General features: G+C 54.2%; 7 protein-coding genes across 8 annotated transcripts; 5 read left to right on the forward strand and 2 right to left on the reverse strand.

The window, feature by feature from the left end:
• Window positions 1–9,593: 9,593 nt before the first annotated feature.
• On the forward strand, window positions 9,594–11,413 carry JUND (JunD proto-oncogene, AP-1 transcription factor subunit). Its single transcript, XM_079703498.1, has one exon. It carries the CDS (start codon window positions 9,703–9,705, stop codon window positions 10,738–10,740), a length of 1,038 nt encoding a protein of 345 aa, XP_079559624.1. The 5' UTR covers window positions 9,594–9,702; the 3' UTR covers window positions 10,741–11,413.
• Window positions 10,924–38,003, forward strand: IQCN (IQ motif containing N; the record flags this gene model as incomplete). Its single annotated transcript, XM_079701510.1, is given in 10 exon segments — window positions 10,924–11,068; window positions 11,527–11,622; window positions 15,724–15,823; window positions 27,083–27,144; window positions 28,296–28,350; window positions 28,352–29,246; window positions 29,349–30,317; window positions 31,370–31,528; window positions 37,111–37,971; window positions 37,974–38,003. Coding segments are annotated over 10 exon segments (3,372 nt in total).
• Window positions 38,004–38,961: 958 nt separating this feature from the next.
• On the forward strand, window positions 38,962–42,916 carry CIST1 (colon, intestine and stomach enriched 1; the record flags this gene model as incomplete). Its single annotated transcript, XM_079701511.1, is given in 5 exon segments — window positions 38,962–39,061; window positions 41,193–41,459; window positions 41,462–41,548; window positions 42,606–42,751; window positions 42,869–42,916. Coding segments are annotated over 5 exon segments (648 nt in total).
• A 9,941-nt stretch (window positions 42,917–52,857) lies between these two features.
• On the forward strand, window positions 52,858–69,231 carry PDE4C (phosphodiesterase 4C; the record flags this gene model as incomplete). 2 transcript variants are annotated; one of them, XM_079702858.1, is made up of 15 exons in its annotated part: window positions 52,858–53,099; window positions 61,577–61,768; window positions 62,471–62,507; window positions 62,594–62,667; window positions 62,900–62,952; window positions 63,247–63,359; window positions 63,440–63,533; window positions 64,071–64,234; window positions 64,434–64,532; window positions 64,960–65,124; window positions 65,211–65,310; window positions 65,944–66,098; window positions 67,754–67,876; window positions 68,133–68,315; window positions 68,842–69,231. In XM_079702858.1, the coding sequence occupies 15 exons, from the start codon at window positions 52,858–52,860 to the stop codon at window positions 69,229–69,231; spliced, it is 2,184 nt and encodes a 727-aa protein (XP_079558984.1). The 2 variants fall into 2 exon arrangements, with proteins under 2 accessions (XP_079558984.1, XP_079558985.1); XM_079702859.1 differs by lacking the exon at window positions 52,858–53,099 and adding an exon at window positions 58,433–58,578.
• A 7,051-nt stretch (window positions 69,232–76,282) lies between these two features.
• Window positions 76,283–79,945, forward strand: RAB3A (RAB3A, member RAS oncogene family; the record flags this gene model as incomplete). Its single annotated transcript, XM_079703785.1, has 4 exons — window positions 76,283–76,510; window positions 77,637–77,755; window positions 78,379–78,503; window positions 79,755–79,945. 4 exons carry the CDS (start codon window positions 76,283–76,285, stop codon window positions 79,943–79,945), a joined length of 663 nt encoding a protein of 220 aa, XP_079559911.1.
• Window positions 79,946–80,645: 700 nt separating this feature from the next.
• Window positions 80,646–83,513, reverse strand: MPV17L2 (MPV17 mitochondrial inner membrane protein like 2; the record flags this gene model as incomplete). The annotated part of the gene is made up of 5 exons (XM_079702824.1): window positions 80,646–81,168; window positions 81,487–81,615; window positions 81,786–81,862; window positions 82,521–82,691; window positions 83,327–83,513. 5 exons carry the CDS (start codon window positions 83,511–83,513, stop codon window positions 81,070–81,072), a joined length of 663 nt encoding a protein of 220 aa, XP_079558950.1. The 3' UTR covers window positions 80,646–81,069.
• Window positions 83,514–94,280: 10,767 nt separating this feature from the next.
• Window positions 94,281–97,628, reverse strand: IFI30 (IFI30 lysosomal thiol reductase; the record flags this gene model as incomplete). The annotated part of the gene is made up of 7 exons (XM_079702603.1): window positions 94,281–94,526; window positions 94,611–94,664; window positions 94,845–94,997; window positions 95,812–95,904; window positions 96,143–96,217; window positions 96,304–96,486; window positions 97,512–97,628. 7 exons carry the CDS (start codon window positions 97,626–97,628, stop codon window positions 94,464–94,466), a joined length of 738 nt encoding a protein of 245 aa, XP_079558729.1. The 3' UTR covers window positions 94,281–94,463.
• Window positions 97,629–101,191: the final 3,563 nt, after the last annotated feature.

Below are 101,191 nucleotides of genomic sequence, written 5' to 3' on the forward strand. Positions count from 1 at the left end.
GCTACCTGCCTCTGCCTCTGAGTCAGCATCACCATGGCAACACAGGCCCTGCCGGATGCTCCTCTGGGCACATCCCCCATCACTGCAGCCACCATCACTACCGCCTCCTCACAGGGGGCAGGGGCAGAGGGGACAGCTATTTTTACCCAGGCTCAAGGACCCTGATGCCCACCTTCTCCCATTTCCATCAGCCTCTCTGTCTCCTAAGCCACCCCCTCCCTGCAGAGCTTGCAGCCAAACTGGGGGTGAGTAGGCTGAGTGAGGGGCCCAGTGGCATTGGGGAGCCAGCCAAGGGAGAGTCTCTGGGCTCTGCTCGGTAGGGGAGCTGCAGGGTGTCTCCTGAGGTGGGCACTGGTGAAGGAACATCATGGGCAAGGGTTGGCTGGCTCGATGGCAGCAGTGGTCAGAGAGCTAAGGGGTGGCAGGGAGATGGGCAGGGAGCCACAGAGAGTGTGAGGAGGCCAGGGTGGCACTCACAGAGGGCAGAAGATGGATCTCTGTGACCCTTGGCAGTCCCTATGCCCCCTGTGCCTCCCCTGCATCCTCTGAAACATGGACACTGCTGGGGAAACAGAGGCAGGGAGGGTAGTCACGGGCTCTACCTGGGCTGGCAAGGACTCCAGCTATCCCCCACTCCAGCTGCTGACAACATGGATGCCCCTGCGATTCCCCCCCCACCCCTTACCTTCTCCCATCTCCGCTTTCCTCATCCCACTCCAGGCCTCTTCCTTGATTCTCTTCCAACACACCTTGCAGCCCTACCTCAGTGCCTTTGCACTCCCTGATCCAGCTTTCAGGCACATCCTTCCCAGGTGCCTCCTCATGGCGCCCCCTTTGTCTGCAGGTGTCAAGGACCCTCTGTATTCACCACTCGCCTCCTCCCAGTGAGATTTCTTCATAGCTCTTGTCACTGCCAGATATTATATTATCTATGTTTTCACTTATTTCCACCCCAAGAATGTGGGCCCCTCTCAGAACCTCAGTTTACCCAGCTTGACAATGGCAGTAGCCAGTGTGCGGAGGGAAGGGGAAGCCAGGCAGTGAAATACCAGTGTCTGGGTCCTCTCCACCTGACCCAGAGCTGCAGGGGCACGGTGGGGACTTGGAGTGACCTACAGCTCCCTGGGCATTTCAGGCCACAAAGCCCTGTCAGAGGTCAGTGAGCAGTGGGTGAGCCAGGCTGGGGCCGAAGCCAGCATCAGGGATCCTGCCCTGTGAGCCTCCAGGACAGTTGGGGCCTCCAGCTCCCGAGGTGGCCTGTGAGTCCCTTATCACCCCACATACTGATCACCCCTAGGAGACAGTCACTGTATTTTCCTTGTACAGATTTTTTTTTTTTTTTTTTTGCGGTACGCGGGCCTCTTACTGTTGTGGCTTCTCCCGTTGCGGAGCACAGGCTCCGGACGCGCAGGCCCAGCAGCCATGGGTCACGGGCCCAGCCACTCCGCGGCATGTGGTATCTTCCTGGACCGGGGCACGAACCCGTGTCCCCTGCATCAGCAGGCAGACTCTCAACCACTGCGCCACCAGGGAAGCCCTCCTTGTACAGATTTATAATGTCACCTTCTTTTCATGCCAACGAGACAGAAGACTGGGTCCAGTCCCCAGCCAAGGGCCCTGCATCCCAGTGAAAAATGTGGCTTGATTTAAAAACAATCATTTGTCTCTTCCTGTGTCTCCTGCCTTCTCAAGCTCGTCTCTCTTCCCACCTCCTTTCTCTCTGATCTGTCTCTGTGTTTCTCCACCAGACTTTGCTTCCCTCCCTCTCCCGCTCTCTCTCCCTCCATCTCTGCCTTTCTCCCTTTGTTTATTTCTCACTCACTATAATTCCCTTTTCCCTTCCACTATGTGCCCGCTCCAACCCCCCTATTAGGAGGCCCTGATAAATCCGGCCTTGCCCAGAACCTTGGGGCCGGCCCCTTAGCCTCTACCTACCCATTCATCAAATGGGCTTGTCCTAGGACCTGAAGTCCTGGGTGGAGGGGAGTTTGGCAGCGGACATGTCCCTCCCTCCCCGGCTGCAACAGCACTTCACGGCCCGGCAGGGAGGGGTTAACCGCGTGCCGTCCCCCTTCCCCCAGCCCTGCATTTAATTAGCGGCCCCGCGGGGCTGCCGAGCTGGGCGTGGGGCGAGGGGGGCCGGGCCGCCCGGGAAGGGAGGGAGGGAGGAGAGGAGGCGGCGGAGAAGAAACGGAGGGAGAGGGACGAAAGGGGGCTGGAGGTAAGGAGGGGGTGCCGGGAGCCAGCCGGGGATTCGAATCCTGCTTGGCTAGTGTCCCCAGCTCGTACCTCAGGGCTCTCGGTTCCCTTCCCCGCCCCTCGGGGTGGGAATCCCCTCCCACCCTCCTCCCGAAGGCCGAGCCCGGCGCCCGCAGTAAATGTCAGCTCTCTTCCCATTGTCCGGTGGAGGAAACTGAGGCCCACGCACATGTGGCGACTAACTAGGACACAGCTCGGGGCCGCCCAGCGTATATCTGCGTTTGTCTGCGTGCTGGAGAACAAAACCAAAACACCAGTTCGTCCCAGCCACGCGAACCCGGGGGCGGTCTCGGCTTGGGAGACGGTGACCCGGTGGGATAGGGGCGGGCTGGGGCAGAGGGGCAGGAACCTGGAGCCCAGAGGCCCAGGGTTTTCCCAGCTAGGCCACGCCCCTCGTGCCTCAGTTTCCCAGTCTATTTGCGCAACGTCGGGGAAACTGGAGGGCCGGGCCCTACCCACCACCACACCCACGGTCTCCCGCGCTACAGGGGCGCGGGCCGGGCAGCCAGACCGTCCGAGTCTACGCCGCTCCGCCTCGCCTTGACGTCGGTGCTGACGCCACCGCACCCCTCGCAGCCACAGAGTCCGGTCGCCGCGCGGGGTTAACTCTTGCGCTGCCACCCGCCGCGCCGAGACACCCCCCCCCCACCCACCCAGTAACCTTTCTCTCCCCCACCCCCGCCAGAGGAGGGGCCAGGCTGCCGGGACCGACGTGGCACAGGTCCTGGGCAGCCCAGCCGCAAGGCGAGGCGAGGGGCCCCGATCGGCATCCAGGTCTTTGCCTGCGCCTGGAATGTGCCTCCCTCCCCAACCCAAGTCCTTGTTTACTGCGACATCCCTCCCTCCGGCCCGGCCCTGACCCCTCCAGGGCTGGGCGTGTCCTTGTCCGGCTGCGTCTCCCCGCCCCGGGTGGGGGGGCTCCTCAGGCCCGGGGCGGGGACCTGTCACCCAGCGATTCGCTGTTTCAAGGTCGAGTTTCTTATCCCCATTTTTTAACATGAGAACCGTCGAAGCCTAGAGAACTTGTAAGTCACCCAGAGGTGGGCCGTGTAACCCTGGCCGAGCCCCAGCTCGTGCGGCTCCCCTGCCCCACCCCTGAGGGGGCGGGGGCTCGAGTCCCTCGACGGGGGAGGGAACCCTGCAGGCCCCGCCCTGCCCCAGGGGAAGTGAGAATGGGGGGCCCTCCCCCGCATCCTCACCACTTCCTCCGGGGGAGAGGCGGTGGCGGAGGGGCATGGGGGAAGGGTGGGAGGCGACGGGCGAGGGAGTTCAGAGGATCGGCCTCAGGTTCAGAGTGGGGGGTCTCCCTGGCCCCACGCCCAGGAAAGGCACGACTGGCGTTAATATATACCTCGCAGGCAGCCACCCCCCGCAATCTGCTCCTTCCTGGGGGGCCCCTTCCCAAGCGACCCGGACTCTGCCTGCTCCTCCCCACCCTGGGGGCCCCCGCTGCCTCCTCCCTGCTCCCTCGGCCGCTTGCTTCACCCCCATTCGATCTACTCCCCTACAGGAGCCTGATCCTGTAGGGCTGCCGACCAGCTGCCGGCCCACAAGATCCTCCCCCTCTCCCCGCCCCCCGCAGGCCCGAGGTCCAGCCCCATCTTCTCTCTGCATCAGCCCAACTCCCTGAGCCAGACAAGCTGCCTGTAGAGATTCACCTGGATTCCAGTCTTCCCTCCAAAGATTGGACCCATGCTTTGCTCAGAGCCTCAGTTTGTTCATGTGAAAAATGGGGACAGGTGTCACTCTTCGCGGTGCTGCTGTGGGGTTTTAAAGGAACAGTGTCGAGAGTGGGTTTCCCACTTTGGCAGCATGGAAGCATCTGCTCATTACTTCACTAACTCATCCACTTATTCATTTAATTATTTATTAATGTATCCATTGATTCACACACACACCCTCCCCAATCCCAGGCAGCTTGGGAGCGACCTCAGGGGCCCACAGGACTGTGGGTGGGGACAGCCCCAGGGTCTTGAGGCAGAAATGGGAGCTTCCACTTAACCAACCTGAAGCCTCCTCAGAGAGGCCCCTGGGGTCCCACCCCCAAGAGGCCTCTGCCTTTCACTGCAGCCTCCACCTGTCCCCCCAAACAGGTCGGTACCTCTCAGGGCCTTGGGAGGATTCCGGCTGATGCAGGCAAACGCCACGGCTGGGCACATTATTGAGCTCCTACTGCGTGCTGGGGTCCTCCCCTTGGGGACAGGAATGCTGGGTGGGTCCCTGTGGCTCCTCCTGTTCTGTGGACGCACATGCCCCACGCTTGTTGGTTTGGGGCTTCCCTGCTTTTAATGCTTTCTGGATACTGGAACATTCGGGGTCCAGGACTGGCCCAGAGTGTCCCTGAGGAGTGAATGCCTGAGTTTTGCTCTCATTTCATCGTTTTTCTGTTTCTTTCTATTTATGGCAAGAGAAACTGGTTTTCCATTCCTGGTGATGACTGGAAGCTTCCCTCTTGAAATTTATTTACTGAAGTAGAAACAGAAAAGGGGTTGACTTAAAGGAAAAAATTGTGACATTGACCTAAAGCGGGCTTCTATGTTATGGTGGTGGTTTTCCATCCCGAGTGAGAGTCTGGTCAGCTCAGAGGTGATGAGGGATGGCCCCAAACCCTCCCCCAGCACACAGGCCTGGGCATACAGCAGGTGTTCAATAGAGGGTGGTAGACTGGATGAACGATGGTGCTTGCACTTGACCGAAAGAAAAAACAAAAACAAATCAACTTCTGAAGCTGGTCTTGTGAAATCGATCTCACCACCTTCTGACCCCCAAATCTTCTGGTTCCCCAACATCGGCCTGTGAAAAGGCCTAACCTGGGTCTGGGTATACAGCAAGTGTACATAAAATGTGCACTGGATGAGTGCAGGAGTCCTGCCTGTCCTGGGGGGTGGAGGTCAGGGTAGCATAAGAAGCTATTTTCTTGTCCCATAGCCCTTCTGGACTCATTCAATCAATCAACAAGTATTGGACCTAGTGACTCTTCTGAGCCTGCGGGAGCCTCGGGACACCACAACCTCGGGAAAGAGTCAACAGGGCCACCGGTCATAAAGCAGGCTCTGCCCGGTGTCCATCTGGTGCTGAAGGGGGCTGCCGGCGCATCAGCTTCCTCGTCTGTAAAATGGTCTCGTGAGACTGGAAAGAGCCAGAGGGCAGGGGCTGAGTCCTCTCCCAGCGGCCTGACGAACACCTGCACTGGACGAGGGAGGAGGGCGGTTCCTGCTCCAGGCGAGGGCGGAGGCGGGACAGGAGGGGAGGGGCCGCCGCCTGCGCCAGTAACCCGATCCTCAGGAATGCGCCGGGGCCAGAAGCGCCCCCAGCCCGAGCCCGGCGCCCTTCCCCCGGCCCACCCGCGGGGTTCTGCCACCCGGGGACGGTCTCCGCAAGTTCCACCCCCACCAGCCCTTGGGTCCTAAGCGCCGGGGGACTGTCCGCAGAAGCCCCATCCAGTTCCGCGGTGCTCTGAGCACCCCGGGACCATCCTTGGCAAGAGCCTCTGCCCCAGGACCCCTCCGCTTCACTCCCTTCGGCTTCCTGCTTAACTCTTTTTCTTTGGGGCTTTCCGTTTTATTAAGTAGATTTTAGGTCTCTGGAGCTTCAAATAAAGACTAAACATTAAATCGAATTGCAGGTTGCTTTAAACAAGAAAGCAGATCTCTTCGCGCTGGGGAGAGGGCAGAGCTGCAGAGATTTGAACGCCGGCGAGGGGGCGTTATGTTGAGCCTCCGTTTGGAAGGCTGGGGTGGGAATGGGGCTGAGGCCTTGGCTGTGTGACCCGGGGCAGGTCGCGTGCCCTCTCTGGACGCTGTTCTGGGAAGTGGGATAATGTCCCAAGACTTAAGAAGCTGCAGGGAGAGTAAAGGCGAAAATGAAGAGTCCCAACCTAGCCCTGTTACCCTCTGGTCCCTCAATCCTATCCGCCACTTCTGCTGCCCTTGAGACAAATACCACCTAGGTTTCAGGGGAGGTACCTTCACTGCCCCCCCTTGCCTTCCTTCTCTCACTCTGGCTCCCCTTGGCTCAGTGAATCCAGCCCCACTTGCCTCTCTACCCTCCATCGGTGTGGCCAGCAGGTTCTACCCCTGGGCCTTTGCACTTGCTGTTCTCACTGGGACACTGCCCTCAAATGAATTATCTCGTGATTTGCTCCAGCTCCTCCTGTATTCAACATCACCTCCTGGGTGACCCTCCCAGAGTACCCAACTCTAAAACACTACCCGCTTCATCCTCCATGAAGGAGGTACCATTTATTTTCCTTGAAGCGGTGCTTGTCAGGTTCCTCCTTCACACTGTGTGTCTGAGAGGTTGCCGGTGTTTGTGTCACCCATGTGAGTCCCCGTCACTAGGCTCCCAGTAGGTGCTCAATCATTGTATGTGGAATGAATGAATGAATGGGAGTTTTCCCTGGTGCACTGCATGGGACTGTTGATGGATTTCAGGCCCCCCTTGACCTGCCTGAGAATCCCCCAGTTTGGGAGGACTAAAGCTGGACACAGCTGCCCCCCAGCTCTATGGGGTCAGCGCTGGTCCAAATGGAGGAGCAGGACTGGAGTGTCCCAGAGGGAGGAATGAGAGGATGGGGAAGGGCACTGGGTCACAGGGAACAGCAAGTGCACAGCAGAGGAGCCTGAGGGGGGTAGATATTGGAGAGTAGGGATGGCAGAGGCTGCCAAGGGCAGCTCCCCACACTTAGAGGCCAAGACAGGTCTTCCCCACCTAGCTCCAAGGACCCTCCTGGGGCAGAGAGAATCAGAAACACAGAGTAGACAGGGCTCAGTCAGATGGAAGGGTTTAGGGGAGTCCCTGGAGGCATGGTTAAGGAAGACTTCTTGGAGGAGGGAATACTGGAGGTGGGTTTTGAAGGATGAGTAGGAGTTTGCCAGGAGGCTAAGGAAGGGCACTCCAGGCTGAGGGTACTCCAAAGAACTGCAGTTAAGTTTGGCCAAATGATAATAAAGTAAAACAATTATAGAGAACATTTATTGAGCCCTTACTATTTGTTCAAATACTTCCAATAAAAGTCACAATACTCCACGAAGTAGGGGGATTACTTGCTCCATTTTCATAAGCAGTAAACAGACTCAGAGAGGTAACATGCCTTGGCCTTCTGTGCCTCCATTTCCCAAAGCCTGTCTGTTGGGTGACCACTCAGCTCAAGCTGGCCCTGTCCACAGCTTACCAGACCATCCCTACCTATCAAAGTCAAGGCCCAAGGTCAGGGTGGAGCCTCCCTAGGCCTCCCACTCACCCTCCTGCCTTGGGGAGAAGCATGATCCCATCTCCTTCAGTCTAGGCCCACTGCACAGGCCCAGAGAAGTGTCCTAGGGCAGGGCTGGTTACAGGCTGGGGGCTGCATCCACTCCATTTAGGGGTCCCTTTGCTCAGGCTGGTACCCAAGAGGACAGGTCTGGAGGGCACAGAGACCCACATTCCTGGAAACACAGACACATACATCTATACACACACACGGGTACATAGATCCATATGCACGGATGCACACGGGCACAGACACCCACTCCCATGTGTGAACACATTTGGGTACGCTGACCCACGCGTGAACACACACAGCCACATGTGGGCACAAACAGACATTTGTGTGTATGTAGACACAAACCCATACCCCCAACCCTCTGCCAGCCAGGCCAGGCTTCTTGCTCGTGATGACAACCTCCCTCATGGCCCTCTTGCTCCACAGCCCAGTTAGGGGCAAGGCCAGGTGAGGAAGGGAAACAGAAGGACGGGTGCTCATGTCCATAGGCCAGTCAGACAAACTGAGGCCAGAAACTGCCGCAGCAACCCCACCAGCCAGTGTTCTCCTTTAACACTGGCTATTGGATGCTAGGCCCCATGCAGGAAGCTGGGGACCCAGCAGGCTCAAGATAGACAAGGTCCCTGCCCTCCTGGGACTTATGGTCCATCCCATCGTTCTGGATGGTTCTGAGAATATAACGGAAACAAAGTGAGTGGGAGGGGCCTCTCTGAGGACAAGTGTAAGCATGGTGGGAGGAGGAAGGGAGCATCAAGCTGAGGGCATAGCACCTATCGATGAGGCAGCAATGAGTTGGAAAGACAAAGCTCAGAGAGGTTGAGGGTGAAAGGTTAGAGGGGGTCACCCAAAGGAGCAAAGGAGCGTATGGGGCCTCCACCAACTGCTTATGGATTGGGCGCCATCCTGAGTGTGGTGAGAGCCATGGAGGGGTTCTGTGCAGGGGCTGTAGGTCAGATCCAAATGTCCCGAGGATCTCTTAGGAGTGTGGGGAGGGGCCCCTCTCACCTCCCTCATATCCCATCGCCAGCCAGCCTTTATGGAGGTCCATTAAGCCTGACCTGACAGTCGTGATAACAGTAATAAACAGGTAATAATTACCAGCTTGGATTCCTGCCTTAACAACCCAGTCCGGGAGTCACCGGGGTACCCACAGGAGGCCCTGGCAGACGCAGAGATAAAACGTAGGCGGCTGCCCAGGGGCACGGACGCCCGGATTCTACCAGATGGATAAGAGCTCAGGCCTGGTCACAGCTCTGGCCCCGAGGGCAGGTCACTCCACCTCGCAGAGTCTTAATTTCCCGTCTGTAAAGTCAGGAAGTCGGACTCCCGCGCTTTAGACCCCACCCAGTGAAGAGTAGCAGGATCAAAGCATTTCCAGCAACTTCTGGCTGAAACCTCCTCTCCCCTCCCCCGTCTTCCTGGGGCAAACACACCACCGGGGACTGGGGTGGGGGTGGCGGTGACGTGGAGACAGACCTGGCCCACGCCCCCGGCGAGCCACCCGGCACAGCTCCCTCAGGCCCGCACAGAGCCTAGACAGAGGTGCGCTAAGGAAGGCACAGTCGGCACAGTGGAGCGGGAGGCGACAGGGAGTTATTTATCCATCCGGAACCCCATCCCCCTCCGGTCTCCGGAGGTCGGCACCGCCCCCGCCCGGCCGGGGCCCCACGCGCGGACGCGGGGCGGAGCCGGGCCTCGGGGCGGGCGGGCGCCGGGTGGCCGGGCCCATCACGCCACCCGGAACGTGCCTTGGCGGGAGGCGGCACTGGGGGCATTGGTCGTACACAGCACTCCTGGGGCGGAGTGACCGGGCTGGGCGCTCTGCTAGCCCCCATGACGTCAACCCATAAGGCAACGCGCTGTTGTGCCGTTTACCGCGCGTCACCCGGACAACGGCGCTCGGTGGGGGTTGAGGGGGGCGTCAGTGACTTAGCCCCGCCCCGCCATGCAAATGAGCAACGTCACTCGTGCCCAATGGCGAGCAGGGACAGTGAGCTCATCGCGCCCGGCCGAGGCTATAAGGGGGCGCGCGGGACGCGCGACTCAGGAGCCGCCGCCAGCGGAGGGCCGGGCGCAGCGGCCGCGGCGGGAGCAGGGCCGAGCGGACGGGGGGGCGCGGGCCCCCCGGGCGGCCGCGGCCACTCCTCCCCCCCGGGCCGGCGCGGCGGGGGAGGCGGAGGATGGAAACACCCTTCTACGGCGATGAGGCGCTGAGCGGCCTGGGCGGCGGCGGCAGTGGTAGTGACGGCAGCTTCGCGTCCCCGGGTCGTCTGTTTCCCGGGGCGCCCCCGACGGCGGCGGCCGGCAGCATGATGAAGAAGGACGCGCTGACGCTGAGCTTGAGCGAGCAGGTGGCGGCAGCGCTCAAGCCCGCGGCCGCGCCACCCCCGGCCCCCCTGCGCACCGACGGCGCCCCTGGCGCGGCGCCCCAAGACGGTCTGCTTGCCTCGCCCGACCTCGGGCTGCTCAAGCTCGCTTCGCCTGAGCTCGAGCGCCTTATCATCCAGTCCAACGGGCTGGTCACCACCACGCCGACAAGCACGCAGTTCCTCTACCCCAAGGTGGCGGCCAGCGAGGAGCAGGAGTTCGCCGAGGGCTTCGTCAAGGCCCTAGAGGACTTACACAAGCAAAACCAGCTGGGCGCGGGCGCGGCCTCCGCTGCCGCCGCCGCCGGGGGACCCTCTGGCATGGCTGCGGGCGCCGCGCCTCCCAGCGAGCTGGCCCCGGCAGCGGCCACGCCCGAGGCGCCCGTCTACGCGAACCTGAGCAGCTACGCGGGCGGTACCGGGGGTGCGGGGGGTGCTGCGACGGTCGCCTTCGCCGCGGAGCCCGTGCCCTTCCCGCCGCCGCCACCCCCAGGCGCGCTGGGGCCTCCGCGCCTGGCCGCGCTCAAAGATGAGCCGCAGACGGTGCCCGACGTGCCGAGCTTCGGCGAGAGCCCGCCGCTGTCGCCCATCGACATGGACACGCAGGAGCGCATTAAGGCGGAGCGCAAGCGGCTGCGCAACCGCATCGCTGCCTCCAAGTGCCGCAAGCGCAAGCTGGAGCGCATCTCGCGCCTCGAGGAGAAAGTGAAGACACTCAAGAGTCAGAACACGGAGCTGGCGTCCACGGCGAGCCTGCTGCGCGAGCAGGTGGCGCAGCTCAAGCAGAAGGTCCTCAGCCACGTCAACAGCGGCTGCCAGCTGCTGCCCCAGCACCAGGTGCCCGCGTACTGAGCTCGCTCGCGGGGCGCATGCGCGGCCTCCTCCCAGAGAGGCGGGCTCGCGTGGTTGGGGGGGCGTGGGCGCCCCGGACTCGCAGAGGGCGCGGCCCCGGGATCCCCCCTTGAGGGTGCCAGGAGTCGGAGAGGGCGCCTGAGACTCGACAAGCTGGACCCCCTGCTGCCGGGGGGCGAGCGCATGACCCCCACCTTCCCCGCCCTCGCGCTGCCTCTGTCCCGGGCGCGCGGCCACCCAGTGTTGCACAAACCCGCGCGTCCTGGCCGCCCCTTTGTACACACCGCCGCCGAAGGAGGCTCCGAGGGGGCGCAGCCTCAAGCCCTGCGTTTTGTCTTCTTTTACTTTTTTTTTTTTTTTTGACTTTGGAAGAGAGAAGAACAGAGTGTTCGATTCTGCCCTATTTATGTTTCTACTCGGGAACAAACGTTGGTTGTGTGTGTGTGTGTTTTCTTGTGTGGGTTTTTTAAAGAAATGGGAAGAAGAAAAAAAAAACTCCCTCCTTCCCTTTCCTCGCTCTCGCTTCCCTTCCCCTTCCATCCCTCCGACGCCCCCTCCTCCCGCCCTTTTTCTTCTGTTTGTTTTTTTGTTTCGTTTTGCTACGAGTCCACATTCCTGTTTGTAATCCTTGGTTCGCCCGGTGTTCTGTTTTCAGTAAAGTCTCCTTACGCCAGCTCGGCTCTTCGCCTCCTTCTTCTCCTGCCGGGGCCTGACGGGGTGGGCGGGGCCTGGCCCGATCCCCGTCCCCTCCTGCCTCCTTCGCCTCCTCCCTCCGCCCCTGCTCAGAGGAGGAGGGAGTCGGCGTCCGGGAAGAACCTGCACATCTGGCGCTCAGCGAGCGCCATCTAGGAGCGCCTGGGCGCGGGTCCGACTCCTGTCCGGGTTGGGCGGGGGACATTGGGGTTTCCAACCCGAGTTTGGAACTAGCCAGCCCGCCGGTGTCCCCTTTGTCTCCCCTTCGCGGAGGAGGGACTGCAGGAGGGAAGGGGGACAACTTCAGCCCGAGGCAGGGAGGAAAAGGCAGAAACTTTAACTTTCCGGGCTTCTGTTTGCCTGTCTGTAAAATAGAGCAATGGTAAACTTGTCCCACAAAGTTGTGAGGATTAAGACAGTTCGTTTACAGAGCAGTTCTTGGCTTACAGGTTGTGCTCAATGTAAGCTTGTATTATCGTTTGTCGGACGGGGAACGTGAGTCTCAGGAACAGAAGGAAGGTTGGCACAGGTAGGATCTGACCCAGTCAGTCTGCCTCCGGGACTGGAGGTGTGGTTAGCTTCTGTGGGACCACTGACTTGGAATCCAGGATTTTTCAAGTACTGCCTGAAACACCCCTCCCCCAACATCCTATTCTCCCATTTTGAAGAAACTAAGGTTCAGAGAGGTTGAGTGACAGGCTTCAGGTCACACAGCCTTTTTTTTTTTTTTTTTTTAATGGCACGCGGGCCTCTCACTGTTGTGGCCTCTCCCGTTGCGGAGCACAGGCTCCGGACGCACAGGCTCAGCGGCCAAGGCTCAGGGGCCCAGCCGCTCCGCGGCATGTGGGATCTTCCCGGACCGGGGCACAAACCCATGTCCCCTGCATCGGCAGGTGGACTCTCAACCACTGTGCCATCAGGGAAGCCCCACACAGCCTTTTTTAGGAGACCGAGCAGGGACATTTGCACCTTGGGTTTCTCACTTCCAGAGCCTTGACTGCCAGGTTACCCTCTTCCCCTGCCTGCTTTGGCTTTTGCTACTGTGGGGGCAAAAGACCCTGGACCTTGGGCTTCTGCCTCACTTGGGGCCCGAGGGACATGAGCATTGGTGGCCAAGGGCACAGGGCAAGAGGGCAAGTGAGCTTTGAACTCCAATTGTGTACCCAACCCTGATAGGGAAGGTGGGCAAATCATGCCTGATTTACAGATGAGGAAACTGAGATGCAGAGAGGTGCAGAGAAGAAACGCCTTGTGCCCACAGTCCCTCAGCCATCGAAAGAGTGGGGCTTCACCACATACAAGTTCCCTCTTCCTCCAGATCACCCTGTCTGCGCACCTTTCAAGGCTTCAAGAGCTGCTTTGGGGTTTGTTTTTTTTTAACTATGTGACCTCTCTGGTACCACCTTCAGGCAGATGTTTCAGGAGAGGGGTTTGAAGTGAAAAGAGGGCTGATGCTGAGGTTGGGGTGTCCACACAGAGACCAAGAACCATGCTTGGGGGTCAGAGCTTCACTCTTCAGGAGACTTGTGTCCCAACTTGGGTGCCAATTTGCCCAGTTTGCTGCTGTAACCTCAGCCAAGTTCCCTGCCCATGCTGGCCTTTACCTACTGTGCTGTGAAAAGGATGTGTTTCCCGTGTCCAGGTAATGTCTCAGGTCAGAAGTTGGAAGTGCTTGGGAGATGAACAGCAGTGAAATAGTATTCAGGTGAGGCGTACACTGTGCAGCCCCCAACCTATAGAGAAGGGGAGGCCCAGGGAGGTTACGAGATCTACCGGATACCCCCTCACAGCACTTCCGACACCAAATGAGTGGGGTTTTTTTCCCCCACACTAACCAGTTCTCCAACTGCAGACACCAACTAGGTATCCTACAATTCAATTCTGACGCTCTACCTGGAGTTAGCACAGACCACACAGGTGAAGAGTTCAAGACTGCCCCACTTGAGACGCTGATCACAGGTTGCCACCTGTGCTTTTTTTTTGTGGTACGCGGGCCCCTCACTGTTGTGGCCTCTCCTGTTGCGGAGCACAGGCTCCGGACGCACAGGCTCAGCGGCCATGGCTCACGGGCCCAGCTGCTCCGCGGCATGTGGGATCTTCCCGGACCGGGGCACGAACCCGTGTCCCCTGCATCGGCAGGCGGACTCTCAACCACTGCGCCACCAGGGAAGCCCCTGTGCTTCTTTTTATTAAAAAAAATAATTAATTTATTTTTGGCCCTGGGTGGCATGGGCATGCAGGGATTAGTTCCCCCACCAGGGATCGAACCCGTGACCCCTGCAGTGAAAGAGCTGAGTCTTAACCACTCCGCGGGAATTCCCGCCCCCCTGTACTTCTTAAAGACTGGCTATAAACCCGAGGGTTCCCACCAATAGGTTCAATAATTTGCTATAACAGCTCACAGAGCCCAGGAAAGCACTTGACTCACTCTTTCCAGTTTATTTTAAAGAATACAACTTAGGGATAACCAGATGGAAGAGGTGCATAGGGCAAGGTATGGGGGAAGGGCGAGGAACTTCCATGCCCTCTCTGGGCACCTCATCTTCCCAGCACCCCATGAGTTCACCAATGCTTGGGCAGGATTGATGAAATCACTGGCGTTTGGTGATTAACTCAATATCCAGCCTGTCTCCCCTCCCAGGAGGTCTGGGAGGTGCGGCAGAAAGTTACAACCCTCTAATCATGCCTTGGTCTTTTTGGAGACCAGCCCCCATCCTGAAGCTATCTAAGGGCCCTGGCCACCGTTTATTTCATTAGCATACAAAAGACACCACTTGGGAGTTTACAGAAGTTTTAGGAGCTGTGTGCTAGGAACCAGGGACAAAGATCCTGCTAAATGGCAGCACGGGGGCTCAAACCCAAGCCTTTTACCTGCCTAAAAGGAGCCTTGGGGCTAGGTGGAGGCCCTGTCTTTTCACTTGCATGTGACCTGAAGGGCTTTTTGGAAACCATAGATCTGGCCCTTACTTGCCTCTTTTCTGGAAAAAAGGCCTTGACTGCACCTGGCCCTGGGCAGGTCAGTTTCTCTTTCCAGGCAGCTCCCCACCCGAACTATTTCCCTTCCTTCTGGCCTCGGGACCTTTGCACAGCTGCAAGCCTGATACCCCTCTTCCCTCAGCCACCCAGCTGAGCTTCACCTCTCAAGCTCTGCTGCAGATGCCCTTGTTGGGCTCCATCAGTGCTCTGTGCTTCCACTATTATTGCCCTGATCACCCTGGATTTGTGTTTGGCTCACTCAGGTCATGGATGGGAACTGTCCTGGTCACTGCTGAAACAAAGGACATAAGTCTTGTCCCATATCCCTAGTTTTGCCCAAAGCCACACCCACAGTGTGGAGAAGACAGGGGATCTTTGCAGAGGATGGCTGGGCGTCCCTGTTGGCCTCTTGTTCTGATGCCCCCCAGTGGCTCCCCAGGGAGGCCAGGCAGAGGCCTCTGGGCCAGGCTGTGTGGCTTTGGCAGGACACTGCTGAGCTGAGGCCAAAGTGTGTGTCAGCCGTGGCCCAGCCAGCAGTGATTCACACCAGGCCTTGGCCCAGCCCCAGGAGGTGACCAGGGATGGTGGCCTCACTTCCCCTTCCAGGACTGTGGCTCAGGGTCAGTGCCCACTTTTGCCAGGCAGTGGGAAGATCCCAAGGGGCCCTGGGCCTGGCACTACCCTAAGGAGCTCCCATCCTCAAAACCAGACACTCTAGACCCTTTAGCATATAAGTCAGAGCACAAGAGCCATGGCTTACCCCTCACCTTCTCAACAAAACCCAAACTCCTATAGTCCTCTCCGAAGCCTTACGTATACAGTCACCCTCCCTGCCCTCTTGTCCCTCCCTCCAATGACTTTAGCCTCCTCCATATTCCCTAAACATGCCCAGCTGTTCCCACCGTAGGGCCTTTGCATATGCTCTGCTGTCCACCTGGGATGCCCTTCCCACAGCACACCCCCAGCCAACTCTTTTTCTCTCTCTATGGGGCTCAGCCTATCCCACCCCCACTTTGGTTCCCTCGTAACAGTTTCACACCCCTAGATTATTTGAGTTGTTTGTGTCCCCAGGTCCAGGTCAGGTCCCAGCACAAAGTAAGTGCTCAGCAAAGACCCAAGGGATGAGACTGAGGCCACCTCCAGACACATGGAGGGGGAGATTTTGGGGTCCCGTCTGTGCTCAGAGCCCTAAGTTTCTACTCAGGATGGGCAGACAAGATGTAGCAATCACCATGCCCTCAACCCTGACCATGACCTGGGTCCTGCCCCCTCCCCCACCCCACTGAGTCAGCCTTTAATACCCCTTCCCCACAGGAGATGGGATTGGCCGGAACCTGGCTGTGAGTCACAAAGCCACTGTGGCACCAGCGCCCCAAGGCGCTGGTAGGGCTGGTGGGTTCAGCTTCAAGGGCAGGTGAGTGAGGCTGGTGGCACGTTTGGTGGGGGGCAGTACGTAGAGACCTGGTCATTCTCCCCTGGCCCCCAGTGCCTTCAGAGTCCTCCTGGGCCCTCCAGACTGCTTTGAGGGGTGGAACAGCTCCACAGCCTCTCATAGCAGGGGTGCTAGGGGCCCCCAGAGGCCTGATGGTGGGTTTGTCTGCCTTGGGGGCCCAGCCTGGAGAGCCTATCATGTCTTCTTGGGAAGCTGGGAAAGTGGTCTTAGCTCATGTGACACATGTGGAAGGCTCAGAGGGGTTTACTCAAAATTGCCTAGCTGGCCACTGAGCTTATGTGTCCGTGGCTCCTATTCCTTCTTTTCATTTCCTGCCATCCTGTTTCTCTCCCTCTGTCCTTCCTTTGTCTCCTTATTCTGATTGAGCTTATCGAAAGGGCTGAGCCATGTGGTTGAGAAAACCTCAGAACCTGGGATGGACCAATTTGGATCCTGAAGCGGCTGTCACCAAGTTCTGAATCCTGGGCCACATTCATCCATCCATCCATCAATCCATCCATTTATTTATCCTTCCTTTCATCCTTCCATTTATCCATAAATATCTCTTGAGCACGTACTATGTGTACTGTTCTAGACACTGGGACAAGGGCAAACAAAGGGTCCTCTCTGGTGGGAAGCTCACAGTCTAATGGGGGAGGCAAATAGGAAACGATATAAAGAAGTAAGACACAGTATGTTGGTACTTCCCTGGTGGTCCAGTGTTTAAGACTCCGCGCTCCCAATGCAGGGGGCCTGGGTTCGATCCCTGGTTAGGGAGCTAGGTCCTGCATGCCGCAAGTTAAGAGCCCGCGTGCTCCAACTAAGACCCGGCACAGCCAAATAACTACATAGATTTTTTTAAAAAAGAAAAAAAGACACACTGTGTTGCCTCAGGTTCCTCCTCCGACATGGGGACAGTGACTGTGCCCACCTCCAGGGAGCCAGCTTCAGGCCAGTTTGCTGTTACGATTCAGTTCACATTGATGCCCATTGTGCCTGGGGCCTGGCCCATCTTGGGGCCAGATATTCTTGAAAACAAATCGACTGTGATCATCTCTGTCTTGAGATGTTTAGTCCATTATCATATCAATGATTAATATGATTGAATTTAAATCTACCATTTTTACTACTTTTCTTTCTGTGGTCTCTGAATTTTATTCCTCTGTTCCCCCTCTTCTGCCTTCTTTTGGATTATTTGAATCTTTTTCAGAATTCTATTTTAAATTAACTACTGCCTTTTTTTTTTTTTCTTTTTTAGGGGCTGCTCAAGGAACTGTAATCCTTAACATATATCCTTAAGTCACAATTGACTTAGACTTACTATTGTTCTACTTCACCTAAAATGTAAAAATCTTCCAACTGTATAGGTCCTTTTACCCTCACCATTGTCCTTTATTCTCTTTGTCATATGAATGACATCTACCTAGATTATAAATGCCACAAGACAATGTTTTAAGTTTTGCTTATACAGTTATATGTGTTCTTTAAAAGAGGAAAATAATAGTCTTTCCTATTTATGCAGGTATTTATCATCTCTTATGTGTTCTTCATTTCTCCCCAAAGATCTGTTTCCCTCAAGTGTAAATCTCCTTCAGCTTGAAGAACTTTCTTAGTAGCATTTATTGTAATGCGGATGTGCAGGTGACAAATTCTTTTAGTTTTCTTTTACCTGAAAATGTCTTTTCTTTTTTTTTTCAAAAAAATTTTTTATTGAAGTATAGTTGATGTACAATATTAAATAAATTATAGGTATCCAGTATAGTGATTCACAATTTTTAAAAGTTATGCTGCATGTATAGTTATTATAAAATATTGGCTATGTTCCCTGTGCTATATAATACATCCTTGTAGATTATTTTATACATAATACTTTGTACCTCTTAATCCCCTACCCCTAGATTCTTAGGAAGCTAAAGGGACACACCTGAGAAGGTATGGTGGCATCAGACCCTCTAACTGATTAATAACAAGACACATCAACAAGCACTTACTCAACAAGCAATCTGTGTTGGTTGATTATGTGCCAGGCTGGTAATAGAGCTGGGGACACAGCAGTACAGCCCTTGCTCTCCAGTTAGCATGGTAATCTTGGAGGTAATCACCCATGACTGCCGTCCGGGCACAAATCATCTCTCAGGGCATAGGAGCTACACAAGCCACAAGCCACATAAACCAGGTTCTTTGCACATTTTGGACCAAGCAGAGATGACCAGTCACGTGTCATCTTGCTTTTCGTTCTTTCTCCCTTTCTTTCTTTCTTTCCTTCTTTCTTTCTTTCTTTCTTTCTTTCTTTCTTTCTTTCTTTCTTTCTTTCTTTCTTTCTTTCTTTCTTTCTTTCTCTTTCTCTCTCTTTCTCTCTCCCTTTCTTTTTTATCAAAGTATAGTTGATTTATAATGTGTTAATTTCAGCAAAGTGATTCAGATATATATATATATATTTTTTTTTTTCAGTTTCTTTCCCATTAGAGTTTATTACAAGATATTGATCATCTTGCTTCTTTTACTTCCTCTCTGAGGCAGAATTGATTCTCATTCTTTGCATACTACTTACAGAACCACTTTTGTTTCTGAGGAGTTTAAAACCTTTTTATGCAGCTTGAAATCTCTGAGTATCTCTGTTGGCGGCTATTACTTCATAGAGTCTACAGAGAGAGGTGTGCATGAGATTTCTTTGAGTGCCTAGCCCACCAACCCCACATTGAGGGGGGGAATTCCACAAAGCCTATCCATTTTGAAAAATTTCAGTGATGCTTTATGTCATACAGTCATCTCTATTCTGACTTGCAGGACTTCCCAGGGGTAAATTGACCAAAAATGGGCAGCAATTCAAGATGCAATTCAAGGATTTCCCTGGTGGTGCAGTGGTTAAGAATCCGCTTGCCTCTGCAGGGGACACGGTTTCAATCCCTGGTCCGGGAAGATCCCACATGCCACGGAGCAACTAAGCCCGTGTGCCACAACTACTGAGCCTGAGCTCTAGAGCCCGCGAGCCACGACTGCTGAGCCCGCGTGCCACAGCTACTGAAGCCTGTGTGCCTAGAGCCTGTGCTCAGCAACAAGAGAAGCCACCGCAATGAGAAGCCCGTGCACCGCAATGAAGAGTAGCCCCTGCTCGCCGCAACTAGAGAAAGCCCACACGCAGCAATGAAGACCCAGTGCAGCCAAAAAGAAAAAAAAAAAAAAGATGCAACTCAAGGAGGACCAGCTTCTGTTTTCTGTAAAATGTCTTTAACTTTACTCTCAAAGGACATTTTCTCTAGATATAGAATTATCAGTTGGCAGGTTTTTTTGTTCTTTCATCACTTAAGGTGCATGTCAGTTCTCAATTTATTACATCTTGCCTCCAAATGTACCTTTCAATATGTCCATTACTCTGTAATATACCAAGGAGTTCCTTTCATTGTCTCCTTTCAAGTCAGTGTAAATCTTTATCAGTAGAGGGTACTGGTGAAACATTGCAGGAAGTGTCAGTGGTAGAGGCATGAAGATTCCTGGTGAACCTGCCCCACTCATGGATCTAGAACGTCATCCTTTTGCGACTTAGCAGACATGACCTGGTGAAAATCTTTCTGTAGCCTTCTTGACCCAAAACCCAAAGTCCCCACGGTAGCCCACACACTCTGCAGGCCTTCTGCCCCCACCAGCAACTGGACTCCTGATGTGTGCTCATATCACCAGTTACTGATCATCTGTTCCTCCACGTGCACTTCAGGGGGTGGCCTTTTGCTTGCCTGGCAACTCCAGCTCTGCTTCGGTCTGGCCAAACCAGCAAATATCTCTGCCATCTGGTGGGTCAAACCACATCTTCTCCAAGGGGGTTTAACCTCTTCCAAATTTGCCCTTCCTTGGGGATACTCCCTCAACCCTAGGAAACCACATTAGAGTTTCCTTTTGGCTGCGCTGGGTCTTCGTTGCTGTGCGCAGGCTTTCTCTAGTTGCGGTGAGCAGGGGCTACTCTTCGTTGCGGTTCACGGGCTTCTCATTGCGGTGGCCTCTTGCTACGGAGCATGGGCTCTAGGCGCGCGGGCTTCAGTAGTTGTGGCACACTGGCTCAGTAGTTGTGGCTCACAGGCTCTAGGGTGCAGGCTCAGTAGTCGTGGCGCACAGGCTTAGTTGCTCCGCGGCATGTGGGATCTTCCCGGACCAGGGCTCGAACCTGTGTCCCCTGCATTGGCAGGCGGATTCTTAACCACTGCGCCACCAGGGAAGCCCATAGTTACTGTTCTATCATCATAAACAATTCTTTGTATTAAACTTCCCTCATTTAATCTGTGGTGTGGTTTCGATCTCCTGACTGGGCCCAGACTGCTGCAGTGTCTTCTGGATGAGAAGCTGGCTGAATCATGGCTCCACTGTATGTTATGTATTATTTTTCTCTGACTGATTTCAAGATTTGATCTTGGCTTTTCAGGATGTTGACTGTGTTGAGCCAGGTGTGTGTTTCTTTGTGCTTATCTTGCGTAGGGTTTTCTGAGCTTTTTAAACCTATAAATTTTTTTCCAACAGACTTTTGGCCGTTATTTCTTTACATATTTTTTATACCCTCCTCTTTTTTCTGGGACCCCAATTACATCTACGTTAGACCTTTTGATATTGTCCCACAGGTCCCTAATGCTTGCTCTACGGCCCATTCTTTATCCCCTCCATGTTCTTCAGATTGGATAATTTCTATCTATATTCAGACTCACTGACTCTTCTGTCATCTGCACTCTGCTGTTTAGCCCATCCAGAGAATTTTTGAATTCCAGACATTGTATATTTTCAGTTTTAGAATTTCCACCTGGTTATTTTCTAATATCTTTATTTTTCTATTTCTCTACTGAGATGTCCCACCTCTTCACTCATTATGAGTATATTTTCCTATTTAGCATAATTATAATAGCTGCTCTAAAATCCTTGACTGATAATTCCAACATTTGGGGCATCCTGGGGTCATACTCCATTGATAAATTTTTCTCAGGAGAATGAGTTACATTTTTTTGAGTTTATTCATATTTCTAGTCATTTTGGATTATACCTGGACATTGTGAATGTTAAGATGCAGAGACTGGATGCTGTCATAATCTTCCAAAAAGTATGGGTATTTTTATTTTAGCAGGCAATTAACTTGGACTCTTTATCACATTCACTGCAAACATTTCCCCCAGTCTTTTGTACTTTGGCCTTATTTATGGCATCACTGGCCATACAATTTTTTTTGGTCTTTATGATGTCAAACATGTTTATCTTTTTCAAGGCTTCTGGTTTTCCTGTTTAGTTTTATAAGAGCTCAGTGATTTACAGGTTATACGCACATACTAATAAATGTTCTTATAATTTTTCAATCCATCTGGAATTTTTTAGAATACAGTATGAGATAGAGGTCCAAACTTATGTTCTTCCAAATAGATTGCCTTGTACCACTTGTTTAAACACAGAATTTTCCCCTCCTGAATTGAAATACAATGCATCCTTGGTACATTGGTGTTAATTTCTGGTTTCACTCTTCTGTCACACTGGTCTCTTTGTCTAGTCCTGGATGGGAACCATACTGTGATTATGATGGCTTTTGAGTATGTCTGTAATCTGACAAGTCAAAGCCCTCTTTACTACTCTTCTTTTTTTAATATATAAATTTATTTATTTATTGTTGGCTGCGTTGGGTCATCGTTGCTGCGCGCGGGCTTTCTCTAGTTGTGGCGAGCGGGGGCTACTCTTCGCGCAGGCTTCTCATTGCGGTGGCTTCTCTTGTTGTAGAGCACGGCCTCTAGTGTGAGGGCTTCAGTAGTTGTGGCTCGCGGGCTCTAGAGCGCAGGCTCAGTAGTTGTGGTGCACGGGCTTAGTTGCTCTGTGGTATGTGGGATCTTCCCAGACCAGGGCTCAAACCCATGTCCCCTGCATTGGCAGGCAGATTCTTAACCACTGTGCCACCAGGGAAGTCTCGACTACTCTTCTTTTTCATGATCTTCTTGGCTACTCTCATTTACTCTTCCATCTGAACATTGAAATCATTCCATGTTCAAAAAACTCCCCATTGGGATTCTAACTGGGCATGAATTACACTCTATGAATTGTGATATTGTGTAATAATTTATAGGAATTCTTTCTTCCTAAGCACATGGTACATCTTTCAGATGGATTTTGTCTCTTTTCCTAGCCTTCATATAACTCCTCTGGCTTTTGTGTAATATTTGTTCCTATGAATTGTGTGTGTGTATATATATATATATATATATATATATATATATATATTTTTTTTTTTTGGTCGTACCACCCAGCATTTGGGATCTTAGTTCCCTGACCAGGGATTGAACCTGGGCCCTCAGCAGTGAGAGCATGGAGTCCGAACTACTGGACCGCCAGGGAATTCCCTGGACATCACTATGAATGAATGGTATTTTTTTCTCATTTCCATTTCCAGCTGGTTTTACCTCAAATACAGAAGAGCTATGGGTTTTTGTATGCAGCCATGTGCCTTAGGAAATTAGAAAATTAGAATCTCTTGGGTCTTCTGGGTTGACCATTCCTGCTGAGCTCTTCTTTTCAAACATTTACACTGATTATTCAAGTCCTTGTCATCTTGTTTTTGCTGTAACCACCAAAAATAATGATACCCGCAGCAAGGCTGGGCAACATCTTTCTCCTTTCTTTAACAAAAATGACTTCAGTATTTCACCATTTAAAATGACATTTGCTGTGGTTTTGTAGTTAGGCTTACCATTTTTAGGTACTATCCTATCTATTTTTTAAAATGTTTATTAGAAATAGCTATTGGATTTGATAAAATGCTTTGGCCAAAATGCTTTGGCCCTTTTTGAAAAATCATATGGCTATCTTTTAGATTTCTAGATGTAATGAATTACCTTGGGAATATTTAGAAATTGAACTATTTTTACATCTTTGGAATAAATAGTTCTTGGGTATAGTATTATTCTTCTGATAAGTGGTCATGTTTTTAGCATCTTTGCATCTTACCTGTTGGTGAGAGCTAGATTGTGGTAACGTTTTCCTTTTTTCCTTCCTTTTTTTCTTTTTTAAAAAGGAAATTACAAGGGTTTTATTCTTACTTTTTCTATGAGTTTGTTTTTGAAGTCTCATTGTTTTCTTTTTTAAAAAACGTTTTTCCCCAGTTGTATTGAGATATAATTGACATACAGCACTGTATAAGTTTAAGGTGTATGTACAGCATGACTTGACTTAGGTATATCATAAAATGATGATTGCAATAAGTTTAGTGAACATTCATCATGTCGTATAGATACAAAATTTTAAAAAAAGAAAAAAATTGTTTCCTTGTGATGATAACTCAGATTTACTCTCTTAACAAACATATGGCATATATAACATACAGCAGGTTGAATTATTTTAATCATGTTGTACATTATATCCCTAGTACTTATTTATCTTATAACTGGAAGTGTGTACCTTTTGACTGCCTTCATGCAATTCCCCTGCCCCCATCCCTACCCCTTCTGGTGACCACAAATCTGATCTCTTTTTCTATGGGTTTGTTTGTCTGTTTTTGCAGTATAATTGACCTACATTAGTTGCTGGCATACAATGTAATGATCTGATATTTCTATACATTAGAAAAGGATCAGGGCTTCCCTGGTGGCGCAGTGGTTGAGAGTCTGCCTGCCAATGAAGAGGACACGGGTTCGTGCTCTGGTCCGGGAAGATCCCACATGCCGCGGAGCGGCTGGGCCCATGAGCCATGGCCACTGGGCCTGCGCGTCCGGAGCCTGTGCTTCGCATCGGGAGAGGCCAAAACAGTGAGAGGCCCGCGTACCGCAAAAAAAAAAAAAAAAAAAAAAAAATTCTATCTGTTATTTCTATGTTGGATTGAAGCAGGGGTCAGGTTCCCACATCACATCATTCTGCCACCTTGACTAAAAGGCCAAACTCCCTCATTTTTTCTATATCCTTTTTTGGGGCTGCATTGGGTCTTCGGTGCTGCACGCAGGCTTTCTCTAGTTGCCGTGAGCAGGGGCTACTCTTCATTGCGGTGCACGGGCTTCTCGTTGAGGCGGCTTCTCTTGTTGCAGAGCATTGTCTCTAGGCACACGGGCTTCAGTAGTTGTGGCAAATGGGCTTAGTTGCTCCGCGGTATGTGGGATCTTCCTGGACCAGGGATTGAACCCATGTCCCCTGCATTAGCAGGCGAATTCTTAACCACTGCGCCACCAGGGAAGTCCTGGGCTATTTTTTATTTTTTATGATTATTTTTTAAATTAATTAATTAATTTAGGCTGCGTTGGGTCTTCGTTGCCGTGCATGGGCTTTCTCTAGTTGTGGTGAGCGGGGGCTACTCTTTGTTGCAGTGTGCGGGCTTCTTGTTGTGGTGCCTTCTCTTGTTGTGGAGCACGGGCTCTAGGTGCGTGGGCTTCAGTAGTTGTGACACGTGGGCTCAGTAATTGTGGCTCACGGGCTTAGTTGCTCTGCAGCACGTGGGATCTTCCTGGACCAGTGTTCGAACCCGTGTCCTCTTCATTGGCAGGCAGACTCTCAACCAGTGCGCCACCAGGGAAGTCCCCTGGACTATTTTTTAAGAAGTCAAGTCCTATGGTGCCTGTGGTTTGCAACTTGCATTTTTCATTTAAGATTATGCTCTGATTATTTGCTTACCTCATTACATATTCCTCAATATCACTTAAGAGTATTTTGGCCTCTATATGAAGGTGATGCAGAGAGAAAAGACCCCAGGTTAGCTTTTCACAATCCGAAGAAACCCACGTGACTGGTCTCCCAAGCCCCCTCATGTCCCCTCCCAGTCACCCCACCACAAGGGCAATCTTACTGTCTAGACTTTTTTTTTTTTTGCGGTACACAGGCCTCTCACTGTTGTGGCCTCTCCCGTTGCGGAGCACAGGCTCCGGACGCGCAGGCTCAGCGGCCATGGCTCATGGGCCCAGCCGCTCCGTGGCATGTGGGATCTTCCCGGACCGGGGCACGAACCCGTGTCCCCTGCATCGGCAGGCGGACTCCCAACCACTGCGCCACCAGGGAAGCCCCTGGGGGCCACTCTTCATCGCGGTGCACAGGCCTCTCACTGTCGCGGCCTCTCTTGTTGTGGAGCACAGGCTCCAGATGCACAGGCTCAGTAGTTGTGGCTCATGGGCCTAGTTGCTCCGCGGCATGTGGGATCTTCCCAGACCAGAGCTCGAACCTGTGTTCCCTGCATTGGCAGGCAGATTCTCAACCACTGCACCACCAGGGAAGCCCCTGTCTAGACTTTTAATAGCAGACCTTAATCTCTTCTGTTCCCTTTTAAATGTCCTATAATTGGAATAACCAATCTGTCCTCTTTTATGTTCAGCTTCTTTCACTCAAAACAATGTATGTGAGATTTCTCTATAGTGTTGACCTCATTCTCATTGATGTGTTGAACGGGTATAAATAAGTCAGTATTTCTATTTCTATTCATTCATATCAATATATTGATGAATATACACTTGATATTCATTATTCTGTTGATGGGCATTTGGATGGTTTCTGGTTTGGGGTGAGTATAAACACTTGGACCTCTTGAGTATATTTGTCAGGGTGGAATTCTTGAGTTCCCTTCAAGATATGGATCGTTTCTGCAAGTGGTTGTGACATATTCACCTTTTAAATTTTAGCCATTCTTGTGGGTCTGGACACCATTTCTAATGGCTGGATAGCATACCACTGTATGAATATTCAATTGATTAATTTTTTTTTTTTTTTTTTTGCTGTACGTGGGCCTCTCACTGTTGTGGCCTCTCCCGTTGCAGAGCACAGGCTCTGGACGCGCAGGCTCAGCGGCCATGGCTCACGGGCCCAGCCGCTCCGCGGCATGTGGGATCTTCCCGGACCGGGGCACGAACCCATGTCCCCTGCATCGGCAGGCGGACTCTCAACCACTGCGCCACCAGGGAAGCCCTCAATTGATTAATTTAAACCACCATTTGGGTTGTTTTCAGTTTTGACTCTTCTAAAAAATATAGTGATGAACATCCTTGAGTACTTTTCTTTATGCACTTGTAACTGCCCCCTAGCAATCACCTTTTTGGTTATTTCCAGTTTTGTTTTTAGGTACAAAATAACACTGGATATATGTAAAATAGATAACCAACAAGGACCTACAGTATAGCACAGGGAACTATACTGAATACCTTGTAATAACCTATAATGGAAGAGAATGTAAAAAAAGAACATATATGTATATATATTTATGTATGTATAACTGAATCACTTCTCTATACATCTGAACTAAGAGCATTGTAAATCAACTATATTTCAATAAAAATTTAAAAAAACCCCACTGGAATAGACTTACTTGCACATTCATCTTTTTTTTTTTAATCCAAAAACACGTGTGTGGAGGAGATTCACTGACAATTGTAGCAGAAGTGCCAATTCTTAAAAAAATTAATTAAGTTATTTATTTTTGGCTGCATTGGGTCTTAGTTACTGCACAAGGGCTTTCTCTAGCTGTGGCGAGCGGGGTCTACTCTTTGTTGCGGTGTGCAGGCTTCTCACTGTGATGGCTTCTCTTGTTGTGGAGCATGGGTTCTAGGCACACCGGCTTCAGTAGCTGTGGCATGCAGGCTCAGTAGTTGTGGCTCGCGGGCTCTAGATCGCAGACTCAGTAGTTGTGGCATACGGGCTTAGTTGCTCCGTGGTATGTGGGATCTTCCCGGACCAGGACTTGAACCAATGTCTCCTGCGTTGGCAGGCAGATTCTTAACCACTGCGCCACCAGGGAAGCCCAGAAGTGCCAATTTTTTTTTTTTTTTTTTTTTTTTTTTTTTTGCGGTATGCGGGCCTCTCATTGTTGTGGCCTCTCCCGTTGCGGAGAATAGGCTCTGGACGCGCAGGCTCAGCGGCCATGGCTCACGGGCCCAGCCGCTCCGCGGCATGTGGGATCTTCCCAGACCGAGGCACGAACCCGCGTCCCCTGCATTGGCAGGTGGACTCTCAACCACTGCGCCACCAGGGAAGCCCAAGAAGTGCCAATTTTTGATGGTGGCTTTATCCTACCTTTTGGCCTAACTGGTATTTCTCTAGTTTTACCTCTGAATGCGCGAGATTTGCAAAGAGAAAAAAAAAAAAGTTGTGTTTTTTTTTAAAAGAGAATTTAGGTTTTTTTCTTTTAACATCTCTTTTCGTTTTGGTCTTGGGGACAGAGCCAACCCAGGGCAGTGTTGCTGCACAATGCATGGGATGAAGTGCTGAAGGCTTCTTCCTCTAGCAAGCTGGCTTCTGAGATTGCACCTTCTCTTCCTGCTTTTCCTCCAGCCCTATGACCCTCCAAGGTATGAAGTTTGGCTGGTCCAGCCAGAAAGGGGTACTTCTGCAAAGTAAGTGTCTTATGCTCCAGGTTATACATCAGGGCTGCTTGACAGTGTCTGAACTCTCTCTGCATCAAAGTACTTCTGAAAGCCAGTCATCCCCTCATTCTTCCCTCTACCACCCTTCCATCTGTAATTGATCTATCCATCATCTATGTTATCCCCCATTCATTCACTGATCCATCCAGCCATTCATCAATCCACCTCCTATTCATTGATCTCTTTACCAATTCCTTCAGCTTTCTTCATTCACACACATTTATCTACTCAAATGTCATCCATCCATCTGCCCACTCACCTATCCTCCCTCCCTCCATCTATCCATATATCCCGCCACCCACCCACCCATCCACGCATCTATCCATCCACCCACCTACTCATCTATCCATCCATCCATTCCTCCATCCACCCACACATCCATCCATTTATCTGTTTACTCACTCATCCATCCGTTCATCCATCCATCCATGTGTCCATTTCCTTATTTACTTATCTGTTCATCAATTCATTCATCAACTTCATCTACTCATCCATTTGCAACCTTACCCTTCATCCATTCCTCCAACCCATCCAGCATTCATTCGTCCACTGATCTATCCATTCAGTATCTAGCCATGCGACCATCTATCCATCCAACTTTCAGTCCACTCACGCACTCATTTATTGGTCAAGCTAGCCACCCAGCCAATACCTGTTCAAAACCTGGAGCCAAGCCCTGTGACTGAGATAGGGCCATAGAAGTGACTCAGACTTGGTTCCCGCCCTCTAGGAATTCATAGTCGATGGAGAAAAGCAAATAATAACACCAGGCGCATGCACACACAAACAGGATATTTCCAAAATACTGTGATCAGTGCTGTACTCACAGTATGTTCCAGACACAGAAGAAGGTCAAAAAGCAGATAGGTGGTCAGACATTCAGGTGAGAACGTGCCCTGTGTGCTGATGTTGAAGTAGCCACAGGGTGATAGGGAGACACGGGTACCAAAGGCCACCTGGGCATGTGGCTGGGAGAGAGAGGGCCTGCAAAGGAGAAGAGGAAGATTGCAAGGTGCCAGGAGCAAGAAGATGTAGGTTCTGGGGTGAGTGCCCGCCCCAGCCAGGAGGCCTCGTGTGTATATTACACTGCTCCCTGACCACTTCCTTATAACCCCCCACAGGCAGAGCTGAGCCGCCTAGGAACCAAGACAATGCAGCAAGCAACACAGCTACAGGTGTCACCCAGTGGGCAAAGCTCCTATCAGCCCGTCCCCAACCTCCAAGACAAAGCAGGGATACTGCGTCCACAGCCCCGGCATGAGCCACCTGCATCCAAGGAGACCCTTCTGCAACAGCCAGACAAGGACAAGATTGTGGCTCATCATATCCCATGCCTCCGGGCTGTGGTGGAGAGACAGGCCTTCGAGAATGTCCTGGTGGACGAAATGGACATGATGCTGTTCCATGCAGCCACCCTCATCCAAGCCAACTGGAGGGGCTACCAGCTCCGGCAGAGGCTAATCTCTCAGATGATGGCGACCAAGGCCATCCAGGAGGCCTGGCGACGCTTCAACACCAGGTGCCTCCTCCAGTCTGGCAAGACGGTGGAGAAAAAAGCGAAGGTGGAGGAGGGGGACATCCCTTACCACCCGCCCCAGCAGGTGCGGTTCCAGCATCCGGAAGAGGACAAGTCCCTTCTGGCCCAGCCCACCATGGTGAGCAAGGAGACCCAGTTTCCCTCCTCCAACAGCCTGGCCACTTATACCCACCAGCTGGCCCTGCTGCAGTCCCAAGGCATGTCACAGCCGGGTACGTGCTCTGTCGGAGGCCCCAGCGTCGCCTTCCTTCCACACCAGACCGTTGCCATCAGACTTCCGTGTCCTGTGAGTTCAGAGACGAAGTGCCGCCCATGTCTGCTGACAAGAACTGTCAGAAATGCCTGCCTTGTCCACGTAGAGAGGGACACGATGAAGACCAAGCAAGTAACTGCCAGAGCCAACAAGGCAGGAGCCCCAGGGCCACCACCATCCAGAAGGTGTGCCCAGGCAGTTCAAGGAAAACTCAAGGTCAAGACCCAGGCCCACATGGAAGCAGAGGTCCTCGAAGGGCCACCACAGACAGGCCCAGCACTTGTGATAACCAAGACCATACCCCAGCCGGTGCCCACAATGACAACCACCAAGACCGCACTCCAGATGTACCCAGCAGCCACAATGACCAAGACCCCACCCCAGGTGTACCCTACATCCCCAGTGACCAAGACCCCAGCCCAGACGTGCCCACAAGCCACAGTGACCAAGACCCCACTCCAGCCATGCCTGGAGGCCATGGTGAACAAGATCCAATCCCAGCCCTGCCCAGTGCCCGTGATAACAATAACCAAAACCCCACCCCAGCTCTGCCCAGCGACGCCAGTGACCAAGACCTCAGTTCAAATGAGACCATCAGCCTCGATGACCAACACTTCACCCCAGACACGACCAGCAGCCATGATGGCCAAGATCCCACCCCAGTTATGCCTGTTGCCCTCGATGATCAAGTCTCCAACACAGACACGCCCTGCAGCCACAATGACCAAGGCCCCGCCCCAGATGTGTGCAGTGCCCGTGATGGCCAAGACCCCACCCCAGGTGCGCCCGGCAGCCACGATGACCAAGACCCCATCTCATCAGACACTCCAAGGCGTCTCGGTGGCCAAAGGTCCTCCTGCCCAGACACGCCTGGCGGCCATGGTAACCAAGACCCCAGCTCAGTTAGGCTTGGTAGCCACCATCCTCAGGACCCTGTTCCTGCCCCCTCCAGCAGCTAGAAATCTCAAATGTTCATCTTCAGCAGCGGCGGCAGCTGGAATTCCCGACACCTCATCCCACACATGTCTAAGTGGACCACAGGCCAAGGCTGTGGTGAACGCGAGGCAGGCAGCAGGGGTGACCAAGGTCTCACCCCACTCATACTTGACTGAGAGAAAAGTGAAATGCTTTGCCCCATCACATCTGGGGGCTGGGGATCCCAAGGCTACAGCCAGGCCTCCTTCGGAAGGTGAGAAAATCAAGGCCTTCTCCCAGAAACAGGTGAAAACGGAAACAGCATCTAACATCAGTGTGGCCATGGAAGTGCCAGTGGTTTCGTCCCGGTCAAAAGTGGCTGAAGACAGGAACAAGCAGACACACCTGAGGACGGATGTCGTGAAGGCCCTATCCCAGGTATGTGAGCCTATAGAAACAGCTGTGGCACATCTGGGTACATGTCTGCCTCAGGCACAACCGGCCCCGTGTTCAACCACAGGCTCGCTCCAGGCACATCTGCTGGCCGAGCCGACCAAGCCCCTGTCCCAGGCACATGTTTCTACCAAGCTGACCAAGGGCCCATCCCAAGGACATCCACCCCCTGGGCTGACCACAGCCCTAGCCCAATCACATCTGGGCATGTGTCTGTCCAAGGTGCAGTCCTAGGCACATCTGCCCACCAAGCTGACCCAGGCACAGTCCCAGGCACATCTGGCCACAGAAACAGCCAAGAGCCTCCATGCAGCCCGCCAGGCCGCTGAGCTCAGCAGCAAGACCCAGTCCCAACCAGTCCTAGTCGAGTTCAAGGCCTCCACCCAGCCCTGCCAGCACGTCGGCGCTCTGCCCCGAGCCAAGCCAGAGGACAGACTGACCCAGCTCCTGTCCCACAGCTACGTGCAAGGCAAGGCCACCCAGGGCCCACGCCAGGGGGTCTCTGAGAGCCAGAACACTCTGGTGCCTCTGCTGGCCTCTGCTGGACACACCACGTGCAATGTCGAATCCTGGGGGGACAGGGCCCAGCCGTCAACAACCAGCCCAGCCCCGCCCCGCCCTGCCAGGAGGAGCTGGCAGCCTCCCAGCTCGCTTCCCTATGTGCTGAGCTGGCTGCCCTGCTGGGCTCCCAGGAGAACCTTCGCGCCCTGCTGGCAAAAGCCCTCTCCCAGGGGGAAGTGAGGGCGGCCCTGGACCAGGCCCTGTCCAAAGAGGTCTTGGGAGCCACGATGGCCAAGGCCCTGCCCCAGGGCATCCTGGGCATGGCGCTGGTGAAGGCGCTGTCCTGGGGCAAGCTGGCCACCAGCCTGTTCTGCGCCCTGTCCCGGGGCGAGCTGCTGGCAGAGTTCACTAAGGCCATTCAGGGCAGACTGGTGGACGTGCTCAGCAAGGCCCTGACGGAGTGGGAGCGGGCCATCTTGAACCAGGCCCTGTGTCAGGGTGAGCTGGGCACAGTCCTCAGCCAGTCTTTTTCTCAGGTGGCCCTGAGGTCTGGAGTCATCCTCCCCAAGGCTGCTGCGAAAACAGCGGGAAGCGGAGTGACTGTGATGCTGACCCCAGTGGAGGTGGACTGCAAGGGGAGCCCGTCGGCTGCATGGGGGCCCACCCTGGGCCCCATGAGACTACAGCCCAGCAAGGTCAGTGTTCACTGGGGTGGGGCCTGGGAGGGTTTCATCACAGGCTGGCCCTCCAGGCTCTTGGAAGAGGTGGGGAATGGAACCATGCTCGGGGGGTCACCCTGCTCATCGGTGGTCTCTGTGGGCGCCTCCTTGACTGCTGGACTCCTTGACCCCATGACCATTCATCAGTATCCCCTGATTGCTGCCCCGGACCCCACTCTGTCACAGGAGATGGGACCCAGCAGAGACACCCTAAATTTGTACCTGACCCCCAAGGTCCGTGAGGCAAATGTGTGCCTGCACCCAAGGGCTAGTGAACTGGCATCAGATCTCAGTCCCATGGTGAGTGATGTGGACCCCAATTTGCCCAACTCGCCGCACCAGCAGCCGCCCCCCTGGCTATGGCAGCCACTCATTGCCAATGGCGTGGGCCCAAGCATGAGCTGGCTATCATTGGCCAGTGGCAGCATGACTCCAAGCGCCCACAATCCACACGAGGTCAGCAGGGTGGCCCCACATCCATGGGCGTCATCGGGGGAGGGCAGGGTGGTGGCACCGGGCAAGCTTCCCGGAACTACAGGTCGTGGGAGGGGCACCCACTCCCACTAGTGTGCCGCCGCCTATGCGGGGTTGGCTTGCGGGTGTCAACCCTCCGGGGTCAGCAGGGTACCTCCTGGTGTGTGTCGACCCTCAGTGGCCAGAGGTCCACAACAGCCATCTATGGTCCCTGAGGAGACCATGCAGAGAACTCAGTCCCCAAATCATAAACGAGCCTCTATGGGCACTAGGGAGATGACCAACAAGGTGACCCCAAGTCCACCACATGCCTCCATGGTGAACAAAGCACAACCACAGGCCCCCAAGGCCTGTGTCATAACCCCAGATCTCCGGCCCGGCTCCATGGCTCCTGGTCATTGCTGGGCACTCAAAACTCAGGTTGATCCCAGTTTGTTCCAAGCCTCCCCAGGCAATAGGCTGGTGCCCACCTTTCCCCGTACAGCCATCCCTGGGCAGGAGAAAAATCAAACACGGGGTACCATTTCCAGTGTTCACTGCCTACAGGAGCTGATGACTAGCCATGTACTTAATGAACTGGTGTCCACTTTGCCACAGGGTCCAGACAGTGACCTGGCCAGAAGCTTCTCCCAGGGCTCCACAGACTATGGCCCCAGTATGAGCAATTCCCAGAGCTCACTGCACAGCTGCAGTTCACTCAGCCTTTCCACCAAGTCTGTGGCCAGCATGACCGCTGGGCATAGGGACCTTCATCTAGATCCTCTCCTCTCTGGGGCGCATGTGGAGAGGTCCCAGGGACCTGGGAATATGGAAGAGACTGAGAGCAGGCCATAGGCACATGACTCCAAACCTCCACGACCAGTCTTCTGCAGCCTCAGAACTAATCCCCATTCTGCATCACAGTTCAGTGGCCAGTCGCATGACCTTGAGTGTCCACTGGGGCTCAGATGATGAGGGAGATATGTCCTCAGACCAAAGCTCCATGAATCTGAAGGAGAGCTTGTCCCAGAAACCCTATAGGACTGGGTTGACCAGAAGTCTGTCTTTGAGTAATGTGGTCCCTACGGTCTATTGGTGGCCATCTGTGGCCAGTAGGTTGACCCCGTGCCTATCCCAGCCTGTAGTAGCCAGTAAGGTCGCCCCAAACCCAGACCAGCTCTCTATGGCCAGTAGAGTGATCACCAGCCTATCTGTGGCCAGTAAGATGACTCCCACCCTAAGCTTGTCATCTAAGGCCAGTAAGATAACCCCCAGCCTAAGCCAGACATCCAGGACCAATAGGGTGGCCCTTAGCCTAGCTCAGCCATTGGTGACTGATGGGGTGGTCCCCAGCTTTGCACAGCCATTGATGGCCTGTAGGGTGGCCCTCAGCCTAGCTTAGCCATCCATGGCCGGTGTGGTGGCCCCCAGCCTTGCCCAGCCACCTGTGAACAGTGGGGTGGCCCCTAGCTTAGCCCAGCCGCCTGTGACTTTTGGGGGGACCCCCAGCCTAGCCCAGCCACGTGTGACCAGTGGGGTGGCCCCCAGCCTTACCCAGACACCTGTGACCAGTGGGGTGGCCCTGAGCCTAGCCCAGCCATCTATGACCACCAGGGTGGCACCCAGCATTGCTTAGCCCAGCTGCCTGTGACTCGTGGCAGGGCCCCTAGCCCAAGCCAGCCACCTATGGCTGATGGGATGACCCCCAGCCTAGGCCAGACATGTAGGGTTGGTGGGGTGGCCCCCAGTCTAGCCCAGTCACCTATGACCATTGGGGGTGGCCCCTAGCCTAGGCTAGCCATCTTTGACCATTGGAGTAAACCCCTGCCTAGCCCAGCCATCCTTCGCCAGTGGGATGGCTCCTAGCTTAGGCCAACCTCCTATGGCTTATGTGGTGGCCCCCAGCCTAACCCAGCCATCTGTGGCCAGTAGGGGGATGCCCAGCCTGGCCCAGCCACCTGTGATCAGTGGTATGGGTTGTGCACTCTGTCAGCCGAGTTGGGCCCGTAGCGTGGGTTCAAATCTACTGTCATCAAGGGTGAATGCAGTGGCTTCCGGTCAGCCTCATTCATCTTTTGCCATTGAAGTCACCTCATGTGCACCATATCCATCAGTGGCTAACAGCATGGGCCGGGGTCTGAGCCAGCCAACTGTGTCTACTAGGGTGGACCCATGTCAAGATCCTCTGATGGTTAGTGGGGTGACCCCAAATCCCCAGGCACCTGAGTTCAGCAAGGTGGCCCTTGGGTTTCATCAGCCATCCAGTATCAGTGGGAGGCACCCAATCATAACTGAACAATCTGCTGTCACTGTTTCAGCTCCAAGTCTCTACCAGGCATCTGTGGCCAGTGGAGAGGACTCTTGTCTGGGCCAGGGAACCAGTATATCTCAGGGGATTCTGTTCAGGGGCATGGCTACAAGCATGTCCCAGGGACCATGGCTGTGGCATGCTCCTAAATGTGCCTCAGGGGACTTTGGCTGCTGGCACGTTCCTAAGTAGGTCTCGGGTACCTGTGTCCCCTGGCAAGTCAGGGAGTATGGGGTGGAGAAGTGTGGTGACTGGTAAGGGCCCAAGCCAATCTCAGGTGACCAGGGGCATGGCCCCCATTACATCCTGGACCTCTGTGGCTGGTGCCCCCTTGATTCATGAACCAGCCTCAGAGGCGGGACCTGGCTTCTCTCTGGCTTCAGTGCCCGGTGGATTGGATGTGAGTTCATCCAAGTTTTCCCTCACCAATGTGGGCCCCGGCGTATCTCAGGTCAATGTCGATCTCCCAATATCTTTGGACCAACAGTGTCCTTCTGTGTTTACAATCTCCAAATCCAGTTACCAACAAGCAGATGCTGTCAGCCAGGAGTCTGGGATGGGCATGGCCAGTGGTGTGGTGCCAGGTTCTGTAGCCAGTAGGATGACCACAACTGTGGCCCCAGGTACTATGGCCGGTGGCATGACCCCTAGTCTTTCCCCAGGGTCCATGATCAAGGGTGTGGGCCAGAGCCTTCCTCAAGGGTCCATGATGAGTTGTGTGGCCCCCAGCCTTCCACCAGGTTATATGGTCAGTGGTGTGGTTCAGACCCTTCCCCCAGGGTCCGTGATCAGTGGCATGGGTCAGGGCCTTCCTCCAGGTTCTGGGGCCAGTGGCATGGCCAGAACCCTGCCTCTGAGTTCTGTCATGACTGCAGTGTCCCCCAGCCTGATTGCAGCATCCGGTGCTGGTGGGAATAGGCAAGGTCTCTCTGTAAGACCCTCAGCTAGTCTAACTGCTCCAAGCCTACTCCTAGGTTCAGCGGCAAGTGGCGTGGGCTCAAGTATCCCTCCTTGTCCTGTGGCCTCTTGTGTGGACCCAGCGTCTATGCCTAGGGGACTGGATCAGAACCTAGTTCTGGAGTCCATGGCTAGTACATCTGGTCCACCTTCCACAGTTGGAGGCATGGTCCAGAGCCTTCCCCAAGGGTCCATGCTGACTGGGATCTCTCCTCGTCCGTATCACAGAGCCCGGGCAGGAGAAGCGTCCACAGCCTCCTTCCAGGCATCCCGTACCCCTGGCCTGGCTCAAGCTCATCTCCAGGAAGCTAATGGCACAGCCAAGGGAGTGTACCAAGTGCCTACGGTTCTTCAAAGAGCCTCACACTTGAGCCAAGCTCTTGGGATGATGCCGTTTGAGACCACAGGCCACCAGACTGTGATGAAGCCAGAGGACCTGGACCAGGCTTTGCCCCAGGGCTCCATATCCAACTGGGAGTCCGAGGTCCTTGAGGCAACCCCGTGGATGTCCCATAGTCCCCTGGCAACTGACATCGACCACAGTCAAGAATTCCCTGCAGAGGATGAGACTCTTCCCAAAGACCAAATGCCGCTCTTGGAGGAGGTGGCTCCCAGCCAAGCCATGTCTATGAGCAGTGGCATGGCCTCTGTCCCTCCACAGTCCCCGAGTTTTGCCAAGCACTCCATGGCCAGTGGTGGCACCCCAACTCTGCATTCAGAGGTCAGCCAGCAATGGGGGGCCCCAGTTCCCACCTTGTGGCCGCTAGTGGGGTCCCCGGTGTGCAGACAGGGTCTGTCAAGGGCACTTTGGCTCATCAACAGACATCAGTGTCTCACACTGTACCCCGGAGCCCCTCCATGGTTTATGTTGTGCCCCAGAGCCCCTCGGCTTATCAAAAGGCTTTGGGGGCTCACATTATGCCCCAGAGCCCCTCGGTGGCTCATATGTCCCGGAGCCATTCCCATGGGACGATGGCTTCTACTGTCATCTCAGGGTCACCCAAGCTGGCCCATGGCAGTACTATGGCAACCGGTTTACACCCAGGGTCTGTGGCTGGGATGGGGACCCCAAGCACTTCCCGGAAGTCAGCGGCCACCAGTGTGGCCTCACACGTGCCACTTCATCCACCCCTGGTTAGAGGAGTGGCATCCAGAGGGCTCCAGAAGGAAGCCATCCCTGGCGCGCTCCAGAAGCCAGTGTCTGGGGGTCTGATTCAGGATGGTCATGAGTCCCTTGGCCCTAGAAAATCCTTCAGGACCACGCATGATGTCCCTTTCCCACAAATGCCAGACAATTCTGTGGCTGGGACTGGACCCACCCATCAGGAGCAGAAGGATGCCCCCAGGTCCTCACAGGGAGTTCCTAAACATTCCACAGGTGCACCGCTGGCCGTAGCACCAAGAATCCACACTGGTGAGGTGGCACAACGGATGGTCATCCCTAGGCTGAATCCAGGGGTTCGGAGGGTGTCTCTGGGCTATGAGTCTTCACCAAGTGGTTCCCGGCAGCCCCCTTTTTTTTTTTTTTTTTTTTTTCTTTCTGTACGCGGGCCTCTCATTGTTGTGGCCTCTCCCGTTGCGGAGCACAGGCTCCGGACGCGCAGGCTCAGCAGCCGTGGCTCATGGGCCCAGCCGCTCCGCAGCATGTGGGATCTTCCCGGACCGGGGCACAAACCCGTGTCCCCTGCATCGGCAGGCGGACTCTCAACCACTGCGCCACCAGGGAAGCCCCCGGTGGCCCCTTTTTAACCAGGAGTCTCCACTGGTGTCTCGGAATTCCCTTAGCTCCGTGGCTCCTGCAGACAGTCACGGGGCATCCCTGACTCCCGCTGTTCTCCAGGGTCCTGAGGATGCTGGCGTGTCTGGAAGCCAAGAGTGGAACTCTGCCGTCCCCAGTGTAGCGGTCGGGCCCAGGAACAGCACTGCGGTCCCTGGCGGCGCGTGGGATGTCATGGCGGCGGTGGATCCCAGACAGCCGGGGGAGCTGGTGGCGTCGGTGCAGGCTGTGGAGGAGATAATCATCCATGCGGTGGTCATTATCCAGGCGTGTACACGTGGCTTCCTGGTACGCCATACCATCAAGCTGTGGCATCAGTGGGCCGTCACCATCCAGGCTGCCTGGCGTGGCTACCGTGTACGGTGGGACCTGACCTGGCTCTGCAGAGCCGCCACAATCATCCAGGCTGCGTGGCGAGGCTTCTGCATCCGCCGGAGCTGCACCCAGCAAATGCTGTTCCCAGGCATGTGGGCTGAGATGGGCAGTGGGGCCAGGACAACGTCTGACCACCGCTGCTTCCAGTCCTGCCAGCCACGTGTCTGTAGTCTCTGCCAGTCACTGAGCTCCGAGCTGGGGAGCCCACCCAGCGTGGTGATGTTTGTGGGTTCCAGCTCCCGCAAATGTCACATATGCGGCCATACCCTGCCCACCCGGGTGCTACATGGCACGGGCCAGGGTGCTGCAGGCCAGGCCAGCATGCCACGGGGCTGCATCACCCGGTCAACCCCCCGGAGCCCCTGGCAACCCCATCACCAGAACAAGGCAGCCACAGCCATCCAGTCAGCCTGGAGGGGCTTCACTGTACGCAACCGGCTGAAGCAGCAGCAGTTAGCAGCCAAGATACTTCAAGCCACCTGGCGCGGCCATTGCACCCGGGCCTCTCTCACCACGGATGCGCTCTTGGGACCAGCGGCGTGGGACAACGTTCACAGCACATGCAGTGGCCAGGTGTCTAGGACCTTGGCTTACCAGTGGGGGAACACCAAGGGAGGAGCCATGTGGCTCTCTGGGTCTAATGAATAAAGCCCTCCACAGTCTGGGTCTTGGTCTACCTGTGCTTACGGGGGTGTCTCGGGCATGGTGCGAGGGAAAATGAGAGGGATCTGGAACATCCTGGACAGGAGGGGCCCAAAACTTCCAACCATGCAGTTGGCACCTAGGGTCTGTGGCTGGGATGGGGACCCCAAGCCTTTCCCGGAGGTTAGGGCTGCCAGCATGGCCTCATATGTACCATCATATTCATCCATGGCTAGCAGGGCAGCATCCAGTCGGTTCCAGATGGAGGTACTCCAGAAGCCAGTGTCTGGGGACCTGGCCTAGAATGGCCACCATGAGTCCCTTGGCCCTGGAAAATCCTACAGGTGCATGCACGGGTGTCTCATTCAGGAAATACTAGAGGGTTCCAGCCACATCCAGATTTGAGAGGATGCTGGGCCCACCCCCAAGGGGCCCCGATCTGGGTGAGAGAGAGCCGTACACAGACATCCCCAGCCAGTGGGATCAGGGACAGGGCAGAGAGGGAGAGAGGGGGCAGCCTGGCCAAGAGGAGGGGTAGAGGGGGGTGACAGCTTGGGTTTGGGGCAGCCATAGAGGGGGCACAGAGAGATGGGGGCTCCAGGGGGAACTAGAAGGGGCAGGGGGTGTCCTGAGGGGATAGGCAGAGTGTAAAAGCTTCAGGGTCATGAGTCAGGAGGGCTTGTTAGGAGAGGTGGAGGGGTCCAAGTGGAGAGGGGGTCAGGAAGGTCGCCCCTGGTGAACCGTAGCGCCCCCCAGAGGCCCTGCGTCCGGAAGCCCTGCCTCCGCCTCGCCCCTGAGCAGCTCCGCGCGCCGCCAGCAGGGGGCGCACAGGTGTAAAGAGCAGGCACCTGACCACACACCTGTGCGGAGCCCGCAGTCCCCCCTCCCCACGCAGGAATGGCGGGCTCCCAGCTGCCGCAGCCGCTTTTGTTGCTGGCTCTGGTGCTGCTGCTGAAACCTGGTGGGAGTTCCGGAACTGCCAGTGTCACCTCTACAGGTAAGAACAGGTAAGGAGATCCAGCTTCCAGGAAGCTGGAGGGGGCATATGGCCTAGCCACACACCTGGCATCTGGACTCCTCCCTTAGGCCACGCTGCTCTGGCACTCCATCCCTCCCCCCAAAGGGCTGCTCCTTCTCCCAGAAGCAAGGTGGGGAGGTCGTGAGAACAGTGGGAGCACCACCACCCTTCCACTCCCTGCCCCAGCCCTGAGGCTGCCATTTCCGCCACCCCAGCATAACCTGAGCCAGCCAGAGGCTGGTGAATGCTTCATACCCAGTTTGAGGTTCCGTTTCAAATCTCAGTTTTTCTTAGCCAGACCCCAAAGGGAGAAGTGTGAGGTCCCCAGGACCATGGGGGTGTGGGCGGGAGAAGGGCTCACTTCCTGGTCACTGAGCATCTATGGCTCCCAGGAGAAGTTCTTGGCGCCTGACTTAATTTCTTTCTGCTCCCTTATAAGACAGTTCCCAGGGTGGAGAAGTCATCGCTCTCTCTGACCCATGTCCCAGCCCCAAACCTGGAATATCAGAGTGGAGGCCACCGCACGTGAGACTCTTATAGCAGACAAGGGCTTCACTTAGAAGGCACCACATTTATCCCCATTTCATAGCTCTGGAAACTGAGGCTCAGGCAAGCCGAGTCTCCCTTCCTGTGCCAGACCCAGATTAGAACCAGCTGACTTGGCTCATGCCAGTCTCCTGGTCTAGGAGTCTCTGGGCAAAGCAAACTCCTGACACAGTGCATAGAAACAGCCCCATTTTACCTTCTGGTCAACTCTCCAGCAGCTCGTGAGTGCCTACTCTGTGCCAGGCACCCAGTAGAGTTTATGTCCTCAACAACCTACTCCTTGCAGGCCCACTAGTTTTCCTCAGTTTGCTTTAGAAGTTCAACTCCTCAGAGGTCTAGCTTGGCTTGGGGTCCACTGTGGCCCCTGAGTCATCTTCATTTCAGCAGATAGCTCTTCTCATTTGTATTCTTCCTCAAATAATGGTGGGAGGCATTTTGGGGAGGCTGAACTCTTAGTCCTTGACTCCGTGGAGGTCTTTGAGGGGCCTTCCTCCCACTTTACAGTCACCTGGGACCAGACTCTCTACCATTCTGAGCCTCAGTTCCCCACCAGTAAAATGGGGATGAAGTCAGGCCAGCGCACCATGCCTCTTCTAGACTCATCTGTCATCCCCGCAGAGCCTGGGAAACTGGACAGAGAAACAGGGTCTGCATGTGGACCCTTCCCCCTCCTGGGGCCAGTGCCAGATACTATTTCCGCATTTCTGCTGCTTGGGGTGAGGCAGGGGAGGAAGCACAAAGATTGGTCCAGGGCAGAGTGGATGGGGAGGGGCGGCAGGGAGTGGTTGATGAATGAACTTGCAAGCAGTTAAGGTGCCCAGCAGCCTGGAACTGGGAAGGAAGTAATTGTAGGGGGCAGCCCATGAAATCTTTACCCACCCTCAGCCTGGCCTCTGGGCTCCGTGTCTAGGATGGGGTAGAAGCTAGGGAGCAGCTGGAGCAAGGTAGTGGGGGTTCCAGAGTCTTAGAGCCCAGGCCTCTGTGCCCCCAATAAAACTCTGAGTTTAGCCATGGGGACCTTCCAGGTACCTGGGGAAGCAGATTAGGGCTGATCCTCCTTGGGAGCTCAGAGGTGGATCTCTGCCGTCAAACATCACCTTGTACCGGCCCTGCGTGAGCTCTCAGAGACTCTGACTTCCTGTGATGTCCATTTTACAGACAAGGAACCTGAGTCCCAGAAGGTTTAAAAGAGTTGCTCAGCATGCTGCTTGGGTTGCAGCCATTCCCTACATCCAGAGATTTCTAGACCCCCTGAAGCAAGAATAAAGGGTAGGGAGGGTCCACCTTGAACTGGAACCCTGGCTGTGGGAGTTCAGATAAGGAAATTCAGACAAGGGCACCTCAGTTTGCCACTAAGCACTCACATGGTGCACTAAATCCTCCAAGTCTCCCTAAGTGGTGGGTGTCGTCTATCTGACATAATAGGGAAAGAGGCATCCAGAGGGGAGTCTGGGCCAGGGTCACAAGCCTTTGTTCCTAGTCATCTTCTCCCTGCACCCCAATGGTATTTTCTTTTCAGGTGTTACAGTCTCAGAGATGGAGAACTTGACTTCCTAATCTCTGACTTCTCCCTCCAGCCACCCCTCCCCTACTTCACCGGAAAACCACAACAGACAAGAGAGCCCAGAGACAGGCTCCACCCCGCACCCTAGCACCCCTAGTTCAGAGGCAGGTTCCATAATCCCCTCAAATTCAGGGGCAACCTCCACCATGCAGCCCACCTCCTCACAAGCAGAGACAGTCACCCACGCCAACTCCGGCTCTCCCAGTTCAGAGCACACCCTCACCTCCCACTCTAGCCCCCTGAGTTCCATCTCCTTGACCACCCTGCATAGGGCCCCACTCACCCCAATCTCAGCACGGTGCCTTCCTCCGTGTCCTCGGCCACCACTGACGGGACATCCGTGGCCTCTGACCTTGGTGAATATTGGGACATTTGGGCAGATGGGGGATGGTTGCGGATACCAGGGTGCAGTTCTGAGATAGGCCACCAGGGGGAGACACAGTCCTAAGAATATGCTGGGAAGGGCCTCTTCTCCCACCCCAGCATCACCTAAACCTCTTCAGACCTTCTTCATTCCAAGCACGTTTTATTAAGCACCTATCCTGTGTCGGGTTCTGTGAGACACAGTTATGTTGGGAGACAGGTTATAAGTAAATTACATATTTGTTTATAAAAGAACAAAGTAGAGCAGGATAAGGGATTAGAATGTGAGTGCAAAGGTTTTGAAATTTTTAAAGACTATTCAGCCAAGGTCTTGGTTTGAAGGAGGCAAAGGAGGGAACCACGCAGGTAGCTAGGGGGAGAACAGCCCAGGCAGTGAGCACAGCAAGTGCAAAGGCCCTGAGGTAGGACTGCGCCTGGTGCATCTGAAGAAGAGTGAGATGGCTGGAATGGGGCGAGTGGGGGCACTAGTCGGGGGCAGTGAGGGTGGGGAAGTTGCAGGATGTGATCATACAGGGCCCCAGGGGTCCAATAGAGGCCAAGCATTTTCAGAGGGTCTAGAAAAATCTGTCATTCAAAATAATACATTGTCTCCAAAACATGCAAAGAAGAGTGCAAACACGAAGCGTAATAACATTTTGCTTAAAGTCACAGGATATAAACCATCTTCACGAAGTGTCAAATTTTGCACGTATCCTCAGAAAGTCGCTGCATTTGGGAACAGAGTTCTAGGTTGGATTATTTTTGTCACTTTGCAAGAACTCCCAGAAGTGGCCAACAATGGCTGTGGAAACAGAGTGAACAAAATTGATTGCTTGTAGACAAATATATTCAAAATAAAAAGAAAAAAGAAAAGAAAAGAAAAACAAAAGTAAAAGGATAAAAATGTGCTTGAAAAAATGGTTACAGCAGAGACTGGAGAGGGAATTAAGCACAGCTTCCTGAGAGGGGACTTAAAAGGCACTGGTCCCTGGTGGGTGTCTCAGGCTTAGAAGGGATGGGGTCTAGGGCTGACTCAGAGCTCCCCTCCAGGTGACACTGGGGCCCCCGAGTTGCACGGGAACCCAGGTGTGGTGGTGGCCGTGTGTCTGCTGGTGTCTGTTTTGCTCATCGGATGTGTGATAATGGCTGTGAGGTGCTGCCACAAAGGTGTGTCTGAGTTCCAGAAGCTGGATGAGGTATCCATGGGGTTGGGGGGAGGCTAGGCTGGGGAGATTGCCCTCCCAAGCAGGGCAGACCCCTGCTGCAAAGCCCACTGGTGCCTGAATAACCTCTTGTGCGTGTTCCTCCTTCAGGGGCTTGTGAGCCGAAGGTCATCCTCTGCCTATCACACACTGGAGTGATCCTCAAGAGGCTGGGATGGGGGGCTTGGATGGGGTTGGGGTGTCTGGAGAGGGGCAAGGCTTGTGGGAATAAAGCCCCTGCTGTTCCTCTGAGGCATCCTGAATCATGGATTCATTTGACAAACATTCTTGAGTGTGTACTATGTGCTGGGGTCACAGTGGGGACCATTTCTCCACCCTTACGGAGCCAACAGTCTCAAGGGGAAAGACTGACAACAGCCAGGAGATCAAGTGACATAATTTCAGATGGCTGAGGACCAGAAAGTCACAGATGGGGGTTGTGGCTGGATCCCAGGGTCCCATGTGTCCAGATTTTCAGAGAGGGTAGGGAGGTCTCTCTGGAAGGTGCACCACGTGGCTTGTGGGATCTTAGTTCCCTGACCAGGGATTGAACCCGGGCCTTCGGCAGTGAGAACGCAGAGTCCTAACCACTGGACCACCCAGTGAAGTCCCTGGAAGGTGATATTTGTGCCAAGATCTGAAAGGGCGAAGGAGCCACCCTGGGGGACACCAGGGAAGGTGTCCCAGGAAGCAGGCACAGCAAGTACAAAGGCCCTGTGGTAGGAAAAACTAGGGGTGTTTGGGAAACAACAAAGAGGTGAGCAGGGTCAGAGCTGGGTGAGGGAGGGATCTGTGGGGCACCAGGTGGGCTATGGGAAGAAGTGTGAGTTTTAGCCAGAACACCATGGGGGAGTCTCCAGCCAGCAAGTTCCAGAATCCAACCCGTCTTCTTTCAAGTCTTTAGGAGGGCAGATCAGCAGGGGTAACCAGGAGGCAGGGACAGCCCGTGCAAACGCTTAGACACTGGAAAGGGCCAGAAGCATGCAGAGAACAGGGAGTCAAAATGCCCTCCCCTCCTCGACTCCCATTGTCTCAAGTCCTGTTTCCCAGGGTCTGAGCATGGGCGTCCACTCTCTTCCCTCCCATTGTACAGGATGGAAAACTGAGTTTGGGGAGGTGCAGGCCTGGGACTGGGGACCCTGGTGGGTCTGTGGGTTCTTCCTTCTACCCACTCCACCCCCAGAGACTTTCCAGGCTTCTCTAGCAGATTGGGACACTGAGGCTCCAGGCTGGGTCTCGACCGTGTGCCTTGGCCATGACTCAGGCCTGGAGCTGCCCCCTCAAGGCTGAGTTTGACCCACAGTGAGATGGGTGGTCAGAGAGGCTGGGGGTCAAAGTGACCCAGCACATCGAGGGGAAGCCCGCCCAGGGGAGGGTCATGCTCTGATGATTCTTGGGGGCAGAGGGGACAGCAGGGCCTCCCAGGCAGGCAGCAGTTCTGGTGAAACATTAACTCATGGTGGCTTGGGAGGTGGCAATGTCACATGAACCCTTTTCCCCTGACCACAGCCCTCCTCACCCCACAGCCCCTCCTGGGGGCCCCAGGCTCCTGCTGCAGCTCCAGCCCCATCTGTTTGTAGAGAGTGTTGACCAGAGGACCAGAGAGGGTCATCAATCTGCCTGGGGCAGCAGAGCATGGTGGGCAACTTTCCCGGAGCCTCCAGGGACCTCCTGAGGGCCATCTTCAAACTCCTGAAGACATACCTCATGGGCTCTGGCTGTGAAGCCCATGTCCCAGACCCCAAGCTGGTAAAATCCTCCTATTCTGACCTCAAAACTGCACCTCTCTCTGCCTCTCTGTCTCTCTGCTTCTCTTTCTCTGTCTCTGTCTCCATCTTTCTGTCTCCTCTTCTCTCTCTGGCTCCCTCCCTCTTTCATAAGCAAACACAAGAACAATTCAACGTAACACCTGCCCACTCTGGGCCCACCCCTCCCCCCACCCTCACTCCCCCCACAAACACACGTGGTCACTTGCTCCTGGCCACTCTCTCTTACACCTTCTTGGTGACACCCTCACAGCCTCCCAGTCGCTCTGCCCCCCACCTCCCGGCTGGGTCCTGAGGGTAGTATGTGGGTGTATCCTGCTCAGGCCTGGCGCTCAGACAGTTAAGGGGCTCCACTTGGGCGGGGACCCTGGGCCGCCTCTCAGGCAGGCTAAGTCCTCCCCTCCCCCTGCGAGGTCACAGGACTCAGGCAGGACTCAGTGGCGGCAGTGAGCGTCAGGCCTACCCAGGCCTCGCAGAGCTGGTATGAGTTTGGGGGGGTTCTCAAGTAGTGGGCTGGGGTCCCTGCACCCTCCAGAGCTTGGCTGGGAGCTAAATGGATCTCCCATGGGGCCAGGGGACTTCCTCCTGAGGGTCCTGATGCTCCAAAGCTGCTGACTTGGGCAGGGAGTTGGGAGAGGGCTTGGGGAGTATGTCTGGGCGCCGAGCCCACTGCCCTTAGACGGAGGCCCCTGCAGGGGGCCGGGGGGTTGCCCCACACTGGTGCCTGTGGTCTGGCCCAGGTTACCTTGACTGAGTATCTGCAGGCTCCAAGAGAGGAGGCAGGGTACGGGAGTGGGCTCCCTGTCTGGGGGGGGCTCTCACAGGAGTATAGCAGGGCTCTCAGAGCCCAGAGGTCTCACGTCCATCTCCCCAGGTTCAGAGACACCTCATGCTGCCATGAGGCGCAGCAGAACAGCGCTCTCCTTCCCGCTACACGAGGTGAGCAGTGGGGAGCGGGCTGTGACTGAAGTGGGGTGCCCTTGTCCAGGCCATGGAGGAGAGGGGGGGTCCCAGCACTTGGAAACACCCAGAGCTGCCTGGAAACCCACCTTACAGATGGGGGAACTGAGGCCCATAAAGGCCACCAAGACCAGATCCAAGTATCCAGCCCCAGGCTGCAGCCATTGCTTTTGGGAGCAGGGGACTGGGGTGGGGGGCATGGGGGAGGGAGGGCACTAGGGACCCCTTGGGTCTGGATGCAAGGTTTTTGATTGCCCAAGGAAACGGGGCCTGGATGCCCTCAGTCCAGGGTGGGGAGGGTGTGAGGCCAGACATTCGGGGCAGGGAAACTGAGGCAGGAGAAAAAGACAGTAGTGAGTGGGGAACTGGGCAGGAGCTGGATTTGAATCCCAGGCTGATGCCTGAGTGGCTGGTAACTTCTCTGGGACTCTATATGCTTATGTAAAAAAAGGGGGGGGCGCTAAAATTTTGTGGCTGGAGAGAAGTCAGGATGAGGTGGGCCCCGGCAACAGGCAAGGTCCCACACGCTTTAACTCATTTAGCCACGGCCCAGCTGTCTGTGGGAGGAGGAGAAAGATAAGGGTAGTCCCAGTTTACAGATGAGGAAACTGAGGCCCAGAGAGGCTACCTCTCCCTTTAGGTGAATGGTTGAGCAAGATTTGAACCTGAGTCTTTGGGACCCTTGTCTGTGCTCTGAACCCCTGCCATTGAGCTGAACCCCCAACTACTCCAACCGCCCAGGACAATCCCTGACCCTCCTCTTTAATGTGTTGTGTGATCAGGCAGCTCCAGTGAACCCTGGCAGCTGGCTCCCTCTCCAAGTCGCACCTTCTTCCTCTGCAAAGTGGGGACCACATTATGCTCCTCCAAACACTCAGTTTACAGCATCAGTCATTCCACTTGCACGTGGAGTGCCTACTGTGCTGGGCCTGGGAACATGGAGGCTCACAGGCTGGGCAGACAGAAATTAAACCAAGAAAAAGGATAACCTCTGGAGGTGGGTGAATGTGAGTGAGGCTGCCCAGGCTGGGCAGGGAGGGCTTCTCTGAGGAGGTGACTTTTGAGCTGAAGAATGGATGAAAACAAGCAGCCAGCCATGGGGAGAGCTGGGGGAAGGGAATTTCCTACAGAAGGCACAGCCTGTGCAAAGGCCCTGAGGCAGGTTTAAGGAGCAGCTACGACAAGGTTGGTGAGGCTGAGGCAGGTTGAGTGAGGGGAGAAGAGGAAGGTGAGAGGTGATGAAGGGCAGGGACTAGGGCACGTGGGGTCTTGGGGGCTGCGGTGAGGGGTGTGGATTGTGATCTAGGGGTGCTGGAGGCCACGGGAGGGTTAGGATCAGTCAAGGGACAGATTTAGGGTTTGTCTTAGAGGCAGGACTTGGGGTCGCAGCCAGAGCTAGCTCATATCAGGATCTCAGAGACAGGAGAGATGGACAAATCAAAAAACAGCTTCTCAGCCTCCCCACAATCCCTTCCCCACCCAGGGCCTCCCGCCAGGCCTTCTGTCCCCACTCCTGACTCTCAAGGAGGAAAGCAATTAGTCTGGAGTGGCAGGTTGATTAAAGCTGCAGCTGAGAGGTCCGGAGGACCCTCCCCTCCTCCACCTGCAGCTCTGAGAGCCCCCATCCTTACCTTACACTACCCCGGCAGGGAGCAGCCGCGCTAGATCCTGGGAGTCAGGGCTTGCTGAAGAATCCACCACCCAAGCCCTTGCAGATGCTGTCGACTGCTCCCCCCAGGGCCTGTCTTGTCTGTTTCACCCCAAAACCAGCCAGGCCCCCCACAAGCCCAGACCCAAACATCAAGCTGCCTCCTCTCGCTCCCCCTGGGGGCCATGTGGAACCTGAATTCACCAGATCGTGGCGCTTCCTCCCAAATCTTCCCCATCTAGGTCATGGTGGCCCCACCCATCCAGAGAACTGTGTGACAAGTCACCCATCATAATCACGAGTTACCCTTGAATCTCCTTGAACACCCTATGGCCATGGCCCGTCTCTCAGCCACCAAAACATGTCCCGCATCCACTCATGGGCCCCACCTTGGCCCACGTCCCACCCAGATGCTGCCCCAGCCTCTATCCTCCCCCAATGGTCCCTGATGCAGACACAGAAGGCTTCTTAAAATCATAAAGCAAGTGGAATCTCTTTTTTTTTTTAATTTTTAAAAACTCATTGGGGGCTTCCCTGGTGGCTCCACAACTACTGAGCCTGTGCTCTAGAGCCCGCGAGCCACAACTACTGAAGCCCGCGCACCTAGAGCCCCTGCTCTGCAGCAAGAGAAGCCACTGCAAGTAGAAGCCCACTCACCGCAATGAAGAGTAGTCCCAGCTCGCTGCAACTAGAGAAAGCCCAGGTGCAGCAATGAAGACCCAACACAGCCAAAAAATAAATAAATTTATAAAAAACAAAACAAAACTCATCGGTGTTTATTTATTTACTTACTTATTTTTGGTTGCGTTGGGTCTTCGTTGGTGCATGCGGGCTTTCTCTAGTTGCAGAGACTGGGGGTTACTCTTCGTTATGGTGCACGGGCTTCTCACTGCGGTGGCTCCTCTTGTTCTCTTGTTGAGCACGGGCTCTAGGCGCATGGGCTTCAGTAGTTGTGGCACACGGGCTCAGTAGTTGTGGCTCTCGGGCTCTAGAGTGGAGGTTCATGTGGTGCACGGGCTTAGTTGCTCCGCAGCATGTGGGATCTTCCCGGACCAGGGCTCGAACCCATGTCCCTTGCATTGGCAGGCGGATTCTTAACCTCTGTGCCACCAGGGAAGTCCCGCAAGTGGCATCTCTTGAAAGCTCTCAATCCACTCCCAGAACCACCCCTGAGGCCCCACATCAATTCCCCACCAACCCACCTCCCCGCACTCCACTCCGGCCTCCCCTCACTGTTCATCAAACCACACTAGCTTGTTCCCACTTCGGGGCCTTTGCACATTCTGTTCCCTCTGCCAGGTATGCTATTTTCCTAGTTCTCTCCTGGCCAGCTCCTTCTCCTCTTTCCAGTCTCAGCTCAAAGTCGTCTCTTCAGAAGGGCCCCTAACTACACCTGAGCAATATTACTGGCCCCTCCCTCAATCACTCTCCAGGCCCTAACATAGTTTAATTTTCTTTCTAGCACCATATGAACTATCTTTTTGTACTGAATGAATAAATGAATGAATACAGATGTGGGCAAGTGGTTTTCCCATCTGGAACTCAGTTTCCTCAAGAAGAAAACAGACAGCTGACATCTCAGTGAGCCTCCTGTTCTGGGAGGGGCCCACTGTCTCCATACACCCCACCCTCAGCTTTCCCTGCGCATGCTCCCAGCTGCCAGGAATCCTCCCTGGGGAGGCCTAGGATGGAACACTTCGATTTCTGCATTAGAATTCAGGCGCCCTTAGGAGAAGGTGGTGATGGTAGTGCTCAAATGGAGTGTGTGTCAGGGAACAGTCAGGCATCCCAGGTTCTAGGAGGAGCAGATTCTTGCAAAGATTTGAAGGGAGAGGGGGAAAATGAGCCGCCCCCAGCTGTGTGACCCTCAGCAGGTCATTTCCTCTCTGAGCTTTAACATCCTCCTCTGTGATATGGGAATAAGAAGATCCACCTCATAAGGAAGGAAATAAACATAGCAGAGGTTCAACTGATGACCCCTTCTCTCATCTTCTTCCCCACCCCCCTACCCTGGCTCTTCCCTGCTTAGCCTTGTGGTCTTGGACCTCAGTTTCCCCATCTGAATGTTGAGTCTGATTGTGGAGACAGACTCACTCGTGAGGTGCAGGGGCAGAGCAGGAGCAGGCTGGCTCTGAGCTCTGCTTCTCCCACGTTTGTTCCTTTGGCTCCCGTTCCTACCCCCATGGCTGTGGGTTCCAGTTTTGGTGCTACTTCTTGGGGTCAGCACTGCGGACAGCTCCCAGCCTACGACTGGCACATGCCGGCCGAATCCTTTCATTATCAACAACCCCAAGGAATCTGTTTGGATTTCATCACTGGTTCACAGATGGGGAAACTGAGGCATTCTTGGTCTAGACCACATGGCATGGATTGAATCCAGATCTGTTGGGCTGGAGAGCGCACACTCCTGACTCATCAACTCATCCCGATTCTGTTTGATTTTTAAATGTCCCAAGTGTTTACCCAGCGCATGCTTGCAAACACTATCTCATTTAATTTTTCCTGTTAAGTCCTTCCTTCAAGAAATGAGTCACCAAAGCTCAGAATCCAGAATCCCATCTCCACCATTTACTTACCAACTGCAACCGTGAGCAAGTTACTTAACTTCTGAGCCTCGGTTTTTCTTGTTTGTACAATGAGGATAATTGTATAAAATGGCCTCATTGTGTTCTTGTGAGCTAACCCATGAGGGATCCTTGGAACACCACCTATGTGGAGTGAGTGTACAACAAAGATTAGCTATTGGTACTGCCATTATTCACTTGTTTACTTATTGCATATCTTATTTTTATATTTTAATAAATAATATACTATGCTAGAATACAATTACAGTGCATATTATTATAATAAATAGCAATATATTATATAATGTTATAACAATGAATATACTGTGTATTAACTGATTGATAAATAAGTATTTTTGCAAAGACTACTGTGGGCCAGGCGCTATTCATATCCTGCAAAGTTGAGATCCACATCCCCATTTCATAGATGAGGAAACTGCAGCTCAGAGAAGGAAATTCACTCAGGGAATACTGAGATACAACTCTCTGGGTCAGTCCAGGAATCTGGGTGAGGGCGTCTCAGAGTCTCATGGTCCCCAGGGTCCCAGAGAGGCCCCATGCCTGGGAACTTGCTCATATTTTGTCACTCTCTCCCCAGTCAGTCTGGGAGTCGGCGGATTCTGGCTTGGCCCCCATGAACCCCCCTGGCAGTGGTGTCATCCGGAGGTGCTTCTCAGGGACCCCATTGCTGCCACCACTGTCGAGCCGTCTCGGGACCACTGGAGACGTGGAGCCCAGTGCCTGTGTGGTGTTCAACATCGAGGCTGGAGTGAATGAGCAAAGCCACAGCCTGGCCCCAGGCAGGTGAGGAGGCATGTGGGGATCAAGAGGGCCTGTCCCAGGAGAGGGAGAGTACTTTGTCTAGCTGAACCTTTCTTTAACTTGTTCAGCAAGCATTTATTAAGCACTTACTGTGAGCCAGGCTCTGTACTGGGAACACAGCCATGGGCAAGTAGGTGTTCACAGGGAGATGGTAGAGAAAGACTTATACTAGCTGGAGAGATCAGGGCAATATGGAAACCCAGAGGAGGCTTCTGACCCAGCGCTGGGGGGTGGAGCGGGGGAGGAAAGACTGGTTGGAAGAAGTGACATCTAGGCTTAGCCTAAAGGATGAAGAGAAGTCAGCCAGGCGGAGCACAGGGAAGTGTGTGCCAATTAGAAGAAACAGAATGTGCAAAGTCTTGGACTCAAGAGGATCAGGCGCACTGTGGCTGGAGGGTAGGAGGGGAGCCTGGGGAGGTGGGCAGGGGCTTGACCACACAAGACTTTGTGGGGTGTAATGGAGAGACATGGGTGGGTTTTCAGGGGAGTGAGATTGGCATTTTTAAAAATTCCCTGTGACTGCTGTAGGAAAACTGTCAGGAACAAGAGTGGAAATAGCTGGAGCCCAACGAAGAGGCCTGGGCAGTTCTGGGTGGGAGAAAGTGGTGCCTGGACCAGGACAGGAGCCATGGGCTAGAGAGAAGTAGGTTATTTTTGAAGTAGACACATCAGGGATTGGTGGACACCAGCAGGGGGTAAGAGAGAGGGGGGACTGGTATGGGCAGCTCCTGGTCTTTGACCCTTCACACGTGACATTTCTTTTCATCCTTGCAACAATGCCAAGAGGTGGGAACACCATCATTATCCCCATTTTCTGGAATAGAAAACAGGTTTGTGGAGGGAGAGTGACAGCCAGCCAGTGACAGAGCCCACATCTCCCACCACGGGACCAGGTTGTCTCCCACTGTCAGCTTTGGAGGGTAGGGAACTGAGCCATATGTAATGGACAGAGAGAAGCAATTTGTTTTGCATCACCCAGCAAGATGTGGTAGTACTGGGGCTGGAGCTCAGTCTGCTTGAATCCCTGGCCCAAGCATTTTCCATTCCTCCAACTTGGGGACATAACTGGGGTAGAGGGTCGACAGTCTTCGTGGGAAATATCCTTGAGATGTCCTGTGAGCTCTCTGCTCCCAAATCTGCTGCACCAAATGGCTGCAAATGCTTCCCTTCCCCAGCCACACCCACCTTCTCAGCCCTGCTCTTGTCCATGTCTACTTCTGTTAACCGTGATAGAAAATATTCTTGCCCTCCCTTTGCCACTTCCCAGGAAATTACCCCTGAGATTAGAATGCCTTGTGGGCAGGGCCTTGAGTTTCTAGAACTGTGGAAGGGAGGGGCAGGCCTGGGATTTGAGGGCAGCAACTGTGACTGTGAGGTGGGGCCCAGGGCGTCACGGGGCAAATGAGACCCTGCCGTTTCTGCTGAGGATCTGGGTGTCGGTGCGGCTAGAAAAGAGTGCCCCTCTCTACTCACCCCTACTGCTGGCAATCCCAACCAGAGGCAGCTTCTGTGTGCACATCCCAGGCATTGGAGAGCCCTGCCACAGCCCTCCCCCGTCTCTCTTTACTTCCCGGATTCCTGCCCTGCGCGTATGGGGGTTTTAAGGTCCCAAAGAGACCCCATCTGGGGCTGAACCGCTAAGCCTACCTTCCTGAGCAGAGACTGCCATCTGCGCCTACCACTGAAGACCAGAGCCCTTGATTCTGCTTCCAGACTCGTCTTTGCTACAGTCATGGGGGAGGGTTGAGGACCCACCACTGCTTTCAGCACCTCCTTGTCTGAAGGTTCTTCTGAACCCCTGTCTGTCCTCCTGCCTTGCCTTTCAGAACCGACAGGTCGCGGACAGCTCCTCTCTGTCTCAGCCACCCGGAGCTCCTGAATCTACTACCTTCTTTCCTTTCGGCATCAGAAGTCGGGGCAGTGCCTTGGTGTGGGGGGTCTCCAGAGCCCCTGTTTTCCCGCTGTCCATTCAGCAGCAACCGGGAGGACAATTTCTGTCTTCACTCCATGTCCATGTCTTGACCCTGTTTCGTTCAGCACTAGAAGGGACCTCAGGCCATTCTTGGCTCTGGGGATCTCCCCAGATCCTGTCTTCAACCCTCACCCCCAAGTTCTTCTTCCCCTCCTATCTATCCTTCAGCACCCTCCCAACAAGGACAGCTCCTCGGTGTCAGCCCCACCTTGAGCCCCTGTGTCTACCTTCTCCCGCCTCAGCACCTCCGGCGCGGACAGCTCCTCTCTGTCTTCACCCCCGGCTCTGGCCGGACCCGGGCTCAGACACTTCGCTCCCAGGGACCGCTCCCCGCGCCCTGCTCTCTGCCTGCTCCCCCGCTTGGTCGCATGGAGACCCCGGGGGTCCAAGAAGGGGTAGAGGCATCCCGCGAGCTGAACCGCGCTCGCAGCCGCCAAGGCACAGCCAGGGCTCCGAAGCACCTGTGGCGGCAGCCCCGGCACCCCATCCGCATCCAGCGGCGCTTCCACTCAGACCCGGACAAGTCTGTGGGCCGCGGGGAGCGGGACCTGAGCCCGCGGCCGGCGATCGAGAAGTCGCGGCGCTCCTGGCCCTCCTCCTTCCGCAGGCTGTAGGTGGGCGGGGGCAGGGCCCTCCCACGGAGTGGGGGAGGGGCGCGCAGGGCCTGGCGGGAATAGGGGAGGGTCTTTGCTCTTCCAGGGGCGGGGGTCTCTGCCTCTTGGCTGAGGCTGGCGCTTTAGAGGAGGGTGGAGTTGGGGGGTGGTAGTGCCATGATTGCTTATGGGTCTGTGTGACCTGGTGTGCCCAAGTGCCGTTGCATCCGAATGCGAGTCTGAGTAGTTGCGACCCCCTGTGTGCTATCTGTTGTGTGAGTGTCCACAGCTGGCTGTGTCTCTGTGGGTGATGGGATGTGTTCAGGTGTGTGTATACCAGTTACCTACGTGCTTGGGTGTTTCCCCTTGTGGTGCCCGTGTGTGTGGCTGGGCACGACTGTCCTCGCTCTGATCCACTTCGGTGTCCAAGGACCCTCCAGACCCTGGAGTGTCCTCGGGTGTTTGTGGGTTTGTGGCCACGGCAAGCATTTCAGGGGAGCTTGGGTTGGGTATATGAGAGGCCCAGGGCAGGCTGTCTGCTGTGCTGGGGGAGGATCCTCCTCTGTGGCGTGTCCACACACACACGCACACACTCACGTGTCCCCTGCTGTCAGAGGGAAGCCTCTTGGGGGGCCTGAGCACAGGATGTTTCTTCCACACAAGAATGAGGTGGAGAAGAGGGGAGTAGAGGTGGGGGAGGGGCTGCTCCCATTTCATATAAACTGAGGGAGGGGGGCAGAATAAGATAAAGACAGAATAGAAACACAGAAAAACAGGGGCCTCAGTGGGGTCAGAGGGGCCTCAGTGCCACCAAAGAGCAGGGTCCAGGAGTCCCAGGCCCTCCTTGGATGTGAGGGGCAGCTAAATCAGGCCAGACCTAGAGCCCTGGGTTTGAGGCCAGGCTGAGTGACCTTGGGTGAGTCGCTTTCCTCTCTGGACTTTTCTCTTGCCTTGGTCCCTGGACCTCCCGGGGCCACAGGCTTCTTGATCAACAAGCCTGGCCTAACACCCCAGCCTGGCCCTCCAGCAGCCCTAGCTGGTGTCTGGGGCAGAAGGACCCCACAGCCCAGAAGGGTTGGAGCTTTCCCAGGTGACCCAGCAGGCCCCTTGCCTCCACCCTCCAGCCCTCAGCTTCTCCTCCCCTCTCTCCCGGTGGCTCATGATTTTCCATCTTCAAGAAAGAACAGAGACTAGGTTTGGGCCCATCTCGGGGGAGAACCACGTGGCTCTGGAAGGCAGGAGTGGTGGGTTGTGTTCCTGTGAGTGTGTGTGTGTGTCCTGCCCATGCATATACGTGCTGATGTGGTGGGAGAGGCTCAGCCTTCAGGGAAGCTAGCTTCAAGGCCAATGTTCTGTGCACTGCCAAGCAAGCAGTGGTGCTTCCCTGAGCCTGTGTCATCAGTGAGATGCAAACACAAACTCATAATTTCTGCATTTTGTCATGAACGTTCTGTGCCAGAGCATAGTCCTCAGCTGTGGCCCTCCTCCCCACTACCCCAGGTGGATCACATGGGTCTGGGAGGGTCTGAGCATCTTGTTCAGCAAGCATTTATTTAGCAGCTACCATGTGCCAGGCCCTGTACTGGGGCCACAGCCCAAGGGCAAGCAGGTGCTCATAGGCTAAAGGTAGAGACAGACTCATACCAGCTGGAGACAACACAGAGTGATCTGTGCTGTGATGGAGAGAGATCAGGGTGCCGTGGGGCCCAGAGGAGGCTTCTGACCCAGCTTTTGGAGGCAGGGGGTGAGGAAGGACTGCTCGGAAGAAGTGACATCTAAGCTTAGCCTGAAGGGTAAAGAGAAGTCAGCCGGGAGGAGTGCAGGGAAGGGTATGCCAAGCAGAAGGAACAGAATGTGCAAAGCGTCAGACTCAAGAGGATCAGATATATGAGGACATGAACACAGATCAGTGTGGCTGGAGGGTGGGAGGGGAGGCTCTTATTCATCTCACAAACATTTACTGAGCACCTACTGAGTGCTGGGCACTGAGGGCACAACTGGGAGCAAGGCAGACCTGGTCCTGCCCTCAAGGGGCTGGCAGATGAGGCAGACACAGATCAAATAATCAGGACAGTAAATGTGAAATTGTACCAATGAGAGGAGGGTGCCCTGAGAATATTTATTTACTTGGCTGGTCACGGAGGGCTTCCTGCAGGGGGTGATGCTTCAACTGTGACCTGAAAGACAAAAAAGTTAGCAGGGGGGACTTCCCTGGTGGCGCAGTGGTTAAGACTCCGCACTTCCAGTGCAGGGAGCCTGAGTTCGATCCTAGGTCAGGGAACTAGATCCCACATGCATGCCACAACTCAGAGTTCGCATGCCACAACTAAGGAGCCCGTGAACCGCAACTAAGGACCCAGTGCAACCAAATAAATAAATAAAAAAAAAAAAGTTAGGAGGGGAAGAGCCTTCAGGCAAGGGCATGGGATAAGAATGAGCCTGGATGCTTTGAAAAACAGCAAGCGGGGAGGGGATGATGAAGCTGAAGCAGAGTGAGCCAAGAGGCGTGTGCTGGGGAGGCAGGCAGGAGTGAGGCCACACAGGCGTCCAGGGAGGTGTGGATTCAGAAGTGAGGGCAATGGGGAGCCGCAGGAGGATCTGGAGCAGAGGAGGGTGAGATCTGACCCATGTGATCATCTGCACATGTGACTCAGCCTCCACCCTCCTCTCTCTATCTAGATTCTCTTATTTATTTTTATTTTTATTTTTTTTGCGGTACGCGGGCCTCTCACTGTTGTGGCCTCTCCCGTTGTGGAGCACAGGCTCTGGACCCGCAGGCTCAGAGGCCATGGCTCACGGACCTAGCCACTCTGCGGCACGTGGGATCTTCCCGGACCGGGGCACGAACCCGTGTCCCCTGCATCAGCAGGCAGACTCTCAACCACTGCACCACTAGGGAAGCCCTAGATTCTTCCAAGGGAGACTTTCCTGGTTGTCCAGTGGTTAAGGCTCCACGCTTCCAATGCAGTGGGTGTGGGTTTGATACGTGGTCAGGAAGCTAAGATCCCACATGCCCTGGAGTGTGGCCAAAACTTTTTTTTTTAATTAGAAAAAAAAAGATAACTAGATTCTTCAGGCGGACTTGGGCAAGTCATCTCTCCTCTCCAGACCCCGGTATACTTGTCCATAAAATGGGTGTAACAGCACCCACCTCCTGTCTCACGGGCGCCACCTGGTGGCAGAGGAGACAAGTGCTTGCCCAGGGAAGAGGCTCAAATAGGGGAAATTGAGACACCGAAGTGTTAAGGGCACTAGAGACTGCTGGGCACCTCCTCAGGTCACATAGCATGCAGGGACAAAGTTAGGGTGAGACAAAGTCATGTCAACCCCTCCTTTGGCCTCTGCCCCTTCCTGGGCGAAGCTTGGGGTCATGTCCCAGCGTCAGGCAGGCCAGGTTTTGAATGCTGAATCTCGGCTCTGTGGCTCAGTTTCTCCACCCAAAAAGCTATTGATAATGCATTTTACCGTTAAAACTGGTTATAAAGTATTTAAAGTTGAATCTATTAATGAAACATTAATATTAAAACTACTGATAAAGCATTAATGTCGAAGTAGCACCTGGGACTGCAGAGGAGATGGAGCCATTTAAGCATTAAGTGGAAGAGGCTGTGGAGGCTGCCAACCTAGGCTTGAATGACCTCAGGCAATGAGCACACGTCTCTGTGCCTCGGTTTCCCCATCCACAAAATGGGAATAATAGTCCCCACTTTATAGAGTTGCTCTGAAAATAAAATGACTTTTACATGCACAGCCCTTGGCTCAGCACCGGGAGAGCAAGGAGTGCTCAGTTCGTACCCATGTGTTTAGCCTTAACCTTCCATTTTGTGTTTGTGAATTCAGGAGAAGGACTGCATCTCTCTGTGTCTCAGTCTCTCCTTGGGGATATGAGAACACTGTGAGTCTCCCCCATGGGGCTGAGATGGTGTCAAGGCTCCTTGGACCCAGCCCCAGTCTCTCCACTAGACTGATCCTGGCGGCCTCTATCCCCTGGGGACAAGCTATAATTAGGTATAGCCACAGCAGCTACAGATGGTATTTTTGTCTTGGGGACAGAGAGTCTGATTCCCACCAGGTGTCCGGTTGCAGGGCCATGGGGACAGAAGGGGGTTCCCAGCCAGACCCTTGAGACTCTCTGTCCTCCTGAGCCCCAGTGTGACTCCTCTGTGGGCCTCCATTTTCTCATCTATGCAACGGGGACCATAGTATGAGTGAGATGTCAGGGGAGGGTCAGGGTCTCACCACTGAAGCCCTGATCTCCTGAAATAGTATCTCACATCCCCCCAGGATTGCCAGAAACCTGGGTGGCATTTGTCTGGGACTCCCAAAACTAGTGCAGTCCCCTGGGGCAAGGCCCAGGCAGGGGGCTTGTTATCCCACAGCAGGACACAGTCAGGCCCATAGATTCTGTGTGGCCTCAGCTGGGCCTTGGTTGCTTCTGCCTGAGAGGTGGGTGTTCTGGGTCTTGTCTCCAAGTGTGACATTCTCCAAGACTTGGTTTCCTTTTCTGAAGAATGGGGCAAGACCACCCAACCCCAGCATTCTGAGGGTAGGCCAGCTGGTACAGACCCCTGAACAGCCCCCCTGATACCAGGGGCAAGGCTTCCCTTTCCAAGGGTCCTTCCTGGGGTGGGTGGTGGCAGCTGAAGCTTCACAGGACCGGAAGGCCTGGCAGGAGTGGAGTGTGGATGTTTGTCCAGTAGAGACAGCAGGAGAGGGGAAACGACCCAGAGACAGGGCCTGGGGAATGTCAGAGCAGGTGGAGGTCATGTGGGGACTTGTGGAGGGCGACAGGAAGAGGGGGAGCTGCCTTGCAGTGAAGACTTGCGTCTGTTACCACTTTTCTCCAAGCCTCAGTTCCCCACCTGACAAAGGATTAAGGGTTTGTAGTTTCTGAGCAGCCCCTTGGTGGCTCAGTCCTCAGTTTCTCCATCTGGAAAATGGGTAGAGGGGTGTTGCAAGCACTGTGTGGGATCTGGGCAGCCCCTCGGCAAACTCTGTGTCTCGGTGACTCCCTGATAATGGAGAGCACTTCCTTTTTTGAACTTCTGTATCTCTCTTTTCAGCCGAGTTATCAGCTGAGCAAGCTGCACTACTGGGGGACAAGGTGGCAGAGGGAAGTGGTATAAGATGCAGTTTCTGGGCTCCCCCAAAGGGGAAGCAGAGAGTGTCCCGTCTAGCTCAGTGCCTCGGTTTCCCCATTTGTCCCGGTGAGGGCGTCCCTGAGCGGTCCTGCGGCGAAGGCGGGGCGGGTGCGCCTCCTGCCCTCTCCCCGCCGGGCCCCGCCCCCGTGGTTGTCCAGAAAAGGTCCCGCGCAGCCTGTACTCTGTCCAGCCTGCACGCGGTCTTGGCGATGCAGGGCCCCCCTGCGCCCGCCCCGGCCCCTGTGCCCAGCTCCCCCCGGGGCTCCCCGCGCGGCTCCCCCGGGCTCTTCAGGAAGCTCCTGGTGAACCAGAGCATCCGCCTGCAGCGGCGCTTCACCGTGGCCCATCCGCTGTGGTGAGGCGAGACAGTGGGCCTCGCAGGGGTCATGGGAACCGCCGGGCTGGAGGTGGGAAGGGCAGAGTCAAGGACAGCTGGGGCCAGGTGGGGGGTCAGGGCATGAAGGCTCCGCCCCTTTGCCCTTTCTCGGTATCTCTCTCCCTCTGCCCTATCTCTGTCTCTTTTAGTTGATGACTGTCTCTCTCCATCTCTGTTTCCCTCCACCCACCGCCTGGACACACGCCCAGGGGACCAGCCGTCTGTCCCTCTCCAGCTGTGCGGCCTGGAGCAGGACGGGCTGAGGCTCACGTCTCCTTCTGACCCTCGCCAACCCGGGGCAGGCGGGCTGAGAGTCCTGGAGGTGGAGGGAAGAGGGTCACTCCTCCCCTTGGTCTGCCCCCGCCATCCGTTCTGGCGCCAGCAACGGGATGGCCTGGTGGCCTCACAGTAAGCCCTCCATCTCCGCGGAGGAAGAAGTGATTTGATGCAGGCCTTTGAGGCAGGGTGTTCGCGGTGTTAAGAGAGCTTGTTGCGCACCCGCGCAGAGCGCCGCCTCTGCGCAGCCCCACTCGGTTGCGTTCTCCAAGGACTCGTTCCACCGCTTTAGGTTTGAATTCCGGCCCTTCAGGAAGCGACTGTCACATCGTGGGTCGCAGGGCAGAGGCTGGGGTTGGAGGTGGGGCTGGCGGGCGCCGACTGGGTCTCGTACCTTGCGCTTGGCTCGTGCGGTTTTCTCACTTGGTAATTTGGCATCTTGCGGCTCAGAGACTAAAGGTCCCTTCTCCAAGGTCACACGGCCAGTGGCAGCTGGTGGAGACGGGGGCAGTTGTGACTGTGGTCCCTGATGGCGCCATTTCAGGCCGAGACTGGGGTCCCGGGTCCGGGAGAGCGCCCCCAGGGCACCAGAAGCTTGCGAAGAGGGGTCCCCGCCGAGGGCTCCGGAGTGAGGACAGGGGCGTCGAGGACGTCAAGGGCGTGAGGCTGGGCGAGGGCAGGTCTCTCCGAGGCCCCTGTGCTTCAGTTTACCTGTCTGGGACAGACGCGCCGTTCCCACAGTCGGTGCGAGCTCCTCCCCGCTGCCCGCGTCATGGAACCACGGCCTGACCCAGCAGCTCTCGGCTAAGTTTAGAGCAGAAAGAAAAACAGCTTCCCCCGTAGCGACAAAACCCCGGGTCAGCCCTTAACTCTCCGTGCTCGCTACTTGGATTCGAACCCACCACGCTGTGGCCTCTCCCGGCCTCAGTTTCCGTATTCATCCATAGGTGTGCTTTTCCCAGAACTTTTGGGGAGATGAGAGGGAGGGGTAGGTGGTAGCCACTCCCAGGCCTCCCCCTCTGAGCACAGGTTTAGGGTATCCACCGCCACTAACCCGCCCCCAAGAATCCTCTCCTCCAGCCACCCGGCACACTTGGAGGCCGGGTAAGGGCTAAGAAGTCCCGCCCCTTCGGGTGACGTCACGAAGCGGGAACTCAGAAACGCTGGACTTGAGGGGCTTCCCCAGGAGCCCCAGAACCCGAACAGACCGAGAGCGGTCGGACATAGCCGAACATCCGAGTGAGGCCGGACTAAGCCGAATATGCCCGACCTGGCCCGAGTGCCACCCGGACTTGCTCGAAAACTTGGCGCGACGGGACGTAGCCGAACACGCCCGAACGCATCCGAACCTACCCGAATGCGGTCGGTTGTAGCCGAATTCTACCGAACTCACCCGACAGAACTCACGGGAAGAGGTCGAATCCTGTATGATCAGACCCAGCTTAGTCCAACCTGGCCGTACTTGACCGAGCCGGACCGAATCCAGCTGAACCGGACAGAATCCTGCCGAATTCCCCACCCCCAACCCGGTCTGAGCCGAATTCCTTGCTCGGAGTCTTCCGGCAGGCGCCTATCCCATCCGTGGACTGGGATGGGGTGACCTCGAGGGGGACCAGGTGGACACTGGCCCTCGGCCAGGAGGGGCGTGTCTAGGGGCGGCCCCTGGGGTCTTCCTGTCTCCGTCTTTCCTGCCCGCTCCCTTCTCAGAAACCTGTGACCCACTTGCAGCCCCTCTCCCTGGTTGCTAACTCCCCCTCCCACACTTCTGTTCTAGCCCCATGCCCCCTGCCACTCTTTCTCTGGCTCCAAGGGGGAGAGTCGTAGATCCCCCTTATTCCGTCAGGGTGTGGCTGGAGGGAGAGACGGGACTGAGAGATGGGAGGGGCGATTGGGGATTGCCTGGAACAGGAGGAGGACGGTGCTCTGGGGTGAGGACACATCCTGTGCAAAGGCCCAGAGGTGGAAGAGAACAGGCAGAGTGTTCAGGCCAAAAATAAAGCAGAAGAACTGGCGAGCTAAGGATAGGGCCAGAGCGAGCTGGAGGCGTGGTTGGTGAGATTGGGGTGGGGCCATATAGGCTGAGGGTGGGGACCTGGAGCTGGGGAAAGGGGACAGGTGGTCCAGGGCGTAGCCAAAGCTGGCTGGGGATGGGGCCTCTCCTGGCTGTGAGGAGCCTTCGAGTGTGCCCCGTCTAGGCGGGACCCAGGTCCCCTCCAGAGAGGAAAGCCCAGGAAGTCGTTTCCAATCCCCATGAACTTACCCTGCGACCTGGACCTCAGTTTACTCCTTAGTAATACGGGAGCCCTGTCGCTCTCCTCAGGTGCTCGGTTGTAACTCCCTGAAAGCACCCTGGGGATGAAGTCTACCACACCCATATTAGAAACAAAGTTGTTGATGTCCATAGAAAAGCTGTGACCCATGGTCACAACAGCCACTTGGAGACAGATATGAAGCTCATGCCCTGGAGTCCAGATTAGTCCCAGTGGAAGAGACTCTGGGGTACAGAGGTGGAGATGGAGGCGTGAGGGGTGCAGTGTCCCTGAGTGGGGGTGTGACCGTGGGACAGATGGACAAGCTGCAGGCCACTCCTGCCCAGCCAACCACGTGGCCCCAGGGAGGATGTGACAAAACTGATATAGGCCTTGACCCAGCATCCATATGCCAGGACCCTCAGCTCTGACTATGACTCCTTTTCCTTCAGCTTGGACCTGGAAAATGGGCTATCGTGCAGAAGAAGCGCCCTGGACCCTCAGGCCGGGTCTGGCCTTGGCCGGGTCATCCAAGCACCTGCCCAGCACAGCCAGAGGCGGGAGTCCTTCCTGTACCGCTCAGACAGTGACTACGAACTCTCGTCCAAGACCATGTCCCGGAACTCCTCTGTGGCTAGCGACCTGTGAGTCTGAGGCTAGGGGATAATACCGCTTTCTCCTTCCTTCCTTCCTTTATTCCTCCATTCGGCACGCCTCCTTCAAATGGCCGTTTGAGGTGGACCTTAAAGTTTATGTAGGAGTTTGCCTATTTGCTTGTTCAGTCGGACATGCGGAGAATGATATCCAGTGATCCTCTGTGCTTCACTTTAGGCTGGGGTTGGGTGGCAATCCAGTGACATTAAGGCCAATTAACAGCAACTGAACGAACACTTTGATTTGAGCTTTCTGGTAGCCATAATTTCCTGCCTCTACTAAGACCCCTGTTGCCCCTGGGACTCAGATTCTCCATTTGTGAGATGGGGATAAAGCGAGTGATTGGTCAGAGGGGCTGTGGCTGCTTTCAGAGAAGAGTCAGGTGAGGGGAGTCCAGGAACTACTAGGAAGACACCCAAAGGAGGGATTCGGGACAAGAGGATGCACTCAGCTGAGGGCACAGTGTGGGGAAAAGCTGAAAGATGGGGGACTTGCCTGGCGGTCCAGTGCTTAAGACTCCGCGCTTCCACTGCAGGGGGCACGGGTTCAATAACTAAGATCCCGCATGCCGCGTGGCGCAAAAAGGAAAAACAACAACAACAACAACAACAAAAACCCCAGAAAAAACTGGAAGATGGGAACGTGTGGGAGGGCTCCTTCTGACCGCCCTTCCATGTCTGGTCTCCCCGCAGACACGGAGAAGACGTGATTGTGACACCCTTTGCCCAGGTGGGTGCCCACCTCTTCCTTCTCCCGTGTGCCGGGTAGGTAGAGCCGACCCCTCCTTCCCAACGCTGGCCACCCCCCCCCCGCAGGTCCTGGCCAGTCTGAGGACAGTTCGGAGCAACGTTGCGGCCCTCGCCCACCTGCAAGGCCACGGGGCAGCCAAGTACGCAGGGGGCGGGGCGGGGGCGGGGCCTTGCGGAGAGAAGGGCAGGGCCTGGCGGAGAGGGGCGGGATCAGAAGACAAGGTGGGCGAAGCAGAGGCGGGGCACGGGCGGAAAGGGCGCGGCTGGCAATTCGGGGATGGGGGGAAGAGGAGGAGGGGCCGGGGCCAGGAGGTCTTGGGGGCGGGGCCCCTATGGGTGGGGCAGGCCGCTCCTGAGCCGATTGTACTGCAGGCAGGCATGCATCGGGAGCACCCCATCTGGCAGTCAGCCCCCTCCACCAACAGGTAATGCGCCTGCTCCTATCCCCTCCTTCCACTGTGGGACAGCTGTGAACTTCCTCTCTATGGGGACCTCCCCAGCCCATGAATCCTTGGGCTGTGCTAATTGTAAACCTCTCCCCCACCCCACCTCGCCACCCCCCCGCCCAAGCACCCTTGGGGATGTGGAGATCCTGGGGTCCTGAGTGGCCTCATTCTCACTGGGAAGGGATCCAGGGTCCAGAGGCAGAGATGGGAGCAGGAGGGGCACAGGGTTCCCAAGTGGGGGTGGGGCAGGCCCCTGACCAGCTTGGCCTCCAGAGGACACCGGGCAGAAGCTGGCTTTGGAGACACTGGACGAGCTGGATTGGTGTTTGGATCAGCTGGAGACACTGCAGGCGCGGCACTCGGTGGGGGAGATGGCCTCCAACAAGGTTAGTAGAGCCAGATAACTGAGATCACTTGCCTATGTCCACAGTGCCCCCATCATCACTGACATCACCTTCCTCTGCAGTTCAAGTGGATGCTGAACCGGGAGTTGACTCACCTGTCTGAAGCCAGCAGCTCTGGGAACCAAGTGTCTGAGTACATATCCCGAACCTTCCTGGGTGAGCTATGGTGGGTCACTGACTAGGCCACATTACAGAGGTAGGAAGAGGGAAGGGAAAGAAAGACTTCTGCTACAGACCTCAACTGAGGAAGATAGAACCAGACACGGATACCCCCAGCCCCATGAGGCAGGGCTGGACCAGAGGGAGGGGCAGGAGGATCTTCCAGGAGGAGGGGGACATTAAGGTTAGGGTTTTGAAGCATGAGTAGAAGTTTGCCAAGGAGGAGATAGAGGAAACGACAGAGCTGGGTCTCCAGCTTGGGAGACGGACAGGACATTTGACTGTTTTGGGAAAAATACTAAGCTCCAGGTGCCCAGGGGCCATGTCCAGCAGAAGAGGTCACTGAGATCAGCCTTGAACAGAGGAGAAGGGTATCTACAGGCCAGAAAGGAGTTTACTCTGAGATTACTTTGGTCCAGGTAAAAAGGAAATAGGTTGATCTTGAGGCTTGGCAAGGTCCAGTACTTGAGGCCAAGCAGGCTAACCCTAGCAGGTGAATTGACTTCTCTGAGCCCTACCCTGCCCCATCTACAGACCAGCAGACTGAGGTGGAGTTGCCCAGGGTGACCCCCACGGAGCCCCCAAGGCCCATGTCTCAGATCAGCGGCCTGCGTGGACTCCCCCACAGTACCAGCCTTTCTGCAGCCACTGTCCCACGCTTTGGGGTCCAGACTGATCAGGAGGGGCAACTGGCCAAGGTGGGTTTACAATAGGAATGCTGAGACCCAGGTTTGAATCCTGGCTCTGTGTGGCTACCCTATTTTGGGCCTCAGTTTGCCCACCTATATACTGACCAGGTGGGGCTCAGTGTAGAACCTGAGGCCTGGGGATGGGGGTTGAGGCTCCAGAGTCTGGGGAAGTTGGGCTGCAGTTAAGCTCCAGTCCTTCACATTTTAGGAGCTGGAAGACACCAAGAAGTGGGGACTTGATGTGTTCAAGGTGGCAGAGCTAAGTGGGAACCGGCCCCTCACAGCTATCATGTTCAGCATCTTTCAGGTACCTCCCCTGCCCTTGGCTTCTAATTCCCTTGTGTTTCCTTCACTCCTTCCTACCTCAGGACCTCAGGGGACACATATTCTTCAAATCCTCCCTAACATCCCTGAGTGGGGTCATTTGAGCAGGGGCATTGAAGGATGGATAGGCATTTGTTAGGTTTAAAAGTTCACTGCTGATTGGCAACAAGACTCAAGCCTCAGCCTTGGGCCAGGCCTGAAGAGACCCAGTCTGTAGGGAACAACTGTGGGGTCAGAGATGAGCCAGAGGGGAAGGACAGAGACCAGGGGAGTTCAGAGGGAGAGCAGGGAGGGCATCCTGGAAGAGGGGAAACTTGAGAGATAGGGATTCAGAAGGAGAGAAGGCATAGGAATAGTGTGTGCTGCCACCCAGAGGCCGAGGCCCTGACTGGGGCCCTGTGATGGACCAGGAACGGGACCTGCTCAAGACATTTCGGATCCCAGCAGACACGCTTGCCACCTACCTACTGACACTGGAGGGTCACTACCACAACGATGTGGCCTACCACAATAGCCTACACGCCGCTGACGTGGCCCAGTCTACACATGTGCTGCTGGCCACACCTGCGCTTGAGGTAGGGCCCTACAGCTGCAGGCAGCCCTGGTGCGTGCAGGGCACAGAGAGCCTGCCCCTCACCTCTTATGCTCCGTGCCCACTCAGGCCGTGTTCACTGACCTGGAAGTCCTGGCTGCCATCTTTGCAAGCGCCATCCATGATGTGGATCATCCTGGGGTCTCCAATCAGTTTCTCATTAACACCAGTGAGTTAGGGGGCTGGGCCCTGCCACCACCTGTCAATCAAGTGATGTTAGATGGTCCCATTCCTGCTCTGAGTCTCCCTGTTTGTGAAATGACTGCCACAATCTTCCCTCCCTTAGGTGCTGAGAGCAGACCCGGATATATAGTAGATACTCAATAAATGAGAGAATAACAAATGTGGCAGAGCTGATTTGGGCCCACTGAGATTTTAAAGTTTAGGATCCTTTGTGGTGTCAGAAAAACTCAGTCAACAAGCAATTATTGGGTACCTCTTATATACATCCCTGGAGAGCTGGAGATAAGAGTGGAGCCCTCTCACTTGAGGATCCCAGGGTCTAATAAGACAAAGACTTGGTAGTTCATTCAACCAGCACACAGCACTGTCTCCTGCCATGTCAAGTCCCCAAGGAGTCACCAGTCTTGAGGAGGTAGAGCTGAACACAGATGCCCCCAGCCCTGCAGAGTCAGGGCAGGGCCATGGGGAGAGACAGGGTCCTGGAAGGCTTCCTGGAGGAGGGGGCATTGGAGTTGGGGCTTCAATGCATGAGTAGGAGTTTACTGGGAATTTACAGAACCGGCCTTTGGGTGGAGTGGGTTGGATGGGCAGGTCTTGAGGTGCTCCACCCCCCCTACAGACTCAGAGCTTGCACTTATGTACAATGATACCTCCATGCTGGAGAACCACCACCTGGCTGTGGGCTTCAAGCTGCTGCAGGCAGAGAACTGTGACATCTTCCAGAACCTCACCACCAAGCAGCGGCTGAGTCTGCGCAGGATGGTCATCGACATGGTGAGACAACAGCGATGGATGGGGTGGGGCGACCTTGGTATGGCTGGGGGTTCAGTTGGACCAGGCCATGTCCCCATTCTGAGTCCGAGCTTCCTGGTCTTTAAAACGGGGCAATGACTGTCCAAGGCTTGGGTAGGGGTGACTAGGCCCTTGGTCAGGCTAATCAGGTTTTGGATGTGATTCACGTGCAAATGATGTGGAAACTTTCTGGGGTTTCAGGTGCAACTTTTCTGACCCTTAAGTCTGTGCATTTGATATTTTTCAAGTTGGGAGACACCAGTACATTTTGGGGTCTTATGCATCAATTAATTTATTTAACAAGCATTTATTGAGCATCCATTGTGCTTGTCCTGTGACAGTGACCATTAGAATTCTGGCCTTTATGAAACTCACAGTCTGTGGGGGAGATGGACACACAGGTGGGAACCATGATGGGGGACCCACAAGCAGAGCCATGATGGGGGACCTGTAGACAGAGCTGTGATGGAGAGATGCTCAAGGTTGAGGAGGGCTTCCCCAGGAGGGAACACTGAAGTCAGGGCCTGAAGAGTGTAGAGGACCATGGGGTGGGGAGGAGTGTTCCCAGCAGAGAGAACAGCATGTGGGGAGGGCTCAGAGGAAACCAGGCTCCAAGTGAAGAGGAACTAAAAGTTTGCTGAGGGAGAGTGGGGGCTCTGGGCAGTGGGCACTCCCAGTGGAAGCATCATTTGGTCCAGGTGGGAGGTTTGGGGAGAAGTTTTTTTTAATATTTATTTATTCATTTAGCTGTGCTGGGTCTTAGTTGCCGCACAAGGGATCTTCATTGCAGCGTGCAGGATCTTCGTTGCCGCATGCAGGATCTTTAGTTGTGGCATACGGGATCTTTAGTTGTGGCATGCGGGCTCTTAGTTGCGGCATGAGGGATCTAGTTCCCTAACCAGGGATCGAACCAGGACCCCCTGCATTGGGAACATGGAGTCTTAACTGCTGGACCACCGGGGAAGTCCCCTGGGGAGAAGTTTTGAGACTTCTGTCTGATTCTCAGAGAAGCCCGTGGGTCATTCCTGGGCTGGGTCCGCATGGGTCCAGCTAAATGATTTTTAAGCAGCTGTGCTCAGAGCTGAACTTCCCTTCTGGTGGCTGAAAACAGCCCTCCCAGCCACGCAGCAGCCACAGGAAGGTTTGGGGAGCACTCAGTCCACCTGTGGCTCCCACGGCCCTCTGGATAAATCCCCTGCTCCTCCCTGAGGCCCTCCCCACTCTTGTCACCCTCACTTGATCCCATGTTGCTCCTGCACTCGTTTGTTCTAGCCACAACTCTCTCCTCTATGTTCCTCAGCTTATTCAGCCTCAGGACCTTTGCACTGGCCAAGTCATCTGCTGGGCTTCAGGCATGTTTCATGTCAACCCCCAGGTCTAATCTCCCTCCCTCATGCCCTGTCTCACATGTGGGATGCACCCCACAAGCCCAGCAACCTTGGAGAAGGGACTATTGACTCAGCTTCTCTTGTGAGCTGGGTTTACAGCAAATCTTGATACATGCCCCCATTTGACAGATGAGGACACTGAGGCTCAGAGGGCTGAGGATCCAAGTGGGTGTGGCATCTGGGAGGTGGGGAGTGGGGGTGGGGCAGGCGCTATCCTCATACCTGCCATCCTCCTTCACCTTCCCCCAGGTGCTGGCCACAGACATGTCCAAACACATGAACATCCTGGCTGACCTCAAGACCATGGTGGAGACCAAGAAGGTGACAAGCCTTGGAGTCTTGCTGCTAGACAACTACTCCGACCACATCCAGGTGTGTGGCTGGGCCAGCCCTAAGGTCTTGGTTTCCACAGTCTCATTCAGCTGCATTTATGAAGTGCCAACTGCGTGCCCAACTTGAAGAAATGGAGGCACATACGGTCACGTGGCTGTGCCTTAGCCACCCTTTCCCCTGCCCAGCCTCAGTTTCCCCACCTGTAAGATGGGTAGGTCCATGGCGCCAGCCTCTGGGGCAGGTACCAGGCGTGGGGTGGCCTGGCCTGAGCCCTCCCGAGCCTCGGTCTCACCAGGTCTTGCAGAGCCTGGTGCACTGTGCCGACCTCAGCAACCCCACCAAGCCGCTGCCGCTCTACCGCCAGTGGACAGACCGCATCATGGCTGAGTTCTTCCAGCAGGGCGACCGTGAGCGCGAATCAGGCCTGGACATCAGCCCTATGTGCGATAAGCACACGGCCTCAGTGGAGAAGTCCCAGGTCTGAGGGTGACTGAGCCGAGCTGGTGGGCACTGGGGAGGTGGGAGGGAAAGGAGTGGCTGAGCTGACCCCACGAGTCCTGGCTTGACCCCTGGCTGGCAAATGAGGGGATGTGGCCTAAGGGTCTGCACTGGGCTGTGCAGAGTCAGGCCTGGTGTGTATTCCCTCTGGGCTGCCAGAAGAGAGATCTTCACTCATTTGTGGAGTTTGGAAGTATCTGTTCTGAGTGACATAGGAGATTCTTGAGGCGCTCCCAGTCTGGGGGACACATTCATCCAGCTCTGAGGAGCCAGGGCTGAGGTAGAGGGAAAGACTTAGGGGTTGGGGGAGCTCAAAAGGGGCAGAGGAGTCTTCCAAGAGGAGGGGTTATTTGAAGAGGGTTTCGAAGGATGTGTAGGAGTTGGGAAATGGCATTCCAGGCAGAGGGAACAACCTGGGCAAAGGTCTGGGGGCTGGACTGGGTCTAGGTTCCATGGTAACTCACCACCCAGCAACCTCTATCCCCCAACTCTGTATCACCCCACAGGTGGGTTTCATTGACTACATTGCCCACCCACTGTGGGAGACGTGGGCTGACCTGGTACACCCAGATGCACAGGACCTGCTGGACACTCTGGAGGACAACCGCGAGTGGTACCAGAGCAAGATCCCCCGCAGCCCTGTGGACCCCACCAGCCCCAAGCAGGGTGGTCTGGACAGATTCCAGTTTCAGCGGACTCTGCAGGAGGCAGAAGAGGAGGAGGGAGAGGAGGAGGGAGCCCTGGGTGGGGAGGCCTCAGAGTCACCTGACACTGAGCTCCTGTTCCCTGAGGCCAGCCCAGACCCTGGGGCCCTATACCTGGAAAACCAGAGGACCGTGGGCAAGCCCTGTGTTGACCATGAGGGCAATGTGATGGCTGAGCCTTTGGGAACCTAGTGGCCCCTGATGGGTGGGTGGACTTTCCAGGAAGAGGTCCCAGGTGGCCCCTGCTTTGCCTTCCCCACCCACTGAGGGAGACAATCAGGCTTTTAGCTACAGACAGGTCTCAGGGTTGAATTGGAGGCACCAGGAGGGATCCATTCTGACCCTGAGCTCAGCTGAGAGAGCTCTCCAAGGAGCTGGGCTGGGGGCAGCCTCTTCCAGGGCCCTTGAGTTCTCCCTCCTGGACTTCAACCCCTGGTGTAGAAAGAGAGTATCTGCCAGGCCTTTTGTGCATCTTCTCCAGTGGTCACTCTTCAGCCACGTCAATCACTTTATTCTTTCATTCTTTATCCAATAATTACCGGGCACCTACTGTGTGCCAGGCCTGTGCCTCTTATGTGCCTCTGGGGTAGCCCTGCACAAGGAGCTGGGGAGTCAGCCTCAAGGAGATGCCCCCTCCCCTAGACACCTCCCCTTCATCTGCAAGGCAGCTCATTACAAGAGAACAAGAACTTGAATGGGAGAATTCTCAGCACCAAAGCTTCATCCAGGCCCAGTTCTGGCTCTGGAGCTCTGGTGGGGAGTGATAGGGGCCATGAAAGAGAGGGCTGTGTGTCAGGAACTGTCTCTGAAGACTGATTTAGCCTTCATTGCTTGTGCACTGGCTGTTGCTTTAAGTTGCTGTGGTTTCTGTTTTCAGTCTAAGGATCCTAGTTCTCCCTGGTCCCAGGACCCAGTGCTGGCTCCCTTATACTTTCTCCCTCTCTAGAACAGCAACAAAAGCACAGACTTCTCCCCCACGGAAGGTCTCTCCATCTTCTGATTCTGAGGCTGTCTCAGATTCCCCGTAGGGAAAAGGAAGCCTCTGATGCTTTCTTGCGAGTCACAGCCCCTTCTGGGCCTCAGTTTCCCCTCCATGGCCTGATCCTTGGTACTTGGGTAAACTTTAGTTGGAGGGTGGTGTTTGTGACCTCCCTGAAATATCTTAGAAATATGGGGCATTCTCTGGGTTTAAATAAACTCTATCACCCATAATTAGTACCGTGCCCATTTCACGGATGGGGAAATAGGAGCGGAGAGGTCCTGTGGCCTGAGGGCTCAAGGCCCTGTAGCTGGGGGGGCAGACGTTAGCCAGCGGCGCCCCCTGGTGGCTGGAGGCGCAGCGGGGAGGCGGGGCGAATTCGGGGCCCTTCCTCGCTTTACCAGAAGTCTCTCCCGCACCCAGCTTGGTTGAGTTCACCCTGAGGGTGCCGGCCTGGCGCAGAGCAGGTGAGGCGGCTCTGTGCTCAAGTCTCAGATTCAATTCCCGCTTCCGGAGGCCTCAGTATCCCCCCATTCCCACCCCACCCCCCCACCCCCTAGCCTCCCTCCCCGCGTGTCTGATGATTTATACATGGCACAAGTCATCACAGCAGCCCCTGGCTTCAAGAACAGCAGGCTTCATTCCTAAATAATTTAATTAATAATTTCATTCCATTGATGATTCATCATCATCACAATTAATGATCAAATTCCACAGAGGGAGAATTAAAGGGCATCTGGATCATGAACTTGGTGCATTTCCTTCCACACTTTTAAAAGGCAGAGATTTATGGGGTTTTTAAAAGGCAGAAATTTATGGGATTTTTATTTATATATATATTTTATCCTTTCCACCTTGCAAGTAATACATGTCACTGTAGAGAATCCAAAAATAATGGAAACATGTAAAGACGAAAATAAAATTCTGCTGTAACCTCACCCACAGATCATCTGCCTTCAGCATTTCACCTTATTTCCCTCTGTTTTTTTCTCTACCCATTCATAAGAACACTCACATGTTCCCCTTCATTTTGGGCCACAGGTATTCCTCCCTCTTCCCCTTACTGACTGCACACTACCCACACTAGTTTTTTAACACCCCAAGCACAGTCCCACCTCAGGCCCTTGGCACATGCTGTGCCCACTACCTGGAATACTTCTCTCCCTCAACCTCCCCCTTTGGGTCTCAGCTCAGCATCTTCTCCAGGAAGTCCTTCCTGACCCTCCCCCTCCCACCCCAGGCTGGCACTGGTGGAAGCTCTCTGGGAGTCTTTGCTTCGTGTCTACCACCCTCTCCAGACTATGATCTTCAGAGTTCCCCAGAGATGGACTTTGACAATGTCAACAAATCTCTTAACCTCCCCGAGCCTTTGTCATTTCGCGGGTAAAATGTGCTCTTTGTGAGGTTCACAGAATTGTAACAACAGGTATTGTTTGAGGAAAGCATGTCCTGAGCTCTTTCTTCACAGGTATAGAAACTGAGGCTCACAGAGGGGATGACGAAGAATTCACTCACATGCTCCAGGTCTCCCATTTCCTCCTGTTTAGGGTCCTTCCTGAGGGACATAGTCCTTACCTTTTTGGCCCACTTTAGACCCAAAGAGGAGGGTGGGAGAAGATCTTTAGGGCCCCTGGGAACTTTCAGCCCTTGTGAACTCCTAGGGTGACTCGTAGGGCCTCACTTTGCCCTCTGTTGAGGGAGAAAATGTTGCCTGGCCCCCCTTCCTCATGGAGCTGGAGAGGGGTTGTCCCTCGAGCTTGTTTAGTGAGTTCCAGCCTCAGGGCCTTTGAAGTTGCTGTTCCTGCTGTCTGGAGCACTGTTCCTCCACTTCTCCCAGTGGCCAGCTCATTCTCCTCCTTCAGATTCCTGCTCAAATGTCACTTCCTCAGAGAGGTCTTCCCTAACCTCAGTGGCCAAAGTCACGCTCCTTCCAATCATTCATTTGTTCATTCATTCATGTCATACCATCACAGGGCACCTACTGTGTCCAAAGGTGTAGGTGCTGGGGACACCGATCTCCGCCTTTCAAAGCTCACAGCTGGCTATTGGATAAATAAGTCAACATGATCATTTCTAATGGGGATGTGTCAGGAAGGAGAACTATGGTGACATGATAGGAGGTGACATGGTGAAATCAGAACTTTTGGAGGGAGGTGGGTGTTGATTGGAGATCTGAAGGGGATGAGAGAGCCAGGCACAGAAAGAGCTGGGGAAATACCTGGGGAAGAGTACACAGCAGGTGCAAAGGCCCTGAGGCAAGGTTGCACCTGGAACCTCGAAGAGGGAATGACTCACTGCAGGAGAAAGATGAGGTAGTGGGATGGGATCTGAGAGGGTTTCGGGCCCTTCTCCTACGCAGCTCTGTTGCTCGGACCACACAGAACACCTCCCCTCAAGTCTGTAGTCCCCACCTCCAATTCAACCATCCCTAATTCCAGAGCCTGATGCTGATTCTTAACAATAAATCCTTCCATTATTCTTATTTTAAAATACAAAATCCTGGGACTTCCCTGGTGGCGCAGTGGTTAAGAATCTGCCTGCTAATACAGGGGATACGGGTTCGAGCCCTGGTCCGGGAAGATCCCACATGTCGTGGAGCAACTAAGCCCGTGCACCACAACTACTGAGCCTGTGTGCCACAACTACTGAAGCCCGCGCGCCTAGAGCCCGTGCTCCGCAACGAGAAGCCACCGTAATGAGAAGCCCGTGCACCGCAACGAAGAGTAGCCCCTGCTCGCTGGAACTAGAGAAAGCCCGTGTGTAGCAACGAAGACCCAACGCAGCCAAATAAATAAATGAATAAATACATAAATAAAATAAAATACAAAATCTTTTGTGCAGAAGCTGGTATACATTGGTGTGGGCTTTTACCCTTTGGGAAAAAAATAAGTGGGTATTTCCGATCGACACCCACGTACAAAGCCGGAAGCATGCAGGTCAGGGAGCCTAGCTGCCTCGCACGCCCTCCCCTCCACCTGGGCGGCGCCTGGAGCCCCCCCCACAAACCCCCACCCCAAAGCGGGAACTCGACTGCTGGTCTTCCCTTGGGGAGAGATTGGAGGTGGATTTATATTTATTCATTATCTTTTTCTGAATCTTCCCAGTTCTCCGCAGTGGGTTTGTGATACTTTTATAGTCTGAGTGAAGAGGAGGGACAAAAATGTTATCCTTAGAAAAAAATAGATTTCCCAACTGCAAGGAGAGCTGGAGGGACGTCTCCGCACTTCCGGGGCGTTGGGGGCGGGGGTGGGGGGAGTGGGCGGCCTGCAGGCGCTAAGTTATTCCGGTTTCTAGGCGCCTCTGCAGCTGGCGAGCTTTTTATAAAAAAGACAAGCCCCGCCCCTCGTCTCCTGAGGAGGAATCAGGGAGATCAGAATTTTCCTGGGGCCACACGCCCCCTGCCGGGTGTGGGGACCGGAGTTGGGGCGGAGGGCAGAGACCTGGAGTGGAGGCCAAGGTCTCGTTCTTCCTCCCCTCCTCCAATTCTGACTTTTTCACATGAAGATGGATGTGACGGGTCACCTTGGACCCCAAAGTCTCCATCTCTGAGTCTCATTTTGCTAGGATGGAGGAGGGAGGACTCTCTGTCCCTGTCTTTTTTTTTTTTTTTTTTTTTTTTTTTGCGTTATGTGGGCCTCTCACTGTTGTGGCCTCTCCCGTTGCGGAGCACAGGCTCCGGACGCACAGGCCCAGCGGCCATGGCTCACGGGCCCAGCCGCTCCGCGGCATGTGGGATCCTCCCAGACCGGGGCACGAACCCGTGTCCCCTGCATCGGCAGGCGGACTCTCAACCACTGCGCCACCAGGGAAGCCCTGTCCCTGTCTTTTTAAACTCAGGAACCAGGGAGGAGTAAAGCATCTCCCATCCCTTGTCTTTATTGTTGGGTCTTTGAACCGCTCGTATCCTCCCTGTTTCCCAGGTTTTTTTACCGCAGACTTTGCGAGTTTAAGGGACAGGCCGTTTTTCTGCCCTACTTCCGCCATTTCGTTGAATTTTTCTCTGGAAAATGGGGAGCAGGTGGGCTCCCCTGGTGGCGCAGTGGTTGAGAGTCCGCCTGCCGATGCAGGGGACACGGGTTCGTGCCCGGGTCCGGGAAGATCCCACATGCCGCGGAGCGGCTGGGCCCGTGAGCCATGGCCGCTGGGCCTGCGCGTCCGGAGCCTGTGCTCCGCAACGGGAGAGGTCACAGCAGTGAGAGGCCCGCGTATAGAAAAAAGAAAAAAAAAAAAAAAAAAGGGGGGAGCAGGAAGGAAAGGGGTTCCTGGAGCTTTCGTTAGCCCCTTCCTTTTTTCTGGAAATTGGTGGGGAAGGGTGACTCTCTTGATCCCAATTTCTTCTTTCTTCATCTCAGAAACAGGGTGGAGCATCTACTAGCCCGGCCCCTTTTGGGGGTCTTACAGCTGAAATTAGACGGAGTCTATCTTGACCCCTATTTCCGCTTTTTCTTCTTTTCTACTTATGTTGAACCCAATAAATAGGAGACATGGAGCATCTTCTCGAACCTCTGTTCCTCTTTTCTGAAATTGGGAATAGGGAGCGTTTAAGGAGAGGTCACAGCACCCTGGACTGAAAGGGGACCTCCTGAGTCTCCGACCTGGGTGCATGGGGGCGGCTCTCGTCCATTCAACCGCCCGGGAACCGCCGTGGGACAGGAGGAGGGCGTGACAATCTTTGATTGGCTACTTAGCCCGTCGCTCGAGGACTTAAGCCAATGAGAAGGCTCTGCGCAGCCCCGCCTCCCTAACGCTGAAGAGAGGCGGGGCCGGCAGGCGATTCCACCCCTCCCGCACCGCTTCTGCTAGCTACTGGATGCGCTCGCTGTGACCCGCCCCATTCTCGCGTCAATCTGCGTGAGAGCCCCGCCCCTCCCGGCTCTGCGTGCGACCGTGGACCACATCCCTATCTGTGGCTCCTCCCCAGAATGGCGTCACGACCGCATCTGCATGTGAAGCCCCGCCCCTCTCTTTGCAGGACGTCACCGCGGACTGCAGGGGCCTGAGCCGCTGCCGTCGCCTCCGCTGCCACGCAGCCCCACATCAGCGCACTGGGGGCCCTGTCACCGCCGCTGCCAAAAAAGTCGCTGCCGCTAGGGTCGCCGCCGCATCAGTGTAGGGCAAGGTGAGCTCCTGGACGGTCCGGTGCGCTCCCTTTCGGAGCACCTACATAACCTTCATTTGACTGATGGGCTGGGGTAGGGGGACGAAGTTGGCCGGCGTTAAATGAGGGGAAGGATGCGGCGGTCGCGAGCCTGGGGAGGGGTAGGGCCCCGGCTCCCTCTACCTGCCCTATCCTCACCCCCACCCCCATCCCTCCACCCCCGGCTCTGCGGCGGAGGGGGAGGGGAGACGAGACGAGTGCCTTGCGGGAAGCTGTGCGCGCGGGAGGCCCCGTGCGTGCGCGTGCGCGTGGTGTGCACACGCGTGTGCGCGCCCGCCTGTGCGGGCGGATCTGTGTGTACCCTTGCTTGTGTACCAGGGTATTCTCGTGTGACCCCTTGGAGGTCCCGATCCAAGTTTGTGCGTGTTTCAGGCATGTGGAGGGAGACGCGTGGACTGTGCGTGTGCGTGCACAGCAATGTGCATATGTGCACGGAGATGCGTGCCCGTGTGGGTTACGTGTACTCGGCTGCATGGGTGGAGGACGCAGTGCGCACGGGTGGGTTTGCATATTTGTATATGCATATCGGTGTGCAGACAGGCTCTGTCCCGTGCACCGAGTGTGTTCGACGCTCAGATATGCACGAGCGTGTCCGAGTGTGTGCCCTGCTGTGTGCACGTGAGCGTGTGCACGCCCCGCTCCTGTCACGTGATGTAACTGTCTCAGCCCGAGCTCTCCCAGCCTGGGAGTCTGGGAGGAGGACTGCGGACACGCGTCCCCATGGTACCGTACACGCGTGTGCACGTGCGCCCGCGTGGCTCAGTTCTGAGGAACATGAATGATTGATGGGGGGCGGGGCCGGCCGTAGTCACCCCTCCAGGCGCAGCTGTAGTGCTCAGGTTACAGCCGGACCTGGGGATCAGGCCTGCTGGAGGGGGCTGCAGGGGTGTCTCCATCCCCTTCGTTCTGAGGTTCTTCTCTGAAACCTCGGGCCTTTCAAGGTCATGGCCCGCCCTCTGCCGTGGGCCGCACCGTTAGTACTGGGGCTCCTGATGGGATAAGGGTAATCTCCGTCCCTCTCTGGGAGCTCTCCATCCTGAGCCTGGGCTTGGCTGTTTGGGGATGGAGGGAGACCCCTCACGCTCGCCTACGCTCCGCACCCTCAGATGGCATCCGCTACAGACTCTCGCTATGGGCAGAAGGAGTCCTCGGACCAGAACTTCGACTATATGTTCAAGATCCTCATCATCGGAAATAGCAGCGTGGGCAAGACGTCTTTCCTCTTCCGCTACGCAGACGACTCCTTCACGCCTGCCTTTGTCAGCACTGTAGGCATCGACTTCAAGGTCAAGACCATCTACCGAAACGATAAGAGGATCAAGCTGCAAATCTGGGTGGGTCCAGCTGGGGGGCTTCTGGCTTCATCACTCTCCCTCCCGAGAATAGCAGCCCCAGCTTTGCCTATTTCTTTCCTGTCTAGATTCATTCATTACACACTGGGCATTTATCAAGCACTTACTGTGTACAAGGGGCTAGAGGCACTGAAGAGAGTGCCCCTGTTCTTCCATCAGTGCCTAATCAGTGCTCTTCAGGGGTGGGGAAGGAGCAAATGCTGGGTCCTCTCCTGACCCTGACATCACCAGATGCATCATTTGCTTGGTGCCTCAGTTTCCCCATGTTCAAGTTCCTCCATGTGTGTCTGTATCAGGTTTCAGAGGCATCTTGACCCCCAACCTCATTCCCTGGGACAGGAGCAGGCTCCTCCATCAGGGTCTTCTGGCCACTTCCCTCAACGCCCCCAAGGCCTGAGGAAGCCTGCTAAATCCTAAGTCAGAACTGCTCGTTCCCTGCCCACAGTCCTTCCATGGCTCCCACCTCACTCCGGGTAAAACCTGCACCCCTCCCTGTAGCCAGACCCTGCCTGGTCTGCCCCCGTTGTTACCCCATCGCATCTGTCTCCTTCCATCTCTGTCTCAGCCTCTTCATTGTTCCTCAAATGTACCAAATGCAGTCCCACTTCAGGGCATTTGCCCGGGCTGTGCCTTCTGCCTGGACTGTCCTTCCTCTGATCCCCACATGGCTCCCTCCCTTATCCTTCAAGTTTAAAATTGAAGGCAGCCCACGCTGCCCATCCTTGTCGGGCTTTTTTCTCCTCAGCCCTCACCACCCTCTGACGATACATTTTCTACCTTTTCACAGGTTTATTGTCTGTTTCCTGCACTGGATTGTCAGTTTCACAAGGGCAGTGATTTTGGTCCATTTTGTTTACAGCTGTGTCCCCAGTGCCCATCACAGGGTGTGGCACAGGTACACGTGTGTTGAATGAATGAGCGAACGATCTTGTAGGTACCTTAGGATGACTGGGTACCACATTCCCAGTGCGGGCAGCCAGCTCACCCTCCCTGACCCACTGTGCCTCTGGGCAAGCCCCTGCTCCTCTGGGCCTTGACCATCTCAGAGTTCATACCCACTCTGAGGAGTTTCCGTGTGTGTCCTGACACCCTGTCTCTTCTTTCCCAGGACACGGCGGGGCAAGAGCGGTACCGGACCATCACGACAGCCTACTACCGGGGCGCCATGGGCTTCATCCTCATGTACGACATCACCAACGAGGAGTCCTTCAATGCGGTGCAGGACTGGTGAGCGTGCCCCCACCCGCTCGCAGGTGGTCTTCTGAGCTAGGCTTGGTGTAAAGCCTGGGATACAGGCAGAGAACAGGGAACCCCAGCCGCTTGGCAGAAATGTAAATAACAATATTGGGGTCCCAGCCCTGCTATCAATCTATAATCATGAAAACAGTGTGGCATCAGCTCAAAATAATGGGAAACAGGGTTTCAGGTGGAAAAATGAAACTAAACATACAGGAAAAAAAATCTGGGAGGGACAGAAAATATGAAGACAGTTTGCATAGGTTAGAGGATATAAACATTTACATTTTCTGACTAGAGTAATGATAAAATTTGAGGAAATGTTTGAATTTGTTTAAGAGCGAGAATTCTTCTCTGGGGGTGGGGGGATCTGGGAAGGATGGGAAAGGCTGCTTGAAAGAGGGACTCCCGAGAGCAGTGAACTGTGGGAGCAGACACCTGCAGTGTGTTCCTGGCAGGACAAAGACAGGGAGGAGGATCGAGCCTGCCTCCCTCAAGAATTAAAGAATTAATGGGAGGTGGGGGCTGGAGTGGGGTGAGGACAGGGAGAAGGGGGAGAGGGGGCGGAGCTCAGATTCTCCAAGCGCTCACCTTCCTGTCGCCACCTCCTCCAGGTCAACCCAGATCAAGACCTACTCATGGGACAATGCCCAGGTGCTGCTGGTGGGGAACAAGTGTGACATGGAGGATGAGCGGGTGGTGTCGTCGGAACGCGGTCGGCAGCTGGCTGACCACCTGGGTGAGTACCCAGTGAGGCTGGACACCCACAGGCTAGGAAAGGGACACTGAGGCCCTGAAAGGGGAGGAGATACACCCAAAGTCTCACAGCAAAGCCAGGATGGGGCCTGGATTCGAATCCAGATGATTCATACTTTCTGCAAGCTGGCCTTGATCCAGGGGCCATTTGAGGTGAGTCTTTTTTTTTTTTAATTAATTAATTTTATTTATTTATTTTTGGCTGCATTGGGTCTTCACTGCTGTGTGCGGGCTTTCTCTAGTTGCGGCGAGTGGGGGTTACTCTTCGTTGCGGTGCACGGGCTTCTCATCGCGGTGGCTTCTCTTGCTGTGGAGCACGGGCTCTAGGCACGCAGGCTTCAGTAGTTGTAGCACGCGGGCTCAGTAGTGGTGGCTTGAGGGCTCTAAAGCACAGGCTCAGTAGTGGCGGCACACGGGCTTAGTTGCTCCGCGGCATGTGGGATCTTCCCTGACCAGGGCTCGAACCCGTGTCCCCTGCGTTAGCAGGCGGATTCTTAACCACTGCACCACCAGGGAAGCCCCTTGAGGTGAGTCTTGATGGATGCTTGAGTTCACTCTGCAGGAAGTTTGATTCATTCTGATACTCTCACTGCCCAGCCTTGTGCTGGGTGTTGCTGGGCCCCTGAGAGGCCTCCAGCTTTGTGAGAGAGGGAGGGACCTCAGCTGGGGGAGCCAGGCTCTGCCTGGCATAGGTAAGTCTTCCTGGAAGTGGGCCTTGGATCTGGTGCTTAAAGAAAAAGGGTGGTCTTTCAGACAGAAGAAACAGTGTGGGCAAAGGCCAGACGTGGGAAAGATCCTTTTGGCAAACAGTTTTATGTGACTGCAACATGAGGGTCACTTGGAGGAAATATGGCTGATCTTGCAGGGCCTGAAGCACGAGCTGAGGAGCCAGACTTTTCAGAGGGCAATAGGGAGCCATGGAGAGTGTGTGAGCAGGGGAAGGCCTGGGTCTGAATGTCAAATGCCGCCAGGGCCAGGGCTAGGCTGGATGGTGGAAGCAGGGAAGTGGGTCTTACGAGGGCTCTGGGGACAATGAGAGGGGACAGTTTTAGGGTGAAGAAAGGAGTGCAGGAAATAAAAGGCTGACTCAGTCCTGTGTTGCTTCCCCAAGGGACCTGTCAGTGCCTTTAACATGCAGTTAGCACTGGGAATCTCCAGGTGTTACCTGCCCTCGTTAAAGTGTCTCTGGGCGTGGGGGGACCAGGGTCCTCACCCCTCCCTTCTCCGACCACAGGGTTCGAGTTCTTTGAGGCAAGCGCCAAGGACAACATTAATGTCAAGCAGACCTTTGAGCGGCTGGTGGATGTCATCTGCGAGAAGATGTCCGAATCACTGGACACAGCCGATCCTGCAGTCACGGGCACCAAGCAGGGCCCACAGCTCACGGACCAGCAGGCGCCCCCCCACCAGGACTGCGCCTGCTGAGAGCTGCCCCGCCCCATCCTGGCCCCGCCCCCTGGGCCTGAGCCAGGGCCCCTACTGGCCATGGGCGTGAGTCCCCTGCCCTGATTTAGCCCATCACCCTATTTATTATCGTAGCTATTTATTTATTTATTGGAGATGTCCCCCAAGGGCTCGGGCACCCCACCTGCTCCGTGCCCCACCCTGTACATACAGCCCTGTTCCTGCTCTGCAGTGGCGTGTCGTGGCCCCGTGAACTCACCACTCACCCTTCTCTCCAGACCCCACCTTTTTATAAATTTACCCCCCATTAACAGTTATCAGTTTTGAAGAGGGGGCCGGATGACACCCCAGGGCAGTCTGGTTGCGTGATGCAAGGTAGCCAGACCTGCCAGCCCCCTGGCTGTGACACGGTAGGTCCAGGTGGCTGCAGGCATCTCGATGTGGACCACGGGGTAGGTCAGAGCCAGGAAATGGCCCGCCTGGCTCTTTGCCCCCAAGGTTGTACCTTTTTTTGGAGGGGGGTGGGGGCTGCTGTGGATATTCACCACCCTGGGACACCACCTCCCACCAGACCTGTTCTGATGTCATGAGTGTCAAACATGCCCCCCAGTCCCCCCAGGAGATGTCATGACAACACTACACACACCCAATAAAGTGAATGGACGACACAGTGTCCCTATGAGCGCCGGCCTGCCAGTGCTGGCTTTGCTCATCCACGAGATTTTCAATTACAAAGAGAATTTAATTCTCTGTACTTCCATAGTCCACGAACAGAGGATGAGACTGGAGGCTACCCAGCCCCACCCAAGGCTCCAAATTCTGGGGGCCCTGCTCCAAGGGTATGGGCGATGTCCCCACCTTGGTCCCAGAGCCCAGCCTGCAGGAGTGTTGAGGGCTTGGTACTAGCTGGCTGGCTGAGGCCCAGTGCTGAGGATGGAACATCTGTCACCAGTCACTTGAGGCTCTCCCAGAAGGGCTGGGGGATGACGGTCCATCCTCATGGTTGTGTTCCAGATGGAGAAACAGAGGCCCGGCAGTGGGCTTGGAAGGGGCAGCCCAACCGGATGCCTAGGAATCAGGGTGGGCCTAGGACTGGCCCCAGCAGTCCGTTCCCCTTCCTGCCCAGGCGGCTGGTCAGCTGAGGGTCAGTCTTGCCCTGGCTGGCATGTGGTGGCAGTGTGCGGCAGCTCAGTCTGCACAGCGCCCAGGGCCACACAGCCGGGGGGCGCTGGGGGGCCTGGGATCTGTCCACACAAGAGGATCGGGTTACAGGCACTGTTCATCCCTCTGGGCTCCTCACCGAACCCTCCTCCACCCGTCAGGGCTGGGGTCAGCCTTGCCGGACAGATGCGGCAAGGACCTGGCCAAGGTCTCATCAGACAGAAGACGTGGGCTGGTCTTCACCCCGCTGGTGATCAGCAACCCACCTACCCACCATGGGGTGCAGGTTGTCGCGGGCACAGGAGGCCCGCACCCTGGAGCGTAGTTGTACTGCCATTTGGGCCTCACACATGTGGCCCCCCAGGAGTCCCCTGGGTACTTGGTCTGCCCACTGCGCTTACCCGGTATTTCAGATAGGAGAGGTATGTGTCCCAGCCCAGCGTCAGGCCGTTGATGTAGGTGACTCGGAACTGGGGGGGCACGAAGAGGAAATTCACCAGCTGCGCAGCGGGCCACACGCACCAGTCAGCCTACGGGGAGGGGTGGAATGCAGTGAGAGGCGGGGCCGGGAGGGACCTGGGTGGGGCCGGGTGGCTGTGAGAGGTGGGGCTTTGAAAGGGGGTGCCTGTGAAAGGGAGAGGAGGGACAGATGCAAGGGGCGGAGATGAAGGATAGGCGGGGCCTGGGCAGGCACGCCCACCTTGTAGAATTCCCAGAACTTGTCCCGCAGCTCCTGGCAGCTCTCGCCCAGGGTCTGGCCCTCCAGGCAGCCAAGGCCTAGGAAGGAAACCAAGAAATGAGAGTGTCAGAGGCTGGGGAGTACGACGGTAGAGCGGGTGGGGTAGGACCCCTGAGGAACAGTGTCTCAGGCAGAGGAAACAGGACACTTAAAAGCCTTGCAGTGGGAAGGGCAGCACAGCAGGGTGGCTAGGGTGGGTAAACAACAGAACAGGTCAAGTCGGAGAGACGTGAGAGGAGAGAGGTCGGTCGTGAATAACTGCGTACCCTGAGGGATGCGTACGCCACACACCCTTGTTGAGGCTGAGGCTATTTTATTACCGGTCCTAGGATGCTTGTGCCCTGTCAACGTCAGTCTCAGCTCCCCTTCCTCCAGCCTCAGAGCCTTTGCATGGGCTGTTCCCCCTGCCTGCTGGCTCCTCCTTCAAGTCTCAGCTGAGTGTCTTCTCCTTTGAGACGTTCTCCCAACCACTGTCCAGGGCAGCCCCATCAGACACTGTCTTCATCCTTCCTACATTTAGCATCATTCTCTGTGATTCTGCCATTCCCACTTGCCTCCACTGGGTCTGTCCTATCACCACTGTACCCCAGCCTTCAGGAGGTGTATCAGTAATGGGTCTCCACATCCTTAACACAAAGCTGGCTCTGTCCCTCCCGACCTATGAGGGGCAAAGCCCAAGCTCACGGGGCTCCTTACCCAAGAAGTACCAGACGCCCAGCATGGGAGAGGCCACCAGTTGGTCGACGAGGACCTTCCTGAGGACGTTTGGGAGGCCACGGAAGCCAGATGCAGGGAGCAGGCGGTCCAGCCAGAGGTACCAGTAGTGCAGGAAAGGGCCCATGCTGCAGCCCACAGCAAACATGCTCGCTGTGGGAGGTCCAAGAGTCAGGGGGCGCATGTTATTAGGCCAGCAAAGCCCCCAATTCACTCCCTCCCTGTCTAAGACCTGGGTAAGCCTGACACCCTTCCAGAGCCCAACCCATTACTAGCCCTACTGCCACGTACCATTCCAAGAGCTGCGTTTGCATTTTCCTCCCTCATTCTCTCACCACCGTGGCAGAGGGTTCTACCATCGCCCCGCTTTCCAGAGGAGGAAACAGAGGCACAGCGGGTAGGGAACTGTGGGACCAGGGCGCGATCCTAGGCTGGCTGGGGCCAGACGCTGCGCCCTTGACTACCCAGGGTGCAGCATCCTGTGCTCAACGCTAGGCCTCTCAGTGCAAGAGAGAGGGAAGCGGACCAGGGGTTGGGCGGGGACCTGACCCTCAGGATGGGAGCGAACAGAAACCCCACATATGGTAGGGGATGAAGACCTCCGAGGGGGGAGGGGACAGAGATCGGGGAGGGGCTGTCTAGGGTGCACTCTGAGGTCAAGGGTCTTGCCAGGGACTGAAGTCACGGGTCATGGGTCACGGCACGCGGGTCCGGGTCACAGGTCTCCAAATTGAGGTTGGGGCCAAAGATCCTCTAGGGTCAAACGCCAGCAGCACTCGCCCCCTCACCTGAGCGCCGCGGGTCAAACTTCTGGCCGGGCCGAGCGCGGATCTCCCAGGACTGGCGCGCTCCATCCCCGGCCGCCATGAGAGCGCCGCAGCCCAGCGTGTTGGTGACGAGCAACGCACGGCCTTGGAACAGGGGCTGCCCCGCGGCCCAAAGGCCGCGCAGCCAGCACCAGCCGCCGGACACCATCGCCTGCCGCGACCTAGGAACTGGCACACCCCACCGCCCTGCTCATGCCGGCCAATCTCCAGTCACCCCGCGTCCCGGATGCCCGCCTCGAGCCGTGCTACCCAATCGCACGCTGCCTTCGTGATTTGCAGGCCTTCCCCAAGTCGCTGCAGCCAATCGTCGACCGCTTGCCTCTTCACTTTGCCCGCCCCAAGAGGTATTAGCCAATCAAAAGTCGGCATCCCGTCTAGAGGCTAATTGCCGAACGAAGCCGCACACCGCCTTCCTCGCCTTACAGGCCAATCGCAAATAGGTTTCGCGTCACACCGCGCATGCCAATTGCTGTCGTTCTAACCTCGTTTTCCCGCCCCTATCTGCTCTGGCCTGTGGGTAGCCGTCGCCACACCCTTATTTGCCTGCCCAGTACTGCACTGGCCAATCGGAGGCCCTCACTGACTATCGTTAGGCTGGCAAATCACTGTCGTCCTGCCTCCCGCATTGAGATGGCCAATCTTGAACAATTCTACCGAATTCTCTCTTGTAGTTGCCCTCCAGATTTCCAGATTCTCCCGGAATTCCTGAAAAGGGGATCGGACTGTGGCCATGACTACCGGGGCGGAAGTCCAATCCCGCAGAGACTCGAGAAAGTGGGGGCGGGGCTACAGTTCTGCGGCGCGCGCAGGCCGCTGGGATTCTTGTGTAGACGTTGACCTTGGTCCTGACTACTGCTGGGTATCTGACCTCAGTTCAAGAATAATATAATTAAACCGTTAGGCACTGTTCTGGGCACATGATGTGCATTAAGACATTTCACAGCAACTTTGTGTTGCTGCAGGGACAGTTTTATCACCATGTTATTTCCTGTGTTCCTGGAGGGGAAAATGTGAGTTTCAATGGAAACTATGCGTTACCTACAGGAGCAGGGTGTCGCAAACTGTCGCCTGTGGGCCAAATCCTGTCGGCGCCGGTTTTGGTGAGGCTCGCGAGCTAAGAATTCTCTTACCTTTTTTCATTGGTCGGTGAAAAAATCCAAATAATATTCTGGGACATGTGAAAATTATATGAAATTCAAATTTCCGAATCCATAAATAAAGCTATGTTGGAACACAGTCATGCCCATTTGTTTCTTTATTGTCTACTCTCATTACAATGAGCAGTTGCAACAAAGATTATATGGTCTGCAAAAACTAAACTATTTACTATTTGACTCTTTACAAAAAAATTTTTTTTCCTCTTTGTTAGAGGACACCCTTCAGGGTTTTCTGATTTTGATTCTATGGGAGATATTTTATAAACCCTGTGGTTATAACTGATAACAGAGAAAAATAATTCTTCCCTATAGACATGCAAATGAATTCTGCCGAGTGGAGAGATGCCCACCACCCCCAATTTTTTTGCCTTCATTTGCACATTCATTTTACTGTGCTTGTTTTGTCTGTTGTTTGGTTCTTCTTTGAAATGGGTTTAACGCCTGACCAGTTCCCTTTATTAACAACGAGTTAACAATTTTTAACACATGCTCATTTCTATTTCTGTATGAGAGTCGTGATTTTTACCTTTTTTGGGAAAATTATCCTTCAACACTTCCTATTGCTGTCAAGTAACTCAGCCTAGTATTCCAGGTTCCAGATTTTACTGCATTTTGGTGGAAAACCTCCAAAATGGTTAAAAGAGGGGGGGAAAGTCAAATTATGATTCACGAAACAGAGTCAGGTAAACTTTTTCAACAGAGAAGTGCATTTCATGGTGGCTGAAGCCCTGGCAACTTCAAGAGGTAAGAGAATCTTGCTGATTCTCTATTTTTCTCATCTGTGTTTTCCTCTCTCTAGATAGGTGCCTTGTTTTTGATGCTTTTATGACGGATAATGTCACCAGCATTAGAGGCATCAGGGACTGGGAATTTGGCTTTATGGTCTGACCATTTGGCAATCTCTATCAATAGATTACTGGCTGAAAAGCAGTGGAGGATCCATTAAGAATTTAGTGCCCACCAGGAGGAACAGCTTTTGATGGCTAGACCTGTGATTTTGGGTGTTTCTGTTGAAGGAGTTTTCAGAACATGCCACCCCAAAATATGCTGCTCTGGCAGATTGATTATTTTGAGTTAAAGGCATTAGTAAGACTGCAAGATGCAAGAAGGGCTCTTGGTCTTTCCTTTTTCTTACTGAAAGCAGGAAATAAAATTCCCATGGCAAAGGTGCCCTCCCTCTACTGGGAGGAAGAAACCCTCTTATCCCCAGAGACAGGGAGTCAAAGCTGAGAGAAATCTGTACAAACAGGTCTGGTTGAAATAACTCTTATCTTCCTTTAATCTCCCCATGTATTTTGGTTGCTTTTCTGCAGTTGACGCTCTGTTCAACCTAGTAAAAAGCAAGTCTTTGGGTCTTCATTTTTCTTGCGACGACTCCCACGTACATGTAAATAAATTTTTTATGCTTTTCCCCTGTTAATCTGTCTTGTGTGTCAGTCTCAGCCAGAGACTTGTTTGCCGAGAGCTTGGCTTGGCTTTCTGTCTGCTAGGGCATGCTGGTTTTGGTCCTACATGTCCAACCATCAGGTGAGAGCCCTGAGAATATGTAGATTGCCAGAAAGAAATGGGGGTTGCACCCCATTTGTGGCTAGGGTCCTACCAACCACGGGACCACTGTTGCCAGCCTCTGAGGGGAATTGTCTAAGTCTTTCTCTCTTTTGGCCATCTTTGGGAGTGGCTCTGGATCTTGAGAGAGCTGCATTTTTTCCACCCTCTTTGGGGACCCCTCATGCATCCATGGTTTAGTCATAGAAGGCTGATTGGTTTTGGTTTTGAATCACTTGGAATAGGTATGCTTTTGGTTAAAAAAAGAAGTTAAAAAAAAAAAAAGGGAGGGCTTCCCGGGTGGCGCAGTGGTTGGGAGTCCACCTGCCGATGCAGGGGACACGGGTTCGTGCCCCGGTCCGGGAAGATCCCGTGTGCCGCGGAGCAGCTGGGCCCGTGAGCCATGGCCGCTGAGCCTGCGTGTCCGGAGCCCGTGCTCCGCAACAGGAGAGGCCACAGCAGTGAGAGGCCCGCGTACCGCAAAAAAAAATAAATAAATAAACAAACAAATAAATAAATAAATAAAAGGGAGTTCAATACTGCCGGTAAAATTTACTGTTTGGGCTGAAACCTGTTGATAAGATATTGAAAGTATTTTTTTAAAAAAGGAACTCTATGTCAGAAACTGGCTTTATTGGAGACATATTCAGAGCCTGATTGGAACTATTTTCAAGGCCTTCTTCTTTCCTAAGCTAAAATGGAACTATGTACTCAGAGGGCTATTTGGAAATACACCGGCAAGAAAAAAAGTTTAAAAAGGCTTCTTCACAAATGTTAGTAACTTGTTCCATCTGCCAGAAACGCACTTTGGATCCAACTTTTTTTTTTTTTCTTCAATAATGAGTTAAAATTCTTGTATCTGTCTCATGGATAAAATTTAAAAATAAAAGTTATAAGATCTCTGTTTGCTTCTGTCTCTATGTTTATGTTTGTCTATATACACGTGATATTCTTCTACCTCTGGGAAGTATTGCTAAAAATTAACTTGTAAAAGAGCTCTATTTAATTGGCTTTAAAAAAAGTGCTTATGTAAGTTGATTAGTCAAACAAACTAATTGTCTCTACTAGATGTTTAGATTATAAAACTGTAAATTCAAACTAAGAACAAAACAGACAATAAAAGTGAATTGCACAACAGTAAATTTTAAAATAAAGGAGGTCACATATTTAACTTTTTACATTCTTTGCTTCTGTGATTTTTGATACTTGCTTGATTTATCAACAAGAAAAATAACAAGATTACGGCTAGCTATTTAATGATTCATGAAATTTTCATGAATAATTTAAGCATAATTGTTAAAAACAAGTTAAGTAATAAACGTAAATGGGATAAAAGTTTATAAGTGAACGTCTCAACGATAATTTTGTTTTATAATGTCTCCTTAAAAATAGTTTCCAGAATCATTTTGGAAACTTGAAACCTTATACTAAGTTAAGTGAAATGGTGGATATTCATTGAATATGTAAATAATTTTCAAATATGAGAAAATACTAAAATATTAATCACTAAATATAAGCTTATCTCGTTGGCTTCTTAATTTTTACAAAGGGACTAGTGATGTTTCCGTTAGTAAACACGTCCTTTGCCACATCAAAAAATTGTATTATAAGGAAGCATATGCCTCTAGAAATTATGAAATGATGTATTCATAAATTTGCTAATCTACTATAGAATGTTGGTATGGCCATAGGCAGTTTACAATTGCTTGCTTCCTAGTTTTCACTGGAACTTAGGGTTATGAATTATAATCAGTGTAAGTAAATGAAACTGCTAGGAATAATAAAGGTACAGAAAAAAAACTGTATGTGAAGTGTGCAAGGAAAATAAGATGTGTTTCTGCAGGAAAAAGTATGAGGTATGAAGGATGCGCTCTTTTTTTTTTAATTAGCAAGTATTTAATGTAATTTATTTATTTTTGGCTGCGTTGGGTCTTCGTTGCTGTGCATGGGCTTTCTCTAGTTGCGGCGAGCGGGGACTACTCTTCGTTGCGGTGCGCGGGCTTCTCATTGCGGTGGCTTCTCGTTGTGTAGCACAGGCTCTAGGCACGTGGGCTTCAGTAGCTGTGGCACACAGGCTCAGTAGTTGTGGCACTCTGGCTTAGTTGCTCCACGGCATGTGATATCTTCCTGGACCAGTGATTGAGCCCTTGTCCCCTGCATTGGCAGGCGGATTCTTAACCACTGAGCCACCAGGGAAGTCCAAGGATGCGTTCTAAGGAAGGAAAAAGAAGAGTAATTTTGTCCTTGTTTAAGGGTATTTAGTGATTGTTTCAAGATACAAAAGAGGAAAATAAAGGAGAAAAACCTAAATGGATTTAGAAAGTTGGAGAGGGAGAAAGAGGAAATCTTATCTTGTGTGGTCAAATTGGTGAAAATTAAATGGATTATTATAAGAATTTTAAAAATGAGCTTTGTTTTAAAAAATTTTTTTATTGAAATATAGTTGATTTACAATGTTGCCTTAGTTGCAGGTGCACAGCAAAGTGATTCAGTTATACATACATATATACCTATCTATTCTTTTTTAGATTCTTTTTCATTATAGGTTATTACAAGATATTGAGTATAGTTCCCTGTGCTATATAGTAGGTCCTTGTTGGTTATCAACAATGAGCTTTAATATCAATAATGTGACTATGCAAAACTAGAATTTGACTTTCTCTGTTAAAAGAATAACATTTTCTTGGATTATTGTAAAAGATTTTTCTTTACCTGTTAAGTAATTCATATAGAAAACAAAGATTCTGTTTTATCAAAATGTTGTCTTTATCAAGTCTCTAATTAGGAAAACCGAGTCGTCTCAAAATTAAAAGAGCTGGAGCTTTTTCTTTTATTATGTTACTGTATTTGCCTATAAAATCTTCTGTTGCCACTTTGGTTAAATAGGTAACTAAGTATTGTTCCATAATAATTTGTGAGCTTATTTAACCTAGTGTTCAAATCTTTGACATTTTGGACAAACTTCCCAAAATCAAATTCTAAATTTTATTTCCCCTACACTGTGTTTCCTCTTGAACCATGGTTGACATTTTAGAATTGGAGCCACTAAACTCTGTCTGCACACCTATTGGTCTGTAATTCAGAGAGGCCTTTACTTCTCATTATGTATGTTGTATTTTTCTACACCAAGAGGTGTGAGAGGCAGGATTCTAAGATATGGCCCCAAGATTTCTGCCTCAGATGTACATCAGTACATCCTCCTCAAGTGTAGGTAGAACTTGTGAATATGATAAAATGCAAATATGACGTTATGTTGTATTTTAGAAGGGATTTTTAAAAAACTTATTTTACTGAAGTATAGTTGATTTACAGTGTTGTGTTAATTTTTAGAAGGGATTTTGTAGGCATAAGTACCCTAGTCAGTTAATTAAAAAGGAGCTTGGAGACTTCCCTGGTGGCGCAGTGGTTGAGAGTCCGCCTGCCGATGCAGGGGACACGGGTTTGTGCCCCGGTCCGGGAGGATCCCACATGCCGCGGAGCGGCTGGGCCCGTGAGCCATGGCCGCTGAGCCTGCGCGTCTGGAGCCTGTGCTCCACAACGGGAGAGAAAAGGAGCTTGGTTAGTGCCCTCACCGTGATACATTTCTTTTTTTTTAATTGTAGTATAGTTGTATAATATTATATAGGTTATAGGTATACAATATAGTGATTCACAACTTTTAAAGGTTATACTCCATTTGTAGTTATTATACAATGTTGGTGGGACTTCCCTGGCAGCTCAGTGGATAAGACTCCCCGCTCACAATGCAGGGGGCCTGGGTTCGATCCTTGGTCAGGGAACTAGATCCCACATGCATGCCACAACTAAGAGTTTGTGTGCCACAACTAAGGAGCCCGCCTGCCACAACTAAGACCTGGTGCAACCAAATAAATAAATAAATATTTTTTAAAAAGATTGGGCTTCCCTGGTGGCACAGTGGTTAAGAATCCGCCTGCCAATGCAGGTGACACGGGTTTGAGCCCTGGTCCGAGAAGATCCCACATGCCACGAAACAGCTAAGCCGATGCGCCACAACTACTGAGCCTGTGCTCTAGAGCCCATGAGCCACAAATACTGAGCCTGCATGCCACAACTACTGAAGCCCGTGCGCCTAGAGCCCGTGCTCTGCAACAAGGGAAGCCACTGCAATGAGAAGCCCGCGCACCGCAACGAAGAGTAGCCCTCGCTCGCCACAACCAGAGAAAAGCCCACGTGCAGCAACAAAGACCCAACGCAGCCAAAAATAAAATAAATAAAATTAAATTTAAAAGAATATTGGCTATAGTCCCCGTGTTGTAGAATATATCCTTGTAGCTTATTTTACACCTAATAGTCTCTACCTCTTAATCCCCTACCCCTACATTGCCCCTCTCCCCTCCCCCTCCCCACTGGAAACACTAGCTTCTTCTCTATATCTGTGAGGTCTGCTTCTTCTTCTTTTTTTTTTTTTTAACATCTTTATTGGAGAATAATTGCTTTACAATTGTATGTCAGTTTCTGCTTCATAACAAGGTGAATCAGTTATACATATACATATATCCCCATATTTCCTCCCTCTTGCGTCTCCCTCCCACCCTCCCTATCCCACCCCTCTAGGAGGTCACAAAGCACCGAGCTGATCTCCCTGTGCTATGCGGCTGCTTCCCACTAGCTATCTGTTTTACATTCGGTAGTGTATATATGTCCATGCCACTCTGCTTCTTTTTTGTTACATTCACTAGTTGGTTGTATTGTTTAGCTCTGTGATACATTTTCTTTAAAAAAATTTTTTTTTAGTATTTATTTATTTTACTTTTGGCTGCGTTTGGGTCTTAGCTGCAACTCGTGGGATCTTTCGTTGTGGTGTGTGGGCTCCAGAGAGCGTGGGCTCAGTAGTTGTGGCGTGCGGGCTTAGTTGCCCTGCAGCATGTGGGATCTCAGTTCCCTGACCAGGGATCCAACGCCCATCCCCTGAATTGGAAGGCAGATTCTTAAGCACTGGACCACCAGGGAAGTCCCTGTGATACAATTCTATTTGGCAGATTCCTGAAGGTGCATTGGCTGATGTTAGGGAACCACAGGACAGCATTATCAATCCTAATTCCAGTTATTCGTTCAGATGTGAACTTGGCCACGATCCCACCACATTGCATTTAGTCATCCCCTTTCTTTAGGCTCCTCTGGTCTGTGATTCTGGGTTTTTTCTTGTTTTTCATGACCTTGACACTTCTGAAGAGGACAGGTGGGACATTTTGTAGAATGTCCCTCTGTCTTGGTTTGGGTGCTGTTTTCTTGTGGTTAGACTGGGGTTCTGGGTCTTTGGGGAGAATCCCACAGAGGTGGTGTCCTCCTTGTGTCAGATGGTGCGTGTGATATCGCATGATTTACCCCAGTGACGCTAACTCGGATCACATGATGTTAACCAGGGTCACGTGATTAAGGGACGTCTGCCAGGTGTTTCTACTCCACTGTCAGGTTACAATTTCTCCCTTTCCCTACTCTTTGGAATTGAGTTCCCAAATCCAGTCCACTCTCAGGGCTAGAGTGGGGTGGTGGTGGTGGAATTAAGCTCCACCTCCTGGAAGACAGACTGTTTCCAGATACAATTTCACCAGCCAGTTTCAAGAAACTAAGTTGAACTTTTGGGAGCCAGTGCTTACAAAACCCTCACAGGAAACCTGGCTTGTCCCTGGCTTGAGGGTCAGCCCTACAGGTCCAGCCTGGCCAACCAAGATCCTTGCCATACTTTGGGGACATCAAAGAAGAAAGAAATTCACCAAAAGGCACAGATGAAACTGCAGGTGAAACTCGAGTTATCTCCAGTTAACAAATGATAGAGGCTTCTAGAAGTCCACCCTGAGATTCCTTACAGAAACTTCCAGTAAAGCAAACTGAACTCCTGCTGCACCTGTGTAAAATAATCAGGGCAAATCCCATGAGACCTGTCAAGGAAGGACTTTCTTTGAGATTTTATTTATTTATTTATTTTTATTTTTTTGGCTGAGTTGGGTCTTTGTTGCTGCGCGTGGGGTTTCTCTAGTTGTGGAGAGCGGGGGCTACTCTTCGCTGCGGTACGCCACCTTCTCATTGTGGTGGCTTCTCTTGTTGAGGATCACAGGCTCTAGGGCATGTAGGCTTCAGTAGTTGTGGCCTGAGGGCTCAGTAGTTGTGGCTCGCAAGCTCTAGAGCGCAGGCTCAGTAGTTGTGGCGCACGGGCTTAGTTGCTCCGCGGCATGTGGGATCTTCCCAGACCAGGACTCAAACCCGTATCCCCTGCGTTGGCAGGTGGATTCTTAACTACTGTGCCACCAGGGAAGTCCTGAGATTATTTTTAACAAAAGGCACAGCTCAAATATTATTCAGTCATTAAAAAAAAAAAAGAAGGAAATCCTGCTACTTGTGGCACCATGGATGAACCTGGGGGGCGTTATGCTAAGTGAAATTAGACAGACAGAGAAAGACAAATTATGATTTAGTTTATATGTGGAATCTAAAATAGCCAAGCTTGGGCTTCCCTGGTGGCGCAGTGGTTAAGAATCTGCTTGCCAATGCAGGGGACACGGGTTTGAGGTCCTGGTCCGGGAAGATCCCACATGCCACGGAGCAACTGAGCCCATGTGCCACAACTACTGAAGCCCACGTGCCACAACTACTGAAGCCCGCGTGCCTAGAGCCCGTGCTCCGCAACAAGAGAAGCCACCGCAAGTGAGAAGCCCATGCACCAGACAGATTTATAGGTCAGGAATATTGAAATGATTGTGCAAAACCGACTTTTTCACAGGGGCAGGGGATGGGAGAGCTCTTCCTCTTTTTTCCCACCCAGCTTTATGTTTTTCTAATTTTAATACAGTTGACCCTTGAACAACATGGGTTTGAACTGCATGGGTCCACTTCTACACGGATTTTTTTCACTAAATATGTACTGTAGTCCTACGTGATCCATGGTTGGTGGTGGTGAGAATGCTTAAGGTCTATTTGCTTAGTAACTTTCAAGTGTACAATACAGTGCTGTTAGCTATAGTAACCATGCTGTACCTTAGATCCTCAGGACTTACTATCTTATGGTGAAAGTTGTACCCTTTGACCAACATCTCCCCATTCCTTCCCTCCCCACCAGCCCCTGAAAACCAACGTTCTTCTATTTCTATGAGCTTGGCTATTTTTTTTTTTTTTTTTTTTTTTGCGGTACGCGGGCCTCTCACTGCTGTGGCCTCTCCCGTTGCGGAGCACAGGCTCCGGACGCGCAGGCTCAGCGGCCATGACTCACAGGCCCAGCCGCTCCGCGGCATGTGGGATCTTCCCGGACTGGGGCACGAACCTGTGTCCCCTGCATCGGCAGGTGGACTCTCAACCACTGCGCCACCAGGGAAGCCCCTTGGCTATTTTTTTTAATGGATGTTTATTTTTTAAATAAATTTATTTTATTTATTTATTTTTGGCTGCATTGGGTCTTCATTGCTGCACGTGGTCTTTCTCTAGTTGTGGTGAGCAGGGGCTACTCTTCGTTGTGGTGCATGGGCTTCTTATTGCAGTGGCTTCTGTTGTTACGAAGTACGGGCTCTAGGCACGTGGTCTTCACGGGTTGTGGCTAACAGGCTCTAGAGCTCAGGTTCAGTAGCTGTGGTGCACGGGCTTCGTTGCTCCGTGGCATGTGGGATCTTCCCGGACCAGGGATCGAACCTTTGTCCCCGCATTGGCAGGCAGATTCCCACTGTGCCACCAGGGAAGTGCCTCAGCCTGCCATTCTAACTCCTGATTTTGCTGCTGTCTGGGCCTTTTTACACTGGTTCCCCTTCCCTGAAACGCCATGATTTCCCCCCAGTGAACATATTCTTTCAAACTCCCCAGACAAGGTCCCTGCCCCATCCTCTGGCCTTGCCTGGCTCCAGTTACCATTCTCTGGCTTGACCCATAACACCCAATGTGAGGCAACAAAAAGGGGTAGCTAGGGATGTTTGTTGAATTAATAAATACATTTTCTGCCCAATGAACTCCTAGTCACCCTTCAAAACCCCAGTCCCAATGTCCCTCCTCCCTATGCAGAACGTTCACTCTTCCTCTGGGTTCTCTAGTGCTGGTGCCTCCCCCTCTAGCCCATCCCTGCCCCCATGGGACTAGGAATGTCTGTCTGGCTCTGCATCCCCTGGACAGGGGGCTTCTCAGGGGTTCCAACATTGTGCAGATCCAGGAAAAGGGGATTTGCTGACTTATCAAATGAATCACAACATGCAGAAGTGTTTATTGAACTAGTTTCAGTGTAGCACCGTTCTCAGTGGGGCAAGATTCTTGATCTCAGGGCAGAATTTTGAGTCTCGGCTTCGTGGAATGTGTAGAAGTTATCTGGATGATAAGTAGTGGCTGCTGAGTCAGGGATCAAAAAATGAGGGCAGGTGGGATCTTGTTCTTCCTGCATCAGTTCCCTCCCAGGGCACCGGCCATCACTTGAAGCAGACTTCCTTGTGGGAACTGGCTTTGAGTTGGCAGACATCCGGCTTCTTGCCCTGGAGGAGATGGCCACGAGTTGGGGTCCTGAAAGGAGACCCTGCCCCCACCAGCTGAGTCCCTCTGTTCCCTGTCTAGCTTACCTGGTACAACTGGCAGACGAGGCGTAAGAGCTGGTCCTCCTCTTTCATGGGTTTCTGCACAAGCAAGACAGGAGGTCATAAGTCCCACCTGCCCCAACCAACCCGTGCTCGGCCCAGAAGGGGCTGCAGATGGCCCCATGTCTGGCCCCTGCCTCCTGCCTCCCAGCCCAGTGGTCACATCCATCAACCCGGTCCCTGCCTGGGGGATGACCCGAGGGCTGCATGAGTTCTTACCCCATTGACGACGACCCAGGGCACATACTGGTGGGGTGGCTGCAGAGCGTCCGTGAGCTGGGCATTGATGTGTAAGAGCTGCATGCCACGGTCTCCTGTGGCACACTCCATGATGGAGTCAGGGGACACCTTTGGAGCATAGATCTGCAGGCACTGAGGGCAGAGGGGGAGCTGGCCAGCTGGGGTGTTGTCTCAGCTTCCTCCCTGTTATCTCCCCAACGGTCCTCCCACTAGCACCACCCCCAACCCAAGCCAAGCTTCTGTTTCCTCACTAGCAACAGGAGACAGTTGGGTTCACAGAGATGCAGCAATGCCCATAAACAACGGGTGCTTAATACATGCCTGAGTGGAGGCCCCCAAGGCAGGGGCTCAGGCTGCTCCTGTCTCCCATAAGACCAGACCCGCAGCCCGACCCCTATAGTGTTTTATCTTCCTGAGAGCATCCGTACTTGCTCTTCCCTCTGCCAGGAGCACTTTTCCTTCCCCTTCCCCTGAGTCTCCTGAGTCTCCCCTCATCCTTTGCACTCCATACTACGACTCTGCAGGGCCTGGAGGTGTCTCAGGGTGGCTCAGGTCTCTTGGGTGGCCCAGATGTTTGATGAGTGAATAAACAATCAGGGCAGATGAGTCACTCCTTTAGTTCTTTTTCATAACCCCCCAGGGAGTTAAGTGGGCCTGTCCTGTCATCTCCTTACCCCAGAGAAGGATCACCATCTGTGTCCCTGCACATTCCTGTTCGTCCGAGCCCAGCTCGTAGGCATCTTGTCCAGGAAGCCCTCCCTGATCTACCCACTTCCCCAGAAGATCTTCGTTCTCTCGATTCAGAGATCGAGGCTTCGAGAGGGGAGGCTGTTTTCCTGGGGCTGCACGGAGAGTGGTAGTCATGGCCAGCACTTGAACCTGGGTCTGTCTGGATGCAGGAAGGCCAGGGCCCTCCAACCCAGGCTGAGTGAGGGGCATTGCTCACCGGCTTCAGATTTTTCTCCATGTCATCCATTTCCTCTAGGCAGACAATGGTCAGGAAGGCTGCGCTCCTCTCTAGCTGGTCCAACAGGCAGGCCTGGGGGGGAGCAGGCAAGGATGTGAGGGTGGCCCAGAGCACCCCAAGACCACTCCGGGAATAACCACGAGTGTCCACTAATAAAGCGGAGAATGAAGACGTGATTAAATGGAGGCACACAGGCAAGGGACGGAGCTGGTTGCAGTCCATCCTTTGTGAGCCTTGATTTCATTTTCCTTATGGCGGGCAGTCTCCCCAGCCTCGTGCCCCCTACTCGGGAACTCTGGGTGCTGCTCACCTCCACCTTGTTAAGCTTGCACTCCTGCTCGCCGTGCTGGCACGTGAACTCCCACCTGCCGCTGATGTTCTGTTCCTGAAAAGCAGTGGGGTGAGTGCTGGCTGCCCCCCCCGACCCCCTTACCCTGGCCACGGGCCTCAGTTTCACCTGTACCCACGCACCTGAGCGTTTCCGTAGGGCACCAGCGTGACATTGAGGATTTCCTGGACCATCAGCCACGTCGGGAAGAGCTCTCGGATCAAGAAGTACCGGCAGCCGGGGCACAGTGACTCATAGTAGAGGCTCACGTTGATGGGCGGAGGGTCAGACTTCCGGAGGGGCGCCTGCCGGCACAGCTCACCGGCCTGCATGGAAGTAAGGGATGTGATTCAAATGCAGCTCTGCTTGGTTCTCTTGCAGGAAGGGAGCTGCAAACAGTAGGTGCTCCATCTCACACTCCTTCCAGACCTTGCCAGGTGGAATCCTGACTCTGAGGCTTTACAGCATTCCTAAATATTCCTAAATATCAGTCTGTCTGCAGAATGGATGTGACAAAGATTTGCAAACAGTAGGCAGTTAATGAATGCACAAGTCTTGCTTTCTTCCTCCAGGTGAGGTGAAACTCCTCACCCAGGGGGACGCCATGCAGTAAGAATTCAAGGCATGCACATTTCTGGTATCTGCTGTCAATCCTGCCTTCTCGTGAGGCACACCACTAAGGCAGGCTCATTCGTTTCCACTTCATCCCTAGAGCCTTGGCCCTGAGCTGAGCAAGGCCCTACATAGCCGCTTGACTCATTTATTCTTCCTCTCAACGGGCCTACTGAACCCCTCCCAAGGCACTGCAGAGGCGGCGCCTAATAGGTGTTGACTTCCGACTACAGCTGAGGGGCGGCGGGCGGTCGCGTCTGTGAGCGAGTCGTTCAGCCTCCAGGGCATCTGCTTACTCCGCACCAGGAGCACGCGAGCTCTTCCCCGGCCGAAATGCACCCGATAAGGAGCCCCTAATGAATGTGGTGGCCACGCGCAGGCCGCTTAGCTAGTCTGGGCTTCCCCTGGCCTAAAAGCGGAGACTCTGATTCCTGCTCCAGATGTACACAGTAGGTGCTCAATGCACCCTGGGGGGGCGGGGGTAGTTGCGGGGGGATGGGGTGGGGGGACAGCTGAGCGACTCAGACTCCAGTTAGAAAAGCGAAAGGGAGAGGAAAGTATGGCCAAAGTGTCAGGATTGAAGCGGGGGTGGGGGCGGGGCGGCGGCCGGCACCGACCCGGGCAGCGTCCCCTCCGGACCCCGGTCGTCCCCGTCGAAGTCTGGGGTGCGGGAGGAGCCGCGCGCACCTCGCCTGGGCGCTGGTCCCCGCCGGCCCGCCCGCCGCGTCGCCTTCTCTACCTCGCAGGGGGCCGCCCCCTCGGGGAGTATTTCCAGCGGGGACGCCCGCGCCGCAGCGGCGACCTCCAGCAGCAGAAGCAGGAGAGGCAGGAACGGCAGGAGAGGCGACGAGGCCATCACAGTGGGGGCGAAAGTGCGACGGCGGGAGCAGCGTCCCGGGGAAGAAGCCGCCTTTAACCAGGCGGTGGCCCAGCCCCCAGGTCGGACACGCCTCCCGGTGCACACGCCTCTCGGGGGCCGGGGCTGACGTCTCCAGAGATCTCTACTTTTCTCTCTCTCTCTGGGTCTTTCTTTCCACACCGACCCCACCCGCATCCCACCGCCCGCCAGGTGCTGGGCCCCCAATCACCTGGACAACGGGCTGCCTTTCGATCTTCCCCGACACTTCCCCGTAATCAGCCCCGTCCAGTCCTGTGAGGCTGGGGCTTGAGCACCTTGAGCGGAGGATAAGCGGGGGCTTAGAGACAGAGACACGGAGAGACCAAGAGATAGGAAGATCTCTATGGGTCCACGGATCTCTCTGGGGGCCGCCAGGGTGCTCCAGGCCCCTGGTCCTAGCCCGGGGACCCCGCCTCCCCACCCCATGCTCCGATGAGAGGTGATCCCCGGCCTGGGGGCAGGCAGCAGCTGAGCAGGCCGGGCCCTTTCCCCTAGCCTGGCCCGGACCCCCCTCATTCTCAACCTCCTCCTCTCAGGCTCCAGAGCCCAGACGCTCCAGATCCACCAGCGTGGTCCCGTGGGGCTGACTCAGGCTTGGCCACAGCTGGGCCAGAAAGCAGAAGCCAGAGCAGGGAGGGGCTCACTTCTCTTGGCTCCCTCACCCCTGGCTGGGGGGTGGGGAGAGAAAAAAGCTGGTGTTCCTTCTTTCCACCATCCAAAGGCTTGAGGAGGGGGGCATCCCTGTCCTCAGCCAGCGCCCTTGTCAGAAGAGAGGCCCGGGTTGGAGCAGTCATTACCTGAAGCCTGTACTCTGTACATGGATCAGGGGTGGGGGATTGGCCCCATAGGACCCAAACCCACAGGAATCAGCCAAACCCACGTTTGCTCTGGGACAGTGTGGGGATCTCAAGAGATGAAGCCTCAACTCATTCTGTAAAACGGGAGAAGTGAGGTTTGGGGAATAAAGCTACCATAGAGGGCTCAGAGCAGAGGGAGAGTTGCCCCAGGCTGGGTGTGGGGGTGACACAGGTGAGCCTGGGGAGGTGTTGACAGGAGAGTGGTGCGGGCAGGGAGAATAGCCCAGATAAAGGCTTGGCGGCTGGTAGTGTTGGGGGAAGTAACCGAGACGTTCCGACTTCAAGGCCTTGACACGACACAGATTCGGATCCCACCAGAGGAAATGCTCACCCGTGGGCTGGAAAACAGCCCAGTCCTCCGCTCCACAGCCCATGTTCCGCTTCAGTTCTGGGGAAACGCTGGCCCGCACGGCCACATTCATAGCAGCAGGTTTGGGAGCTGGGGTTCCCCTGAAGTCTCCACTACTGGATGATCCCCCCACCCCATTCTTCTGAACCCTTAACAAAACCCATTTCCTTTGTGAAACCTCTGCAAGACTAAGCAACACAGCTTTGGGGAACTGTGTGTGCTCGGTCCTGTACTGGGCAGGACAGGAGAAATAGCAATAAATATAATTGCTACTATTTTTCCGGTGGTTATTAAACACCAGCCCTATTGGAGGAATTCATAAATGTAACCTCACCCATTTGATCATGGAACCCTCAGAGGTGTCCACTGGGGGCAGGGGTAGAGACTATTGACCCTACATGGTAAGAGGAAGCAGGATCAGAGGGGAGGTGACATCTCTGAGAAAACACAGTTGAGTTGAGTGTGGGGACCGGCTAGAGGCTCTGTGGGCTGTTCTCTTGTGCCCCCAGGCTCCACCCAGCTGGACTCATGGGACTGAGAAGGTGAGCTTTACCCTGCGTCCACCCATGCAGTGGGTGAAGACCACAGTGGGGGCAGAGTCCGGGCTGGAGTTATTTATGGGGCACCTCCTGACTGACCACTCAGCAGGGACAGTGCTTGGGAAGGACCAGAGCACTGAGGCCCAGGGAAGCAAGTCCTGTCCCTCTGAGAGCCCAGTGGAGAGATGGGTCAGAGGCAGCCTGGTTCCTTCATCCACCTGGGGCTGCCTCAGGCGTGTTGGATCCTGACAGGTGCTGTATGGGAAGAAGAAAGGTCAGAAGGTCCCCAGCCCTGGGGGTGTGAGAGGGAAGGGTAGAGTGACAGGGACCTTTGGGAGAGGGAAGATGGTGAACATGAATCTGCGTCAAAGACAGCATGAGGACCCAGCTCAGTGTCCCCTGGGACATGGCAGCCGGCGTCAGGGACAGGTGTGGAAGGGGGTCAGTGGAGGTCAGCAGGGAGGGGCTGGCACTGCAGACTCCTCTGGGTGTCACGGGAGGGGTTGTGACTATTGAGCCTGCCTGGCAATGAAGCTGCACATCAGAGGGGATGTGACTTTCTGGAGGGTAGGGCTGGTGGCTGATTGCCGGAACTCCAACTCAAACTTGGGGGCCAGGGAGGAGTTGGGCCAGGGTCTACCTGGGGTCCCCACAGCAGGCCAGGGTGTGGGGCAGAGCTTGGGATCTGAGCCTCTCTGCTGTGTGACCTTGGCGGGTCTCTCAACTTCTCTGGATGTGAGCATCTAAACTGGGGTTGGGGGACTTCCCCAGTGGCTCAGTGGTTAAGAATCCACCTGCCAATGCAGGGGACACGGGTTTGAGCCCTGGTCCGGTAAGATCCCACATGCTGTGGAGCAACTAAGCCCGTGAGCCACGACTGAGCCTGTGCTCTGGAGCCTGCGAGTCACAACTACTAAGCCCACGTGCCACAACTACTGAAGCCCGCGCACAACAAAGAGCAGCCCCCACTTGCCGCAACGCAGCAATGAAGACCCAACACAGGCAAAAAATAAATAAAATAAAATAATAAATAATAAAAAAAATAAACTGGGGTTGGGGGTGGAGGTGGGGAGGAGGCAGGGGTTGTCAGCCCTCATTTGGCAGCCCGGAGCTAAAGAAACCTGTCACCAGACAGAAGCATCCAACAAGTTCAATGTTTTATATCCACATCAGTATCAACGTACCATACAAAATCCGCCTGCCAGCCTGGCCAGGCAGGCAGGAGGTGGGGTGGGGTGGGGGTCCGTGGGCGGCATAGAAAACCAGGGCTCTCGTCCCAAAGAGGAGAGAAAAGAGGGCTTTACGTACAGTCGAGGAAAAATAAAATCAGAGCCCGACATGATTGAGAAGCCTTGAGTCTGCGTCGCGTAGAGGTGCTGTGGGCAGCGCTGCGTGTCGGCTGCCCCAGAGGTGCTGGTGGCCTCAGTTCCTGGGAGGCCTGGGGTCAGCTCATGAGTTTATTTTTACTTATTTTCTTTTTTTGGGTTACTTCTTGGCAGCAGCCCCATTGTGGTGTTAACCGAGTTTCACTTCAGGATTTGAAGGGGAAGTTGGGGTCTGTGGGGCAGGTCCCGCCTGGCCCCAAATGTCATGGATGAGGTTCTTGGAAGTGGCCAAGCAAAGTTCCTTCCTGCCCTAATCCCAGGTCTATGGCTTAAAAATCGGGGTACCCAGGTCGGGGCCGCACAGCCCGGAGGCCTCTGTAAACATGGCAGGTGCAGCCAAGGTGGGGCTTTGGGGACCCCGGGGGCCTGTCAGGGGCAGGGCACAGGGGTG

The sequence above is a fragment of the Hyperoodon ampullatus genome (assembly GCF_949752795.1).
Source record: "Hyperoodon ampullatus genome assembly, chromosome: 4".
Taxonomy (NCBI): Eukaryota; Metazoa; Chordata; class Mammalia; order Artiodactyla; family Ziphiidae; genus Hyperoodon; species Hyperoodon ampullatus.

What these genes read in the sequence shown, in the direction of transcription:
- JUND (XM_079703498.1), top strand. Translation starts at nt 9,703, where the DNA reads ATGGAAACACCCTTCTACGGCGATGAGGCGCTGAGCGGCCTGGGCGGC.